This window comes from Protopterus annectens, chromosome 7.part0 (assembly GCF_019279795.1).
Source record: "Protopterus annectens isolate FY-2018-M chromosome 7.part0, PAN1.0, whole genome shotgun sequence".
Classification (NCBI taxonomy): Eukaryota; Metazoa; Chordata; order Ceratodontiformes; family Protopteridae; genus Protopterus; species Protopterus annectens.
Genome location: NC_056739.1, coordinates 1,033,930,346 through 1,034,074,524, shown reverse-complemented (window position 1 = coordinate 1,034,074,524; position 144,179 = coordinate 1,033,930,346).

Genomic DNA, 144,179 nt, shown 5'->3' with positions numbered 1-144,179 from the left:
CCACTCGGGCATTATAGATAAGCTCACCAGCTTAAATATAAACCCCTATGTCACTAGATGGATTGCAAACTGGCTCAAGGACAGAACCCACATGGTTAGAATTGCTGGAGCCATGTCAGACTCCAAACCAGTTACAAGTGGTGTCCCACAAGGCTCAGTCCTGGGACCTCTCTTGTTCGGTATATATTTCTCGGAGGTACAGGCCAACACGGAAGGACTGTGGCTGTCCAAGTTCGCAGATGACTGCAAACTGTGCGCCATAATCGACTCTCCAGCCGACACAAGCATCCTCCAAAAGGGCCTCATAGAAACAGACAACTGGTGCCAGAGCCATGGCCTCAAGCTAAATGCCAAAAAGTGTATAGTCATCCCCTTTGGCAAAAACAAAGTGCCCACAAATTACCACATAGGTGGTAATCCATTAAGTACAGAAGAAGTAATTAGGGACCTGGGGACCCAAGTTGATAGCAATCTCTCATTTGACAACCACGTGGCCAAAGTGGTTAGAAAAACATTTTATATATCCCACCTAATCATGAAGGGATTCACATCTAGATCAGGGGAGGTCATCGTGCCTCTTTACTCATCCCTCATCAGGCCCATAATTGAGTACAATGCCCTTTGGGATGTACCTTACCAGACACCTGCAGCAACTGGAAAGACCCCAAAAGTACCTCACCAAGAGGATCAAAGGGCTCAAACAGATGCCATATGCTGCCCGGTTAAAGAAACTCCAGCTCTACTCAGTGGCATACCGCCTGTTCAGAGGCGATCTGTGCCTGACGATAAAGCCATGTCCAACCCGGAATTAATGGACATGCTGCACCTCAGAAAATCCAAATCCCATCGAGCTACGCTCGAGAGACTTGAACCTCAGCACTGAAATAAATAGGACATGCTGGAGGGACAGATTCATAACCCAGAGGCTCCCTTCACTCTGGAATAAAATCCTAGTCCAGGTTAGGCAGAGTCCCTCATTGACTCTCTTCAAGAGGAATCTTGATGAGTGGATGGGAGATCGTAGGTTTACCCCGGGTATCACTTCTGTGTCACTGTTAGACAGAGGCACAGTATACTAACCTCGAAAAAGGGCATAGCAAAATAAATTTAAAATGGGTGGCGAAAGCCAAACACATTCTGGCTAGGCTTATAAATGCCCTAGGGCAGATAGCCTAGTATGAACCTATGAACCTATGAACCTAATAAGAAGTTATGAATCACTCAGTAAACTTTAACAGAGAGGCCTTTGGCATGCTGTATATTGCATATGGATATATTACATGCTCATTGTTTCCAGTTTGCATCTCTATATAAGTATGTAAGATGAGTGAGATATATTTGCTTATTAAAGAATAAAGTATCAAATAATTTATTTCATAAAGATTCAAACATGTTTAGATCATATGAGTTACACTCGTAAAGATATTGTACGTCGATTCAATGTGGCTGAGACAATATTTCAACCAACTGCTATAGGTCCATCAAACCTAGAGAATTTGCAGATGGGCTTTTTATCAAAAATTTACATGATCTTAATTTAACCACCCACCTTTGAAAATTTGTGCTTCAAGCATCAACTGGTACAGACTGTGTCTATTTTCATAGTTATTCAATGTGTGGATGACAGATATACATGCATGTATTTGATCATTTCTTTTATTCATTATAATGGTCTCAGTCATCTAAGTAAGACCTATTAAGACACAAGAATCATTTCCATGCTGGACATGAAGTTCTGCATTGGTCAAGACATTTTCGTTGTTGCACAACAATAAAGCAAACAAGCTCAGGCTGTTGGAATCAAACAAAGTCTGTCAATTATTTCTAGGTTCATAGGTGCTTAATAGGTTATTAGCCCAATAGCCATTTTAAGAGTAGCCCAGATTACTCCAAGATATTGCTGACATGTCTCAGTACCTCAAGGAATATTATGCGCTACAATATACACTTGTAGACATCAAGCATTCACAGGCTGACCCTGTCCATTAGGGACATAGATGCCAAATCAGGGATCAGTTTGTGATTTCCTGTCCATTGGTCCAAGTTACATTTGAATATGGTTAGGGATGAGCCATTTCCAGAGAAAGGGTAATCTTTGAGACACACAGCCATCCCTCCAATATGTCATGTTTATGTTGCAGGTGATGTTTAGGTCCTTAGAATGGATATTATTGAGGATATACTGTTTTGTGGATATGTAATAAACCCATAAGTATAGGATAAGACGATACCTTGTAAGCTAGTCGTAGATTATTTGGTTATTCAGGCACACATCTTTAATACAAGAAAGAGCTTGTTCTTGAATTAAAAAAATTAAATAGAGATGCCAAATTGTTTATTTATTGTTATTCTGCAGATTTATTTATTTTTTGTTATTCTGCAGATTTTTTTCCCAAATCTGTTCAAATGTCACATGTAGAAAAATTGAGAGATAATTAAATATAGTGCACATATGTATATACCTATAGTTAAATATATAGTCAGAGAGATAGAGCCAAGTGGAAAAAAAACTGCAGCAAATTCTGCAAACACCATGTTTATCATATAAGCAATCCCTTAAAGGCCTTTATGAAACAAATGCAAAAAAAAAAAAAAAGCAAACTGATGCCAATTCAGATATTATATTAAACATTACTGAAATATACTCTGTAGTTTACCTGTATTTGTTCTGTGTTTTAAATTAGAACTAAATATATTTGCACATACAGCCTAAACAAATTCACTTCATTAATTAACTCTGGCTGAACTAAGGGTGATACTGACGTCTCTTCAGAATACAAAAGGAGCAGCTACTGTAACAGTGTAAAGTACCCATGAAGTCAAGGCAACCAGAATGCAATTCACATTACAAATGCACGCAGTCCCTTAGTTGGAAATCAAAGCACGCCAGCTGACTCCATTAAATGCAACAAGATTAACCCTGGCATAGGCTAACTAATCCAATCCTCTGCAGTAACAGTGGTCTAATCATACAAAACTTCATCTATTTCTACAGCATAAGGAGCCAGTGACTTAGCCCTACCATCATCAAGCAGTGCTGAAACAATCATTAAATCACGTTAATGCCTCACAGCTCAAAATACACTTATCAAGTGAATGTGCAGTACAGTTTAGTGCTATAGCATAGAATCACTGTGCAAAAAATGAGTACCCCGCAAACACATCCTTGATGCAGGTATTAAATCTATATTTAATAATTGGTAGATGCAAATGTTATTATCTCACATTCAGGTGTCCGGAGGTCAAAACTGTTAGGGTTTCATAAACTGCTTTCATAAAATGTGGTGCACACTGTGCTTTCAGTGGTACTCCAAATACGAGTCACAGCTATTTGTAGGAAGAGCCAGCTTTTTGCTAAAATATGGACCCACAATGACTTTACTTTTTTTTGCAGAAGACAAAACAATTCCTGTTCTTTTCATCTAAGCTATCAGGAAAGAAGATCACTATAAATAAAACCTGTCCTGCAGCGCATGCATAAATAAATTAAACATCCTGTCTGAGCATGGTAAGTGCTAAGAAACCTGCGCCATAAGCAGTCATAGGAGATGAACTTTTTTCTTCACTGTTAATATATACAATGTCTGGAAGCAAGTATACAATTTTAACAGCTTTTTTCTGTTTAACAGATTAACTACTATTTATAAAATGTTTTAATACAATATAAACAGAAAGAAAGAGCTCAGGATGTGGTAAATTCTCCACTGTACTTTCTAATAATTCCTTTATTTCAAGAACCATGAATAGAAAGACATAGAAATACAAAATGCTTTCAGAAAAAATCTATCTTTATGAAGATAAAACAGCTAGCACCCCTTGTAAATACCTAAAGGAAATATTAAATAAACTACTTTCTGACATCCCATTTGAAATGATAACCAGTCAAGACATGAAATAATGGTGTTACAGATCATCAGAATGTTTTACCCTAATATTTTTAAGGAGCATGTGCATGGATTACTTTTATCCAATTGATAAAACATGAATTCATGTCATTGCATTGGAGTTTATATTCTATTAAAATTTCATGTTGAGTAGGCTCTGGGTTGCCCTTCATTCAGCATTTCATAGCTCATTGCATGGAAATTATGCGCATAGGTTCATAGGTTGGTATTAGGCTATCAGCCCTAGGGCCTATACAAGCCTAGCCATAACAATTCCCTGGCTATTTCGTCCCACACCATTTACTTCCCTGGACCCCTGTCTAGCAGGGTGACTGACGTGATCCCTGGGGTAAATTTCCTTTCTCCCATCCAATCGTCAAGGCTACTTTTGAAGAGGTCCAAAGAGGCACTCCGCTTGACATGTATGGGCAATCTATTCCAGAGTCTGGGGAGTCTCTGGGTCAGGAACCTATCCCTCCAGCATGTTTTGTTTATTGTGATGACAAGGTTTAGATCCCTGGAGCGTGTGGCTCTGAGGGATTGGGATTTCTTTAAGTGCAGCATGTCCAACAGCTCTGGGTTTTACATGGCCTTGTATGTTAAGAAGAGATCGCCTCTGAGTAGACGATATGCGACAGAGTATAGCTGGAGTTTTTTAAGGCATAGGGCATCTGCTTTAGGCCTGTGATTCTTTTAGTGAGGTATTTCTGCGGCCTTTCCATTTGTTGCAGATGTCTTGAGAGGTACCTAACAAACGGGGCGTTGTATTCTATAATGGGTCTAATGACGGATGAGTACAGTGGGACAATGACCTCCTTTTTCCTGGATGAAAAGCCCTTAGTGATGAGGTGTGCCACATAGAAAGATTTCCTGACTGTTGTGGCGATGTGGTTATCGAAGGTGAGACCACTGTCTACCTGTGTCCCTAAGTTTTATTTATTTATTCTATTTATTTGACATTTGCTTACCGGGGTGGTCCGACTGGGTTTACAGAACCCATTTTCAGTGGAGGCCTGGGGAGAAAAGCTCCACATACACTGCAATAAAAATACAGTGTAGTCCACAAACAATACAAGCAACATGAAGAATACTATACAAAAGTAAGCTGATTGAACGTAAATCAGGTTTCAAGATATTACACATACAGACAATTCTACAGAGTTATATCATTATAGACAACTTTAGTCACTCTAACATCATCTACATAGCCTATGAGTAGATAAAGTGTCTAAAAATAGTATGCAGGTAGTACAATATATGACATTGGCTGTTATAGTGCATGAAAAATAAAATGGTGGTTTAATTTAGGAAAATAATAGCTGAAGAGTTAGTTATGCAGAAAGATAGTAAGAAAGTTAAGAAGAACAGAGGCATTACCGACTGAGTAGTAGCTTAAAGATATGGTATAGAAACAGAGAAGGAGTTAAGAGAAACTTAGGATGTTGCGGACTGTGAAGGAGTGAGATGTGACAAAAGAAGAGGATGAAGCTAATATGTTAGAAGAGGTAGAGTTGTGCATTAGGCTGGATTTATACAGGAACAGAGCCATGTATTTTTGAGATGATTTTTTAAAGAGGCTTTAAAGTGGGTTAAGCCAGGTATAGACCTGCTAGCTAGAGGTAGTGAATTCTGTAGCTTGGAGACAGAATATGAATACAGAGTGACCTGGTTTTTTTTTTTGTGGGTTTTGAGATAGCTAAGAGATTTTTGTCTTCTGATCTTAGGGATCTATTTGGTGTGTGAGGTGTGACTAGATTGGCTAGTGCAGGGCAGGCAGTAGGCTTGAAAATAAGGTTGTGCAAATTGGATAGCTGAATAAAGGAGGTTGGTTGAGGAGTTCAAGCCAGTTTAGTTCTAGTAGCAGTTTACAGTGGGGAGTGTGATATTTAGAGTTTGTCAAAAACTTCAAAACTTTGTTGTAGCACTGTTCCATCTTGCTTAGGGTAGAAGTTTGTAAGTTAGGACGGGCACTGTAAAGATGCGTGAGAAGTAAAAAGTTTTTTTGCTAGGGTAGCTTTAGTTGCTGTAGTTAAGAAATGTTTGTTTCTATATAAGAGTCCCAGTTTTTGATGAGTTTTCTAATATTTTGCTGTATATGGGGGTTGAAGGAAAGTTTATTGTTATGGATTACTTGTAGAAGTTTGGTTTCCTGCACTATTTCTATAACAGTGTTGCCAGATAAAAAGATGTTGGAATGATCGATGACAGGGGAGGTGTTTTGGGGTGAAAGATTACTAGTTTAGTCTTCTTGAATTCCTTGGATTAAAGTTATGTCTGTTTTTGTAAATTAGTACCAGACAGTGCATACAATTTTTAGAAGGCAGGTGCCGTATTGACTCAGATAACCAAACATAGTAAATTATGAAATTAATGCTCGACTCCACACGTTTTATGAAATGTCCAGTTCTTTCACCACTGCTGCATCTTCTTACAAATGAAGTAGCCCCAAAACTAGAGCAGTGGTAGAAGATCGAGGGCAGAGTTAGATAGAAAAAGGGTTGGAGTGGTCATGAAATTAGAGAACTATATCACATGATGTTTTTCTTAAAATGAACAATCACTCCACTTCCTCATAATGTATGCATATAGCTTTAAGATGGAATCATAGTGACTTGGCAGGTAACACTTTGTGAATATTTGATTTATTATATACAAAGATATGAATAATTAAATTGTCAGTGGGCAGAAATACTGGTGTGTCCGGGTTGAACAGACTAGAACAACATAGCCAAAATCAAAAAATTAACATTTTTTGGGGAGTGGAGGTGTGGTGTACGATGGCAGGACTGCTTTCCTCATTTGAGGATTTTGCTGCTAAATCCATATCTCTAGATATGCCAACACCAAGGTCATACAACCTTAAAATTAAAATGAAAGTTAATTATTTTTAAGACTCAGTTTTTACCTTTGGTTTGTTGTGCCAAAAATTTGGATTCAGTATAATTAGATATCGGTTGCATGGTGCACAGAACAGAGGGTGCAGGGATTTCAGCTTTGATACAAAAATACATATTTAAACTAGATTTATTAAGTTCAGTGGACTGTCTTTGTATGCACTTAAGATGCTTGCTGATGTAATATTAATTCACTATTTCAGTCAAGATATACATGGAGTCAGTGAACAATCATACAACAAAACATCTGGAGCCTTTTAAGATATTTATTCCTAACTTGTGTTAGAATTTATATTGTGTATCACGTGGTTTGGTATCCTGTAAATTTTTTATAGGATAAAATACATATTGATGAAGCGTGCTGCCTGCAGCTGTTTTTTAGTCTTCATTTATGATAATCTGAATATTTAAATGTTATATAGCTGTCAGAAGTAGTTGAAAATAACGAATCACTTCTGCTTGTGTGAGAGAAATGACTTAAACTTTATTTATTCATTTGTTTATTTTATTTGTTTATCCTTTATTGACTAGATTAGTTTCACTAGGCTAGTGGTCTCTTTCTGTAAGAGACCAAATTTAATTTCTACTACTAGGGGAAATTTGACCAAGACATTAGGGAACTTCCTTTATTCTTTTTGATTGGTGGGATCGTTTACATCCACCCAAACTATCACCAACTCAAGCACATGGTACGACATTTTATATTTGAGATCCTTACACCTAGGGGAGGTCATAGGCTAAATGTATCAATTTGGGCCAATAGGATCCCGCTCCTTTGAGGGGCCTGTAGCTGTAACAAGATCATTATGCCTTAAGTTACCCAGAGATTTGCCTGGGTAAAACTACAGCAAAGGGCAAAGTGTTTTCCTTCTAGTAGTCTTACTCCAGTAGAATTTACACGTTTTGTTGGAAAAGCAGACATTTCCTGTCATGTATCATATTACTGACAAGTCCGGGCTTATTACTAAACAAAGATTCATGCCTCTTATATGGCTAATAGTCCCATAGCAAACAGTTGCTGTTACTGAGTGCCCAGCAGGGATTTCAACCCAAAATTGGTTGGATTAAGCATATGGTTTTGTGTACCACTCTGTTTACTGTCTCAGAAGGCAAGATCAGGCTTAATTTGAAGATTGCTAAAGAGGGAATAGGATTTCTTTTGCTTCATTGCTGACATGGGTAGTTTATGAGTGTTTAATACTGAGTACAATTACAAGAAAAAAACTTTAGAATAGTGAGTTATACAGTAGACAGTATGAAAACAAACACTAGTAAAATTAATAACTGATATATTTTTTAAATGTCTCCAAATATTTTGAGTTTCTAATACCATGAAAGGAATGGACCCCATTCCTAAGTCAAAGTATGATTAACGTTCATGAAATTAGTATTGTTTCAATCTTTGATGTTAGCTAGAAGTGCTCTTTGTAGCACACACAGTGTGCCCAGTAATGTCTCCAACTATTTGTATGGAGTTACATGTATTGGTAACATATCTAAATATGACTGCAGATTCTTTTTGATAAGACCCATTGCTCCTACTACTACTGGAACTGTTTGGGTATCTTTCTTCCACATTGGTCTCATTTCTGCCTGCAAATCCTGATATTTTATGACTTTTTGTCTCTCTGTACACAAGACACTGTAGTCACAGAGTGTAGTGTTTTCACTGATCAATGCTACTTTTGTCTTCTTTTCATGGACCACTAAATCTGGTTTTCTTGCATCTGTCTTTTGAACTGCTGGTAATGGGTGATCCCATGTGATGTAGATGTCATCATTTTCTACGATGCATTGTGGTTTATGTTTCCAGTGTTTTTCAGCTACTTCAGTATTATAATGTTTGCACAATCCCCAGTGTAACAGTCTTACCACATTATTAGGCCTTTCAGCATACAGTCGTTTTACCATTAGTGTGCCGCAACCAGCAATGAGGTGTGCAACTGTTTCCAATTCTGTTTTACAAAATCTACTTTTGTCTGTTTCTCCTACATGTTCAATGGACTTTGTAAACCAAGGTGTACGTAGCCCACTGTCTTGGGCTGCCAGCATTAACCTTTTATTTCTTTTTTATTTGAATTTGCCTCTTCTTAACCATTCCTGCATTCGATCCTGATCAACATGAGGTTCTTCCAGGAGTTTTCTATACTTGCAAATATATTTATGTATTTTTCCACATTTCTTGCCTTCTCATCTGATCCTTCACCTTATTTTCTTTCTTTTGTTTATTGGCACATTCAGTTTCTGCCTGATTTTGATCTACTTCTGGTTAGATTTCCATTCTCGCTTGACACTGATATGCTTCTGCTAGATTAAGAAGAGAAGTCATTATAGACTTATTCTCCTCATGTTTCAAAACTTTCACTATATTTGGATCTTGTGAGGTCAGCAGATATATATGCAGTCCCACGATTGCAGATCTATACATGTAATCAATTTCAAGGAGACCCATACCTCCTTCGGAAAGGGGATATATAATATTGGTATGCACTGATTTTTAAAAATCATTTGATAAGTATGAAGCATCCTTCTTGTTTTCCTGTCTAATCTATCCAATACCTTTTGGGGCCAGTCAATCACTCCAAAACTGTAAGTTATGACAGGAAAAGCAAATTGTTTTATAGCTTGAATTTTATTCCTAGATGTCAATACTGTTTTCAGGATTAATTTAAGTTTTCTAAAATATTCCTTACTAAGTTTTGTTCACATTTGTTCATGTTTTATTGTTGATCCTTTATCAATTCCCAAATATTTATACACCCTCTCTTGCTCAAGTTCTTTTATATCACTTTCTTGTCCCAAACTGATGTTTTCTTGGTACTGCAGCTTTCCTGCCTTAAAGGTTGCTTTTGAACATTTATCGAGAACAAATGACATTCTTATGTCATCTGAAAAGGTTTTGACTATTTGATGTTGTGCTTTCAGTTCCTCATTTGATAAGCTATACAGTTTTAAATCACTGGCAAAGAGAACATGAGAAGTCTTTACACTTTTGCTTTTTAGGAACCAAATTATAGCCATAACCTAATCTGGTAAGCAGATAGCTTAATGGGTTAAGGGCAAGGCAAAAGAGCAATGGTGACAGACAGTCACCCTGGAATATCTACCTTTGGATTTTTATCCCTGGAATAATAATTTGCCCTTTATCATGGTTTAATTGCAGAGTGGTTTGCCACTGTTTCATGGTTGTTGTGATGCAGTTTATCAGGGTAAGGTGTATCTTATACATTTTAAGCACTCTTTTATCCATGAATGTGGGATGCTGTCAAATGCATTTTTGTATTCTAGCCATGCCATAGTTAGATTCTTCCCCTTTTTACAGTTCTCCATTATGACTTTATTTAACAAGAAATGATCCTTTGTTCCATATGACTTTCTTTTATTGCACTTTTGTTCTATTGCCATAATTGAGTTTTCTTCTAAATGACTATAAACTCTGTCAGCATCAATTCCTGTGTATAGTTTATACATTGTCGAAAGGCAAGTTATTGGTCTATAATCTTTAGGGTAGCTTGCAGGTTAACTTTTAAGTAGGAGCATTGTTTTTCCTATTGTTAACCAGTATGGTATCTGTTCAGGGTGCAAATATAAATAGTTCCTACTCATGGCTAAATCTTTGTGCAAAGATGTTAATACTTTTAATCAGAAATTAGGTACTGCATCTGATCTTGGGGTTTTACAATAAGAGTCTTTTCTTAACTTTGTTTCAATCTCTTTTGTTGTTACTTCATCCCATTTCATATCCTGTACCTCTGAAATTCTATCCATTTAGCATCTTTGTTATGTTCCCCAGGATCTTCATAAATAATTCTCCAAAATGTATCGATTTCTTCTTTTTTGGTGGTCTTTCATTTCCTTTTACCTTGTTTCTCAATTCTCTATAAAACTTTTTGGTCATCAATAAATAGCTTATTTTGTACTTTTCCCTTATATTTATCTGTGTATCTTCTTAAGTTTTTCTGCCTATGCTGATATTTTTAGTTTATTATTCGTGATAGTGCATGATAAATCCTGATCCGTTATAATACTGCGCATTGCTTTTATCACGTCTTTTTGTGTATTTTTGTTGATCTGTTCCCTCTTCTATACTTTTTTAACAGTGACACTTCTTGTTTTAATTGCTTTATAGTTTTCTCTGTTCAATACTTCCATGATGGTATTCTATTTATCCCCTTGCTTTCCCTTACTACCCTGTGTTCTTGTGTAGAATTGTATCTGTTATTAATTTAGCTACACAGTAATATCTCCTGTTTACTTCTGTTACATCGCATGGATCTCTATGGACAGTCCTAATTACTGTGTTCATTTGTTTTATCAAACTTCTGACTTTTTGGGGTTTTATTGACCTTCTGCAGTCTATTTATTTCAATGATTTGAATATGTCTATCTCTATTAAATCAAGCAACTCTTTTCTAAGCTCATTTTCTTCCAAACTGAGGGTACATGTTTGTTCTCCATTTCTTGTGGGCATTCTACAGAAAATTGTATAATATCTTCCTCTGGCATATTCTCTTCAATTTCATCCTGTGTTCATAGGTTCATAGGTAGGTACTAGGCTATCGGCCCAAGGGCCTATGTAAGCCTAGTCAACAAGGTTCCCTGGCTTACGCCACCCAAGAAGAGTTATTTTCCTGTGCCACTGTTGAGCAGAGACACAGAAGTGATCCCCGGGGTGTATTTCCTATTTCCCATCCACTCATCAAGATTTTTCTTGAAGAGTGCTAATGAACTTTGCTTGACATAGATGGGTAGCTTGTTCCAGAGTATAGGAAGTCTCTGGGACAGGAATTTATCCCTCCAGCATGTCCTGTTTATTGTGGTGACAAGGTTTAGGTCCCTAGAGCATGTAGCTTGGAGGGATTGGGATTTCTTTAGGTGTAGCATGTCCAATGGCTCTGGGTTTGACATAGCTTTAAGCTTTATATGTTAGGCAGAGATCACCTCAGAGCAGGTGATATGCTACAGAGTAAAGCTGGAGTTTTTTGAGGTGGTCAGTGTAGGGCATTTGTTTGAGGCCAGTAATCCTCTTTGTGAGGTACTCCTGTGGCTTTTCCAGCTGCTGCAGATGTCTTGTGAGATATATTCCAAAAGGGGCATTGTACTCTATAATGGGTCTAATGAGTGTCGAGTAGAGGGGAACAATGACCTCTTTTTTCCTGGATGAGAACCCTTTTGTGATGAGGTGTGCCACGTAGAAGGACTTCCTGACTACTGTGGCAATGTGACTATCAAAGGAGAGACTACTGTCCACCTGGGTCCCGAGGTCTCTTATCATGCATTCGGTGTTAGGTAGATTGCTGCCTATGTGGTAGTTCATGGGTACAGAGTTTTTACCAAAGGGGATGACACTGCACTTTTTGCAGTGCTCTGTCATACGGGAACTCACTAGCCTATTACTCCTCATCACTGACTGCGTCAGAGTTGCCACAGTTTCCTGTTCCTTCCCTTCTGTCCAGCTTCAAGTGAACATTTATACTGATTTCCTGTAGAAGGCTCCAAAATATCTTCATATGGCAACTGACCAGTTGCTTCCTGTTCCACTGATTTCTCCTTAATTTGGATGTTTACTGCTGTATCCTGATTTTCTGCACTGAATCCTTCACTTTGCAGGTACTCCATAACCTCAGTTTCTATTTCTTTAACTTCTCATTACTAATCTTATTTTCCTCTTTGTCCTCTTATTTTTGTATTGTAAAGTTTTCCATGTCTGGATACCTTTGCCTATATTTCTCTTCAAATATCTTTGGTGCTGCTCTTTTTGTATTGATAAGTTTTGCTTTCTCCTTTCCATAATTATTACACCATATTAAATCTCTTTTTCTTTCCCATGTCTATACTTCTTCTTCAGATGTCTCCTGACCTTCCTGTTTCTCCTTACTTTGAGGCCTCGTTCCATCATGCTGTGATGTAACCTGTGTTAGACCTTCTACACCAAATCCTTCACTTCTCAGGCATTCCATAACTTCAACTTCTATTTTTTTAACTTCTACTTTACTACATTCCCTCTTTGTGATATTATTTTTTATTGTGAAATTTTCCATATCTGGATGTCTTTGCCTGTATTTCTCTTTGAATATCTTTGGGGCTGCCTTTTTTATACTGATAAATTTGTTCGACTTTGCATAAATATTGCACCATATCAAATCTGTTTTTCTTTCCCATGTCCATATTTCTTTATTATACTTTTCAGAAATCTCTAGGTTTTGCTGTTTATATTTTCGCACTTCCTCAGATGCTTCTTTTTCCAAACAGATCAAAATTTCTTGGTCTTTATCATGTTTTTCTCAAATCTGTTGTATTAATGAACTCAAATTTTTACTTGAAGCTTCTGGCAACTTTTCTTGTGGAAGTATTTTTTTCCTCTAATTTCTCTTTTAGTCTTTTTTATATCTTGTGTCTGGAAATTCTAGGCGTTTTGCATAATAGTAACAATACATAATTTCTTTCTTATCCTGGATAGTCTATTCTATCAACTTTATGGTTCTTCTTTGGCCTATCAGTTTTTGTGAATTTTGTGGACAGCTACTTCCTTGTACAAGGGGGGGGGGGCATCTGATACTTCGATGTGAAGTAACTTCTGATCACTAAAACCTCTGACAGAATGTAGGAAGGGTACACAGGTTGACAACAATCTCACATTCAACCATCATGTAGTGGCAGTGGTCAGAAAAGCCTTTTACTTGGTTCATCTCATAAGTAAAGGGTTGCAGCCAGAAAAAAAGAGGTTATTACCTCTCTGTACTCCTCCCTCATTAAGCCAATAATTTAGTACAATGCCCCATTTGGAATGTACCTCTCCAAACGCCTACACCAGCTGGAAAGGCCACAGAAATACCTCACAAAGAGCATCCATGGCCTCCAACACCTATCCTATGTGGACAGGCTCAAATCACTATCACTCTACTCAGTACTGTACAGATTGCTTAGAGGTGATCTGTGTCTCGCCTACAAGGCAATCTCAGACCCCACCCTACTAAAGATGCTTCATATCCTTAAGACTAACTCCTCACACATTACCCACTCAAAAGGCATAAATCTAATATGCAACATTAACAAAACCTGCTGGAGAGACAGGTTTGTCTTCCAGAGGCTGCCCCATCTCTGGAACAGACGTTTCATACATGTCAAACTTAGTACGTAGCTGACCCTCTTCAAGCGCAACCTTGATGAGTGGATGGGAAACCACAAATTTGTCCCAGGGGGTTCCACCTGTGTCCCTCATTGACAGGGGTGACAAGTGCTGACTAAGGTTTCTTTTATGGGGATAAACTCTTGGCTAGGTTTATAAGGGCTCCAGAAGCATTAGCCTAGTAACCTCCTATGATACTATGTCACCAATTATACAATACAACAGAAAAATACCTGCTGCATTCACAGACAGGGGCAAAATAACCCCAGAGAAGTGAAACATGAGGTACCTTTGCTGAGAGATGGAAGACAGAGGTGAACCAAAAAATGATTTACAATAAATTTGACTCATAAACGTACTACAGGGTTACCATGGTTTAAAAGTCACATACAAAATGGTGTGTGTGTGTGTGTGTGTGTGTGTGTGTGTGTGTGTGTGTGTGTGTGTGTGTGTGTGTGTGCGCGTGCGCGTGTGTGTGTGTGTGTGTGTGTGGGGGGGGGGGCTAAGCAGAAACTTAAAGTTAAAAATCCTCATAATTCACAAGTCACTACCTTGCAGAACCCCTGACTCTCGTCACTGAATCAAGGCCCCTGCAAGAGTGACTAGTCAGTTACACCAAAGGAATCTAACTGTAACCTCTGCAACTAACATTCGCAAGTTGCAACCTTGCAGAACCCCTGACTCTCGTCACTGAATCAAGGCCCCTACAAGAGTGACTAGCCAGTTACACCAAAGGAATCTAACTGTAACCTCTGCAACTAACATTTTCAAGTCATGACCTTGCAGAAACTCTGACTCTCATCACTGAATCAAGGCCCCCTACAAAAGTGACTAGCCAGTTACACCAAAGGAATCTAACTGTAACCTCTGCAACTAACATTCGCAAGTCACAGCCTTGCAAAACCCCTGACTCTCGTCACGGAATCATGCATCCTACAAGAGTGACTAGTCAGTTACACCAAAGGAATCGAACTGTAACCTTTGCAACTGTTATATTATGGGCTTCATAGCTGAATTTGTTATTCTCTGCCTACAAATGAATACTTTGAACAGAGCATGCTACCAGGGTCAGCAGCCTAACAGCTCACCCCCGACTGAAACCCCCCTCAGTCTACTTTCTCATCCCATACTTCCCTACTTTCCAGACGCACTCTTGCCTCACTACAGCACCCCTTCTGGGTGCCCAGCATACCTTCTGTGTTTCAGTATACCAGAAACACTTCCCCTACAAGTTTTATCTCACTCTTCTACCTATTAGCCAAGTTTGCGCTCGCACTTTGTGCGGTTTTGTCAAGTTAACTGTTGGATTTTACTTATTACTAACATGCTTCCTAGCTTGTACTCCTAGCTTTTGGTTTAAAAGTTAACTTTTGGATTTTCCTTATTTCAAACAAGCTTCCTAGCTTGTACTCCTAGCTTTTTTCCCATTTACTCATTCTCAAGCTCCATTCTAAGCAGCTAACCGAACATTTCTCTTTTACTATTTATAGACAAGCTTCCTAGCTTGTACTTCTATTTTTCCCATTCACCTGCCCTCAGGCTCCACTCAATACAGCAAAACTCAGCTTGGGAGATTGTTTTCTTTCTACATTCAGTAGTCTCAAGACTCTTCCAGCAACCCCTCCTCTACTTCAATATCCTACACTGCTTAGTACATCCCACTCACTATCTCCCAATATGTTTCCTTGACACAATTCTAAATACACTACACTCTCAAAACCTGCTTTCCTCACAACCCAAATACTTCTTTTTCTCACTTTATCCTATATCAGCTACCTCAGCCAGCCTTTTTCCTCTGATCACTCACCACCCTTTCACACAACTAATTCTTTCCCCAAACATCCCAAACACTCATCAGTCTTAATATCCCCCTATCTATACCCTATCAATAGCTATCTACTTTTCTCCTTTTGACTTATTCCTTCCTTTAAACCCTCTACTCCCACTCTAATTAGCCCTACTTTCACAAAACTAATTATGCTCAAGTCTTATACAGTTCCTAAGGAGTCCAAATACTGATTTCTCCATCTCCATCAACTTATTATCAACCTTCTCTCTGATGACATACACCCTAACCCCAGACCCTCTACCCCCCCCCCCCACACACAACCGCAAAGTCTATTCAGCTCACTTCACTAAATGCCCAAAGTATAGCTAACAAAATCCCCAACCTCCTTGCATGGCTTCTCCATAATCAACCAGATATCCTGTCCATCTCCGAAACATGGTTAAAAGACCATACACAGGATACTGAAATAATACCTCCTAACCACTACATCATTAGAAAAGCCAGAACCCATAAAAAGGGGGAGGAGTAGCTCTTCTACACTGAACCTCCCTCTCAATTACTCCATACTCTAAACCTATTCCCCAGTTTACTAATGCTAAATTAATTTTAGCTCTACTTCAAATTAATCGTCACAAACACATATGTATAGCCTCCCTCTATATCCCTCCTGGAGACAATATCCCTAAACTTGAAAGTATTCTCTCCTGGTTCTCCATTAACATTTCTAACTAGACTATAATTCTGGGTGACGTGAATATTAACTGGGCCACCATTCAATCCCCTTCAAACTCCCTAAATATAAATCTCTATAATTTCTCTCAGCTAATGAATTCTACAACTAGACCTTCCAAAGACTTACCCTCTGGCAGCACCCTTGACTGGCTCTTAGCTTCTCACCCTCACTATATCTCAGATAGTGGCACTCTTCCTAACTCTCTCTGTGATCACTTCCCTACATTTGCCCATCACCTATCCTCTCCTTTACAACTGTATTTCCTCTCGCTCCCTAAAAAATGTAATCCCAATACCTTCTCAAATTCACTAAAATCCACAAGCTGGAGCCCTCTAAAAACCCTTTCCTTGGACAATGCCATTACCTATTTCAATACAATATTCTTAAACCTTTTGGATGCCTTTGCCCCTTTAAAAACAAAATGAATTAAAAGTAAAACTGCCCCCTGGCTTAGCAAAGATACACTAGCTGCCATGTGCCTTTGAGACAAAGCTTGGAAACACCACCAGAAAATTAAAACTCTCATCTCCCTCATTGAATACAAAACACTTCATAATAAAGTTAAAAAGCTTATTACAGCAGACTGCAAAGCTTGCTCCAAAGAAGCCACAAGACAAACCCTAAAAAATTCTGGAATAGCATCTCCTCCCTCCTTAACCCCGGTAAAAAGAACATCCCTGCCCAGACCCAAATGCCTTGGACATAGATCTGGCTACTCTTTAACTCTTTCCTTATTTACTCTATTTCAAAATGAACATCATCCTTCCCAAAAAACCCTTCCTTCGCTCCTGTACCTTCCCCTTCCTCCCCATCCTCAAAATCCTCCACCTCTCAACCACCTCCTTTCTCTATAAGACCCATCCCCATATCAACTATATAAAAACTTCTCCTAAAGTTGAAACCATGCTCTAATACCCCTGACAACATCCCTTCCTACTTTCTAAAGATATATACTGAAGCCATTGCCTTCCCCATCTGCATCATAATTAATCATTCAATCCAAGAAGGATATGTACCTCAACTCTGGAAAAAGGCCTTTATTATTCCCCTACACAAAGGGCAACAGTAACAATGTTCCACACTTCTGACCTATCACCATCCTATCTCCCATATCTAAACTGCTTGAAAAGTGCATCCACCTACAACTTCTTCCCTATCTTATAGACAACAACCTGCTAACACCCACATAACATGGATTCAGACCTGGCCACAGCAACACCACTGATCTCCTCTCCCTCCTTGAAATTAACAAAGCCCCGTGACTCTGGCTGTATCATCTCTACCCTCCTCTTAGATCTCTCAAAGGCCTTCAACACCATCTCCCACAACCTTCTCCTAACTAAGCTCTCAAATCTAAATCTATCCCTCCCATCTCTCAACTGGTTTACCAGCTACCTCTGTAATAGGCAACAAGCAGTAAAATGGAAAAAAGCCACCTCATCTTTCCTTAACACCTCTACAGGTGTGCCACAGGGTTCCATACTAGGTCCTCTTCTGTTCAATATCTTTATAAATGATTTCCACCATTCCATCCCTAATGCAAAACTCATCCAATATGCAGATGATTCTACTATCATCTGTTCCACCACCTCCAACCCCTCCCTCATAAAGTTAACCCAGGATGCTTTCTCCATCATGGAAAAGTGGATGCTTGACAACCACCTTGCACTCAATGCATCCAAAACTAAACTTATGATATTTACCCCTTCCAAAACAACCACCATAGACAAAAACTCATTCTCTATCACTAGTCAGAACAATACATCACTCAAATTAGTATCTCATGCCAAACTACTAGGTGTCCTCATTGATGACCAGCTTAAGTTCGACAGTCACCTGCAAATAAACATAAAAAAAATTCACCAGAAACTTGGCATGCTCTATCGCCACAATTGTTGTCTCACTTCCTCTACCAAGTACACTTTCTCTATCACATATCTCACCCCTTCTCTCCTATATTGCACCCTACTCCTCACTAACTTGCAATCCTCCCTTAAGACAAAACTCTCTTCCTGTTATAATACAATTGCTAAGTTTGCTGTAGGCCACAAATTCTCCACCCATCATTGCACCGCTCTTCATAAACTAAACTGGTTAGAGCTTCCCAACTATCTCAGCTACATTCAACTCATCCATGCTCACAAACTCATCTTCATGCCCTCCCTCTGCCTCTCCCTTTCCTCCACCTTTAAAATGCACATTCCTGAAAGACTCTTAAGATCCAGTAATCAAAATGTAATTGAATTGCACAAACCTGCCCATCCTCCGGGCAACAATCTCCTATCCTTTGCCTTAGCATGCCAATGGAATTCCCTTCCTCTACACATTTGCACCACCCCTAGTCATTCTACCTTCAAAACCTTACTTCACTCTCACCTAACATCTCTCTGGGAATGCTCCTGCTCCCACCCCACATAACATCTTCTCCCAATTCTTCTCTCGTCATTCTTCACCTCCCACCTCCATTTACCCTCTTCCACCTCCTATTCAGCTACCCACCTCCTTCCTTCTCTCCCTTCTTCTCCTACCGCTTCCCCTCTCTGTATCATTTCTCCCCATCTCTAATCCCTACTTACACCTTCAGGCATACCACGCAGTCAATGCCCCTGCCGCTATATTTCCACAAGTTGGAAAAATATACTTGTAAATATATTGTAAATATTCAATTATGTTTTATAACTTTCATTCATTGGATTGTATGAATTGTATGTTTAAATGCTATGATTTATCTGTACTTCTCTTATTACTATGTACCCTATAATATTGATCATGTGTGTTGTCTTTCTGGAGCTTTTCTTCCCAGGACTCCATTGAAAACGGGTTCTTCTGGGCCCAATGGACCATCCTGGCAAACCAACTGCAAATAAATAAAATAAATAAATAAATTGGTTGGACTACACTGGAGAGTAGTTTTGTGGGAAAAGTGTATTATTAAAAGCTGAACAAACTACGGCTTCTTTTCGTGTTCTCTCTGCAGCCACATGGGCTTCATTAAGGCATTCCAATTTCTTCGCACCTGCCAAACCATGATTCTTAGTGACCACTCTAAATTATGTCTGCATGTAATCCTTAATATTGCCCTTGTGACCTGGGATATGGCTGGAAAAGATCTGTGCACCGAGTTTAACCAATGAATAAATAAATAAATAAATGTAAACCTTCAGAAATAGTTCTAAGTGGGGTGGTGTGTGAGATGTCATTTCTAAGCACAGATCTGAGGTTATTACTATTACCGTTGAGCTTTCTGAGCATGTTCAACAGCTTTATTTGGGTTTGTAGAAAGATGCTGAGTGTAACTAGGTATTAGAATCAACTGGGTAAGGAACTCCCAATCATCCAGAGCAAGTACAGCAGAAGCCTGGAAGGAATCATAAATGAATAAAGGGGTAATAATGTGATCAGAATGTATAAAGGAGGTTAGACATTTTTCCTCTTCTTTGTGGGCCCTCAGTCTGCCATCAGCTATTAAGTGCAGCCCACATACTCATTTGTCCAGTGCTTCTTGGCATCCAAGGATGCTGAGCTGGGAGGTGAGTGCTGGAGACTGTGATCAGTCAGAAGAATTGCCAGATTTCATGTTTCAAAATGAGCCCGCTTCTTAGTAACAAAGTCTGCCTGGTATTGTCTGCATCACCTCCCAAAGATGCTGGTTTATGTAGAGTACTTAACTTATAAAAGCAGTCTAATTTATTATTTATTGAAAGTTTGACAACCAAGGAAGGGCATTGATTCACTTTGACTTTTTTCAAACCCAACACAGCTGTAAACAACCAAATAAACCGACTTTAATTAATATCAACACAATAGTGGTAATATAAGGGCAAGCATTCAGAGAGGGATAAGTCAGGATAACATGTAGCATATATTAACACAGCCCTAAGTAGACATGATACAAGACTTCGGACAATAAAATGGGCAAGAAAAGTACATGTACACTGTCATAACATCTCAGAATACAATACTATGTTTCTTTGGAGAAAACTATATACAAAAAACAACGCATGTACTCTATGTACAATTGTGAGACATGGGATGTGAAGGAGAGTAAGATGCAAGTCCAATTAGAGGAAGAAGGTAGACAGAAAAGAGAGGAAAAATAAAAGAAGTATGGGTGACAGCTGCTTCCTCCTACCCATGTTAAGGACACTCAGGCAGAACTATAGCAGTTTGGGGACATGACTATAGTAAGCCAGAGTGCATCCAGCTGATGAAGCACAATGTAGACAGAGGGCAATAGTGGCCCGCCACAAAGGTCCCTTACAGTGTATATCTGACAGAGTTAAGCAGACCATGAGAGAGAAACTACAGGAAATGTTGGCTTTGGAGGGACATCAAGGAATCCAACTGTTTATTTCTGCTTTAACATTTCTTATGACAAAATATAAGCTAATAAATATGCATATTGTTTTAATTTTAATACCCAATTATAGCATACGTCCCTGTTACCTAGTTGGAAGTAGTCTTAAGTTCAAGAAATAAGCATGTGTGGCGAAAAGAGGGGTGGTAGATTGAGGGCAGCTGAGGGACCTCCCCAAAAAGGCCTAAACTGGGCACTGCCAACATCGTCGGATAACAACATTGAGAAGAAGAAACCCAACGTGTCAGTAGCACAGCAAGCCGCACTTTTCTGTAGAAAAGTAGTGCTGGAAAAGCCTACTTCCTGAGCAAATAGAACCTCAAAAGTTGGTGATGTACAAATAGAACTATGAAACATATGTTCATACATCATTAAATAGTAATGTACATAATTTAATATCTTATCTGAAGGTACTGATTGATGCTAAGCTCCTATCTACCTAAGTTAGTAGTAGTTAAGGGAATGCTAAGAAACTCAGATACTAACTAATTACATAAAATATATAAATAATAAACAACTCAGCAGTAGTTCACAGACATGCCAACTATGTATCATATATAGTTAGACAAAAATAAAGCAGGACAGCAAAAACAGTATAATCCCTAGTTGTAAAACAAGATATCATCAACCTTTCTACTAAGGTACACACCTAGTGCTAACTTTACCTAATAACTTCCTTAATAACCAAGTGTTTGATATCAAAACATGTTCACATCTATTCATTGATTATCTTTATGTACATGCAGCAACTAAAATGTGCGGGCTTAGAGATATTTTTTATATTTCACCAAATAATACTCACAAAACAAATTTGCAAGTATAATCATTGCTGAAACCCAAATCCTAATTTCTTTAGCAATCCAAGGGCAAAGCTGTTTTTGTCTTATACATATAAAGAAAATATGGTATAATGCTTCCTCACTCCTCACAGTCCCAAACTAAACAAAATCTCATCTACTGTTTTCTGCTTCATTGAAAAGTTCTGATGAGCAAGCTTCCAAAAAAGTGCAAAGAGAGGATTCGTATTTCATTCCCTTCTGTTAGCCCACAACAGAGTTATAAATTTCTGTCTCCAAACTACCAGTTACCAAAATAGCTGAGAAAGTTACACCACCATCATCTTAACCTCTAACCTTCCCCTTGACGAGACTGCCCTAAGTCACATGTTGCTCCCCACAGGGGGAGATTAATATGGTGGCAATGGCTCCTGTAGGGTGAGTGGGGAGCAGGGAGAAGTGATGGGCTATAATACAGATGTTTTGTTCAAAAGTGATATGTGTGAGGAGGATGAAAGAGACAGGGTGCAGGAGGATTCAGTTCAGTCAAGGTATACAGATGGGGGTTGTCAGATACACAAAATTTCTTTGATAAAATAGATGAAGAGGAAGATAAAACCGTAGGGGGCTGAGTTAAGACAAAGCCTTTCATGATGGAATAATTAATGAGTATTCTTAACAAGGGCAGTGGCAAAGCTGTGCCAGGAGGAGATGAGCTTAATTATGCATTTTATAAATCTGTATCATTCTGAAACAGCTTGCTTTTTTACATGTTCTAAGTTACTGGTGGGACAAAGGATTACATTCTGCAGCAATATATTGCAGTCTAGTCAAACTACTATGGAACAAAAGGGGGTAGACTTAAATTACACACTCAGCAGCTGCTAGTAATTTGTAAAGGAGATTATAAAATCTTGATGGTATTATTATTTTTAGGACACACTAAATTTGTGTGCTCTTTACTGACAGATGGTTTGTGAGGTTTCTGTATTACAGACATGTTCTTTCTGCTAAACATGGTGGTTCAGGGGATTAAGGATGTTGCCATACAGGGTAGGATAGTGATATGTGGTATTATGAAACTTTTTGACACTGCATCATGACCGTATTTGGGATTTGTTACGTGAATATGGCTTTTCACGGAACTCTTTGTGACTTATAAGGGACATTTATAACATTTCTTGGGTGACGCTGGTCATAAATGGCAGGAACTGTAGAGAACTGAAGAAGATGATGGCAGTTAAATAAGACATTCCCTTAGCCTTGTTTTATTTAAATTAGTGATAAATACATTTGTGTTTGATATAAACAGATATTCTGGACAGGAAAGAATTACAATTTGAATGGGCAGATACTTCTCCTACTAATGAGTTATGCAGGTGATCTTATATTACTGGTAAATCTCAAGTAAGGATGTGGTTGATCTTTGATTATTGAATAAGTACATTGGGATGTGTTTTTCTTCAGGTTGTTTAGGACAAATGTTACGAATCTGGTGAAGACCACAGAGCTCCCTCACTACAAGAATGCAGGGCATAAGTAAAATGTCTTATGCAGACTGCCTCAAGGCCCGATCCCTGTATTCTGTCTCCAACAGGTTTTTGAGGGAAAATCTTTGCCTGACATACAAGGCATTGTCAGACAGTGATGGACCTCCTTCATATTCACAAAACAAACAACACCAATATTACCCGTTATAAAGATTTAAACCTTACCTGTGATATAAACAGGACATGCTGGAGAGACAGGTATGTATCCCAGATATTACTCTGTCTCTGGATCAGGCTACCCATCCATGTGAAGCAGAGTTCCTCCCTAACCCCATTCAAGTGCAACCTGGGCAATTGGATGGGAAACAGGAAATTCATCCCAAGTTTGGCATCTATGTCTCTAATGGACACAGGCAACCTGTAAATGGTTCATCTCCCAGGCCCTAACTTGTAAATGTTTCATCTCTCAAGTCCCTGCTTACACTTATCAAGGGCATCAGAACTTGTCAGAGATTTGGAATGCATGGCTAGGCTTAAAAAGGCCCTTGTGGATGTTAGCCTAGTAAACACCTATGAACCAGACACTTCAGAATTAGTTATATCCTTTAGTACAAAGCAAGTGAAAGTATTTGGTGTGGTGTTTTTGGGTCAAGAATACAGAGTTAGATCATGGGTTACAGCTTTTGAGCGGTTTGCATGTTACAAAAAATACAAAGAAAGTGTCTGGATTCTAATTTTGAAAAAAATGACCCTATTACATTCTGTTTTCTTATTAAAATTATTCTACTTGATGAGTATTCATCTCTTCTCCGACATTTGGAATCCAGGCTCCTTGGGTTATACTTCTTACTGATACAGCATTATTACTTGAATCCTATTTGTAGGGGACTGCTGTCTAATACAGAGTCCAAAGGAGGACGGGTTGGACCAACTCCTGAACACTTTGTAGTTTTATTGGGTATTTTCTAAATTGAAAGATGTCAGCAGCATTTTAGTTATATATTGGATTATAGGCTCCAGTAATTTTATTGCTGATCTATCTAATGAGCAGAAAGTATTACTGCATAGGATTAAGGACCTGAAACTTTCCCTTGATATGCTTCATAAAAAATATGTTGTTGATATGGTGAGATTATAGGAAATTACTTTATAATAGTTCCATGGGAGCATTTGGATACAGTGAAGCATAGCATGTCGTTTTACCAGATTTCAATATATGGTTGAGTGGAAACATTTGTTGTGGCGTTTGCTGTTAGGCAAATTGTCATTAAAGGGAGATGTGATGAGTAAGGGTTTATTTATTAAGGAACGCCTTAGTAATTATAATTCAAAGGAAACCATCTCATATGCCTAATTAGACTGTCTCAGAGCGGTAGAGCTTCAGATAAAACGTTCTCCATGCTGGAAACATGATAGAATTGAAACTGTGAATTATGAAATGTTGATTTAGGGCCATTATGATGGACTGGACAATGCTATAGCTAATAATTTTGATGGAAGTATAACTACGTTTGCTTGGTTCCTGTGGTAGGAATGCTATGAGGAAGAGATATTTAACAATATCTGGGATATGCATTCTTTGATGAAAAAATGATGACACTATTTGTAGTTGAAGAGTGGGGGTATTTGAATATGTATCATATTTATTCTTTGCATCTATTTTCTTTTCTTAAAATAATGATTTATTTGTAACTTTGAAATGTGACAGATATTTGTTTCATTTTCTTTTTGCTATTGTTGTGATTTTAATAACCCCGCCTCCTTTTTTCAGTAATTGCCATTGGATATTATAGCAATAACCTACGCCTGGGTGTGGGTAATGCTGGATTTACCCACGGTTGGTGTGGTTTGGTCACAAAGGCAAAGCCCGAGTGGCCAAACAAAGACAACCGTGGGAAAATCCAGCATTACCCACACCCAGAAGTGGGTTATTGCTATTATACAATTTCATTATTTAAGAAAAAAAAATTACTTTTCTTAAATAATGGCATTGTATAATGCCTCCTTGCTGCCCTTCCACAGCTGTCTGGTATTCTGCGGCAGTTCTGATTTACTGCGCATGCATATGCTTATGCAGTACATCAGAGCTGTGGGTAGAAGCAACGGAGAAAGCAAGATTTCCGTTGCTTTTCACAAACTGTCTCGCTATGTTAAAGGAGTTTAACATAGCGAGATAGCTTTAAAAAAAGCAACTGAGAAAGGAAGAGCTCTGTTACTTTTTTTAAAGCTGTCTCGCTATGTTAAACTCCTTTAACATAGCGAGACAGTGTGCATCGGAGATCTTGCGTTCTCCGTTGCTGTAAAAAAAGACTTATACTAATGGAAAAAGTCCGGCAACCAGACCTTTTTCCATTAGTATAAGTCTGATTTACAACATGCACGCTGACCAATCAGCATGCACGTTTTAGAATATTAATGGGAGGTCATTGTATAATTTGCATCTATCTGAACTACTACCAACTATGGCAGATGATACCTAGATTTTACATCTCACCTGAGAGAGGACATGCTCAGGAGTGCATCACTCCCCAGTGCTACACTACAGTGTCAGTAATGGAGAATGAATTGAGTCACTTAGGGTGGGAATAAAACTCACAGCTTCCTGAGCTTCCAATCTAAAAGGTTGGAATGCTATGCAATGAGCGATCTGTAGTTTGTTGTCATGCCTTGGGTTTTGTACTAGCCATTGCAATAATGCTGATTAATATGCAGTTTGTCTTGTGCTATATTCATTGATTATGGGGTTATACATGTCTAATTTTCAGTTCCTGGTCATGGCCAAATTACAGTAATGATCTGGGAGGCACTTTGTGCCCATGGTCCCACAGCCTTTGGACAAATGGCTCATAGATCACAAATACAGCTTCTATTTGGCCATACAGGTTGGCATGAATGCCATTAATAGGCACTGGTCCACAGTGTGGCACTGCAAGAATAGACTAATGTGCATGATCAGTAACTCACACTAGTCCATCATATAAGACAAACATCCATATAAATGGGTAATGAGAGAGCTCCTCACCACATACATACAGAAGGAGTTGCTCTTTATTTACAGAGTTGTGGCTGGTGATGGCATCCTTATCCATGGACAGGGCATGGAGGTTGGTCTCCCAGGTAGGTTTATAATGGCATTGCACCTAGCATGCTCTTATCCCACATAGGTTTACAATTGCATTGCACTTAGTATGCTTATATCCCAGGTGGGTTCACAGTGGCATTGCACCTGATATGCTCAGTCTGTGTCTCAGGTAGGTTCACAGTTGCATCGCACCTGGTATGCTCAGTTGGTGTCCCAGGTAGGTTCACAGTGGCATTGCACATGGTATGCTCAGTTGGTGTCCCAGGTAGGTTCACAGTGGCATTGCACCTGGTATGCTCAGTTCATGCCCTAGGTAGGTTCATAGTGACATTACACCTAGCATTCTCAGTGTACCTACACATTGCATATGCAAGACATACATTGTAACATGCACATATGCTGACATACAAAATGTTGTGTTCCCCACAGGCCATTCACAATCCATGGTGGGGCTGTAACAACTGCCTCATAAGAGCCTGGTGGGCCACCACAGTATGGGGAAATCATTTCATAAAAGATGCTCTTGGCATCATCACTCAGACATCATGCTTACTCTGCATGGGGCCATTTGCAAAATGAGCACAGATATAGATATATGCATGTGACAGCACCATCACAGATACCACCCCCAGGGAAGGGTGTATGCTTTCCAGTACTTAAGAACCTTTCTTCTAGATCAGAAGTACCACGTGTCCTGTAGGTTAGGGACTCAGAACCTTTCTTCTAGATCAGAAGTACCACGTGTCCTGTAGGTTAGGGACTCAGAACCTTTCTTCTAGATCAGAAGTACCACGTGTCCTGTAGGTTAGGGACTCAGAACCTTTCTTCTAGATCAGAAGTACCACGTGTCCTGTAGGTTAGGGACTCAGAACCTTTCTTCTAGATCAGAAGTACCACATGTCCTGTAGGTTAGGGACTCAGAACCTTTCTTCTAGATCAGAAGTACCACGTGTCCTGTAGGTTAGAGACTCAGAACCTTTCTTCTAGATCAGAAGTACCACGTGTCCTGTAGGTTAGGAACTCATAGACAGGTCAGTAATAAGAATTCATTGCTCACTCAGGTTTGTATTTGTGTGTTACATTGCTAAGTATGCAAAGAATAGCTGACATAGTAGCAATGTATCTCAGTAGTGACTGCAACTAAATATGCTTTTGTCTTTATTGGATATCCATCTGAAGTGTGTAACCTGCTAGTGCAAATTGTAAGACTTTGAGTATTAGACTGAAATTCAAGCAGAATAGTCTGCAAAACTCACTAATATACCTTTTATGCATTTTTAGTAAGTTGCATTGCTCTTCATGCCCAGCTAAAATGGGAGACTGCATCCCTTGCATTCCCCCACTGCTGGATCCATATACTAATGACTTAAACCTTGCCTGTGATATAAATAAGAACCTTCTGGAGAGATAGGTATGTATCCCAGAGACTACCCCATTTATGGAACAGGCTCCCCATCCATGTAAAGCAGACTTCACCCCTAACCCAATTCAAGTGCAATTTGGACAATTGGATGAAAAACCAGAAATTCATTCCTGGTTTGGTACCTTTGTCTTTAATGCAAACAGGTAACATGCAAATGGTTCATCTCCCAGGCCCATGCTTATACTTATTAAGGGTATCAGAACTTGTCAGAGATTTGGGATGCATGGCTAGGCTTAAAAAGGCCCTTGTGGTTGTTAGCCTAGTAAACACCTATGAACCTATGAACTATTACAAAGATGGTTTGACCTTAGAGACAGGGGAATACTCCTTACATATTGCAAACTAGGACTTGGTATATATTTCCTCTTTCACACTTGTACTTCTGCATGTCCAAGGATTGCAGTTGTCATTCATCAGGCACTCATCTTTAATATAGGTGTATCTGCTTCTATAAATACAACTGTGATAGAGTCAGATGTGAGGGGCACCTTGCCTCGTTGAGAAGTAGCTATGGAGAATCCTGTCACTCAAGGGGCATCATGTGGTTCAAGAAATATCACACTATCAATATCTGTTGCAAAGGAGATGGAATCATATGGAATTTCTTTAGTACTTCTGTGATAGCACCACACTTCAGTGGGGCAATCTGAGTTTTGATAATACTCAGCAGTTAATGTGGCATGTGTCTGTGCCATGGCACATTTGTGATATCATGATGTGTCTACTAACTGTCCTGCTAAATGACAGTAAATGGCCATAGCAGCTGCCTGGTGTAGGTTACACTACCAATTGGCATGGTGTTGCTGAATTTGACTGCTGTGACAGTAATGGTCCTGGATACACCATTCCTAAGTTACAGCGGCTGAATCTCTTGCTGAATCACTAGATGGATAGACATCAGGGCAGTAGCACATAGCCAAAACACCCCATAGAAGGGCATCATGCACACATGCTTTGGTGAAATAGTGTTCAGTGAAGAGGTGGGCTATGATGATTAATTTATGTAGAGTACATTTTCATGATATGAGAATTTTGTGCACAAACTGAACATGGTATGTGTCTCCTGCATTCAATTAAAGCAGCTGTGGGGGTTGCGGTGTGCAGAAAACAATGAGTCTCATAACTACCCTGTCAGGGAGACTGCATTCAGCTTACTATATGGTGCTGGTTGAAATCACTGCCATACCTATAATAGGCAATTAAGACAGCATGTTTCAGTACACAGGTGCAGTCATCTCATCAAGCATGCAAGGGGTCTAGGGGGTCTTGGACCTGTAAGTATATGTGGAGTTGCATACATCTCATTAACAGAATCTTTCCTTTAGCATACCATAGTCACTCTGTTGTTTAGTACACTGCTTGCTGAGATCATGGTCACCATGTCTATGATTTGGGGCACACCTCTGAGAAAGGGGTATTACCATGGACAGGAAAGTCATCCAATTGTTGTTACTTTGGTTATTTTATCTTGCATTCATCTACATCCATGTGTGTTTCACTATATACATTATGATGCCCATAGTCCTTACATTACCCGTTACTGTTAGCTCTACACAGAGCTGCTGATGCTGAGCATCCTGTGTCCAGCCTATGGTATGAATGGCATTACCATGGCTTGATACACTATCATGCAGATATTAGTTAATAGAACATTTTTTTTTTGCATCTAAAGTAGACACAACCTTCTCTAAATATATGATCTCTGAAATTATAGTAGTGAAGAGAAAAGGGAATGATGTCATTTGTCTTTTCTCCAAGTCGGTTATACCTTGAAGGCAGTAGAGTTATAAAGGAAACTGGGCAGACTGTTCACAAAGAGTTGTAGAGGGTGTTACTCTTGTAAAATACACAGTTTCATTTCCATGGAGCATCATAATGCAGTGTACTCAAGTGGCAGACAGACTGTGTTATGGCATGGAGTATACTGAGAATCAGCTTTGTTATGTCAAAGTTAAACTGCCTAATCCTTATGAGTATCTATGCTGCACACGGTTCTGTTGCAGTGTGTGGGTATATGCTGCACATGATTCTGTTGCAGTGGGTGAGTATGTGTTACACATGCTTCAGTTGCAGTGTGTAGGTATATGCTGCACATGTTTCTGTTGCAGTGTGTGGATATATGCTGCACATGGTTCTGTTGCAGTGTGTGGGTATATGCTGCACATAGTTCTGTTGCAGTGTGTGAGTATATGCTGCATATGGTTCTGATGCAGTATGTCTGTATATGCTGCACATGGTTCTGTTGCAGTGTGGTGGTATATGCTGCACATCGTTCTGTTGCAGTGTGTGGGTATATGCTGCACATGGTTCTGTTGCAGTGTGTGGGTATATGTTGCACATGGTTCTGTTGCAGTGTGTGTGGGCATATGCTGCACATGGTTCTGTTGCAGTGTATGGGTATATGCTGCACATGGTTCTGTTGCAGTGTGTGGGTATATGCTGCATATGCTTCTACTGCAGTGTGTAGGTATATGTTGCACATGTTTCTGTTGCAGTTTGTAGGTATATGCTGCACATGCTTCTGTTGCAGTCTGTGGGTATATGCTGCATGTTTCTTTTGCAGTGTGTAGGTATATGCTGCACATGTTTCTGTTCAGTGTGTGGGTATATGCTGCAAACGGTTAGGTTGCAGTGTGTAGGATTATGCATTTCTCAATTTGTGTATGTGTAGTTTCAGTCATATTTATTAGACCAATGAGGAGCTGAGCCCAATTCTTCAAATGACCCAGAGCATTGTCTGGTTGAGAAATACCTATCAACAGCCCAGATTTTTGTAGAATGTCTAGATTTTTGCCTCTCAGCTTTGGTCTGTTCTTCATAAAAATTGTGGTTTTCTGGCAAATCATTGAGGATTGGAGTCACTAAATAATATTAAATAATGAAAGACATTTGAGTTGCAGACTTCTTGTCGTTCAGAAAAACAAGTATAGTAATGCAAAATCTGTCATTCCAGCAACTTTCTAAGTTTATGTGAGAAATATTTAAAATATGCCCCTGTTTTTGTACCTTTGCTCACCCATTATTTCTGGCTTTGTCCAGATTTCTTGCACAGAGATGTTGAGAGTTATGGGTTGAGTGACTGCATGAAAAGACACACAGTAAGCAAATAGAGGATGAAGGAATCAAACCCTCTCCACAGGGAGCAGTTTGTTAATAGCTAACAGCCTTAAACCTCTGATGACTGCCTCACAACTCTGATGTGCAATAGTTTTTTCCTATTTTTTTTAATCATTTGTCTGCTATATGTTCTACTGTTCAGTCATATGCACATGTAGCTTATGAAAACACAACAGGTACTGTGCCTGAATAGCTGTGGGTGGACTGTCTCTGTTATAGCTGCTATATCATCATTGTGCTAGTTGGCATGGCAACACAGAAAATACTGGCTACATGCAATATTGATGATGTTTCCTGGCTATTGTCTTTCTTCGTTATGTTGCACTGTTGTGTATGAACAAATGGCACAGCAGCTACACAATGGGACAATATTTCTAGCTTTGCTGCCATTGTAGTATTTGTGTTCCACCTAAATGAAACAGGCAAATATATGTTGCTGTATCTCTGTATTACCCTCTATATAACTATTTCTTCTTTACATTGTGACACGTTCACCTGGGCTGTGCATGTAAATTGTCTTGCACTACCTATATATATATATATATATATATATATATATATATATATATATATGTGTGTGTGTGTGTGTGTGTGTGTGTCTGTGTCTGTGTGTGTGTATGTATGTATATAAATAATATATAAACACACACACAATCAAGGGAGCCCACAGGATTTTTTGCAGGGGGGTGCAAACCCAGAGCCCCACCCACATAGCTCACCCCGCCCCCTGCCAACACAGGTCCACCCACCCAAGCCGCCCACACAGCCATTCCAGTGACCCATTACTTGGCTATTTCTCCCCATTTACTGTAGACACTATTCAAATCTGTGTGCATACTGTGTTATGCTTTAGTTCTACAATGATTACAGGCAGTTGGATTTAAATTTACAACTTTTATTTCAAACATTATAGCCCAAACACTGAGACATTTACTAAACCTAAACAAAGCAATAGTCTTGCAATGAAAACAGACTTGGCATTAAAGCTTCTCTACTTTTGAAACTCACATTCAATGAAACGGCATTGAAACCCACATTCAAAGAAAATGCATCTGGCCAGTGGCAGGTTATTTACCTCTGAACTGTTTTCAAGCAAAAGGCTACAGTTAGGGCCATGCAAAAGTTATTTGATTTACCCGATTGTATTAATTATAATATATAATTGAATTATATCCCTTGTATTATACAGCAACACTTGTATATTTCAGTGTTTCTACAAATTCAGTGCCTGCTGCCGTCAAAGAATAAATTGCCTATGTTAAATTAAAAAAATGGTAAGCTGGTATATTGCAATAGAAAATGGATGACAAGCTGAAAAACAGGTTCATAGTTAGGCATCTCATCCAAAGGAGGACATCCTGAGGACTGCAGCATACAAATGTATATGCTGTAGGAATAGAACCTCAAGCCTTTACATTAAGATGCAAGAATTCTACTTGTGGTGCTACTAACATAGCTTTAAAACTTTATACCACAATAGAGATACCATTTGCTAAACAAAATGGTTGCACATTGTAAATAGACTTGGCATGAGCAGCAGTGAACTTTGCTTCCCTTAAAACTCACAGTTCCTTGAAAATGCACTTGAAAATTCCACCTGCTAACTCTAACTTGGGCATCTCACTTTCTCTCTCTCTTACAAAGATACCACACCCCTCAAGGCTTCACCCTTAGTGCAAGAAATCTTGACAAAGCCTAAAATAAATAGGGACAAATTATAAATATGGCTCTCAGAAAATTGCAAGAGTAACAGGATTTGTGTTAGTATGCATTTTTCTAAATGACATGACATCTAAAACTGAAATGTCTCATTATTTAGCAACTTCAATCCTTTTTAAGAGGAATATGGGGCAAAACTCTGGACAGCTGAGGGGTATGCTACCTCCCTCTTATACACACACCAAATAATTCTGGTCAGACTTGAATTAGTTCTGGGAAGGTTGCACTGAACGGCACCGTGCTTGATCTGAAGTGGGTGAAATCCTGGTAGCTAGTGATTGCAGTAATGTGGAGCATTAAAGCATTTTTAGCAGAGCATTGTTTCATCACTACCTATTGTGTTTGCACATAAGCTGTAGTCATTTCAAACATTTGCCTTTTTTTGATTACTACAGAGTACATTTACCCACCAGAGCTATTGTGTTTTGACTTCATTGTGGAGCTAGTTGTTGCAGGGCTTGGCTTTTAAGTAAGGTAGCAATGCTTATTTACCATATACCATTAAAGCCACCCAACTACAAGTGTACTAACACACAGACACTGCTATAAGACACTGGTCTCCAATAAAATGTAATGAGCTTCTGAAAATACTGTAATCCTGTCCTTTTATTACAAATACTGTCATACATTATCTAGCTATGTAAATATTCTCTGCATGGCAACGAAAAGGCTTTCAATGCTAGCAATTCTTTAACAATATGCTTACTAAAGCTTACTTGCATCTTACAATCTCCGACAAGCTTACCTGATGTTCATTAAACCATGGCTACTTAAACAGAGCAACAGGACACTGTGATAGCATGCAGTTCCTGAATAATAAGAAGCATAAATCAACAGTATAAAAATCTGATAGAAAACCAGAACATTTTGCAAAATCAAGGACAGATGAAAAGCCACGGTCATATTTGTGATCTACCTTGGATGGGGGAATACTCTGCACATACTGCATAACTGCTTCTTGCCTTCCTTGGACACATCGAGCCACTACAATGGGGGCTGGGGTGCAATAAGTATGTCATAATTTGAAGGCTCTGACACTCCTACCTCTCAACTTCAGAGCAAGAAATCTGGACAAAGCCATACATAGAACTAGAAGTGGGACACAGGCCCAAAAATAAGGCCAATTTTTAAATATTGCTCTTATTAACTTAATAGAACAGGTAGATCTTGCATTAGTACAAATTTTCTGAAGGGTATAAAATCTGAAACTCAAATGTCTGCCATTATTTTCTAACTTCAATCTTTAATGACTTGCCACTAATTTGCCAGAAACCACAATTTTATGAAAAACAGACCAAAATGTGATGCAAACATACCTGTCAAAAAGGGACACCTTTTAATATTAACAGTTAACTTGAAGCAGAAAATAAGAGCATCCACATGCATTTCTGAAATAAAGGTAATCTACAACTGATCATTACAGTTATAATTGTAAACCCTCCACATTTTCTTCCAAAATTGCCATTTTGGAGGAGGCATTATTAGGGAGAGCAACATTTTGAGCCAGAATTGGGGACAATTGAGATGTTTGGATATTCCTAATCTACAAAGTGATTTGCAACCTCTCAACCTCTTAATGCAGGAAATCTGAACAAGGCCAAATATATTGGGGAACAGAAACACTACTAAAAATTGCTCTTGTATAAACTTAGACAGTCTTGCATTAGCATGCATTTTTCTGAAGGTTATGACATCTGAAACTCAATGTCTGTCATTTAATGGCTTCATTCCTAAATGATTTGCTAGAAAACCACAAATTTTGAGAAACAAACCAAAAATAAGCAGCAAATATCTATTAATTCTGCAAAGATATGGACAACTGAGAGGTATAGTTCAACCAGGGCTGTCTGAGTTTGCTACCCCCCCCCTCACAAAATCATGGTCAAATGGAGCCTCCCCCCCTGCAGCCATTCCAATGTCCCATTCCTTGGTTATTTTGCCCCATTTACCATAAACACTAATGTGCATACTGCTTTACTTCTGCGATGATTTAGGATTTCATTTGAAAGTTATTTTGCATTTTACAGCACAAACCCTAATACATATCTGTTAAAGCAATGCAGTCTCAATGAAAATAGACTGACATTAATACTTCTCTGCCCTTGAAACTCACATGCATTGAAACAGCACGAAACCCACTTTCAGAGAAAATACACTTTGCCAATTGCAAATATTAACTCTGGGCTGTCTTCAAAATCATAGGCCCCTCGAACATAACATACACATGCTCTTTGATACACCTTCCTGACTGTATTACATTATATTCCTTGTACAATACAGTTGTTAAAGGGCATTTTAAATTTATTGTTTTGAAATTTTTCCAGTAAACAAAGAAACAAAAGCATCCACCAATGACAAAATTGCCCAATTCAGAACATTTCCATCATAAAGACTACTCAAGTCCACCAGTATCAGTAATAAATACACAATCTCTGTAGTAAAATCCACATTGAAGAAATTTGTAACTAATAGAGGTTGCTGCTAGCAAACACTTTATGTCATTGTTTAATCTACAAATAAAGTGCCCGTTACCCTTGAAGAATAAATTGCCTTTGTTGCATGCAGTAAAATGAAAAGCTAGTAATACCGCAATAGAGAATGGATAGCAAACTGTTAACAGGTTCATAGTTACTAGGTATCTTTGCCAAAAGGACTGCAGCATCCACCCCCTTTACAACGCAATACAGCATCAGCAATGCATTTACCTACTGCGGGAGTAGAACCCACAGCCTTCAGCATCTAAAGCAAGTACACTATCTGTTGTGCTATTAATGTAAGCAGACTAAACATAATCAGCACTAAACTTTTGCTCCCCTGCAGCTCTCAGCTCCTTGTAAAATCTACTCGACACTCAGCTGTATCTCTGAACTTTGCAGCACAAGAAATCTGGAAAAAGTCGAAATTTATTGGGGGGGGGGGCAAAAGGCCAAACAACAGGGACACATTTTAAACATTGCTTGTATAATGTTCGAAAGTTGCTAGAATAAAATGCTGCATTACCACCATACATTTCACTGCCACGACTTGAACCCAGGGACCCCATGCAAAAGTCAAAGCAACATACCACTATCAGCTGTTTTGTGAAAGAGGAAGACTGAAACTTTACCATTTAGTGAATTCAGTTCTCACCATAGCACAGCTGTCAACCTCTTAGCACAAAAGACCTGAACAAAGCCAATAATGGGTGACTACAACCACCAAACATTCAGTGAATTCAGTTCTCACCATAGCTCTCAACCTCTTAGCAAATAACACCCGGACAAAGCCAGTAATGAGAGAATATAGCCACCAATCATTATCAGTGAAATCACTTCTTACCATAGCTCTCAACATTAGCAAAAAACCTGGATGAAGCCAATAAATACCTGGATGAAGCCAATAAATACCTGAACAAAGTCAATACTGGGTGAATACAGCCCCAAACATATTCAGTGAATTCAATTCTTACCATAACTCTCAACCCTAGCACAAAACCTGGATGAAGCCAATAATGGGGGGAATACAGTCCCAAACACAGGGATACATTTCAAATATCCATCTTGTACACTTAGAAAATTGCTAGAATAAAAGCTTGCTTTTGTTACCATACACTTTCTAAAGAAAAGAAGTCCAACATTGAAATGTGTCCATTTACATTTATTAACTAGGAAAGTCTGACTTTGAAAACAAAAAAGCTAATTTTTTTAGCAGAGGCCCAGGGAGAAACACTCCAGACAGCCAAGAATATAACCAAATAATAACACTTAGCTGTCAGGCAACAAGGACACAAATGCAGAAACCACAGATTTTATGAGGAACAGAAAAGGTATCAGGGAAAATCCTGAAATATTTTTACAAATGGTGGTGGGTAGGGAATTCAGGCTCTTGCCACTTGGGCCCAAGGTATAGGGTTCAAGCCTTATTCTCTACCCACCACCATGTACACCTGGGGCATTTTACACACACACACACACTGAACGGGTCCCATCTTTCGTTCCCGCTCAAATATGCTTTCGCTTTCACATAGCTCCCGCGATGATGTCAGCACGCCTACCCGCGAAAATAACACTGAAATGCTCAGCCACAAAAACTGTTTGAAATGCTCAGCCGATTGTCTATGCTTTCGCTTTCACATAGCTCCCGTGATGATGTCAGCGCGCTACCCCGCGATCTTCTTAAAGAAGACACAAAAATAACACTGAAATACTCAGCCACAAAAACTGTTTGAAATGCTCAGCCGATTCAGGGGTGCAAGTGCACCCTTGCACCCTTGCACACAATGTATACTCATTATTTATATATATATATATATATATATATATATATATATATATATATATATATACACACACACACACACACACACACACACACACACACACACACACACACACACACACACACACACACACACACACACACACACACACACACACACACATATATATATATATCTATCTATATATATATATATATATATATATATAAACACACATATACATGTGCATATATACACATTTTGTAGGTGCCATGATAAAAAAAGTCAGAGTAACAGCTGCTGTTTAGTATGTCAAAGTGATGTATTCGTGATATGAGCCACACAAGGAAGCACATTTTACAGAACAATGGAGTCACAACAATTTGAGCACAAGATGTTTCAAAGGATTCGATTTTAGAATTTAGAATTCAGAATCTATTTTATAATATATCCTGAATCTTAGAATTCTGTTCGGAAAAGTCATAACAGCATGCTTCATCTCTGTGGTGAAACTCTGATTATGATCTAGCTGATCTAAGTTTGATTAGTGGCCCAGGGATGAGTTGTGTGGGTCAGCTTTCCCATGCTGGAGGAAGGTGGCTCAGGAATGAATTGCTTGGGTCAGCTTGCCTACTCCTCAGGAAATGTTGGGCTATCAGCTGGCAGCTCTGACATGACCTGGTAGAGGGTATAGCATGCCTTTCTAGCTAATGGCAGCTACTTCTCTGGTGGTGGATGGGGGACCTCAGCAAGTTGGTTTGTGGGCAGTGATGCCTGTGATGTCTTACCCATTCCAGCAGTTAGGGATTCCTCCTCTTTGCAGTCTGAACATCCCCAAACTTAGCAAAGTATTTAATGTCTTCCCATTAGCTCTCACTTCTTTTCCATGGGAAAGAGTAGTATTCCTAGGGGATGTAAACCAATAAGTCATTCCCTCCCTGGAGAGGAACGGCTCACTTATAACACTGCAGGAGGATTTGGACATCCCTCCCTATATGATGAGAAAAGAACAAAGGTTCTCTCTGCGGTGAGGGAGGGCTCACCTGCAGGTTTCAACAGGATTCCACCACTAGATCCTCTCATCCAATAAGTAAAGGCAATGACAAGAATAATCACCTTAGAGGTGAGCAGATTGGAGTGGCACAACAATTAAAAGCTCAAAAGTATGTATGATATTTGTTGTATTCTTGTCAACTATTGAAATATGAAATGACAAATGCACAACTGCTATGAATATCTTTACAAAGTGGGTTCATTTTAAAATTTCTTTGCAATTCAAACACCACACTTGTTTGCCTTTCGTTTTTTTGTACAGATAATTTGATGTTGATGTACTAGTTTTACAAACAACATGGTGTAAATGAATCATGTCACATCATAATATCAGTACATGCCTTTATTGTGGGATGGGGTTTGCCCTCCTGTGCCTACCACATACCCATTACTAAATTATCATTTCTCCAAGTTTCACAGTCTCAGAAGAAGAATTTGATTTCCATAGAAAAGCAAGCAGTTTTTTTTTTAGGTTGTATAATCCCATAGTCAGAATATCTCAGGATGGTTTTCATGAAGGGCACAGCCCCCACGTGGAGGTACATGTTCCCCTTGCAAAAACAGTATACAAAACTATATTTAATTTTCCATTCCTTGTATTAAACATGACAGAATAGTATAGCAAAATATTATTTAAAATATATCTATCAGTCAGTTAAAATTGGTGGCCTTTTAAATTGCTGTAGTCTGCTAACTTTAGTCATTTCAGGTACCACCAACTGCAATCAGCAATATGTTTAACACGATGAATTCAGTATACCGAATGTGTGTATAATTATCAGTACAGAATTAATTTTTTTCAGATTGCTGGTGTTCAGGAGTGTGGGTTTCAGAACGGCCGATCATTCAGGGTTTACATTTTAGGTTAATGCACTTCATTATGTGCAGTATCACTGTAAAATAGACTAATTTAAAACATCTTTCAAACAAGTATATCCCTAGTTGAAAAACAGAAAGTCTGGTGAGAAGAAAGAAGATTTAGTTTTATTTTCATTCATTCTGCTTAAACTCAGGTTCACGCTTAGGGCGATATGCTGTACCAGCAAGTCACGTGTTCACCTGAGGATTCTAAAAAAAAAAAAAAAACAAAAAAGCAAAAGTATAACTGCCATCTAGCTACCATACGTTCGTCATACAGAACATTTTTTAGTTATATTCTTTAGGAGGTTAATGTAATGCATAGATAAACCACAAACATTTCTACAAGACACTGTTGTATAAACATTTTATAAATTAATAATAGCAAAACACTGTGATAAGTCTGCATATTAAATTCAGGAGAACTGAAAAATACATATATATCCTATTTTTATATTCTGCTTGAGGATGCAAAAGTAGTAAAACCTGTTAGAATGCTTCCATTCTTTACTTTTGTAATGATTTTAGTTTTCTGCACGCAACTTCAATTTTTTTCCTGTGCCTTTGGGCCTTGACTAAGCTACTGGATTCAGATTTCTAAGCACAGGGATTTTGTTTCCTTCAGTTTGGCAAACCAAGTATATGTGGAGGGAAATTTAAGTACACATTCAGCATTGTACAAAAAAATCTTAACAGCTGTCAAGGTCATTAAAATGTCAGAACTACAGCCTAACTGCAAAGCCAAATAATAGGACTCACCACAAAATGTAGTAATGTTTTCATAGCTTGTATTCCAATCCACCAAAAAAAAAAAATGGGATGAGCAGAAGAAAAGGTGTGCACGTTCTGTCAACATTCCAGTCTATTTACTTATTTATTTATGCATTTATGTATTTGTTAATAAATGACTGCATTAATAATTAATGCAGTCTGCTTCCCTAATAACAATTCAGTCATCAGAGCTGTGCATTTCATGTTCACAGATATGCAGCACCTCTCTGCTATTAGATAGAAAGAGGCATCCTTACTGACTAGATTCTTTTCAGCCTTTCATATCAGAGCACCAAGACACTGCTTCAGTCTGACCCTAACATAAATTATTCTATTTCCTGCACCTGGCACAACAAAGATCTCAAATGTATTTTTTCTTTTTAGTCTATTAATGCCAGTACAAGAGGATATCTCCAATGAAAATGTATACAAAGTGAAGTGAAAGACCGAACAATGCTAGATTCTGTTGAGCAGTTTTTATTAGATAGATTTATTAATCGTTGTAGACTCTAATAGCACATAACACTGGCCACGTTGACCGACGCATCCAAAACTGAAAGAATAATGTACATCAAAAAGTGATGCAACTTATGTTAGGTCAGCTTATAATGGAATCTGTTAAACTACAGAAAAAGTAAAGCTATGATACCAGTTTTCCTTAAAAAAGGAACGACTATCACCAGAAATAATGCAGCCAGAAATGTTAAATCTGAACCAAATCCAAACCTTTGTGGTGTTGGTGGTGGTTTTAGTGGTGGTGGTGGGGGTTGGGGTTGGGGTTGTGATGGTCCAGAGTACTCATTTAACCATCCTGTGAACTTCTTTCTTGAAGATGTTAGTAAATGTTAGACATATTTCCAATTTGTTCCATATTATGAGAGGTAGTGTTCCACATTTTGAAGATGGAAGGTTGACAGCTATGAATACCCCTTCCAACACAATGCCCCATGTCTCCTGAAATGTAGTCAAATATTTGTTTATACAGCTAGCCCTTTAACTTCCTTTTATGTGGCTTGCAAATAATTTATGTCCCTTCCACCTAGCTCTCCCTCCTGAAAACCAACTCGTTAACAAAGACTGCAAACCTGCTGCTCCTGAACCCAAGCCTGATCAGTATCCTGGGATTTTGAAGGCTGGCTGGGGTGATGAGAAGAGGAGTATGGCAACCAAGGGCAGCACCTTTTGTGGGACAGTAAAGTTTTTGTAGCATTTGGTAACCCACTCAGTTTAGCCTGGAGGTCACTGGCAGACAGACAGTAGCTGGGAGGGAGCAGCAGGCATACAGAAGGCTGAACATAAGACATGCATAAAAACTGCATTTATGTTCATGCACAATTATCATCAGGGTTCTGAGAGTTAAAGGGATGAGCATATATCAAACAGTAGTTAATGTGCAGAATTGAATGCCACTGTGGCCCTACACCCCTAATCACTATTATAGTGAGAATAAGAAATATAATGGACAAAGAGTTACCCTGAGCTCTGATTTCTGCATAGTGGTAGCCACAAAATAAAACAGAACTTTCCTGTGCTCTGGGTTCTGTACAACTGTAACCCCTATACACTCCAAATAAGCATCTTTATACAAAAGTTTCACTGATTTCCATCTTAGACCGGGATGTCTGCTTTCTGTTCATCGGTACTTACTTGGCTATTGATCTATGATAATCTCAAAAAGACCAGCCGTACATTCCCAGGGTAGCTTTAGCCCTTATATTTTGTGTATAAATAACTCAGAGTTGGGCTGAACAAAGCTGTGTTTAGTCGAATGTACACTTTAGTGAAACTTACTTTTGTGAACCCAGTTTCACGAAAGTGCATTTGTCCGAAAATATGCTTTCATGAAATTACATTTAACCGAATAATAAAATAAAATAAAAAAAACAAAAAAAAACCCAAATACACTAAACTCACTCACCCTGCACCCTCCACACCCCCACTACTAATATATACTAACTCGAGATTGCACTACAGTGCGGAAAAGGGAACAATCCCTTATCCTCACTGTACTGCGATCTATAACAACAACCTCCTCTCCCATACATCAGTTAAGGAATACCACACCTGCACCACTGCACCAGAAATTCTGTTTGGTGAACTGTAGTTTCGCAAAAGTGCATTTTTGGATAAATGTACTTTCGCGAAACCAGACTAATAAAAGTAAGTTTCACTAAAGCGTTAATTCGATGGGTCAAAGTAGACCTGTTGAGATATTTACTTGTTGTCCTTATCCATGAAGGACATGGGTTTTAAGTCCAGAGTGAATTTGTGGTTTCCCATCCACTCTTCCAAATTATGTTTGAATAGAGTAAGAGAAGTGCTTTGCTTTATGTGGAGTGACAGACAATTCTGCAGAAGAAGTATTCTCTGTAATACATACTTATCCCTTCAAGATGTTCTGTTTATGTTGCAAAACAGATTGAGATTCGTTGAGTAAGTGCTCATGTTACCATTTGGCTTGCGAATGCATTATAGCTCTAACAGGATAATGGCTGCTAAGCCTCTTTACAAGAGACAGGGATCACCTATTAGAAGCTTGTATGATACTAAGAAGATGGATAAGGCTTTGACATTGACTGTTGTGGTCATTCCATGTAATAAGTGTTTAGAGAAAAAATACTAAATGGGACATTATACTTAAGGATCAGCCTAATGAGAACTGAATACAGTGGAATGATTACATCCCTGGACCTGGACACTATACTTTAGATATAAGCTGTGAGAGGGAAAAGGACTTCCTTACAATACTGAGTATGTGGTGGTCAAAGGGGAGTTCATTGCAGACATAGGATCCCAGATGTCTGACTATGGGATCAACTTTCAGGGGTATGTTATCAATGTTATAGTTACAAAGGAAGTCACACTTACCAAAGCATATAATTATACATTTCTTGGCATTTGGTTTTAGCCAGTGGTTTTGACACCAGGTATTTGGGAAGGGTCCTCTTGTAGGACTTTGTTGTCCTCTAGTGAGTTTATAATAGCACTAAGTTTACAGTCTTCTGCAAACATGGTCAGCCATAAACCTTAACATTTGCTTTAACCTCCAAAAAGTAAGTATAAAACAGGAGTGTGACCAAAGGACTGATACTGCTGAAATGCAGATAGCAGTGAAACTGGTTTATTCTGAATAAAAATATTTTTTGAGTATCCTTTACACTGTAGAATATATTTTTGGAATTCATTCATGGTGCTGGAATTTGCATACTTACTTGTATTTCTTTCTGCGCACATGATTGGTTTTCTGAGTCACTTTGGAAATCTGTGTGTGTGTGTGTGTGCGTGTGTGTGTGTGTGTGTGTGTGTGTGTGTGTGTGTGTGTGTGTGTGTGTGTGTGTGTGTGTGTGTGTGTGTGTGTGTGTGTGTGTGTGTGTGTGTGTGTCTATGTATTATATATTGATACAGATATATAGATGAGTATATAAATAATGTGGAATATTAGAAGCAACACACAACACCAGTCTTAAATTGTTTGTTGTACAAAAACATATGAATAGAGGTTCTTCCCAAAACAGTCTTCCAGCTTAATACTTTTCACAGCAACTATTTTTGATAGAGGTTCATACAACTTGGATACAGTCTGTTTCAGTAGGTCTCTCTTTCTCTATCTGACCCTATCAGTAGAGCTTTCTCTTCTGGATTCCTTTAACAGGTACAATCTCCAGCTACTCTTTGATGCCTTCTTCCAGGTCTACATTCACCCTGCTGTCTCTCATCCAGAGCCACATATGTAGATGTCAGCTCACCTACCAAGAAGGGCAAACAGCACTGTCCATAGACTTGCCCTCTCCCTCCATTTATACAGCACTAAGTGTTTCATTATGTAAACCTACTCCAGCAAATACAGCAACGTGTATTCTTATTTAAAGTGATGGCTAAGGTTCTCTGGCTACCACAACAAAACCTTACATATATATATATATATATATATATATATATATATATATATATATATATATATATATATATATATTTAGGGCACTTCATTTGCTGAGATCTTTCATTTGCTGAGATCTGCTGTATTATTCTGTTTTATATGTGTACAAAAATTCTAACTGCTTCATGGTAATAAGTACTTTCAATCATAATATAAGTTTTGTTTTTCATCTAATGAAAATGGATTTTATTTTAATATCATAAATCAGTGTATTTCTACAGATAACTAATAAAGGTAATTTAAGAAGAAAGGTGCTATGCCTGCAATAAATTTGCGTACCTAGTGTGAGCTTATAGGAATAAGAAATGGTGATAATATGACATAAAACAGAAGAAGAAAAACTATTATATTTGATCATTACAGATAGTACTGTATCAAGTACAATGGGAAAAGCAGACTAAGTAAAATTTATTTAAACTCAGAAAAATAGAATACATATTCTGAAACTGATACTTTAGAAAAAAATAGAAAACACAAAGCCGTGCTGAAAGAAGAAATCTATATGTAAAGAGGGACCTTACCATCTATATACATTTCAATAAATGCCAAGCCTAGATCAGTTCCTCATGATTTGCAGACTAACTTAAAATAGGAAATAAATACACTGTTAAAAAGAAATTATCATATTTACTGTGAAATATTCAGAATGGACTGTTCCCGTTGTACCGATTACTTAAATTTGATGAAACTATTAAGATGTGTTGAGATTGTAAATTAACTGTAAAACCAAGTTATTTCTTTAGAAGAGTACTGCAAACCTTAAGTGCTGAAGGCTATGCATTTGCAAAAGTAGATATGAGCCTTGCTTATTAACAGATGGGAGGATGACTGTTTATGAAATATTTAACCACAAATTCTCAAAATTAATGTCATGTACATCCCTTTAACTTCATCTGCCCCCTCCATAATTCACAAGACTGTAAAAAGTTTGTTAAAACATGTGGACCACACTGCATTTTATTTGGAGGATGTCAAAGTTACTGCAGTAACATGAAAGAAAATACTGAAAAAACTGCACAACAATAAGCATCTTGACAGAAATAAATGTGTGCATGAATATCTATGTATAGGCATATGTATGTGTGTGTCTGTGTAGCTATCTATATATCTCATATATTATAGACGGATACATACACATATACATGTAGACACATACAGATATAGATAGCTAGACAGATCAATCTATTTATATATATATATATATATATATATATATATATATATATATATATATATATATATATATATATATATATATATGTTTATTCAGAGAGAGAGAGATGTGTGTGTGTGTGTGTGTGTTTGTGTATTATATATAGATACATACTATATAAGTATTGATTAATCACTGGCCATTGCAAAAAAAACTACAACACTACACATTCAAACAAAACACACACATTCTCTATACTATCACCCCAGACCCCCTCAACACACACACTAACTGAAGTGCACCCCCATAAACACACACAATATCAGTGTTGTCCCCCTGCACACCCATTTGAGGGCTGTGCCCCCACACGCCCACTGCTTTACCTATATAAACTCTGAGATCACTCAAGAGTCAGTAAACGGCATATTCCAGACTTCACTGTACTGTATTCTTGTACAAATAAACACCATCACCTTTCAACTGGCTGTGCAACATGCTAAGCAGTTCTGACATTCAGTGGAATGGAACACAGCTGAAAATGTTTGACCGGCTGTGTGTTAGATCCATTGAATGGAACCCGTATCTATCTCTACATATATCTAGCTATCTATATTTATATCTATCTATCTATACACACACACACACACACACACACACACACATATATATATATATATATATATATATATATACACACACACACACACACACACACACACACACACACACACACACACACACACACACACACACACACATAGGCACACACACATACACACACACAGACACACACACACACACACACACACACACACACACACACACACACACACACACACACACACACACACACACACACACACACACACACGTACATATATGGGAGCACTGATAGTATCAACACTACAGTTTGTTGACATCTGTTTAGTTGACAAAATGTGGTTGATTAAGCAGCTGGCCAACAGGTGTGTGAGATTGTATGATATTTGGGGTAGAGGAATATGCCCTTTCCCTGATACTGTGCAGTCTCGCAGTTAGTATACCATTAGCATGATGTATTACTTTTGCATGTTGTTGCTCAGTGCATGCACAGTAAAGTGCTGATGTTTGCAATTGATGTCTACTGGTCAACATTGTGAATGTTGACATTCAGGACTTTCGATAACTATCAGTAGCCCCATATTTAATTTCTGGTAACCATACTTATTCCACCCTTCTGATTGCTACACTTGACTCCATCACTTCATCTTTTCCTGGTTCATTCTTCTCCGCTATCAGCATTAAGAATAGTGTTGTCACACCTCCTGAAGCCAAGTCCATGAATTCTCAAGAGAGAATTTTCAAGAGGTCCTGCTCTTTTTTTCCACTAAAAATCCTCCAAGCTCTCTGCAGCAACACTTTTTCCTTCCATCAACAAAGTGAGCTCAAGCTTCAGCAGCGCTCCCTGGCAGCACATACTCTTTTGGATCAGAAAGGGTAATTCCCCAGTGCCCTGGCCAAATTTCCCCAGTCAGTATGAATACCTGCAAGTCTAATGATGTAGAGATAAAACCCTGACTATGACCCAGGTGACCTGGGTTTGACTACCATCTCAGGTGACTGATGGAACAACAGCAGAAGATGGGCTTGCTTATCCTGGAAGAGGGTGCTGACAAAGGCATCTTCTGTGATGACCCCTGGTGGAGGCTGGGGATGAGGTGTAGTCCAAAGAGAAGGCGAGGTGGACCTGGATGAGCTGCTACAAAGGTGGACTGATACTCCAGAACATATCTTATTGTACACCCACCCCTGAGAAGTAACCATGTCGCTGTGAGTGGGGGGATTGAGTAGGTCATACAAGATAAAAAACTGGATGGAAGCAGAGACTACCGAGCTCTCAGGATGCCCTTAGGATCCATGACCATCTCCAGCATGCCAGAGTACGTCTGGGATAAGGAGAATGGCTGGAAGACCTGGACTGAACAGGGGAACTGAGAAGCCATAATGCAGAGGTGGGGGTGATTCACCAAAACATCCCCACTGCACACCCCACTCCTCAGATGTAGCCATGTCATTCTGCAGGAGGGGGGAGTAGGTGGGCCACACAAGAAAAAAAAAGGACAGCAGGGGAGATGACTGAGGGTCCTGAATGCCCTTAGGATCCACAATCATCCCCAGCATAACTGAGTAAGTCTAGAAGTAAGGAAATTGTCTGCTAGTCTTGGCGTGGACGTGGAATACTGACATACTAGACCTGTAACATGACAGAAAGGGGTTAAAATAAAGTTAGCATGAATATCACTTTTAATGACAGGGGACTAACCCAGTCAGCAACAAATAAACAAAAATAAAAATAAATATATAAGACAATTGTATGACTATATTCATTTCCTGATACTAGCTTGTAATATGACATTACACTTGAAAAAATGCGTATTATTATTATACATTTTGCAATGTTTTTCTTACCATTAGTAGAGTTACTAACATAACTATCAGGAACAATAATGTTGAGTGTTTTCTAAATTCTGAGAATTCTTGAAGAAATTTTCAGAAAAAGATGAGATGTGAACAACAAGATACAAACTGTTTTAATAAAGATTTATTTACAACAGTAGAAGTTAAAAACAGAGGAAAATGGATAGCTGCCATTCATAGGTTAGTCAACTACAGAAACTGGTAAACTTACAGCTTGAGATGTGAAAATCCATGGAAATATAGGTGAAAAAAATAAAATTTTAATAAATTTAATCAAGTTAGAGATAAGTGTGGACTAATGATGTCTAGTGTTAGGTGAAATAATGTAAGGTATTGTTCCTGGTTATGCGATTTTTGTTAAAATATTCCTGCTGATGGGGAAGAGTTCCACTTCTAAAAGTTAATTAACAACTGTCCAGCTTAAGAGAATTCAGAGAGGACATCCTATTTAAATACATTTTTCTAAATTATTCTCGTGACAGATATATGTCTCTAAAACTATTAAACAATGCTTTTGCTTTTTTACAAATTCTACCCATTGCTGTACTATTAAAATTATTATTGGCATTCATTAGGCCAATCATCAAGTATAATTGCCCCTTTCACTGTGTACCTAACCAAAGACTTGTCAAATTAATTAATTAATTTATTTAGCATTTGTTTACCAGGAAAGTCCGACTTGGAACAAAGCCAATTTTCAGGGGAGGCCCAGGGAGAAACCCTCCAAACGTATGTCTTTGTAACATGGGAGGAAACCGGAGCACCCAGAGGAAACCCACATAAGCACAGAGAGGACATGTAGAGACTGCACAGAAGGCACTCAGGTCAAGAACTAAACCAGAGAACCTCTTGCTGTGAGGCAACAATGCTACCGCTGCACCACTACACCGTCCAGATCTGGAAAAACCACAATGCTTTCTTACTGTAAAAAAAAAAAAAAAAATCAAAGACCTAAATTATAAAATCTCAAAGCCTTGTTCCTCTTCTTAGTATCATACAGGCTACTGAGAGGTGTCTTCTGCCTTGGGCAAAGAGCTTCAATAGATCCTATTCTGTCAGACCCATTACACATTCACTAGTCCAATGGCACCATAAACATCCACAAAAGGGATTTCAATCTTTTTGGCAAAATAAACAGAAAATGTTGGGGGGATAGGTCTGTATAACATTGCATACCATTTCTATAAAACTGTCTTCCTTTCTATGCACACCAAAGTACTACTCATTGTATTCATATGTAATTTGGACAAACGAATGGGTAGCCACAAATTCACCACTGCTTTAAGATCCTTGTCCTTCATGGATAGGGAAACCATGTGACTGTCCCAACATATGCTTGTTTGCCCATCACTCGGTTATTTGTATGCAAAATATATGGGCTAAAACTACCATGACAATGTTATGCTATGCTTCTTAAGAGCCTCATAGATCTAGAACCTAGTAAGTGTCTATGAACCTATAAAATGAGACCATTGTTGGCAATTTTCTACATTTCATTGTTTCTTTTAGTATTGCCTATACTAGTTAATACACATTTCTATTATTTTGCCAACCCATACAGTTAAAAACAGCCTGGGTTTTATTTGTCTAGTACTTGCACTGAATCATTTGGCTTCAGAATTTTCTTCTAAGATTGTCTAGATTTAGCAATTATAACTGATCATTTGCATGCAGTTCAAAGAATATGAGCTATTGAGCTATTATTTAAGCAGGGAATTAAAGGACTTAATTTTATAGCTCTTACTTTGGGTTTCAAACCCATTATAACTAGTGTGGGTGGGGACGTAGGTAAACTTTGTATTACACCAGTTTGTTGGACAAAATTAGGACTATCTTCACTATTAACTTTATGCAAATGGGACTAGTAGAAAACACTTAATTATTTAAGGGTATAGCAGTAGAATTATTTTGTTTTAAACAGCAAAAACAGATTTCCTGTGGCTGAAATCCACATACTTCAGTCAATAATACTGAATGTTCTAGATATTTCATTGATTTCTACTAATGCACATCAGATTAACATTTATTTCAGATACGTCTGAAACCCCATTATGTACAGCAGGGGCAAAATTAGAAATACCAGCCATTGGTAATTATCACTATGTGACATCACTATCCATCTTTGAATGCCCCCCTAAGTCTCAAGATGGCACATTTTTGAGTTGTCACAAATCCATTGTCAGAAAGAACAGACTTTAATGCAGCAAAGCTTTCAGTTAAACAACCTTCCTCAATGCTAAAATTAGAAGTTATGTACTCACCATAACGTTCCATCTGAGTAGATGTATTCATTTGTCTGCAACCTGTGGGTTATGGATCCGATATCGGATCCGAACCAGCATGGTTTACCAGCTATGGATCCAAGCTCTCAGCTCCTCCCCTCACCCATAATGCCCTGCTCTACCCTCATGACCTCAGATCGAGTTTGCCAACAGCAAAAAACACCCTGAAAAGGGTAACAGATAATATGCAGGAAACTGAAAGGCCAGGGGGATAGGAGGGCGGGATGGTTGCAGACAAATGAATACACCTACTCAGATGGAACGTTATGGTGAGTACATAACTTCTAAATCTGAAGTAGGAGATTCATTTGTCTGCAACCTGTGGGACAGAGTCCCCAGCTACCTGAATCTTGGGCGGCCATCATGGAAGGATATTCCAGAGCACCGCGGAGCCAAATGATGCTCTACCCCTAGATGCAAGATCCAACTTATAGTGTGAAATAAAAGTATGAGATGAAGCCCATGTGGCTGCTGCACAAATATCATCTAGAGGAATCCTAGCCTTGAAGGCTGCCGAGGTAGATACTGACCGGGTTGAATGGGCATGTACACCCTCCGGTGCGGGCCTTCCTGAAGCTTGATAAGCCAATAAGATGCACTGTGAAATCCAGCGAGACAGAGAAACTTTAGAAATTGGCTTGCCCAAATTAAATTTAGCAAAGGAAATAAACAACTGGTCGGATTGCCTATGACCAGCCGTTCTGTTTAGATAAAATCTAAGTTGCCTGTGAACATCTAATGAGTGAAGCTTGTATTCACCTTTGTTTTCATATTTAGGAAGAAAACAGGGAGGTTAATGGACTGATTAATGTTTGCTTCAGAAGCAACTTTAGGAAGAAAGGACGGGTTGGTCCTGAGGTAAACACGGTCCGGATGAAATACCAAATAAGGAGGTTTAGCTGATAATGCTTGAAGCTCTGAAACTCTCTTGGCCGATGTAATGGCTACCAAAAAGGCTGTCTTGAAAGACAAGAATTTGAGATCCACCGTAGCCGCTGGTTCGAAGGGGGGGCGGTCAAGGCCTGGAGAACCAAAGAAAGGTCCCAAGGAGGAACCGCTTGTTTTACAGGGGGCCTGAGAAGAAAAGTACCTTTAAGGAAAATTTTACACAACTTGGCTGACATAAGAGGATTAGAGTCATGGCCAATGTGATAATGAGAAATTGCCGCCAGTTGTACTTTGATTGTGGAACTGCTGGCACCATCGTTAAAAAGAGTGGTTAGAAAGTCAAGCACTAAGGGGAGAGGAACCGTGAAGGGATTCAGGCCTTGCCGCTCCACCCACAAAGAAAACTGTTTCCACTTGCTGCGGTATACTTTCCTAGTGGATGGTTTATGAGCTTCCACCAGTATTGCCTTAACAGGTGACGAAATACCGGGAGTCCTGATCAAGAGTGGAACTGGAGCAGCCAAGCGGTCAGCTTCAGGTTGTCCAGGTTCGGAGGAGGTATGCAGGATGGCTGGGATATCAGATCCGGAATGGGATCTAGAATCCAAGGAGGATTCACCGAGTGAGACCTTAGAAAGGGGAACCAGATCTGTCGAGGCCAAAACGGAGCAATGAGAATCATTCTGCAACCCACCCGAGAGGCTTTCTGAAGAACTTGGAGCATCAGAGGCAAGGGTGGATAAGCAAAGAAGACCGGGTGGCCAAGCATGCACCAGAGCGTCTCTTGGAGAACCTCCTGGAGGGTATCAGAGCGAAAATACTGTCGCACTTGGTGTTTGAGGGAGTGGCAAAAAGTTCGCATGAAGGAGTTCCCCACCGTGCGAATATGCGTTCCGCTACTTGAAAATTGAGAGACCACTCGTAAGGGGCCAGAATGGTGCGACTGAGCTTGTCCGCCAGGATGTTGGACCGACCCGGAATGTGCGTTGCTATTAGAAAGCGGTTGGTGGAGATTGCCCATTCCCAAACTCTCATGGCTTCTCGACAAAGGGGTAAGACCTTGTTCCCCCTTGCTTGTTGATGTACCAGACCACAGACATGTTGTCCGATTGAATCGCAATTGTTCCCAAGGGAAGAAAGTCCTGAAGTGCTAGCAACGCTAAGAGCACTGCTCTCATCTCTAGAACGTTGATATGCAGTAAGGTCTCTGTATCGTTCCACGTGCCTTGGACGGTCCGGCCCATAAAATGCCCCCACCCGAGGCGGGAGGCATCCGTGGTCACCGTGGCGAGGGGAGAAGCACAAAATGGGCGGCCTCGTGGAGATCTGGGGAGTGAAGCCACCACAGGAGGGACCGCTTGCAAGCCTTGCTGATCGCAATGGGATGATGCATAGGAGAGCAAGGTATGACCACTGTACTAAGAGAGTCCACTGGAGGACGCATATTGAGCCTGGCAAGAGGAAGAAGTGCTATAGCAGACGCCATGGACCCTAGAGCCCTCAGCCGGAACAGAACTTGAGTGGAGAATGGCCCGCACCTGGAGCTGCAGATTTTGAACTCTGTCCGCAGTGAGGAAGGCTCGTAAACTCCTTGTGTCTAGCCTGGCCCCTATAAAATCTAAGAGCTGTGTGGGCGCCAGGTTGGATTTCTTTGTATTTATTGTAATGCCCAGAAAGGGAGCAAGATGGAGAAAGGAGTCTCGTGCCAATAATAGTAGATGCCTTGTTGGGGCGGTAAGAAGCCAGTTGTCCAGGTAGGGAAAGACCTGCACCCCCTGAAGCCTCAGGTGGGCCGCTACCACTGCTAATACCTTGGTGAACACCCTGGGGGCTGTGGTGAGACCAAAGGGAAGGACCCGGAACTGGTAGTGACTGGCTCCCAGCCGGAAGCGGAGGAACCTCCTGGAGCGCCTGTCCATCAGGATGTGGTAGTACGCATCTTTGAGGTCTATAGAGCACATCCAGTGATTTTCTCCCAGAAGGGGGAGAATAGATTGCAGAGTGACCATTCGGAATTCAAGAGAGAAAGGTCTAGAATTGGTCTTAGTTCCCCCGTCTTCTTTGGCACTAAAAAGAACCTGGAGTAGAACCCTGATCCGATCTGGTCTGGGGGGACGGGCTGGATGGCTCTTTTCTTTAGCAGATGGCCAATTTCTGCCAAAGCGGCTTCCCGTTGACCGGGTGGAACGTCTGGGAGGGACTTCAACTTTGGAAAGTGAAGAAAAGGGATGCGGTATCCTCTGGATATGATTTGGAGGACCCAGCGGTCTGATGTTATGGACTCCCATGCCGCTAGGTGCCCCGAAAAACGTCCCCGACTGCCTCCAGAGTGGAGCAGCTGGGCAACCCCTCAGGGTTGCTGCGCGGGCCGTTCAGAGAAAGGTTCTCTGGACCCGAAGTTTCTGGGAGCCCCTCTGCCTCTAGGGCGGCGTCCTCCCTGTCCTCCTCTGCCACGGAAGGACTGGTTGTCCGGAGCAGGCTGGGACTGCTGCGACTTCCGGAACCACATCTTCTTCTGACCCTTTTGGTTCCTAGAGTAGGGCCTCTGGGGTGCAGAGAAGCGGATTCCGACGGCAGACAGCGTCTTCCCATCCTTCTCGCTCTGGGTCAAGGTTTCGCGAACGGTTTTGCCAAAGAGGGCAGAACCATCAAAGGGGGCATTCGCAAATGACGCTTTGAAGGGCTCAGAAAAATCGCAGTGACGGAGCCAGGCCTGACGTCTAGTGACTAGGCCTGCCCCTGCGGCTCTAGCGGCGCCTTCCATAGCGTGGGAGAGTAGCCGCATAGAGGTATTAGTAACTGATCTAAGAGTGGCCATGCGGGAGGAGTGCAGCACCCTGTCCTCCTCCGACATGGACTCTGGGGGAGATGCAGCGTATTCTTTAATGAGATCTCGCTGCATCCTAATGACGTGTGCCAGGTAGTTCAGCGCCCTTACCGAGAAGGTCGCTGAACTAAACATCCGCTTCCCCAAGTGGTCCATCATCCGAGACTCCTTGCTCAGGGGATGGACTGAGGGACTCTCCTGAGCAAGTTCCCTCTTGGTGGCCGCCGCCGTCAACATGGCATCTACCGGAGGCCCCTTACTCCAATGGGCGCGGTCGGACGGTGGGCTGAGGATCCTATTGGGCCTCTTAGGAATTGGCTCCACTGTGTCCGGTTCCTTCCATGCCCTGGTGGTAATGAGGTCCACCAGGGGGTCGGCAGGAGGGGACACCCAAGAGGTAGACGGGCCCGCTTCAAATGCCTCCAAGAACACGGACTCATCCGAGGAAGACTTGGGGGCAGACCACCCCCCCCTTATACGGAGCATTTCCATGATGTCCCCAAATGAGACATCCTCGGGGGGGTGACCGTGGGGAGCCTTCCCCTTCCTCCAAGTCCATGTCTTCCGTGAGAGACTCGGGGGAGTCAATGTGCCTCCTTTTGCACGTATGCTTGCGAGGAACATCCTCTGGGGGGCTGTCAGAGGACTCCTCGCAAGCAGCAATCTGTTCCATTGGAGCAGCTTGGGGCACAGAAGCGGGCTGTCCCAAGGGCCGGATGGTGGAAGCCTGGCCCAGTGCAGAGGGAGCGGGCGGAGCGAAACAAGTGCCGGGGTCCGGAGACCCTCAACAGGGCCCTCTCCACTACATCAAACGCCGAAGGGGAGCCGACCTCGACCAAAGGATCAGACAATCGGCTCCCCCTCGGATCCGAAGAGTGGATCGGAGCCGGCGCCGAAGCGCTCGGATCCGAAGGGACAGTGCGCTCCAACACAGACGGCGCCGAAGGAGCACTGATCCCCCCGGATCCGAGGCTCGGATCCAGGCTCCGAGAGGTCGGATCCGATGCACTCGAGGGCAGGGTCGGATCCGAAGTACAAAGTACTATCGGCGCCGACCCACCCCCGGCTCCGAAGCTGCTCGGCTCCAGCTGCTCCGAGCCCGGATAGCGGGTCGGAGAAGGAGCAATCGGTTTGAAAAAGGGTGTTGAACTCCCCAAAGGGGAGGCAAGAGCACTCCCATCTGCATCTGGGCCTGGATGAACCTTCTCATCATCCGGTCCAGATCAGCATCTGAAAGGCTATACGTAGATCTCGACGAGGCTACTGAGGTAGGCCTGGAGTGCATCCTAGATAGGCCCAACGGAGATCAGGTCTCCTTCTCCGGAGGTCCCGGTGAAAGACACACTGGAGACCGGAGCCGAGAAGGAGGAGACCGAGCCGACAATGGAGCCGACAGGAGCCGGGAGAAGCCGCTTGGCTGGCGGGGCGAAACAGAGGTCTCGGCCCGCCGCTTATGGTGCTTCTCCCTCCGGTCCCTTTCTTAGCATCCCTCTCCTCCGAACCAGAAGCGGGAGGTTGAGTCCCAGGAGGAGGAGGGGTGCCGAGAAGGAATAACCGTGGTGCGGTTACTCCTGAAGGAGCGGAGGTCGGAGCCGAGTCCGGCGGTAAAAGGCCCGCCAAAACAAGCTTGGACCTCCGCTCCTTCAATGCCCTGGGTTTGAACCCTGCACAAATGGTACAACCAGATGTGAGGTGTTCAACCCCCAGGCATCTAACACACCGAGTGTGGCCATCAGCTGGGGAAAGCTTATGGCCACACTCGGAGCATTTAGAAAAGATAGATTTGGGTTGCTCTGCCATCCCAAACTATCACAGTAGTTACTAAAACTAAAGTAACTAAAACACACAATACACTCACAGGCCCAACACACACACACACTACGCCAACAGCGAGGGGAGGGATAAAACTTTAGATTAACTCTAAAAAGTAAATAGGTCAAAGGGGAACCTACACTTTCACACAAAAACCCAAAAAAAATCTATTAAATTTTGAAAATTCAACACTAAAATTAGCACTTAGCTTGAGAGCTTGAGAAGCAATCCGGTCACCATGCACGGCAAACGAGATATGGGGTCATGAGGGTAGAGCAGGGCATTATGGGTGAGGGGAGGAGCTGAGAGCTTGGATCCATAGCTGGTAAACCATGCCGGTTCGGATCCGATATCGGATCCATAACCCACAGGTTGCAGACAAATGAATCTCCTACTTCAGATCAGTACATATCACATTCCAATACATTTAAATAACAGCCAGAAGGTAACATGTGACGACGGCCAACAAATCACACTATACCATCAATTAAAACTTTTCTAAAACATCCTTAAAGGTGTACATTACAAATGTTGCTGTTGCATTTTAACAAGCACAGGTTTAATACTGACTACAGTATTTAGACCAGGTTCTAAATCTGCATGGAACCTGACAATCCACTCATATTCTTTATTCTCTAAGAGATTATTAAAATCACCACCTCTAGGTGTACACTATCTATCCCTCTGAATTTAAAGCTATGATCCACACCATTATGCATGATGTGCTTAAACAGTGCATTATTCTCATCATTTCTTATTTCTGACTTATGCTCTGTTATACGCTCTTTTAATTTCCTTCTGGTCTTTCCTATGTAAAATGAATCACATTTTTCACAGGTATTAAGGTAGACCACATTAACACTATTAGAAGTAGCAACACAGTTACAATTAAACTGCTTATTGGACACTGAGTGGACATATTTGTCACTATTGTCCTTAATATCGTCACAGCAACTACAGCACATACACCCCTACGTGCCAGGTTTATTACCCAACCTTACTTTTGTTATATCCTTCAAGTCTTTATAGCATAACCTGCTCTTTAAACTCTTATGGTTTCTATATGAAAAAGGGTCTAGCCTCTAGTATAGTATGCAGTTCAGGTGCTGCTATGAGTATAGGCCAATTCTTGTATATGATTTTCTTTATACTCTATACTAATTCAGTCTTTTCAACTTTGTCTTACATAGGATCCTCCTTAAGTTCTGTACTGGCATAGCTTGCAGCATTACTTGTTTTCACATATAAATATCTATATAGACATTCTTTATCTTTCTTATTACATGCTACCTTAAAGTTGTTATGTTACTATAGGATAAATTGGATGACTCACTGTTAAAGACTGTACCTGAAGCTGCTATATTTGTTAGTGTGTTTTTCACTTCTCTTTCTTATTGTGTGCTACTTTAAATTGTTTGTTGTTCAGTGTTATTATCTGTTACTTTTAATAGTACTATTTTTCTATATAACATTTGTATTCTTCACCTTAAAATAGTACTGTACCTAAATTTGTTACAATTTTACTTATCTGTACCTGAAGTTGCTAAAATTTTGCTTATGTGGAGCTTTTCTCCCCGGGCCTCTACTGAAAATGCACATATATCCAGTTAGACCAGCCCGGTCAACAAATGTAAAATAAAGTAAAATAAATACAATTATTTGCTCCGTTTTTAAACTATAAGTAGTTACATATCTAATTTTATCGTTCTTTTCATTTACATCAGTAGTCTACTTCCTCTTCTTTAAAAATCGGTTTCATAACATTACTTCTACTTTGTTTCACATCATTCATTGTTTTTAGTAGCTCCATGTGGCTATTGTCACTACTCACAAACTCATCTATCATCTCATTCATTTGCTCACAAAACCGTATGTCATCTGTATTGAGCCTACTAACTCTGCACATTTGTGCTTTAACTATTCCTTGAAAAATTTGGGGGGGCATGTAGACTCTCCCTTTGTACTTATCAATTCACGTGTACATTTTTCTTATTTATACTTGTCTATTTTTTCCATTTTCTTTTCTAAATGTACATCTAGAAAAACAATTTCACTGTAAGAGTGGTTCATTTTAAACTCAAGAAATACAGTGGTGTTATTTAAATAAGCAACATAGCCCAATAACTCTTCAGCTGTGCCATTCCACACAGGAAAACAATCATCTACAAATCTTAAATACAGCTCAACTTTCTGACATAATACATTCTCATTATTAAAAATATACTTTTTCTCCATTGATGAAGAACTATATTCGCGTAGGTGTTGGCCACAGGTGTCCCCATGGCCACACCGGACAACTGTAGAAATGGCTCATTATCAAATATAAAAATATTTTTAGTTAAAACAATTTCTAACAAAGCACAAATATTTTGCACCCTTGCTGTGGCCATTTCAACCTCACTAGTGAGAAATTCACATACAGCCTCCACCCCAAATTCATTTGGTATTACTGTGAATAATGATGTTATGTCCAATGTCACAAATATGTAATCAGAACTCAGTTTTTTATCAATTCTCTCAGTAAACCAGCATCTCAACTTATTTAAAAAATCATTAGTGTCCTTAATTACACTAGAACATAAACACAGATATTGACTTAATATTCTCTGCAAATAAACTGATGCTGGTTCTGTGATCCAACCCCCAACTGAGACTATTGGTCTCAGTGGGGGCTCTGTCAATGATTTATGAATCTTTGGTATCCCATATATCTGTGGTGTCCTTGGACAAGGAACAGTCAAGAAATTAAATATATCAAGTGAAATATCACCATTCAATTGCATGTCATATATTACCATATTAACATCTGCAACAATTTTTTTAACATCAATAAAACTTATCTTCTTAAAAGTGTTTATGTCTTCTAATAGTGACCTCAAAGAATTTAAATAGTGAGTACGATTCATAATTACTATGAAGCCCCCTTTGTCTGCCTGTTTTATAATTATGTCATTATTACTTTCCAAATCCTTCAGGGCTTCATATTCATTATATGTTAAGTTATAATGCTTTCTTTTCAAGTTAGAATCATACATTTGCCTAATTTCACATTCCACATGTTATGAAAGGCAGTAATTACAGAATTACTAATAGGTACAATAGGTACAAAAGTACTACATTTCTTACAAGTCAAATCATTTGTTTGAGAAGCATTCTTAAACAGTAACTTGAGGTTTAAAGTCCTCACAAACAACTTTAAGTCAGTTAAAGCACTTACTAGGTCTTCACAAGCACTGGGAATAAATTTCAGTCCTTTTCCCAACAGGGACAGATGTGATTCAGTCAGTACATAGTTCAAAAGGTATAAAATACCTTTATTCAACTCTACTGATGCAGCACAGTCTTCTTTTGTTGTGCTGGGCTGTCGTTTTTTTCTCTTCATGCAGTTTGGTCTTTGCTGTGAATGGCCCCAAGACCCACTTCTGCTCACAACAGTCAATTTTTTAGGTACATTCAATTGGAACTGCATTTGGGACCCTGAATGAACCAAACTAAGTGGTCCCAACTGACTTTGGTGTTTTTCATTTACTGAAAAGCAAGTTAAGCCAGCTAACATCCAAAGAGGGCATATGGATCAACTAGATGAGTTTGTGCTAGATGATGATGTCAGATTAATTAAGGAGAAGGCGAATGAATCTTGGGACAGAAGCAAGTGTGATTGAGCAAGCTGCACCAGTAACTAAAAAACCCCAAAGTCAGTTGGGACCTCTAAGTTTCGTTCAGTCAGGGTCCCAAATGCGGTTCCAATTGAATTTACCTGAAAAAGTGACTGGGAAAAACTATGTAATGCAATATTATTGTTTAACAATTATTGATGCTTTATGCCGCAATACTCAGTATTTGTACTACAGACTGAGAAACACTGTAGATACACACTATACTAAATATTACAATGGACCTTAAAATATGTGGGAGCCCTGAGAATAACAACCTATGTTATTAATTATTCAGTGCAGAGAACTATCACTCTGCTGTAACAGAAACGCACACAATATATAAATAGAAGTTATGTACTTACCATAATGTTCCATGTGAGTTGTTTATCTCGCCTTTATTCTCACTGATGGGTTGGTGCCAATCCCTGGCTCCGACATGGCCGATAGCAAGCTCAAGGTTTGCCAGTAGCTCGAGACCAGCCCCTTATCCCACCATGCATTGCTAGAATTACCTCAGATCTTGTTTGCTGTGAATAATAGTCTATACATATATATATATATATATATATATATATATATATATATATATATATATATGTATATATATATATATATATATACATATATACAACCTATGCATACTCTCTTATATATATATCTTCGAAGAAGAGTACCCAAAGAGAAATATTGCATAACCAGGATGGCACTAGCCTCCAAGTCAACAGTCAGCCAGGATGGGGAAGGAGGGAGGGACGTGAGAATAAAGGCGAGATAAACAACTCACATAGAACGTCAATGTAAGTACATAACTTCTTTATGTGAAGTTGTTAATCTCACCGATTATTCTCACTGATGGGTAGTGTCCCTAGCACCCTCAACCCTGGGTGGCTCATGGGAGTATGTTCTTCAGTACTGTAGAACCAAAGGAAGACCTGTCCCTAGAAGCCTTATCTACTTTGTAATGTGAGATAAAGGTATGAGGGTTAGACCAAGTGGCTGCAGCGCAAATATCGTCAAGGAGCAATTTAGCTTGAAAAGCAGAAGAGGTAGAGCTAGCTCTGGTAGAATGAGCTTTTGGTTTGTGCGTTAAAGGCATGTTCACATTTTCATAAACAAAGGATATACAATCAGATAACCATTTAGATAAGGTTGTTTTAGCCACTGGATTGCCTTTTCCACAAGAAAAATTGTTTTCCACGATAAGAATTTTAAATCACAAGAAAAGGCTGGTTCAAAGGGAGGAAGAATAAGTTGAGACAGCATAAGGTTTAAATTCCAGGGAGAAAAGGGAATTTTGATCAGAGGTCTCATATGAAGAACACCTTTAAGGAAGGTTTTGGATAATTTATGGCTCATAATATTTGAGCCATCAAGACCAAGGTGAAAATGTGAGATAGCAGCTAACTGAACTCGAACTGTAGCAGCTGCTGTCCCTTCCTTAAACATTTTTGTCAAAAATTCCAAAATCGAAGATAGCAGAGCTCGAAAAAGGTCAATGTTCTGCGCGTTGGCCCAAATTGAGAACCTTTTCCATTTGCTGCCATATAATTTCTTGGCTTGTGAGAGGACAAGAGAATCTGTCTTGTATCTTCTGAAATTGAATGAAGCCTGGCAATTAGGGGAAGTGGATTAGCGAAGCAGTCAGTTTCAGGGACTGTAGAGAAGGATGAAGGTCCCCTGACGAGTGCATCAGAAGGTCCGGAACTGGGTCCAGGATCCATGCATCCTTCAACAGATGATGGTGAAGAAATGGAAACCAAATCTGTCGAGGCCAGTAGGGGGCTATGAGTATAACCTTCCTTCCCACCGATTATGCTTTCTGTAGAAATCTGTGAACTAATGGGAAGGGTGGAAATGCATAAAGGAGACCCGGGGCCAATCGTGTAAAAATGCATCTCTCGGGGGATGACCGGGAGGTGGCATCAGGCAAAGCAGCTTCTGCATTTTGAATTGATGTGGCTGGCAAAAAGGTCACAGCAAGGCTGGCCCCATTTGCAGAAAATCAACTCCGCAACCTGTTGATTGAGAGACCACTCATGAGGGAGTAATATTGCCCTGGTTAGCTTGTCCGCTATGACATTGGATTTCCCCGGAATGTACATTGCTAACAGAAAATGCTGGGATGATACAGCCCATTGCCAAACCCTGAGGGCTTCTCGACAAAGGGGGTAAGACTTGGTTCCACCCTGCTTGTTCAAGTACCAGACTACTGACATGTTGTCGGTCTGAATTGCAATAGTCCCTAGAGGGAGAGAGTCCTGAATGTACTGCAATGCCAGAAGTACCGCTCTCAGCTCTAGAACATTGATGTGCAGATGTAATTCTTGATCTGTCCATGTGCCTTGGGCAGTCTTTCCCTGAAAATGCCCCCCACCCTATCAGGGAAGCGTCCATGGTCACAGTGGCTACTGGGGGGGGGCAAAGGGTCTCCCTACTGTAACATGAAGAGACGTCAACCACCACCGAAGGTTTCTCCTGCAAGCATCCATGATAAGAATCATGTGGTGCATTGGTAGTTTCTGGTAAGACCACTGAGTGAAAAGAAGCCATTGAAGGATTCGCATATGCATCCTTGCAAGTGGTATAGCTAGGATTGTTGCCGCCATCAAACCTAGTACTTTCAATACCTCCACTACTGTAGCTTTGTTCTTTGACACCAGTGAGCTGACATTTTGATGAAGAAGGGAGACTCTTTCAATAGAGAGACATAGAGTGGTGGTTGAGTTATCTAACTCTGCTCTTATAAAAATGGTATGCTGAGATGGCGATAAGGCAGACTTTTTGAAGTTGATCGCAATGCCTAATTGATGGCAGAGTGTCAGAGTGTATTGTGTTGCCCGAGTCAATTGATGCCTGGTGGTAGCGGTGAGGAGCCAATCGTTTAAGTATGGAAACACCTGGAATCCTAGACGCCTCAGGTGAGCCGTGACCACTGCCATGCATTTGGTGAACACTCTGGGGGCTGAAGTGAGACCAAAGGGCAGGGCTCAAAACTGGTAATGATTGGCTCCCAGCCGGAAGCGCAGATGATCTCTGGAGCATCTTTCTATCTTTATGTTATAGTATGTGTCCTTGAGATCTATGGAGCACATCCAATCACCTTTCCCTAAAAAGGGAATAATGGACTGAAGCGTGACCATTCAGAACTTCTCTTTCTTTATGAACTTGTTGAGTCTGTTGAGGTCCAAGATAGGTCTCCAGTCCCCTGTTTTCTTTGGTACCAAAAAGAATCTTGAGCAAGTTCTGAATCCGACTTGGTCTGCTGGGACTGGTTGGATGACTCTTTTTTCTAGCAATCTGTGGACCTCTACAATTGCTTGTTCCCTGAGATTGGGTGGAACATCTGGAATTTTTTTTGATAGGAATGGGAGGGGTAAAGAACAGCATGAAATATCCTCTGGAAATGATGCTTTGTACCCAAGTATCCGATGTTATGTTTATCCAGGCTTCTGGGTACAAAGACAAGCGACCCCCGACTGCCTCCAGAGCCAAACAGTCAGGCCCCCTTTCAGGAGGTGAAAGGCTGCTTGAGTTTTTCGGAACCACATCTTTCCCCCCTAGGGCCCTTGGGGTAGGGCCGAGTAGGAGTGGAAAAGTGGACCCCAATGGCAGATAAACTCTTGCCTTCCTGTTCATACTTGGTTAAGATTTCCTTTACTTTGGGCCCAAACAGTGATGAGCCATCAAATGGGGTATTAATAAAAGAAGACTTGAAGGGTTCCGCAAAGGAACAGAGATGCATCCAGGCTTGTCTGCGAAGAGCAATGCCTGAACTAGTGGCTCTACTCAAACCATCAGCTGCATAGGATATGAGACACATGGACGAGTTGACTACTGAGTTAAGGGTAGCGAGCTGGGCTTTGACTTTGTCGGCTACTCCTGCAGCTACTGTACCTTGGAGAGTATCTCCTAGCTCTTTCAGGAGATCTCTCTGTAGTCTTGTAAAATGGGTCAAGTAGTTCAGTGATTGCAAAGAAAAAGTCGCTGAACTAAACATGCGCTTCCCATATCTATCCATAACCCTAGAATCTCTGTTAGGGGGATGGATAGAAGAGGATGTCTCAGATACTTCCTTTTTGGTGGCTGCAGCCACCACCATGGCATCCACAGGCACTCCTTTTGTCAAAAAAGGTTTATCGACTGGGGCAGATATGAATTTATTAGGTCTATGAGGGACAGGTTTCATGGCCTCTGGTGACTCCCACGCCTTACAAGAGATCAGATCCATGAGCTCGTCATAAGGTAGAGACACCCAAGAAGTGGAAGGTTGAGACCCAAAAGCCTTCAAGAGCACAGACTCATCCTCAGTAGGGGTCTTGGACTGCCAGTCACCCCTCTGACTAAGGATCTCTAGTATCTCTGCAAAAGAGATATCCTCAGAGAGGGACCAAGGGGACCCTTCTGACTCATCTAAGTCTGTGTCAGATGTCAAAGACTCCTGTGGGGAGTCTAAGTGCCTCCTCTTGCACAGTCTCTTTCTGGGCACCTCCTCAGTGGGAGGGTCTGGGGAGATCTCAGAAGAGCAGAGAACACCCTGTGGGGGTACTTAAGGCTCAGGGTCTCTATGCTTAGAGGGGTCGGTAGATGCAGAAGTAGACACAGGAGCTTGAGGGGAGAGGGAAAGCTGAACTGATGCTGATGTTGTCTCTGGAGACAAAACTCTTCTCATAGCATCGAAGGAACCATGGCTCAGACGAGGAGGAGTGTATGGACCCAAGAGTACCGTCTGATCCTCCCACACCGAAACCCTGGGCTCCGAGCCTGAGGTAGGAGCCGAGCTCATCCGAGCTGAAGCCCCGAGAGGGAGAGTCGGCACCGACAAGTCAGAGCGACTAACCTCCCCAGACCTAACTGGAGAGCGTCGGCTCTTAGAGCCCTCAGTTGGCACCGAGGACATCTGAGTAGATGGAGCTGATAACCCCAGAGTGGATATCAGCTCCAAGGGTCCAACCACCATCGGTTTGACTTCCCTTGGCTCCGAGAGTCCAGTACGGCCCGGAGGAGAAGTAGACAAGTTCGGTTCCATGGTCTTCGGCACCGATAAGCTGGTCGAGGCTGACAACAATTTGGCAAGTCCTGGTGCCTGTAAAAGCTTCTGCACTGGCCGATCCATGTCCAAATCCAAAAGGCTGACTGAAGACTTAGCTGAATGCACTGAAAGTGCTAACTGGAGCAGAGGTGAAGAAGGAACTTCGGAGACCGGCTCCAATACTGAAAGCTGGCTCTGAATCAAAGGTACACTCGGCTCCGATGACCTTGGAACCGATGATCCTCCTCCTGAAATTTTAGCCTTTTTGGATACCTTATCTGAAGACTTGGATTTTGAAGATTTGGTAGACTACTAGCACCTTCATGGCTATTCAAAACCTCTGAAAAAGATTGCTGTAGCAATCCTCTGTATATGTTTCCTCCTTCTCTCCAAGAGTACTCTTGAAGAGAAGGAGTGACAAATGCTACAGGGGTCTTGGAGGTGCTTGGCCCCCAAGCAGTAGACACATTGAATATGCCTGTCAGTGATGGACATTTTCTGCCCACAATCTGGGCATTTTTTAAAACCCAATAATTTGGGATGGGATTTCTCCCTATCCTCTGACATACAGAGAAAAAAAAAACAGTAAATAGATTCATAAACAACTAAGCCCAACCCGGGCACTATCTACTATATATATATATATATATATATATATATATATATATATATATATATATATATATATATATATATATATATATATATATATATATATATATATATATATATGTGTATATATATCTATCTATATATATATATATATATATATATATATATATATATATATATATATATATAAAATATATATATAAATAACAATATACTACAAATATGGGACTAAGAGTCCCACAGAAAAAAAACTAACTGCTAAAGGGATTAATAGTAGGAAAAAGGGCTAAAAGGCCCACACAAACTAAAAAGCCAACAAGTCCCTAATTTAAAACAATTTGAACTATCTAAACTAAACTATCTAAAAATAATAAAACTAACACACTACATAAATATATCAAAAAGGAAAACTTTTTAAAAAACCTTTTAAAAACTTGCTGTTTCTAAAATGGTCCGAGCTATATGGATCACCAAGATCTCTCTTGCCGCGGCAAACTAGATCTGAGGTAATTCTAGCAGTGCATGGTGGGATAAGGGGCTGGTCTCGAGCTACTGGCAAACCTTGAGCTTGCTATCGGCCGTGTCGGAGCTGAGGATCCGCTCCAACCCATCAGTGAGAATAATCGGCGAGATTAACAACTTCACATTATGTAATTCACAATGTAATATACAACTAACTACTGTGTGTGGAGTACTGGTAGTTATCCTTCTAGTATAGTATACAGGTTTGGAGATAAAGGCTGTTGTTTTTTTTTTCTGTGCCTTTTGTTTGAATGCCTCATTTGAACATTGTGTGATTCTAAATTCTAGTTCTATTATTTTAGAAATGGACTACTCAGGGTTCTGTTCAAAAAATATCATTGGGTTTGTTGTTCTATTATTATTTAAAATAATGACAATGCCATTGATATGTTAAACTTGACCTTTATGGCATGATTTAATAAGGTACTACATAACCAGTGTTTTGAAGAGAGGAAATTAACCTTAGTAATATTCATTTGTTTGATAATAGATAAGTACAGGGTAGTGTGATATAAATAAGTGATAGTTTAAAAGGACAGATGAAACTATGCTGATTAAAATATGTACTTGCATATGTATTTTCAATATTTGTTCACTGTTTAACTGGGTTATTTTCATAATCTACTATTTAGTCAGGGGTCATAGGTAAGTACAAGAATGGGATGCCTGGCCAATACACTATATTCAAAAGTTTCCTCAACCACAAGGAGGACAGCATGAGACTGACCAGGGGAAAATGTGAAGCTAACACTCCAAGTATCTTAAAAATCTGAGCCTGTGTTTTATTTGTCTAGTACTTGGGCTGAATCAGTTGTCTTAAGAATTTTCTTCCAAGATTGTCTAGATTTATTATTTATTTATAACTCATCATTTGCATGGAATTCAAGGAATCTGAGCTATTGCACTAATTTACTTTGAAGGTGGAAGGGTGCTACTCTCATCTGTAGTACAAGTTTGTTACAGAAGTGAGAACTCACTGGGATATAACTACATAACAGAAATGCATCTTATTTACCCGATTATGAACATTTAGTTCCTTTAACCAAGTATTTTAAGAAGCATTTGTTTTGTGAAGGAATAGGAGCTCAAAGAGGGTTGAATCTTTCATGGCTCAAAAACCTAGAGATTGTGTGGAGAGAGAGAGAGAGTCTATCTGGGCAATTGAGGGTCCCAAGACCATTCATTTATTTACAGGTTCATAGGTAGTTACTAGGCATGTGATCAAGGAAACCACTGAGAAGCTTAACCCAGTTTCCCAACTGCCACAGAGCGCAGTCTGGTTAAGTGACTTGATGAGGGTCACATAGCAGGCAAATGGAGGCTGAGGGAATCAAACCCTGTATTACGGGAAGTAGCTCTTGTGGAGTCATAGTTCTAATACAGTTAACATGCTCAGAGATGTAGAGTGTTGATGGATTTTTCTTTTTCTGGGTTTGGGATTAATTCCTTCTTTTGTATATTTTGTAATTCTAATTAATAGGTCTACTATTACTATTATTATTGTTATTATTATTATTGCATTTGTTTACCAGGAAGTTTCACTAGGGTTAGGTGAGCCCATTTTCAGTGGAGGCCCGGGTGGAAAAGTTCCACATGTATTACAAAAGTGTACAAGAAAGATAACATACAATATACAGTAAAATACAGTTACAGTAGAGCAGAAATTAACACTAGTACAGAGTACATACAGCCACAGTGCATTGAAGATAATATGATCTAAACAGTTCAAGTATTATTTATATTTATACACTTGTAGGTTCTCCCGTTCGATTTGGCTGGAGTGCGGGGAGTGCCTTCTGTGTGGAATCTGCATGTCCTCCCCATGGTTGGGTGGCATTCGAAAGACATGCGTAAATGGGCATGCCTTCATTGCAGTTTGGACGTCAAGCTGGCACCTCGGCGTTCGTGAAAAATCCACTGCCAATCATTAGTGGACCGGAGTTCCGCTGTGGCAACCCCTAACTGGGAAAAGCCGAAAGACAAACAACAACATTGTGTAAAATTATTTACATTGATGGTGAAGTTGTATGACTAAATGTTATTGATTTGTAGGTGTTAGTAGCTGAGATTTAGCTGGCAGAGTAAGAGCTCATACAGTTGTTATGGCAAGATGGAATGGAACAGCTATATGAGTATAGTGATGGAAAGATGAAAGGATAATAGTGGAGGAGGCAGGTTTTTAAGGAGGTTTTGTTTTGGCACATGTGCAGTGCCATAGAGAAGAAAGATGTTTTCTGAGAGATGTCTTGAAGATAGCAGGATTACTGATGTTTCTGACTGAAGATGCGAGGGCATTCCAGAGTTTAAAGACAATAAAAGGATACAGCATTGACTGGCGGAGAGATTTGGTTTGTCAACTTTCAGCAACAATTTGTTTTCAGATCTAAGGGGTCTGTTAGGATGATATGTGGTTAGTAAGGAGGAAAGAGAAGGGCACATTGATGGCTTGTATATAATTTTATGTGCAGTAGTTAATTGTAGATATGTCAGGTAATGTGGCAGTTCAAGCCAATCTAGTTGATGTAGAGATAAGCGGTGATGGGATGAATATTTTGAGTTTGTTACAAATTTGGCGATCTTATTGCAGCATGAGTCAAGTTTGATATTTCAGGGAGGACTGTAAATCGGTGAGGATGAGAGCACCATATAGTAGAAATGGAAGGAGAAAGAAATAAGCTAGAGCTTTCCTTGCAGTAAAGTTAAGGAAGTGATTATGTTTATAAAGGATACCTAGTTTCTGATGTGTTTTTTTAATGTTGTTATGGATGTGGAGTTCGAATGTTAGATTTTCGTCTATGGTGACCCCTAGCAGTTTAGTACTTGGAACAATTTCAATGACAGTATTAGTTAAGGATTGTACAGAGAATTCATTCCTGTAGAGAGGGGTGTATTTTTTTTTTGGGGGGGGGTATTAGAAGTTTAGTTTTATTGGGGTTTACAGCGAGATGGTTGACATCCAAGTTTCGTTAGCTGTAAAGGCATCTTGGGTAAGATGATGCAGTTCAGTAATGGATTTAGCAGTGCAGATGATTGTGGAATCATCAGCATATTGGATAACAGTGCCATGGGTATGAGTGGTATGGAAGTTATTGATGAATATACTAAATAGAAGGGGACCTAGTATCGATCCCTGGGGTACACCTGTAGTTGTCTTGAGAAACGGTGAGCAGGATAGTTGCCATCTGGTGGACTGCTGCCTGTCTGTGAGGTATGCCTAAGTTGGAGAGTTTGGTAAGTAGAAGGGGATGGGAGACCATATTGAAGACCTTTGAGTGGTCAAGGAAGAGTAAGGAAACAGTAATCGTCATCATGAGCCCTATTTACTATGTCCAGAAAGGGTATAAGAGCAGTGCAGATATTATACCCTAGCCTGAAGCCGTGCTGAGTGGGGGAAAGGATTTGGTTGTTAACAAGATATTTGAGAAGCTGAGCAAGAATGCATTTTTCTAATACTTTGGAAATGAGGAGAGGATAGCTATGGATTGGAAGTTAGAGATATCAGAAATGTTGCCACCTTTGTGTAGAGGAAGGACAAATGCTTTCTTCCAGATGTGTGTTATGATGGACTCCTTAATGGATCCATTAAGGAGTATGCAGATGGGGTAGGCAATGGAACTGGCAGATAGTTGTAGAAACTCAGCAGGTAAATTGTCTGATGTGTTAGTACAAGGTTTGAGTTTCTGAAGAAGTTTTTTATAGTGGAGGTAGGTATAGGTGAGAATGAGAAAGTAGTTAGAGAGGTAGTTGGGGAGAATGATGATGGAATATTAGGTGGGTTGGGGTTTATTGGTGGGAAGGTAGAGGAGAGCTTTGCAATGGTGTAAATAAAGTTAGAGTTAAAGAGAGAGGCTATCTCAGTGGGAGTTTTCTCTGGGTTTGGGCAAAGGTTATTGTTTGTACCTGGAAGAAGTAGGGAGTTGATTGCACCCCAGAATTTTTTGGGGTTTTGTGTGTGTTGGTCTTGAAGACTTTGGAAATGTTCTTTTTTGTTTTTAATCACTAGACGTTTTGCTTGATTGCATAGCTGTTTATATCGAGTAAGGTCGGATGGATTTTTGTATTTATGCCAAGCTTTCCAGGCTTTATCTCTAGCAGATATAATTTGCTTTGTGTGTTTGGTAAGCCAAATGGCATGTTTAACCCTTACGCTTTTTAGTCAAGGTGGGGCCACATTATCTAAAATCTTAAGAAATGTTGAATTGAAAAATTCAACAGCATCATTGAGAGGAAGATATTTTAGTGGTGTCTAGTTAGGAATTAATGAGGTGTCTCAAATGGAATAATGTCTTTAGACAAATGTATGCCAGAAGGAGCTTTATACCCATTAACAGGTTTAAGAGAGATGAGTAAAGGGAAATAACCCTTATCTAGATAGACAGGAGATGCCTTTAGACATTAACTGAGACAGTAGGTAGAGGTGTGATGGCCAAAAGGTAAGACATTATCAACAATAATGCTTAGATCCCTTGGAACAGAGTCTGGAGGGGTGTGTCACTTTTAAGGGAAGACGTGGAAATATTCGGTTTACTAAAATGAGCTATACTATTTTTTTCATATTTAGTGTAAGGCCACTTTCTTGCACCAGTTATTAATAGTCTAAACCATATTGGAATAACTGTTGAAGGCTGAAAAACATTGCCATGAAGGCCCAACAAATAGATGTCACATAGAAGTGGGTTCAACAATGATCCTTGTGGTATACTATACCAGAGATAACTTTGTTTAAGAAGTGACACTTGTGGCTGCAGGGACATGGGCTCAGTCGGTCAACTAGTTAGCTCTCAACTGCACCACATATGAATTTATATTCCGATTAATAAAGTCTGTCAATAATGCTTGCAGGGAGTAGTGTCAAAGATATTGCCAGGCCTATGTATATTGTATGTTCTGTATAACTGCCTATATATATTGTATGGACTGTATAACTGCCTATATATATATTGTATGGACTGTATAACTGCTACCCACTACTTCACTGACTTTTTCAAATAAGTTGATGTGGTTAGAGAGGCAGGAGCTCCCTATGACAAAGCCAGACTAAAGAGTTCCGGTGTTTAGTGATGCTCAACATCCAGATTTATAAGACCTGAGATAACATGTTCCATAGCTTTACATCTGATCTGAGGCTAATGAAGATCAATGGGTCAACAGCTACTTGGGACCTTGGTTTGAGCCACCTTGTGTAACAGCATCAAAATACTGATTTCCAGGCCATGGGAATGTAACCAGTGGAGAGGCTTAGATTAAACAGATTAAGAAGGGGGTCAAAAAAGGTCATATTTGGTACTTGTAATTAGGCAATTTGATATATTATCAGAGTAAATGGATGAGGTGTTCTTGGCAGTGAGAGGGCTGACAGGACTTGTTCTTTAGTAACTAAAGGTATTGCCAGAGACTGTGAAACTCTGGAATAGCTATAACTGTGGGTGGAGTAAAACCTTAACTAAATTTGTCAGTTAGGATAATAGGCATTTCATTTGGGTCAGAGTGGGCAGTGTAATTGTGGACCAGCTCCAAACACTGTTAGATGTTAGAGCTTAATGGCCTGACATAATTAAAGAAGGCTTTGTAATTATTTTAGTTTCATGGCTATTTTCAGTACATAATCAGCTCTGAGCTGTATAACTGGTACCCTTAAACTCATATCTAGTGCTTAAGTCTGCTCTTAAGGAAAGTAGAATGAGACCTCCTGTGAGCATTTTTTCTTGATTTTATGTCAGTACTCCACCATACGGGTTCACTTTCAAATGTCTCATTATATTTGGTGCAGATAGGGACTGCCTCATCAATGCAACTATTTAAGTGGGTGTAGAAGTCACAGGCATAGGTGGTAGGCTATAGCAATGAAGACTGCTGATGGAAGTTTATACTGGAACCTATTTAAGTCATCAAGTAATTGAAGAAGGTTAACTTTTGAAAATTCCCTAAACATAGAGAACCATACCTCTCAACTGTACAGGTTTTCGCAGAATGTTCAGATTTTTGCCTCATATTTTTGGTGTGCTCCCCCTAAAATCTGGCCCTTTCTGGCAAACAGCTGAGGATGGAAGAATGAAAATAATGACATTTTGAGTTTACACATACATCAACAAAAAATAAAAATTCTGCTAATGCAAAAACCTATAATCAACTCACTTTCTCTTTTTGTTTTTTAAATTAATATCCTATTTGTCCCCATCTTTTTGTCCCTTTTGTTTTGGCTTTTTTTTTTTTTTTTGAGGTTGAGAGGTATGTAGAGAACAGACAAAGCAAAATCTGTTTTAAATGAAAAGGATCCTAATTTATGACCTGATTTAATGAGGGAAGATGAGATGTATGAAAGCGTGCAAGAAGTGATCATATTTGTAAGCACATGATCAAGGGGATTTAGGACCCTACTGGTATGATTAACTGTTCGTACAAGGGAGTAAGTCTTTATAATATTAATGAAGCACTGTGCATGCCAACCAGTGGAAGAATAGGTCAGACAGTTTATTGTCAGATAGTTAAAAGTACTCCAGTAGTAAGGTGCTGACCTTACTGGGGCTTCAGATGAAGTGTTAAGATAGATATTATGGTCAGAAGGGGACATAGAGGGTGTTCTATACCTAGCTATGAAGCAGTAGTTAATTTGGTGTCCAGAGTAATTAGTCAAGAGGTGATGATCTCCCTGATAAATACTGGTACTCTCACAAAAGTGTCAGCAGACATGATAGGCATTAAACCTAGGAACAGATGGACTGCTTTCAATGCTTTGAAACCATATCTCTGTAAGTACTCATATGTGACTGTGTAGAGATTGCAGGAGGGCCTCATCTTCAGGGATTTTTTAACCACCCCTGGCTTTGAGTAACATGCCAATACAGGAAGAATATACAAACTTTACAAAGACGATGACCAGAAGTTAAGACTGAACCACTGATTGTATTAAAATAGACTGATTTGATGTACTATTGAGTTTTACCTGTTACTTTAATTTATATTACATTTTTTGTTTTCCAAACTCTTATAAGAAGTATCTTTAAGCGCTTATAGAAAGATTTAAAAGAGATTAATCACATCTTTGTGAATTCTGAGTGGTCCAAAAATAGCTGGTTGGTGCAGCACTGGTTTAATGATTTTATAACTTATGCTAGCAAAATGGAGGTTCTTCTTTCTGATTCAAACTTTTATCAAAATGATGTGAATAATCCATGTTTTGTCCTACAGTTGCAGTTTCATGTTCATAACTGCACCCCTAGTTAAGTTTATAAATAAAAAGTTATTTTCTATTGATTGTGAATGTATGTTTAATAGATTCATCACAGATTTTGCAACAACTCAGTAAGGTTGGGTTTTGATAAGGATACCTTGTTTGTTGCAGCTATTAAAAATGTATTTATTGTTGTACCTAACAATATTGACAGTGCATGGTTTTCAGAAGCACTTCTGACAGCAAGTTATCAAACACAAATATTAGATTAAGAGAACAATCCACAAAGTAGATTTTAATTTCTCTTATTTTGAAAGGGACTATTACCATTAAATTAGAGATACAGTAACAGTGACAGCTTCTGCACCAATACATGTAAATATTGTTTTATGGCAGCAGAAAAAGGCAGTATTTCTTTGAGTCACCTCATGTGATGTTTGCTAAACTGTATTTATGATATTTAGATGACATGTTTATGGTTAGGGGATGTGCACAGTTAAAATATGCTTTTATATTACTTAAATCTTGTGCAGAGTTTTTGAAATTTGTTTATGACACTTCTAAATAATCGATTCATTTCTTTGGATGTCACAGATTTAAGGACAGTATAAACAACAGATTTAGTTCCACCATATAGAGGACCTCCCCGTATACTAATACATTTTAATATTTCACCACCAACTACCTTCAGCTATTAATCAATCTCTATACATAAATATACACATCACATTGTTTCCACAAGCAAGCCCCTAAGGCGAAACACTACACATTCAAACATCTTGGTCACAGGAGACTCTATCATGAGACAAATGAATCCTCCTCTCACTAGGTTGGATAAGGAGGGGGTTACAGTCAGTTGTCTGCCATGGCTAGGATTCACTAGATCATGCAAGCATTCAGGTAACTCAACCACAAGTACTAGTATGACTCAGTCATAGTCCATGTGGGGATAAATGATATGAGATGAAGCTCACTGGACTACATGAAGAGAGACATAATGGACCTGTCTGAATGCATGTCACAGGCTGGTATGAGCCTCGCATTGAGCGGCATTTTACCCTCACCAAGAATGATACCACAATACAAACAGAAACTGACCGACTTCATTAATTGGTTTAGCTACTGGTGTCATTCCAAGGAGATCCAGTATTTGTCAGCCTTGGACAACATGATACACTGCTTTGCCAGAGATGGTTTGCACCTTTCGCCTCAAGGATTTTGAATACTGGCTAAAGCATTAGCCAGCCTCTAGTGCCATTTTTAGCCAGTCACAAACCAACAGACCTATAAATGTAACAAATTCTTCCAATGCCAAGCTGAAGGTACTACCGCTCACTGCTAGGGGTCTTAACAAGAAATTGCACTCCCTGGTAGCTTTCCTCATCCTGGAGGATGCTGACATCTGTGAAATAACAGAGACATGGTTCATAGCTCTGAAAAGGCTACAATGACTATCACACATTCAGACCACCCTCTGCAAAGGAAAAAAGCAAAAGAAGGTGGTGTTTCCATTTACATAAAAAAACAATCACACCTCTAGATTGGTCAAGCAGGGTGACTTGCTTGAGCTACTCCATGTCCAGATGACCAAAGGCAAACTCCCCCACCAAATCTTTGCTAGATATAGGTCCTCAACCATGAACCATAGAAACCACTCCTCATACCTGAAGTTACTAGAATCACTTACCATTCAGCCCAACACACTACTTGTAAGTGATTTTAACTACCCATCCATAAAATGGGAAACATACACGATCAATTACATGCAGGCTCAGAGATTCCTGGACATTGTCAGTGTAATGTTCCGGAACAGCTGGTCTGCACTCCCACTAAGGGCTCAAATATCCTTGACAAAGTACTTACAAATATGGGACAGCACTGTAGCCCACCAGCGTAATGTACGCATTGGTAAGACAGGATCATAATCCTTTGAAATAAATGCAATGGCAGAACCCCCATCAAACCCTAAATCTCTAAAACTCTGGGTAATTTTAAAGCTCCCCCTAACCCCAATAATACAGAGGCTTATGCATAAGTATACATGAATACCCTGTAGAACCACTTAAACAACTGCATAGAAATGGCAGTAACTGACTGAACTCAGCCCAGGTCTAGCTGGAAAAACAAACCAGGTGGATCCCTGGCATTAACAGACTATATAGCAGAAGGAAGAAAATTCCTCTCTAGAAGTAAGTGGGAGAGTGCACAACAGAGGGAAAAAAAAAACTCATTCATTAGTCTCAACAGGCAAATCAGGGAACTAGTCTAGTCTTCAAAAGCTAAATACAAGAGTGAAACAGCCTCCCAAGCAAGGGAGAACCACAACACATTTTTTATTTATGCCTGGAACCTTAAGGGAAACACTCAATAATGTGCTGAGCTGGTTGTAGATGGCACTACCTATACTTAGCCAGAATAAATAGCAAACCTGCTGGGCAATAAATTCAGCTCAGATTTCACCCCTTCATCACCTCTGGTCACTTCCCATGAAATACCCCCTACCTTTCCATTGAATGTTATCACAAAAGAACAGGATATCATTGTGCTCTCTAAAGCTAGAAACACAGCATCAATGATCCCAGATGGAATCCCAGGGTCCCTATTAAATAGTTTGAAAGATGACCTAGCAGACCCACTCAGATCTCTGTTTAAGTATAGTGCCCAAACAGGAATTGTCCTAGTAGAATGGAGGACAGCAACAGTCATCTCTCTGCACAAGAGGGTGGGACCATCAACTGACCCAGGAAACTACTGACCCATCAGTCTGTCTAGCCTCATATATAAGGGTATGGAAAGGATAGTAATGGACCTGATTAACAATAACAAAGTAAATCTACAGAATCTAGACCTGACCCAGTTTGGCTTTTTCAAGGGCAGGTCTTGCCTGATCAGTGTGGTTGACTTCTTTGAGAAGGTCAGAAAGGCCATGGATGAGGAAGAGAGTGCATGCCACCTTCCTTTCCTGGCCAAGCCATTTCACACAATAGCCCAGTCAGGTATTATAGATAAACTCACAAAATTGGGCATAAACCTCTACATCACCAGATGGTTAGCCAAATGGCTCATAGATAGAACACATGTTAGCGTGGGAGAATCCACATCCATCTAGAGGCCTGTCACCAATGAAGTACCACAGGGCTCAGTGCAGGGCCCTCTCCTTTTCGGGATATACTTCTCAGATGTCAAAGCAAATGTAGATGGTTTTTGGCTGACCACATTTGCCATTGACTGTATGATGGGGGCAATCATTGACTTCCCAAATGATGTTAATATCCTACAGAAAGGTCTGATGCAGACTAATGATTGGTGTCAGATCCATGGCCTCAAACTAAATGTAAAGAAGTGCATTAATTATGTCCTTTGGGAAATCAAATACTCCTGAAAATTACAACACTGATAGTACCCCCACCCCAAGAGTGGACCCACCGGTGTGAGATCTGGGTACTCAGATAGATAGAAATCTGAACTTTGACCACCACGTGTCAACATTGGTGTGGGAATCCTTCTGTGTGGCTCATATTATAAGTAAGGACATGGCATCCACATCTAAGGATGTCATGGTACCACTGAACTTAGCCCTCCCCAAACCAATTATCAGTGCACCCTTTAGCACGTACCTCACCAGGCACCTGCAACAGTTGGAATGTCCTCTGAGGTTTCCAATAAAAAAAACAATACAGGGTATAACCAACATGTCATATTACCTTTCCTGGTCAATACTTCCTAGTAATGTACTTTACCTGGTAATTACTTTGCTGAACCTCCTTCTTTGACCAATTGTCTTCAGTCTAGTAGATCTGTTAAGAAAAAATGATGTCTGTTAAATTTCTCGAAATGTTTTGGGTTTCTAATACCTTGACAGGAATTAACCCCATTCTTAAGTCAGGGTGGAATTACAGTTCATGAAATTAGTATTGTTTCAGCCTTTGATGTTAGCTAAAAGTGCTCTGCTTGGCACCCACAATGTGTCAAGAATTGTCTCCTGATTAGCTGGGGGCGGGGGGGGGGGGGGTGAAGCCTGAATGGCTAACTGAAAGCAGCAGTATTTTAGAGCTCCATATAACTAGTTAAATAAGACAGGAAAAAATATTATTTTTTTTCTTCAAAGTATAAAATCTTATAGATAAAGGACTAATTTACATAATTAGAAACTTTGGTGAATTTTTACAAATATTTTCCTGTCAAAAAGCTTGGAGATATATTTACTTGTTAAAATGAGCAACTCAAAGAATTCTCATCAGGATGCTGCCTACTACAACAGATGGCATCTACCCTGCAGGAGTTGTCTTCGAAGATGGATGATTTTAAAGAGAACCTAGAAAATCTTAAAATAAGCAGTCAAAAACAGGCTGACACCCTCAAGGAAATAATACAACAACACCAGACAAGGATAACAGGAATAGAGGTTTCTGTAAATGACTTAGAAAACAGACTTAAGGAAGTGGAAACATAGAAAGAACTGCTTCTTAAACAAAACACTTGGTTGGTTAATAAAGTAGATGACTTGGAAAATAGGGAGAGGAAAAATAACATCAGGAATTTCGGATTACCTGAAAACACAGAAGGTGAGGATATTATTTCCTTTTTATCAAGCTGGATCCCTGACTTTTTAAATTTAAAATAAGGACTTTCCTTTGGCATTGAAAGGGCACACAAAGCTCTTGGGAAACCTGCCACGAACTCAAACTCTCCTCCTAGGCCAATAATTATCAAATTTCTTTCATACTTGGACAAGGAACTAATTTTAAGATCTACTTGGAGGAAGGCACCTCTAAAATATAAACAGAGCCTGATTAGATTTGATAAAGACATCAAGAATAATGGAACAAAGGAAAAAATGTGACCAATGATAAAGTTTCTGAAACAAAATAACATCAAGGCACACCTTGCATATCCAGCTAAGATAAGAATACTGTATGCCAATGAGATAAGGACTTTTATTGACTTAGAAGAAGCCTCTTCATTTATTAATACTAATAATGTGATTACTTTACCAGAAGATATGGACTGGATGTCACCTTCTCTCAAGAGAACAAAAGAAACAAATGTCTGGACAGATGTCAAAAAGAAGAAGCAAAAGACTGATACTGTTATAGCCAAATCTCTCAAAGCATCTACTATGATATGAATTGTTTTAACATTACTTTAAATGACCAGTTTTACTGCTTGGAATTTTAAAACAATGGTAACTAACTACTGGAATCTTTATCTATATTTTTTGAAAATAGATGACACATGAGAGTTTTCACATTACCTCAGGTATGTAAAACAGGGTACTTTTCTTTCACAGAAGGAGGGTTATATAGCACATAAAATATTTATACTGTAAATCAACATACATAGTATATGTGTATTTTGTGTAAATTTTCTCTTTTCTTTCTCTCTCTTCTTTCTTTTCTCATTATTTATTTTAACAGCTTCTTGTCTCCCTTTCTAAAGTCTCTCCTATTTGCTATACTAATATAGTCTGTATATATTTAATAACTCACTACCTATACATAGATAAATAATAGTCTAAAATAATCTAGTTTTAGGGTAGACTAATTGGAATAGTGAACTTAATTAATTATTACAATATTTATTAGATTAATGATAGTCACTGTTATGCTTATTGGGATTGGGGAGATGTTCGTGATTAACTCTGAAATGTTCCATTCATGTACATATGTCCTTTGAATGATTTCCTTTTAGTATTAACAAATGCATTAAAAAAAAAAGGAGGGAAAAATGTACTGTTGGTTAAGAGAAGTGAAGCTTTCTTCACATTCTATTTGCATTGCCATAGCAACAGTAAACAATTGCTGCAGTTTCTAAGGACACTGTGAATCTACGAAGTGCATTTAGCTTCACGGATAACAAATAATAAGAAAAAGTAATGTTGTTTAGATATTAAAATGAAAAACAACCTAAGCAAGGTAAAATAAATACATAATAGGACTATTTGTAAATATTTTATGATTTATCCTCATAGGATTACATATTCCTGGAAACACAACTGAAATGTTCCCAAACTACATGTGCACTTAAATGTAGCTGCTTGATTAAAAAGTATTACTCAGTTTAACATGCTAATTTCACAAGCTGTCTGCACTGTAAAGGTTTCATTTTATATGATACTTGAAACTGTCAGCCTCTAGGGCATATGAAAAGATACATATTACTTTTTGACACATGTTATCTTTGCAGTTACCTCACACTCTGTACAAACTCTCTTGGTAACTGATAGCTATTCATTTAAAATATCAGTTTAAATAATAAATGTGCCCTTGAAATGCTATTGACATTTTAACAAAATATAATCTCAACTGTAAAATGAATGACTTGAAAGAAGTAAAGTAATGCATAGATTTCAAAGACAGTTCTTGATACTACAGTAAAAGTTGTTGTTCTTCTTTCGGCTTTTCCTGGTTAGGGGTCGCCACATATTCATAAGGAAGTACTGAAATGTTTCAGTCTTCCAGTTAAAATAGCTTACTGTCAATATTTTGTGATATCAGAAAGTTTGAAGAGCTGGGAAATTACTATTCTTTGTCTTTATAATGATTATTAGATATATGTTAGACTCTGCTTAGTTTAATGAATTGTGACATATGTTTATGAGGAAAAGTGGACTCACTCACATTGGACTACACATTCCTGGAAACTCAACTGAAATTTCCCCAAATTAATTGTGAATTTAAATGAAACTGCCTGATTAATAAGCATAATTTACTTTAACAACCTGAATCCATAAGCTATCTGCTCTATATATGCTACATTATATATGTCACTTGCATATGACAGGCTCTAGAGCACATGAAAAAAATACATATTATTTTTGCAACATGCTATATTTGCACTAACCATACATTCTAAACTAACTCAATTGGCAACTGACAAGTTATTTATTTGCAACATCAGTCTAAATATTAATTGTGCCCTTGAAATGTTTTTGCTGTTTTGACAAAACAAAACCTGAATTGAAAAAGGAATGATTTGAAGAAGTGAAGTATTGTACAGATTTCAAAGACAGCTATTGACACTACAATATAAGTGAAGTATTGTACAGATTTCAAAGACAGCTATTGACACTACAATATAAGTAGAAATGTATACTTGCAAGGAAAAATTGAAATGCCTTATACTTTTAGTTTAAATAGCTTATTGTTAACTTTTTGCTTTGTCAGAAAATATAAAGAGCTAGGAAATTATTTCTAATTGTCTTTATAGTTTTTACTAAAGTAATGTTAGTCACTGACTTGTTTAATGGATTGCGAGTCATGTACAAGACGGACTACTGAATGTTATTTCTGTTTACCTATGTTTGTTGAATTTCTTTTATTAGTACTGATTTCAAACAAGGGAAAGAAAAGGAAGGGAAATCTCTGTTTTTTTGTCAAGGGAGGAGAGGCTTAAGAGTATTCTAACTGCCCCGAGAACTCTCTAAGATGCTCTAAATACTATTTGATTAATACTTACCTAAGGTAAGTATTGATTACCATATAGGTACCTTCACATTCATTCTAGACCTAATGTGATTACCCATTCTGGAAGCAGGAGGTGCCCTATGCAGGATGGGAATTGTCAGGTTGATCATAGTTCATTCTTAGAGTCTGTTTTGTAAATCTATAAATATGTAAAAGCGCTGCACACTAGAATGTAAGGCATCTCTACTCATAGTCAGGATACCACTGATAAGCCATGACTTTTCATAAGTGTAAGTTGAGGTTGGTGAGCTGAAGATTGGGAAAGTAAAGGAAGACAGTACACCTACAGTAAATTCATATTTCATTGGTAATCACTCATTGTCTCCTGTAGAGTCTTTTTAGTCAAATTATTTTGTTATTGGCTTATTTAGTGTATGCTCCTCTGTTGCATTTAATTTATCCAAAATGACATATCTGATATGTTTGTGATCTCTTAAGGGTAACTAAATATTGGATATTTTCTAAGTCAACATAATAATTGTTTACATTACTAACATTCCATCCTGATATATAAAATACTATAGAACAATAATAGAATAATATAGAATTTCATATCTCTTTTAAGAAAATTCTCCATATAATAATTTAACATATGGAGCTCAGTTGATATTGTTGCTTAAAGGTATGAGTGATAATCCAATAGATCTGTCTTTATCTATTGGATTAGGAATAATTTTCATTCCATGTTTAATGGGAAATTCATATTTACTTGTATTTGATACTTTAGAATTAATGTTTTATAGAAGTACCTTTTCAAAGCCCAATCAGAATTTTACCCTACTTGTATTTAAAGAAGAAAGAACATTAAATTACACCCCCAAGTTTACACACATAAAAATAACATTCAATGTTATCAGAGAATATGGTATAACTACTATAATCAAAAAAAAAAAAAAAAAAAAAGAAGCAAAAAGTTTCTTTCAACAATAACTTGAAATGGATTTACCATTCTTATCATTAAATACTAATGGCTTAAATAATGCAAATAAAAGATCAAACTTACTAAAATATTTAAATCTAAATAAGGCACAAGTTGTATTTTTCCAGGAAACACATTTTAAGACTAATGATAGCTTTATTTGGAACCCTAAAGACTATACGGTCTTAGCTCAATCCTCCTATAGAACAAAGACAAAAAGAGCATCAATTCTCTGGAAGAAAAACATAACCATTCCAAAAGTTATTTATAAATATGAAGACAAAGAAGGTCTGCCAGCATTTGTTATAATTAAATTTAATAACAGAATATGGACCTTAGCTAATCTATATTGGTTCCTAGGAATTGGAGCAGGAACGGTTAAAAAACACCTAGGTTTTATTTCCAACAATTATAAAGGAAATCTTATACTGGGAGGAGACTTTAATTGTACCTTAGAAGCTTCTGAAATCACCAAGAAGTCTTTTCGCATAGCAAATATTTCAAAATCCTTAAAAAGATGGATTGATTCATTTAATTTAATAGACACTTTTAAAGTAAAGGATGATGAATCCTTATTATTTTCCCATAAAGACCATAGATTTGGAACATAAACCAGAATAGACAAATTATTCATAGTTCAAGATTTACAAACAAAACTCCTCAACTTCTCAATAGTTCTATGTCCCTTCTCAGATCATGACTCTATGATAATGAAGCTCCAAATAGAGTTTAAACTTTTAAACCTCTCAACTAGAATTCCATCATATATCATGAAAATTAAAGACTTCAGATCCTGGATGTTGACAGAACTACAATTATTTCTTGAAATTTATAATACAACAGGAATCAGCTGAGTCATGGTTTGGGACTCATTAAAAATGTATTGATTTATTAAGACTCTTAGCTGGTACAAAAACAAAGTCAGAGAGTGGGAATCTGAATCATTAGACTTGCAAACCAGACTCTTGACAGCAAAATCTAAAAAAAATCAGAATTGTCCAGAAGTCAGAAAAGAAATAGAGGAATTAAATAAAAAATATAATGAAATTCTAACACACAAAACTTGTCTAGCCTTGGAAAATTTGAAAATAAACTCATTAGCCACCTTCCCCAGATATCTACATAACTTTTCTACAAGAACTAAAATGCAATCTAAAGCAAATAACATTAGTAGTATATATCATGAAAAGAAAGGGAAAAAAGTATCAGATATAGGAGACATCCTTGAAGCATTTTGGTTCCATTATATGGAACACTTCAAAAAAGAAGATTTAGATAACAACCAAATAAATTTAGACACAAACCTTATCAATATAAAAAAATTCCCGAAAACTTAAAACTAGACCTACAAAAACATATATCCTACAAAGAAATTGTTGACAAGATAAAATAAAGTAAATCTAACAAAGCTCCAGGGATAGATGGCATAATTACGGAAATTTACAAACTCTTCCCTTTAACAGTAATCTCCCTTTTTCATAAAACTTTGCTAGAAGCCCAGTCAGAAGCAAAAATACCACCCTCATGCAAATATTTTCTCATAACGCCAGTTCTAAAAGATAATAAACCATCAGACCTTTGCATCTCATACAGACCTGTATCATTACTGAATAATGATTACAAAATATTCATTTCAATCCTAGCTAACAGAATGAAAATCCCACTTTCAAAGACAATTAATAATGATCAAATTGGATTTTTATATAACAGGCACACACATGATAATATTAAAAGGATACTTACTCTTATAGATCATGTGAATAAAGAAGACAGAGAAACACTTGTAATCAGATTAGATATAGAAAAAGCCTTTGAGTCCCTCAACTGGGAATATCTATTTAAAACCTTAGCATTATTTGAATTTCCTCCTCCCTTCATCTTATTACTAAAAAACATATATATTAATAACTTAGCCTACCTTAAATTAGGTCCCTTCACCTCAGAATCTATCCATATAACGAAAGGTACTAAACAAGGATGCCCCCTTTCTCCTATTTTATTTGCTTTGGCTATAGAAATACTTGCAGAAATAATACGCAATAATCCAAGAATAAAAGGAACAGAAGTCTATGACCAGTACATATCTAAAATAATGCTTTTTGCTGATGATATTTTATTAACCCTATCAAATTCCAGAGAGTCATCAGGAGAGCTAGAAGAAGTAATGGAGACATTTTATAAGATTTCAGGTCTACACTTTAATAGATCAAAATCAAAATTTCTATTTTTAAATAAGAAAAAAGAACTACAAGTTACAGATAAATCCATCATAGGAAAACAAGAACTTACGCTAAATTATTTAGGAATAGTGTTATGCAAAAATATAAATGAAACAATATTAATCATCATCATCTTTCGGCTTTTCCCGTTAGGGGTCGCCACAGCGGATCATCTCTTTCCATTTCTTCCTATCCTCTGCATCTTGATCTGTCACACCAACCACCTGCATGTCCTCTCTTACCACGTCCATAAACCTTATCTTAGGCCTTCCTCTTTTCCTCTTACCTGGTAGCTCCATCCTTAGCATCTTTTTCCCAATATACCCATCATCCCTCCTCAGCACATGTCCAAACCAACGCAATCTCATCTCTCTTGCTTTGTCTCCAAACTGTCCAACATGAGCTGACCCTCTAATATACTGATTCCTAATCCTATCCATCCTAGTCACACCGAGTGCAAATCTTAACATCTTTAACTCTGCCACATCCAGCTCTGACTCCTGCCTTTTTGTCAATGCCACTGTCTCCAACCCATATAACATAGCTGGTCTCACTACCCTCTTGTAGATCTTCCCTTTCACTCTTACTGGTACCCGTCTGTCACAAATCACTCCAGACACTCTTCTTCACCCATTCCACCCTGCCTGTACTCTCTTCTTCACCTCTCTTCCACATTCACCATTACTCTGAACTGTTGATCTCAAGTACTTAAACTCGTCCACCTTTACCAACTCTACTCCCTGCATCCTCACCATTCCTCTACCCTCCCTCTCATTTACACACATATATTCTGTCTTAGCCCTGCTGACCTTCATTCCTCTGCTCTCTAGAGCATATCTCCACCTCTCCAGAGTCTTCTCAACCTGATTCCTACTCTCACTACAGATCACAATGTCATCTGCAAACATCATAGTCCACGGGGCCTCCTGTCTGATCTCATCTGTCAACCTGTCCATCACCACTGCAAATAAGAAAGGACTCAGAGCTGATCCTTAATGTAATCCCACCTCCACCTTAAACAGATCTGTCACTCCCACTGCAGTCCTCACCACTGTCACACTACCCTCGTACATATCCTGTACCACTCTTACATACTTCTCTGCCACTCCCAACTTCCTCATACAATACCACAACTCTTCTCTAGGCACCCTGTCATATGCTTTCTCCAAGTCTACAAAGACACAATGCAACTCCTTCTGACCTTCTCTGTATTTCTCCAATAACACTCTCAGAGCAAACATTGCATCTGTAGTGCTCTTTCCTGGCATGAAACCATACTGCTGATCACTAATCATCACCTCATTTCTTAACTTAGCTTCCAATACTCTTTATCATAACTTCATGCTGTGACTGATCAATTTAATCCCTCTGTAGTTACTACAGCTCTGCAATCAACCTTATTCTTAACAATCGGTACCAAAAACCTTTTTCTCCACTCCTCAGGCATCCTCTGACTTTCCAAAATTTCATTAAACAATCTAGTTAAAAATTCCACTGCCATTTCTCCTAAGCACCTCCATGCTTCCATTGGTATATTATCTGAGCCAACAGCCTTTCCATTCTTCATCCTCTTCATAGCTGTCCTTACTTCCTCCTTGCTAATCTGTTTCACTTCCTGATTCAGTATCCCCACATCATCCAACCTTCTCTCTCTCTCATTCTCTTCATTCATCAGCCTCTCAAAATACTCTTTCCACCTACTCAACCCACTCTCCTCTCTTGTGAGTACCTTTTCCTCACTATCCTTTATCACCCTTACTTGCTGCACATCTTTCCCAGCTCTGTCCCTCTGTCTAGCCAATCGGTACAGGTCCTTTTCTCCCTCTTTAGTGTCCAATCTCTCATACAACTCTCCATATGCCTCGCCTTATCCTTAGCTTTCGCCACCTCTCTCTTTGCCATGCGCCTCATCTCCTTATACTCATGTCTACTTTCTTCATCTCTTTGACAATCCCACTTCTTCTTCACCAAACTGTTCCTCTGTATACTCTCCTGTACTTCCTCATTCTACCATCAGGTCTCCTTGTCCTCCTTCCTCTGTCCAGATGTCACACCAAGCACCTTTCTAGCAGTCTCCCTTACTAGTTCTGCTGTAGTTACCCAGCTATTCGGTAACTCTCCACTGCCTCCCAGTGCCTGTCTTAACTCTTCCCTAAACTCCACTTCACAATCACCCTTTTTTAACTTCCACCATTTAATCCTTGGCACTGCTTTCACACTCCTCCTCCTCTTCTTGATCACCAACGTCATCCTACAGGCCACCATTCTATGCTGCTTAACTACACTTTCCCCTGCCACCACTTTACAGTCTCCAATCTCCTTCAGACTGACCCTCCCACATAGGATATAATCCACCTGTGTGCATCTTCCTCCAGTCTTGTACGTCACCCTATGGTCCTCCCTCTTCTTAAAATATGTATTCACCACAGCCATGTCCATCCTTTTCACAAAATCCACAATCATCTGACCTTCTGCATTCCTCTCCTTAACACCATACCTACCCATCTCTTCCTCATCCCCTCTGTTCAATTCACCAACATGCCCATTAAAGTTTGCTCCAATCACTAGTCTCTCACCCTTGGGTACAATCACCACAACTTCATCCAACTCACTCCAAAATTTCTTTTTCTCATCCATCGCACATCCAGCTTGTGGAGCATATGCACTAACAACATTCATCATTACACCATCAATTTCGAGCTTCATAAACATCACTCTGTCAGACACTCTCTTCATGTCTAAAACACTCTTGGCATATTGTTCCTTTAGTATAACCCCTACCCCATTTCTCCTGCCATCCACACCATGATAGAACAATTTGAACCCATTTCCTAAACACCTGGCCTTACTTCCCTTCCATCTGGTCTCTTGCATGCACAATATATCAACCTTCCTTCTCTCCATCATATCAGCTAGCTCTCTTCCTATACCAGTCATACTGCCAACATTCAAAGTTCCTACCCTCACTGCTACACTCCTAACCTTCCTCCTCTCTTCCTGCCTTCGCCCTTCTCTTCTCCTTTGGCCAACAGTAGCCCAATTTCTGCCAGCACCCTGTTGGCTAACAGTACTGGTGGCGGTCATTGTTAACCCGGGCCTCGACCGATCTGGTATGGAAATATGCAATTTTTGCACCATAAGTGTTGTGGCAGAATTTTTACACCGGATGCCCTTCCTGATTCAACCCTCCCCATTTATCCGGGCTTGGGACCGGCACAAAGAAATGCACTGGCTTGTGCATCCCCAGTGGCTGGGTTAAATGAAACAATATTAATAAATTATAAAAACATTATTGAAACAATAAATATATATATAGAAAAGTGGAACAAAATTATATTAACTTTTGAAGACAAACTGCAATTAATAAAAATGGTTTTATTGCCAAAAATACTATATGTAGCATCAGCAATACAGTTAATTCCTGAAAGATGCATTCTTAAACAAATAAACTCATGTTTAATAAAATGTTTATGGTATCCCAAAAAGAAAAGACTAGCTCTAACTAATCACATTAGACCCTGGAAACAAGGAGGATTGATCTTCCCAGAAATAGAAACATATATAAAAGCATCTGTGCTTAAAACAACAATAGACTGGATAAACCCAAATAATTTTGCCAACTAGAAAGAATTAACAAAGGCTATATTAACAAATGAATTTAATCTGTTAAAATTTTTTTTAATAGTAGACAAATCAAACAAACCCTGGTACATACTATGCATAAGTATACAATATAATATAACAAAACCTTCTAAAACAACACTGATTAATCATTACAGCAATTCATTTAGGAAACTTATCAATGTAAACATGGATCTAAAACTTTGGTTTGAGCTTTTAACCCCATTTACCATCACTAAGAAATATTCTCACAAAATATATAGGGAAACATTAACCTCCTGGGAACAAAAATTATTCTTATGCTGATTTCAATGTGTAAATACATTAAATGTTTTAGATATACATATGATAAAAACTGCTTGCAATATTCCAACACAGGATTGGTTAACCTTACAAAGCATTCAAGATTTATGCACATTAATTAATAATTCCTCATTTAAAGATATTCCAAATCTAATAAGTTTTCTCTATGAATTTATATATAATAGTTGTGAAAAGAAAAAATCCATTTTAAATCTATATAAAGAGTTAATAACATATAAAACAATTCCCAAACCATCATATTGGCAGTTCTTAACAAAAGGTCAGTCATTGCAGTTAACAGAAGAAATTAAAACTAACATCTTACTATCAGTTAATTACACCTCTAACACACAGTACTGGAAAATATTTAACTGGAAATACTTACACGGAACGTTTTTAACACCACAAAGAATTAAAAAGATCAGTACAACTACAAATGTTTTTTTCTGGAGGTGTGAAAAGTCAAATAAAGCAGACTGGATTCATATTTTTTTATGAATGCAATAAAATTAAATCATATTGGAATGGAATCAATTATTTTTTACAAGCTTTATTTAAGGTATCCTTTGGACTGCGGTGGTGGTGCTGTGGTAGCGTTGTTGCCTCACAGTTAGACGTTGCACGTTCGATTCTCAGAGCGTCTTCTGTGTGTCGACATGCGTGAATGGGCATTCCTTCGTTGAAGGTTGTGCTTTAGGCCTGGCAAGCCAGCATGTAAAAATCTACTGACAATCATTAGCGGACCGGAGTTCCGCTGTAGCGACCCTTAACCAGGAAAAGCCGAAAGACAGTTTATTTAAGGTATCCTTTACCTTAACTAAAGTATTGATAATTCTAAATGTAAATGAAGGTCCCTACCTGAATAAGACATATATGTATTTGTTATGGACAATACTTGCTATATCTAGGAAATGTGTAACCAGAAGGTGGAATTCAAATACACCCCCAACCTTGGAAGAATTCTACACTTTACTGAAGACAACTGCATTGATGGAAATAAAAATCAAAGAACTATGAATCTATCCCAGGCCATTGGTAAATAATCCTTGGAAGAAAGTTATATCTTTGTTGGACACTCTGCAATAATCAATATTGTATCTCTGATAACTGATCTGTTAATTCTATATTTAATAACATACAGTGTATATAATTGAAAGTTAGGCTATTGTAAATATTGTATATAGTTGTTTAAAACGATATTTAAAAATATTATGTAAATGTTATTTTAATTGAAAATTAAAAAAATATTTGAGGGAAAAAAAGAATTATCTCCTTCTGTAATTCATACTGGGTTACATGTACTGGTAGCATATTTAAGTACAATTGAAAATTCTTTTTTCTTAGACCTGATGCTCTTACTTCTTTTGGAATTGTCTTGACATCTTTCTTCCACATTGCTCTCATTTCTGCTTGCAAATCCTAATATTTTATGCATTTGTAAGACAGTATGATCATTGGGTGTAGCAATTTCAGTGATCAAAGCTACTTTTGTCTTGTTTTCATGGACAACTATATCCGGCTTTCTCGCATCTATTTTTTTTTTTACTGTTGGAAATGAGCGATCCCATGTGATATAAACTTCATCATTCTCCATACTGCTTTGTGGTTCATATTTCTAATGCTTCTTAGCTACTTCTACACTGTAGACTTTGCACAATCTCCAGTGCAGCAGTATTCCCACATTATTGAGTTTTTCCATCTACATGTCCTATGCCATGAATGTATCACAACCAGCAACAAAATGTACAACTGTTTCCCATATTGTTTCACAAAACCTGCATTTGTCTTTTCCACCAATATTTACAATGGACTTTGCAAACCAAGGTGTCCAGTACTTTGGTCCACCGTGGTTAGTTAGCCTTTGATCTTTTGGTTTCATTTCACCTTTCCTTAACCATCCCTGTATCAAATCTTGGTCAACATGAGGTTGTACCAGAAGATCTCTATACTCACCTCTGTGTTTAGGGATTTTCCTTTTTTTCTTCTCATCTCATCATTTTCATTATATTATTTCTTTTTTGTTTTTAACACATTCAGATGCCATCTAATTTTTTTTATCTGCTTTTACTACTTTATTTCAAAATGTTTCTGCTAAACTAACCAAAGATGTCATCTTAGATTTCTTTTCCTTGTGTTTTAAAACTTTCATTATGTTTGGCTCTGTTGAGGTCAGCAGATATGTATGCAGTTTCATGATTGCAGATTGATACAAAGAGTTAGTTTTCAGTAGGGCCATACCTCCTTCAGAATGAGAAATATCTAATCTTTGTATACACTGATTTTAGATATCATTTGATAAGCAAGAAACATTTTTCTTGTTTTGTGTTCGGTTGACCCAATACTTTTGGTGTCAATCAGTCAACCCAGGGCTTTAAGTTAGAACATGTTTATAGCTTAGACTCCATTCATATTAGCTCATTAGCTCATATTTTATTGACTACCCTTCATCTATTCCCAAATATTTATACATGCCCTCCTATTCAAGTTCTTTTATATCACATTTTTATCTCAGGATGATATTTTCTTGCTACTGCAGCTTTCCTTTTTAAATGTCACTTTTGCACATTTATTAAGACCAAATAGCATTCTTATATAATCTAAAATGTCTTAACTGTTTGTAGTTGTGCTTTCAACTCCTCTTCTGAGATATTATACAATTTTAAGTCATCCACAAAAAGCTGATGGAAAGTCTTTAAGCAAAGTTAGTTTCTGGGAGCCAAATAACCTAATCTGTTAAGTAAGCAGGTCAATGGGTTAGAGGTAAGAAAAAACAACAGAAATGACAAAGAATCAACTCGTTATTCAAATGCTGTCACTCTAAATCTTGAGTGCCAATATGCCAAACAAAAAGAGCAACACTGTGAGAGGGGAGCAAATCTCAAACATCACTCCATCTTTTTTAAACTTTCCACAGGAGAAAAAGCTGCCTGCTCCCCCCCACACCCACCAAACTTAGTATATGCTAATTCTGAGATCTCCATACCTCTGAGAATAGGGAATATCCTAAGAAATGTCCATCACAGACTTAACATATGTAAATCCAGTTTTTCTGCATTTCAGTCTCCATGTTTTGAGACTCACTCTAGTGGGTCCCAATAGTTCAAATGGTTACCCAGAGAATCACCCTGTAATATCCCCCTTTGAATTTTTATCCCTGGGATAATAATTTGTCACTTGTTATGGCTCAGCTGTAAAGTTGTTTCTTCGCTGTCTCAAGGTTACTGTGATATAACTGATCAGTGTAGGGTATATTTCATACATTTGTTAGAATTTTATTATCCATGAATGTGGGATGCTGTCAAATGCTTTTTTTGTAATACATTCATATAATACATAGATTCTTTCCCTTTTTACAACTCTCTATTATGACGTTCTTTTATTACCTTTTTGTCATAATTGAATTTTTTTGTAAATGACTGTAAACTCCATCTGCATCATTTCCAGTTTATAGTATTTTTTTATATGACTACAAACTCCGTCTGTATCATTTCTAGTATACAACTTTCATATTGTTGGAAGGCAAGGCATTGGTCTATAGTGCTAAGGATGGCTTGCAGGTTCACTCTTAAAGAGGAGAATCATTTTTCTTGTTTTTAATCAAGTTGGTGTATGTTTGAGATGCAATTACAAGTAATTCTTGCTGAAGGTGAAACCTTTGTTTAATGATATTAATACCTTTAACCAGGAGTTAGTTACTGCATCTGTCCAAAGGTTTTAGAATCTTTTCTTAATTTTGTCTCAGTTTCTCTGGTTGTTACTTCATCCCATGTTATATCCTCTACATTAGAGCTTCTTACTGTTTCATTTAATTCTTCTATCCATTTAGCATCTTTGCTATGTTCAACAGATACCTCTTAAACTCTTAGTGCAAGAAATCTGGACAAAGCCAAAAATAATGAGGGGGTTAAAAGCCAAAAATATATATATATATATATATTGCTCTTATAAACTTAAAAAGTTGTTAGAATAATAGGTTTTGCATTGGCATGCATTTTCTAAAGGATATGAAGTCTGAAACTTTAGTGACTTCAGTCCTCAATGATTTGAGAGAAAACCGCATTTTTTTTGAGAAACAGACAAAACAAGAAGGGAAATCTGGATATTCTTTGAAAATCTGTGTAGTTAAGAGATATGGTTTAACAGACTCTTCATAAATACTTCTTCAAAACTTACCTGCTACTACTTTTTTGGTGGTATTTCTATTCATTGTTACTTTGTATCCAAATTCTCTATGAAACTGTTTTTTTAGGTCATTAATGAATAGCTTATTTTGCACTTTACCTCTATATTTATTTGCTTATCTTTCATGTGTTCCTAGCTGGCCGCAGTGGTGCAGCGGTTAGCGTCGCCTCACAGCAAGAGGTTCTCCCGTTCAATTCTCGGCTGGAGCACCTTCTGTGTGGAGTCTACATGTCCTCCCCGCAGTTGAGTGATGTCTAAAGACATGCAGGTAGGTGTGTGAATGGGTGTGCCTTCCTTGAGGGTTGGGCATTGGGCTGACAACTCGGCACCATAAAAATCCACTGCCAATCATTAGCAGACCAGAGTTCTGCTGTGGCGACCCCTAACCGGGAAAAGCCGAAAGACTTTATCTTCTATGTGTTTCTGCTTGTGCTGTTATTTTAGTTTATTACTGGAAATAGTATATGATAAATCCTGGTCTGTTTTGATCCTGTGTTTTGCTTTTTCCAAGTCTATCTTTTAATGTAGTTTTGATGATTAGTTACCTTTTCTACATGCTTATTGCAGTTATACGTTTAATTGCTTTATAGTTTTTTCTGTTCAGAGCTTCCATAGTGGTATTCTGTTTGTTCCCTTCCTTACCATTGCTATTATATGTTTTTGTGGTAACACTTCATCTTTTATTAGTTTAGTTGCATAGTAATATATTCTATTTATTTCTGTTATATCACACAAACTTCTCTTAATAGTCATGACTACTGTGCTCGTCCATTTTACCAGTCTTCTAATATTTTGGGTCATATTTATTTTCTGTAGCCTATTTCTTTCATCTATCTTAATATGTCTATCCATCTCAATTAAATCATGTAGATCTTCCCTTAGATTTTCTTCTGGACTATAAGCATCTTACTCACTCTCTGTTTCCTGTAAGTATTCTACAGAAAATTCTAGAACATTTTCCTGTGACACATCCTCTTCAGATACCTTGCATTTCATCTGTTGCTTCTTAATCTGTGGATCCATCATGTTGTGACCCTGCCTGTGTTACAGTCTCATTAATACTTAATTTTGCAGATAATACATTTGTTTTTATTTGTTTAACTTCTACCTCACTAATCTTCCTTTCTACATTCCCCCATGTGATCATATTTTTTTTTATGTTGTGAAATTTTCCATATCTAGGTGCCTTTGGCTGTATACCTCGATAGCTCTTCAAACATCTTTCAAGTGGCATTTTTTGCACTGATTGTTTTTTCTCCTCTGTGTACATATGGCACAATGTCAAATTTCTTTTTCTTTCCCATGACCATGTTTCTTTTTTATACATTTTAAAAGAAAGCTCTGTTTTTTTTTTTAATTTACACTTTCTCATTTTCCCTGCTGCTTCCTCCCAGGCTATCCAATGTTTGTTTATTTATATGTTCTATTAAGTAACATGCATTTTTGGCTGCAGCTTTTGTCAGTTTTTCTTCTGTGAGTATTTACATTCTCACTTTGAGCCTGACCTAGCCTTGTAGTAGGAATGTTTCCATGTCCTGAGGACTCCACACTGCCCTATTTTAGTTCTGGTGCAGTGTGTACACCAGGAGTGGGCACTATTTTATCTTCTGATCTGTGCACTCATTTTCTTTTTTTTTTCTTTTTTTACTTATGTTTCAACATGAAAACACAGTCTGTATATTAGTATCATCATGCTGAGATTTTTTAAAAACAGGGTCCAGCACTTGATGGTACTTACCACGACGTGAGGATGAATTCAGTTCTAGCAGTACAACACTAATCACTTTCTATAGCTGATTTCATCTGTCCATTCAGATTCATAGGTTCATAGGCAAATACAAGTCTATCATTCTGCAGACTATTACAAGCTTAGCCAATAACTAGTGGTAAGAATCAAACTCTGTACCTTGTATGTTTGAAGCAAAGATATTAACCATTATGCCAGTCCCTCCCAAAATACTAAGCAATCGGTCTGCATGCAGACTATTAAGTACTTAGCCATAAACCAGTCAGTGACCAAGGGGAGGAATCAAACCTTGTACCTTGTGCCCATGAGGTAAACACCTTAATCTCCTAAACTCTTTGTACTTATGAGGTGAACACCTTCACCATTATGCCAATGCCAACCCCTCTCATCATCTATCTAATTCCTGTAATGTCTTCAGTTACAGTGATGCACATTCCAACTCTTGCACAATAAGAAAAAAATTGTTCCACCTTGTATCCCACATAGTATACATAGTCTTATATCTCACAATGTCATTGTATTATACTTAAGAATTGGGTTAAGCCCAAATGAACCCCTACTACCTCTAATGTAAATGCACCCCTACTTTTTCTAAAAGAAATGAACCCCTGCTTCCTCTAATGTAACAATGCAACCTGTAATATGCCACTCTGCCTTACTTTCTCATACCACAGCATTTCCATTCTTTTCCCCTTTTCTGCCACTTTTAGCCAGTTACTCCAGCTATCCATCTAGCCTGCTTTGTTTTGCCAGTTGCACACTCTTCCATTTAAGCACCTGTTTCCCACATCTGTGACTCACATCTTATATGGCAAAGCCACTTTAATGAGATTAGTCATGAACCACTTCACCAATCCAACAATCAGCAAGCTTTCTATTCCTTCATTCTTCAACTAACTTTCTACATTAGCAATCAGGTATCAGCTGAAAAAATTATCAAAATATGAGTACTTCAGTCTCACATGCTTCCTGTCATATTTCCCCATTTCATTCCCCAAAATCCCAGCACATCTGTATATTCCATGCCTCTGTCTGATTGCATCTCCAGCAGTTACCACTCACATTAGCAGCCTTTCTTTTAACATTTTCATAGCGAGAATCCATTTTTGTAATGTCCTCAGAAGCCTAATTCAATGTTTCTCTAGCTCTTTGAGCATCTCTGTTGCACCCATTAGAACATTTTCCTTCCTCAAATTTTATTTCCCCTATATGATGTTTCTCTCAGTCTACCAACAGTATACAAATTTCCATACTCTTCCCTCTCTTTTATATTTCGTCTTCTAAACTTATTTAGCTCCTCTGTTCCTCTTTGTTTGTCTTCCATACTCTGACATGCTTCTGAGGATGTCTGAATCCCAGCCACATCCCAGAAAGTGTTTCGCATTTCACCTGAAATTTATAAAATCAGAAACCTTTCTTTTGAGTTATCCTTCAAAAGAAGTGCCCTAGTAACTTTTCCCAAACCACACCATATCAAATTTTGGTTGTAGTAACAAGTCCTCCTTTATCCATCTTTGCTGATGATGGCTTCTCCATCCTATAATCAATCTGGTCTTAATGAGACCTCTGACATCTGAGTAGTGTTCTTATGTCTTACTCCCACATCCTCATCTATACATCTCTGCTTACCCTTAAAGGCCTTTGTATTATTCACTGACCTTAAATTCCTGTTCTCTATTTCCCACATTAAATTATTCACATACATATTAATGAGGGATTTACTGAATTATGGCATATGCCAACCTTGCCATCATTAAGTTATGAAGCAGTCTTTCTTCTCCTAGTTGTACCTCCTCTTCCCTATTATACATTTGTTATATACTCTTAAAATCTCTTTAACAACTTTATATTTGGTCTGTCTGTCTTTCTCTCGATGCGTTGACAGATATATGTAGAGGGTTGGGAGGGTGGCCTAATGGTTAAGGTGTTTGCCTTACAAACACAGGGTTCAGGGTTTGAGCCTCACAAGGGATAATTGGCTAAGCTTAAAATGGCTCAAAAGGGCAGTTAGCTTAGTACTAACCTATGAACCTATATCACTAAGGGGATCACCATCACGCACATTATGTTCTCCTTCCTAACAAGCATCCCCAGTCTTTCACTCTTGTCCAAACTTCCTTTGATGCTCCCCACAACTTCCTCATGGTTTATGGTAATTGCTTCTTATATATTACTATATACTCTTATTTCCAGATTCTTTGGCTATTTTTCATGTACTGGAAAAAACAGGCCATACTCCTGAAATCTTCCTCTCCCAAGGAACTATAATTTTGAGGGGATGGAATTCCAGTCCACCATTATTTGGAACTTAATCCAAATTATCACTATACCATGCAATCAATTGTGGACCAATCTCCACAATGGCATCCTCCCCACATTCTAGTTTTAGTAATCTGTGCAACAATACCATATTAATACCAAAAATAAGAGTGGAAAAGATGGATCCATAGAATGTACCACACCCTACCATTACATATTATGAGTAACTTGTTTTAATAGGTATAATTATTAGAGCTGAATTACCATTTAAGGCTCACATTGACTTTATGAAAGACTCTCCTAACCCAAATCCCTCCAACTCCATAGAAAGTAAAGATCAGCTCATCATATCACATAACATAATTGCTGAAGTCATCTCTTCTTAAATTTCAGCTATATATATATTGTCTCTCGTCTTGTGTATTCAAATAAGACAATGAGGCTTGTGTGTTCGTTTAAGTTGTTTATTACATACAAACACATCTGGATGGAGGACTGGAGCATTAAACTTAAACAAACTAACTGACTGCTGCACACATACATGCTTTCACTCTGGCTGCTCACTCAAAATGGCAGTCTTACTTGCACGTGCTCAGTACTTATATGCATGTGCCCACTGACTGGACTGAAATGCTTCTTAAAGGTACTTCACACACTCTGATCTACATCCTCCTTCTTTGACTAATCTGTCTTGCAATGACAATGACAATGGAATAGGCATGCAGATTATACAGACAATGACAAACAATAACAATCATGTCCAGGGTGTGGGTATCTAGGATTAGGTCTTGAGATGCGACCTGACTCTGTAATGTAATAATCAGAAATGGGTTTAGCAATAGGGATAGTCAATGGGGAATGTGTTGCTTCAGGATTTTCAGGGATACTTTCAGGAACAGATGATGAAATGTTCTCTGAGATTAAGCAAGTTTAGAAAAAACATCAGTATTGTCTCATTTGGATTTCTCTAACAGCTATTTTGTACTTTGAAATGCACGTTCAGCCAAGCTATTTGATTGTGGGCATTCAGGACTACTAGTAACATGAACAAAGTCCCATGTTTCAGCAATCATTTCAACTGCTGACTTGTAAACTGTGCGCCATTGTCAGAAATGACTTTGTGCGGTCTACCATGGACAGAAAAATGTCTCTTCAACTTTGTGATAACACTACTGGATGTTAGATTAGGAAGTAGGTTAATCCCGAACCAATTTGAATAAGACTCTAGTAACACCAAGCAATGCTGAGCATTCAACTTGAAAATATCTGTAATTATTGTCATCCAAGGTAGTTCAGGAATCTGGCTTAAATGAAGTGGTTCTTTTTGTTCATTCATTTTAGTGTTATTACGAACAGAACAAGATGAAAGTTCCTTATCAATATCTTTTGACATAGAAGGCCAAAATACTAGTCCTCTCACCCTTCGTTTGGTAGAATCAGTTCCTGGGTGGCCAAGATGCAATATTTTAATATATTCTTGTTGCAAGGATTTTGGACCAATCACTTTTGGACCTTTCATGATGATACCATCTTCCATCAAAATCTTGTCTCTGTAAGGAAAATACTGCTGCACATCTACTGGGAAACACAATTGCTTTGACGGCCATCCTTGACTGATAAAATGGTTGAGATTCTGAAGAACTGGATCTGAAATTGTGTGAGTTCTAAGTTCATCAAGACATGTGGAAGAATTTCTCACTTCCATGACTTCAAAATCGGGTTTCTCATTGTCATCCCGTTTAGTGTTTTTTCTGGGCGATCTGGGTAAAGTATCAATCAGCAAGATAAAGAAGTTTGCCTTTTATGTAAACAAGATTGAAATTGTACTTTTGCAATTTGAGCATCATGCATTGCAATCTCACAGGAGCTGTGTGCATTGGCTTTCTCAAAATAGTGACCAAAGGTAGGTGGTAGTTTTGATTTGAATAGGTCAGCCATAAATATAATCATGAAACTTCAAACATGCAAACACAATTGCCAAAAGCTCTTTTTCAATTTGGGCATACTGCGTCTTGGTTTGGGTTAGAGTTCTCGATGCATAGGCTATTGGTCTATCCCTTGAAGAATGACTGCACTAAGACCAAACCTTTTAGCATCACAGGAAAGAGTGACTAGTTTGTGAACATCATAATATTTTAATGCGGGTAGAGTGGCAATTTTCGATTTCAGGACATCAAAAGCTCTTTGGTGTTGTTCTGACTAGGACCACGTTACATCTTTGTGTGTCAGGCTCTCTTAGACCTAATCCTAGATACCCACTCCCTGGACATGATTGTTATTGTTTGTCATTGTCTGTATAATCTGCATGCCTATTCCATTGTCATTGTCATTGCAAGACAGATTAGTCAAAGAAGGAGGATGTAGATCAGAGTGTGTGAAGTACCTTTAAGAAGCATTCCAGTCAGTGGGCACATGCATATAAGTACTGAGCATGTGCAAGTAAGACTGCCATTTTGAGTGAGCAGCCAGAGTGAAAGCATGTATGTGTGCAGCAGTCAGTTAGTTTGTTTAAGTTTAATGCTCCAGTCCTCCATCCAGATGTGTTTGTATGTAATAAACAACTTAAACGAACACACAAGCCTCATTGTCTTATTTGAATACACAAGACGAGAGACAATATATATATAGCTGAAATTTAAGCAGTGCTGAAAGTTAACTCAAATATGGAATGAACTTTTCCAAATAGTTAATCATGACAAGAAAATGTTGCAAGGCTTGGACCTTGTCTGGAGCTGCCATCTCAAGAACTGCTGTTTGCTTGAAAGGATCTGGTCATAAGCCTGAAGTGGTAAAGAAATGACCCACATAAGTAACTACTTTTAGCCTGAATTTATATTTCTGAGGATTCAGCTTAAGATTTACTTCACAAGCATGTTCTAGAACTTTCCTGAGGTTTGTATCATGGACAGCCAGAAAAAATTGTTCCACCTCACGTTGAAAGACTTCACTGACAGAATTTATTCCAAATAGCATTCTCAAAAATCTGTACCTTCCAAATGGTGTAATGAATGTGGTTAGCAATGAAGATTGTCGATCAAGCCAAATTTGCCAAATGAATTTTTTGCATCTAAGAGAGAAAAAAGCAGTGGCATTTGGCATGAGGACAGAAACTTCTTCGACTATTCGCATTGGATGATGAGGTGATTTTCGTGCTTTGTTCAAGTCTCTTAGATCAATCCATATTTTAATATCATCTGAGCTTTTCATATGAGTTACTACCATGGGAGATACCCACTCAGTTTTTTCTTCTACTGGACAAATTACTTCTAGCTGCACCATTCTGTCTAGCTCAGCCTTGACTCTGTTCTGCATAGCTACTGGAACTTTCTGTGCTAGTCTGATGACTGGGCTTACCTCGTGGTCTAACTTCATAGAATACACAACTGGGAGTTTGCAGAGTTTGTCTTCAAAAATATCAGTACAGTCAGAATAGTTTGGGTGAGATTTAAGCTGTTATTGTTCATGCTTACATGGCGGACTTCTTTATTAAGTGAAAACAGTCCCATTTTCAAACTGTCCTTGAGGCCTAATAATGACTTCACATGTCTCTTGACTACCTAAAATTGCAAGTTATACAGTGGATATAAAAAATTTACACACCCCTGTTAAAATGCCAGGTTTTCTGATATACAAAATGAGACCACAATAAATAATTTCAAAACTTTTCCCACCTTTAAAGTGACCTATAACCTGTACAATTCAATTAAAAAACAAATCTGTTAGGGGGAAAATATAAAGAATAAACAGTGCACTATAAGCTGGTTGCATAAGTGCACACCCTTAAACTAATACTTTGATGAAGCACCTTTTGATTTAATTACAACATTCAGTCTTCTTGGGTAGGAGTCTAGCAGCATGGCACATCTTGACTTGGCAATATTTGCCCACTCTTCCTTGCAAAAGCGCTCCAAATCTGTCAGATTCTGAGAGCATCTCTTGTGCACAGTCCTCTTCAGGCCACCCCACAGATTTCTATTGGATTTAGGTCTGGGCTCTGGCTGGGCCATTCCAAAACTTTAATTTTCTTCTGATGAAGCCATTCTTTTGTTGATCTGGATGTATGCTTGTGGTCATTATCATATTTTAAGGTGAAATTCCTCTTCATCTTCATATTTCTAGCAGGAGTCTGAAGGTTTTGAGCCAAAAGTGACTGGTATTTGGAACTGTTCATAATTCTTTGCTCCTTGACTAAAGGCCCAGTTCCAGCTGAAGAAAAGCAACCCCAAAGCATGATACTGCCTCCAGCATACTTCACCGTGGGGATGGTCTTCTTTTGGTGATTTGAAGTGTTGTTTTTGTGCCAAATGTACCTTTTGGAATTGTGGCCAAAAAGTTCAATCTTGGTCTCATCAGACCATAACACGTTTTCCCACATGCTTTTGGGAGACTTGATGTATTGTTTTGCAAATTTTATCTGGGCCTGGATGTTTTTCTGTGTAAGAAAAGACTTCCATGTTGCAACCCCACCCCATAGCCCAGACATATGGAGAATATGGGAGATTATTGTCACATGTAGTACACAACCAGTACTAGCCAGAAATTCCTGCAGCTCCTTCAGTGTTGATGTAGGTCTCTTGGCAGCCTCCCTGACCAGTTTTTGTCTTGCCCTTTCATCAATTTTGGAGGAACATCCAGTTCTTTGCAATGTCACTGTTGTCCCATATTTTCTCCACTTTTTGATGACTGTCTTCACTGTGTTCCATGGTATATCCAATACTGTGGATATTTTTTGCACCCTTCTCCAGACTGGGGGGTGCTAGAGAATCCTGAAAGCCCAAAATCATGAAGACCAAAATCCTGAGATCAAAATCTCGAAAGTTCAAAATACTGAAAACACACAGGATACCAACACTTACTATATTCCAGCACAAGTACATACAGAAACAAATAAAACACAAACCATATTACTCTTTTCTAAGTATAAGCAGGGGGCAAGCCCCCCTACCACCCCAATGTGGGGGGTGCACACCCCACACCCCCTGTTACTTAAATATATCAACTCGAAGATTGCACTTAGTGTAATGAAGTGCAATCTCAGAGTTGATATTTCAGTAGCAAGGGGTGTGGGGGGCTTGCCCCCCTACGTATAGTTGCAGGGTAATATGTTTCTGTATGTACTTGTGCTGGAATATAGTAAATGTTGGTATCCTATGTGTTTTCAGTATTCTGATTTCCCCACACTCCCCCACACTGATACCTTTGAACAATTCAATCCCTTTGATGCTTTGCAAGCTCTCTGTGAACCATGGCTTTTGGTGAAGCAGGCAACTGAGTAAATGTTAGGAAAATCCTACTAGGACAGCTAAACTTTATTTGGCGTTAATCAGAGCCTCTTTATTTGATGGCGAGTGTGTACCCAAGAAGACTGAATGCTGTAATTAAATCAAAGCATACTTCAGCAAAGTATTAGTTTAAGGGTGTGCACACTTATGCAACCAGCTTATTGTACATTTTTTATAAAATCCTACTAGGACAGCTGAGCTTTATGTGGGGTTAATCAGAGTCTCTTTAATTGATGGCAAGTGTGTACCCAAGAAGACTGAATGTTGTAATTAAATCAAAAGGTACTTCAACAAAGTTGCAACCAGCTTATTGTACATTTTTTATTTTTTATATTTTTTTACCCTAACAGATTTTTTTTGTTTTTCAATTGAATTGTATAGGTTATAGGCCACATTAAAGGTGGGAAAAGTTTTGAAATGATTTATTGTGGTCTCACTTTTTTATATCACAAAACCTGGCCTTTTAACAGGGGTGTGTAAACTTTTTATATCCACTGTAGCTGCTCCCAGCAAAGTAACATGAAAGCACTACTGAGCCTTTAGTTTGAATCTCTTTACCACCATAAGCAACAAACTTTGCATACTTTGCCAAATCAAGCTGTTCTCCAGCTTTTACTCTAGCACACGTTTCTGCTGACATAATATTGCACTTTGAACCAGTATCAACTTTGAGCTCTATGGGTCTCCCATTCATCCGAAAAGTACAAAATACTTCACTCTTTGCCCATAAATCTACCGTGTTGACTGTTTCACCAAGCACAGACACGCCATTAACATAAAAGTAGGTTTGCAGCTTTCTAATTGATCAACTTGCCACTCTGAATACTCTTTTTTAATAATAATAAAAAATGTGCCCCTTTAGATTTATAAAACCTTTAAAAATGATTCCACTTTTAATATGTGTGGCACTGCTGACCAAAAGTTAAGTACTTTTCTCGTTTGGGTTCATGGTTTCCACCACAATTATGATGCTTGCTACAGGTTTTGATGAGTCACCCCACTGCTTTACTGAGTGTGCCCTGGCTCTTACTGTAGCTGCTCTGCATTTTACTGAAGTGACCACAGGTTTTGCAAGAGAGGACTAAGGTGTGGTCCTGAACATTGGCCTGTGTCTCTTAACCTCATGATATGTAGTATCCACATTAGCACTGGAAGAAGCTGCTTGCATGCTTTTCTCATTTGTAAGCATATTCCGGTGCCTTTCTGTGAGCTCACATATCTGACAAATCTCTATGACCTTGCTCAAAGTTAAATCACTATGTCAAAGCAAAATCTTTCTCACTGCATCATTATTAACACCACACACAAGCCTGTCTTTTGTCAACTCATCTCTCAGATCACCAAATCTGTACATTTTTGCCGTGTTTCTCAAGGCTTTTGAGCTCTTGTGTAAAATAAGTGCCTTTCTATTGTAATAGTCATTTGAACGTTGCACATTTCTCTAAATTTATGGTTTAAGTACTCAGGGTCTTCCCACGTTTCAGCCTGTAAAACAATATGATGGTTCTCCCCCTTCCTTGCATACAAAGCAGGTGCATACACAAATGAATGCTTTTTTCAATGGCTTCTGAACCAGCTAGATTAAGCATAATAAATACCTTTGTATGTGCATCTTTGTCAGAAAATGTAGCCTGTATGAAAATATCGTACTCTTGCTCAAACACTCTCCAAGTTTCTGCAACATTATTATCAAACACAAGCAGACTGGGTCTGTGAAATCCTTCTGCCATGCCCATGAATTGCTTTTGGACACAGTACAAACTTGACCCTTGTAATTATGTATGAACATACAAACATACCAAGTACTTGTAATAATATTCAAATGCATGATAATGTCTTTGAAATGACTGTACTTTGCAAAATAACTATACTGTAATAATGCACACATTTGCCAACACTTTGCACACTTTGAATACACCAACAACGGAAAAAAGGCACTAGCACTTCTGTAAACCAATAAACTGTAGAAAAAGTGCCAGGAAACGTTGATAGCCAGTCCATGCAGTTTTATTCCACAAATAGTTTAAAAACAGGTGAAAACAAAAGCAAACGCCAACTTGTATTAACGCTCTTCAGTAACAGTTCAGTATCTTCACAATAGGACTTCATCAGACAAATCTCCATAATTAATTCCATTCATTAAATAGTGAATCAACTTATTTTAATTATAACAATTATCCATAGACCTTTCTCTATTAATTCAAACTGACCTATCAAATTGACGCTCATGAATATTAATGCCCATCTGGGAAAAGTGCAGAATACTTTAAAATACGTAAATTCTTTGCTCTCATTTAAAACTGTCATCATGTTCATTTATAAATATGTACAATTTAAATATAAATATTCAATAAATAAATAAATAATTATGAATACATACATTAAAAACTGTTTGTTAAAACTCATTTTGTGTGTAAAAATGCTTCTTTCTAAAAACTTCTTTAAAAACTTTTATTATTTCATTCATTAAACTAAGGGACTAGCATATTTATACAATAGTGCCCTCTAGTGTCTTTTGAAAAAAATGTATTGTTTTGCTACTAGAGTTTGTTAGCTCTTATTTTAAGTAAGGGAGTTATGGTTAAGAAATCATTCATTCCTGGTTTGGAATTAGAATCTAAATTGATCTGCCACCATAATTCCTTACTTTCCAAAATTTCTTCCCATAACACAAACCTAATGTTTGGCAAAATTTGGTCAAGAACAAAAAATTGGAACTTGTATTCAGGACAAATAGTGGAGTGTTTATATAAAGCGTTTGTGTGCTTGGCTTTCAGAATGTCATAATTATGTTCGTAAATTCTTCTTTTAAACATCGCTTTCCCACATAAAATGACTGACATTTCTGGCAAATAGCAATATAAACTACCCTTTGCTTTCACAATTATAAAACTTATAACTTTTAAGCCATCTTTTCTACTTTCAATATAAATTGTTTCTTTATTAATAATATGTGGGCACTGTGCATCTCCCACATCTAAATGTCCCTTTCCTCCCTTTATTTCCTGTTCTTGTTATAACATTACTTTTTCCAAAATCTTGCCTAAATTTGGTGGGTTTTTATACACCATTTTGGTTCCATTGTAGTTATTTCTTCAATGTCCGTTAAAGAGCTAAATTTGCTCCATTCCTTTTTAAAAATTTCTCTCAACTTAAAATTGGAATGGTTATACTCAACTATTAAACTTCTAGTAAAATTAACTTGTTCATTTTATTATTCCTATTGGAACAAATGTGTATCCATTTCCACCTTGGTATCTCTCCCTCTTTCCAAAATTGGTCTAAACCTACCCAGCCTACCTATCTCCACTTCCTTCCTTAAATTCTCTATAAAATCGGTATCCACGTTCTAAAAACATATTGTTTAAAATCCTACATTCTTCTTGAAAGTCCATATCGTCATCCTAGAACCCCTTACAAATTGTCCTTTTACTATGTTTTTCTTACTAAAAAGGGGGTGGGCACTGTCATAATGTAAGAATGAATTCACGTATGTGTCTTTTCTAAAAACCTTACTCTCAAATTTCCCATTTTCTTTGTATATTTCAATATCTAGGTATTTCAATGAATCCATACTTATAGTGTGTGTAAATTTCAAAAATGTAGTGGTTTGGTTGATGTATTCCATAAATTCTAGAAATTTTTCTTGACACTCTCTCCATAAAATAACTATATCGAAATACCTAGATATTGAAATATACAAAGAAAATGGGAAATTTGAGAGTAAGGTTTTTAGAAAAGACACATTACATTATGACAGTGCCCACCCCTTTTTAGTAAGAAAACATAGTAAAAGGACAATTTGTAAGGGTTCTAGGATGACGCCGTGATATGGACTTTCAAGAAGAATGTAGGATTTTAAACAATATGTTTTAGAACGTGGATATTTATAGAGAATTTAAGGAAGGAAGTGGAGATAGGTAGGCTGGGTAGGTTTAGACCAATTTTGGAAAGAGGAGAGATACCAAGGTGGAAATGGATACACACATTTGTTCCAATAGGAATAATAAAATGAACAAGTTAATTTTACTAGAAGTTTAATAGTTGAGTATAACCATTCCAATTTTAAGTTGAGAGAATTTTAAAAAGGAATGGAGCAAATTTAGCTCTTTAACGGACATTGAAGAAATAACTACAATGGAACCAAAAATGGTGTATAAAAACCCACCAAATTTAGGCAAGATTCTGGTAAAAAGTAATGTTATAACAAGAACAGGAAATAAAGGGAGGAAAGGGACATTTAGATGTGGGAGATGCACACAGTGCCCACATATTATTAATAAAGAAACAATTTATATTGAAAGTAGAAAAAGATGGCTTAAAAGTTATAAGTTTTATAATTGTGAAAGCAAAGGGGTAGTTTATATTGCTATTTGCCAGAAATGTCAGTCATTTTATGTGGGGAAAACGGAACGATGTTTAAAAAGAAGAATTTACGAACATAATTATGACATTCTGAAAGCCAAGCACACAAACGCTTTATATAAACACTCCACTATTTGTCCTGAATACAAGTTCCAATTTTTTGTTCTTGACCAAATTTTGCCAAACATTAGGTGGGTTATGGAATTTTGGAAAGTAAGGAATTATGGTGGCAGATCAATTTAGATTCTAATTCCAAACCAGGAATGAATGATTTCTTAACCATAACTCCCAAAATAAGAGCTAACAAACTCTAGTAGCAAAACAATACATTTTTTTCAAAAGACACTAGAGGGCACTATTGTATAACATATGCTAGTCCCTTAGTTTAATGAATGAAATAATAAAAGTTTTTTAAAAGAAGTTTTTTAGAAAGAAGCATTTTTACACACAAAATGAGTTTTTAACAAACAGTTTTTTTAATGTATGTATTCATAATTATTTATTTATTTATTGAATATTTATATTTAAATTGTACATATTTATAAATGAACATGATGACAGTTTTAAATGAGAGCAAAGAATTTACGATTTTAAAGTATTCTGCACTTTTCCCAGATGGGCATTAATATTCATGAGCGTGCAATTTGATAGGTCAGTTTGAATTAATAGAGAAAGGTCTATGGATAATTGTTATAATTAAAATAAGTTGATTCACTATTTAATGAATGGAATTAATTATGGAGATTTGTCTGATGAAGTCCTATTGTGAAGGACGAAAACGCATACTGAACTGTTACTGAAGAGCGTTAATACAAGTTGGCGTTTGCTTTTGTTTTCACCTGTTTTTAAACTATTTGTGGAATAAAACTGCATGGACTGACTATCAACGTTTCCTGGCACTTTTTCTACAGTTTATTGGTTTACAGAAGTGCTAGTGCCTTTTTTCCGTTGTTGGTGTACGTAAGGAGGTTTCGTTTGGTTACGAAGTTCAGGCAGGATGTCCACGGAGGGGCAGGAGGAAGCAGGACAAGCCAGGAGGCTTATCGGTCAATTGACCGAATTAATAGACTTGCTAACCCCTTTATGTGCTAGTTTTGCCAACGGAAGCAAGCGTACAGTGGATCGAGTGGAAGAGGCTGAAGAGCTGGAAGAACCAAAGGGGAAAAGAAAGAGGGAGCTTATTGGCGAAATCGACGAAGCCGGCGACCTGTACAATGGGACTATGTTTAACCCACAAGATACCCCGGGTATTCTACTTGATAGATCCACTGAGGAAGAAGCTGTTAAAACGTTTAGCAAGGACTTGGGTGCTAAACCCAAACGGAATGCAAAACCAAATCCTGGTTTGCAAGGTACTGTTGCTTCCAATAACAATGATAACAAAAAAACAACTTTTGAATGGCTCAAAAGAGACATTCAGTTTGGTAACTTTACAAGTAAAAACGAAATATTTAATGATGGTGAGTCCTATGGTATGAAAATTGATAGACTCAATAATTTATTAACTAAGCACAGAATACTTAGTATTGAGAACGCTTACCTGAGAGAATGTTTACAAAGGGAGATAGTCCCTAAAGGTTTAAGGGTATACAAATACCCTAATAATGTGCAGATTGGCTCTCATTTTCATAAATGTTTGATTGAAGTTTTAATAAATGTGGTTTGGAGGTTATGAAGTTGATTATAAATGACAATGAAAATAAACAAAAGGAACTGGGTGGGGAAATAGAGTTATTGGACACATGCATCACTACAGATTTAATTCATGGTATCAGAGAAGAAAAAGATAAATACCTTCAAATGAGGAAGGAAATAGACATGAAATGTGATGAAGTGATACAGCGTAAGATGGGTAAATTGAATAGAGATATAAATGAGTATGAAAATCATACTAATTACCCCAAACCACTACACCAGGGGAACAAGTTTAATAATTATAAAAGTAAAAGGAATAATAATAATAATAAAAAGAGTGATTATTTTTATTATAATAATAGGAATGAGACTGGGGATGACAATAGAATGCATGGAGACAATTATGATGTAGAATTTCCACCATAAGAGGGGAGGGGAACATTATATGAAAGTAATTTCAACTATAAAGGAAATTTTCAGATTCGAGGGGGGAGAAGGGGGAGGGGGAGATACATGTAAATACCCCCACCTCTGTTCAAAATGATTTGAACACTGAAATAATGGTATATGAAGATGTGAAAAACACTTATAACAATTTCACTATATATAATTTTAGTAGTTTAATATTGGACCCCAACCATTTTTCACTACTCAGCAAAGGACTGAAATACATTCCTAACAGGAGAGGTGACATCACAAACACTATTTTAGACATTAAGTTATTTACTAGGAAAATCAACTTAGAAATAATGGCTGGTAGGGCTGGTTTTAAAAGGGAAGGAACAGGAGAAAGTGTTTTAAAGAGAAAGTCAACTTTTAACCCTCCGTTAATTCCACAAATAAAGAACTTTGAAAATGTAGTGATTGATTCAGTCAGAAAAAATTGTAATAAAGGATGGGTTTATCATAATCTGAATAAGGAAGAGAATGAAGTTTTAAACAACTTAAGTAGTAATAACTCATTAAGGATTATGAAACCAGATAAGGGAGGGGGAATTGTCGTTATGGACAAAATTTTATATGAAGGAAAACTTAATACTATACTGAGTGATGATCAAAAATATGGGGTGGTATCCCTAAATGAAATCAACATAGCCTATCATAGAATCGATACAATTTTAGAAGATTTAATGATAGAGAAAGTAATAGATGACAAAACCTTCAAATATTTGGAAGTTAAGAAACCTAAAATAGCCAATATATTTGGGATACCCAAAATTCATAAGAATATGACCAACCCCCCCCTTAGACCTATAGTTTCTGGTGCAGGATCAAAACCAGCCCTTTAGCAAAATTTGTTGATTTTAAAACTAAGCATATTTGGCTAAACAACAAATTGATTTTAAAAGATTCCTGGGACTTCTTAGGGGCAATTAAACAAGATATGTTTAGAGAAGATTTATTATTTATAACAATAGATGTCATTGATTTGTTTGGATGTATTCCTTTTAAAGAGGGGATGGATATGTTTGAGCAGATGGTATTTGGTGATGAAAAATTGAGGCTGGAAGACAAGATTGCTAGCGTGACACTCATGGACACAGTCTTAAAATATAACTATATTATGTTTGATGGTGAATACCATCAACAAAAGACGGGTGTAGCTATGGGGGCAGTGTGTGCCCCCACATTTGCAAATATTGTTCTAGCCAAATGGGAGGAACAATATATTGTTAACTGTAGGTTTAAAGAATGTTGGATAAAATACTACAGATTTTTAGACGATATAGTTATTTTATGGAGAGAGTGTCAAGAAAAATTTCTAGAATTTATGGAATACATCAACCAAACCACTACATTTTTGAAATTTACACACACTATAAGTATGGATTCATTGAAATACCTAGATATTGAAATATACAAAGAAAATGGGAAATTTGAGAGTAAGGTTTTTAGAAAAGACACATACGTGAATTCATTCTTACATTATGACAGTGCCCACCCCCTTTTTAGTAAGAAAAACATAGTAAAAGGACAATTTGTAAGGGGTTCTAGGATGACGTCGAGTGATATGGACTTTCAAGAAGAATGTAGGATTTTAAACAATATGTTTTTAGAACGTGGATACCCCTCCGATTTTATAGAGAATTTAAGGAAGGAAGTGGAGATAGGTAGGCTGGGTAGGTTTAGACCAATTTTGGAAAGAGGGAGAGATACCAAGGTGGAAATGGATACACACATTTGTTCCAATAGGAATAATAAAAATGAACAAGTTAATTTTACTAGAAGTTTAATAGTTGAGTATAACCATTCCAATTTTAAGTTGAGAGAAATTTTTAAAAAGGAATGGAGCAAATTTAGCTCTTTAACGGACATTGAAGAAATAACTACAATGGAACCAAAAATGGTGTATAAAAACCCACCAAATTTAGGCAAGATTTTGGAAAAAAGTAATGTTATAACAAGAACAGGAAATAAAGGGAGGAAAGGGACATTTAGATGTGGGAGATGCACACAGTGCCCACATATTATTAATAAAGAAACAATTTATATTGAAAGTAGAAAAAGATGGCTTAAAAGTTATAAGTTTTATAATTGTGAAAGCAAAGGGGTAGTTTATATTGCTATTTGCCAGAAATGTCAGTCATTTTATGTGGGGAAAACGGAACGATGTTTAAAAAGAAGAATTTACGAACATAATTATGACATTCTGAAAGCCAAGCACACAAACGCTTTATATAAACACTCCACTATTTGTCCTGAATACAAGTTCCAATTTTTTGTTCTTGACCAAATTTTGCCAAACATTAGGGGTGGGTTATGGGAAGAAATTTTGGAAAGTAAGGAATTATGGTGGCAGATCAATTTAGATTCTAATTCCAAACCAGGAATGAATGATTTCTTAACCATAACTCCCTTACTTAAAATAAGAGCTAACAAACTCTAGTAGCAAAACAATACATTTTTTTCAAAAGACACTAGAGGGCACTATTGTATAACATATGCTAGTCCCTTAGTTTAATGAATGAAATAATAAAAGTTTTTTAAAAGAAGTTTTTTAGAAAGAAGCATTTTTACACACAAAATGAGTTTTTAACAAACAGTTTTTTTAATGTATGTATTCATAATTATTTATTTATTTATTGAATATTTATATTTAAATTGTACATATTTATAAATGAACATGATGACAGTTTTTAAATGAGAGCAAAGAATTTACGTATTTTAAAGTATTCTGCACTTTTCCCAGATGGGCATTAATATTCATGAGCGTGTGCAATTTGATAGGTCAGTTTGAATTAATAGAGAAAGGTCTATGGATAATTGTTATAATTAAAATAAGTTGATTCACTATTTAATGAATGGAATTAATTATGGAGATTTGTCTGATGAAGTCCTATTGTGAAGGACCATACTGAACTGTTACTGAAGAGCGTTAATACAAGTTGGCGTTTGCTTTTGTTTTCACCTGTTTTTAAACTATTTGTGGAATAAAACTGCATGGACTGACTATCAACGTTTCCTGGCACTTTTTCTACAGTTTATTGGTTTACAGAAGTGCTAGTGCCTTTTTTCCGTTGTTGGTGTACGTAAGGAGGTTTCGTTTGGTTACGAAGTTCAGGCAGGATGTCCACGGAGGGGCAGGAGGAAGCAGGACAAGCCAGGAGGCTTATCGGTCAATTGACCGAATTAATAGACTTGCTAACCCCTTTATGTGCTAGTTTTGCCAACGGAAGCAAGCGTACAGTGGATCGAGTGGAAGAGGCTGAAGAGCTGGAAGAACCAAAGGGGAAAAGAAAGAGGGAGCTTATTGGCGAAATCGACGAAGCCGGCGACCTGTACAATGGGACTATGTTTAACCCACAAGATACCCCGGGTATTCTACTTGATAGATCCACTGAGGAAGAAGCTGTTAAAACGTTTAGCAAGGACTTGGGTGCTAAACCCAAACGGAATGCAAAACCAAATCCTGGTTTGCAAGGTACTGTTGCTTCCAATAACAATGATAACAAAAAAACAACTTTTGAATGGCTCAAAAGAGACATTCAGTTTGGTAACTTTACAAGTAAAAACGAAGTATTTAATGATGGTGAGTCCTATGGTATGAAAATTGATAGACTCAATAATTTATTAACTAAGCACAGAATACTTAGTATTGAGAACGCTTACCTGAGAGAATGTTTACAAAGGGAGATAGTCCCTAAAGGTTTAAGGGTATACAAATACCCTAATAATGTGCAGATTGGCTCTCATTTTCATAAATGTTTGATTGAAGTTTTTAATAAATGTGGTTTGGAGGTTATGAAGTTGATTATAAATGACAATGAAAATAAACAAAAGGAACTGGGTGGGGAAATAGAGTTATTGGACACATGCATCACTACAGATTTAATTCATGGTATCAGAGAAGAAAAAGATAAATACCTTCAAATGAGGAAGGAAATAGACATGAAATGTGATGAAGTGATACAGCGTAAGATGGGTAAATTGAATAGAGATATAAATGAGTATGAAAATCATACTAATTACCCCAAACCACTACACCAGGGGAACAAGTTTAATAATTATAAAAGTAAAAGGAATAATAATAATAATAAAAAGAGTGATTATTTTTATTATAATAATAGGAATGAGACTGGGGATGACAATAGAATGCATGGAGACAATTATGATGTAGAATTTCCACCATAAGAGGGAGGGGAACATTATATGAAAGTAATTTCAACTATAAAGGAAATTTTCAGATTCGAGGGGGGAGAAGGGGGAGGGGGAGATACATGTAAATACCCCCACCTCTGTTCAAAATGATTTGAACACTGAAATAATGGTATATGAAGATGTGAAAAACACTTATAACAATTTCACTATATATAATTTTAGTAGTTTAATATTGGACCCCAACCATTTTCACTACTCAGCAAAGGACTGAAATACATTCCTAACAGGAGAGGTGACATCACAAACACTATTTTAGACATTAAGTTATTTACTAGGAAAATCAACTTAGAAATAATGGCTGGTAGGGCTGGTTTTAAAAGGGAAGGAACAGGAGAAAGTGTTTTAAAGAGAAAGTCAACTTTTAACCCTCCGTTAATTCCACAAATAAAGAACTTTGAAAATGTAGTGATTGATTCAGTCAGAAAAAATTGTAATAAAGGATGGGTTTATCATAATCTGAATAAGGAAGAGAATGAAGTTTTAAACAACTTAAGTAGTAATAACTCATTAAGGATTATGAAACCAGATAAGGGAGGGGGAATTGTCGTTATGGACAAAATTTTATATGAAGGAAAACTTAATACTATACTGAGTGATGATCAAAAATATGGGGTGGTATCCCTAAATGAAATCAACATAGCCTATCATAGAATCGATACAATTTTAGAAGATTTAATGATAGAGAAAGTAATAGATGACAAAACCTTCAAATATTTGGAAGTTAAGAAACCTAAAATAGCCAATATATTTGGGATACCCAAAATTCATAAGAATATGACCAACCCCCCCCTTAGACCTATAGTTTCTGGTGCAGGATCAAAAACCAGCCCTTTAGCAAAATTTGTTGATTTTAAAACTAAGCATATTTGGCTAAACAACAAATTGATTTTAAAAGATTCCTGGGACTTCTTAGGGGCAATTAAACAAGATATGTTTAGAGAAGATTTATTATTTATAACAATAGATGTCATTGATTTGTTTGGATGTATTCCTTTTAAAGAGGGGATGGATATGTTTGAGCAGATGGTATTTGGTGATGAAAAATTGAGGCTGGAAGACAAGATTGCTAGCGTGACACTCATGGACACAGTCTTAAAATATAACTATATTATGTTTGATGGTGAATACCATCAACAAAAATAGCTATGGGGGCAGTGTGTGCCCCACATTTGCAAATATTGTTCTAGCCAAATGGGAGGAACAATATATTGTTAACTGTAGGTTTAAAGAATGTTGGATAAAATACTACAGATTTTTAGACGATATAGTTATTTTATGGAGAGAGTGTCAAGAAAAATTTCTAGAATTTATGGAATACATCAACCAAACCACTACATTTTTGAAATTTACACACACTATAAGTATGGATTCATTGAAATACCTAGATATTGAAATATACAAAGAAAATGGGAAATTTGAGAGTAAGGTTTTTAGAAAAGACACATACGTGAATTCATTCTTACATTATGACAGTGCCCACCCCCTTTTTAGTAAGAAAAACATAGTAAAAGGACAATTTGTAAGGGGTTCTAGGATGACGTCGAGTGATATGGACTTTCAAGAAGAATGTAGGATTTTAAACAATATGTTTTTAGAACGTGGATACCCCTCCGATTTTATAGAGAATTTAAGGAAGGAAGTGGAGATAGGTAGGCTGGGTAGGTTTAGACCAATTTTGGAAAGAGGGAGAGATACCAAGGTGGAAATGGATACACACATTTGTTCCAATAGGAATAATAAAAATGAACAAGTTAATTTTACTAGAAGTTTAATAGTTGAGTATAACCATTCCAATTTTAAGTTGAGAGAAATTTTTAAAAAGGAATGGAGCAAATTTAGCTCTTTAACGGACATTGAAGAAATAACTACAATGGAACCAAAAATGGTGTATAAAAACCCACCAAATTTAGGCAAGATTTTGGAAAAAAGTAATGTTATAACAAGAACAGGAAATAAAGGGAGGAAAGGGACATTTAGATGTGGGAGATGCACACAGTGCCCACATATTATTAATAAAGAAACAATTTATATTGAAAGTAGAAAAAGATGGCTTAAAAGTTATAAGTTTTATAATTGTGAAAGCAAAGGGGTAGTTTATATTGCTATTTGCCAGAAATGTCAGTCATTTTATGTGGGGAAAACGGAACGATGTTTAAAAAGAAGAATTCTGAACATAATTATGACATTCTGAAAGCCAAGCACACAAACGCTTTATATAAACACTCCACTATTTGTCCTGAATACAAGTTCCAATTTTTTGTTCTTGACCAAATTTTGCCAAACATTAGGGGTGGGTTATGGGAAGAAATTTTGGAAAGTAAGGAATTATGGTGGCAGATCAATTTAGATTCTAATTCCAAACCAGGAATGAATGATTTCTTAACCATAACTCCCTTACTTAAAATAAGAGCTAACAAACTCTAGTAGCAAAACAATACATTTTTTTCAAAAGACACTAGAGGGCACTATTGTATAACATATGCTAGTCCCTTAGTTTAATGAATGAAATAATAAAAGTTTTTTAAAAGAAGTTTTTTAGAAAGAAGCATTTTTACACACAAAATGAGTTTTTAACAAACAGTTTTTTTAATGTATGTATTCATAATTATTTATTTATTTATTGAATATTTATATTTAAATTGTACATATTTATAAATGAACATGATGACAGTTTTTAAATGAGAGCAAAGAATTTACGTATTTTAAAGTATTCTGCACTTTTCCCAGATGGGCATTAATATTCATGAGCGTGTGCAATTTGATAGGTCAGTTTGAATTAATAGAGAAAGGTCTATGGATAATTGTTATAATTAAAATAAGTTGATTCACTATTTAATGAATGGAATTAATTATGGAGATTTGTCTGATGAAGTCCTATTGTGAAGGACGAAAACGCATACTGAACTGTTACTGAAGAGCGTTAATACAAGTTGGCGTTTGCTTTTGTTTTCACCTGTTTTTAAACTATTTGTGGAATAAAACTGCATGGACTGACTATCAACGTTTCCTAACACTTTGAATACAACAATAGATTTAGTTAATGTGAAAAATAGCACACTGTGAAAAAATATGGTTGTTTTCCCTTTTTTATACATTTTATACAATTTGGAAGTTATTTTGAATGTTTTCAAAAGTATTTTGAATATTTTTTATTAATATGTCTTTGTTTCGAACATTTCATTTAATTAGAAAGTCATTTTGAGTGCTTCATTTTATATTTGTTGCGTAAAAATACGTTTAAGCGAGTTTTAGTACCTAGAAATATCTTTCTGACCTGTTTGCAAGTTGTTTGAGCTTCGGGCAATCCAGTCATGTATATTCCTCCATTACTGACTGTGCACCTCATAGTTTTGACTTTGAATCCCATTCTGACACCATGTCATTCTTCTTGTCTTTTCAAATAAGATGATGAGGCTTGGTTCTTCGTTTAAGTAGTTTATTACACACAAACACATCTGGATGGAGGACTGGAGCATTAAACTTAAATGAACTCAATGACTGACTGCTACACACATACATGGTTTCACTCTGGCTGCTCACTCAAAATTGCACTCTTACTTGCATGTGCTCAGAACTTATATGCACATGCCCACTGACTGGAATGCTTCTTAAAGGTACATCACACATTCTGATCTACATCTATGACCTCCAATATGTGACTTCAGGGTCTTCAAAGCATTCATCCTTCACTAATACTTACTGCATTAAGGAAACGATGTCTACAAAAAGCATTCCAATCTTGCATAAGGAAAATGGTACAAATCATTGCACTGACATTAGAGGCTTGGGCATTTTGATGGTGGAAGCTACTTTCACCTCTTTTCCCCACTGAAGAGCATCTACCAGAAACTCTTCCCTAATGGAGGGCATTTTACCAATTCTTACTATATCATCAAGCATTTCTGTAAATCTTTTAAGGAAATTCATCTGAGACCTAAGCTTTACCCATTTTTAGGTACTTACTGTCTCTTGAATACCATTAAATAATTTCTGCAAATTTCTACACTTACAATCTTAAAATATCCTCCATCTGCAAACCCATGTAAAGTCATAAATATTAACCATTTTCAATGTCTTTATAGTACAGAGAAATCTCCTCTCTTATATTCTAATATTTTTTCCACATACTGGGAATTTTTCTCCATCTGTGTATTCTGTCTCCTTTTTCTCCCTGGAAAAGGACCTTATCCATGAATCTTTTGTCTAATTTCTCATACAAACTTACAGATAAGTATGAACCCTTATTTATTCCCCTTGGCAAGTTCATTTGCTGGCACACATTTTATTACCTGTTCTCTTACCTCTTGTTTTCCATGCCTATCTCCCTTTTGCTCAACATTTAGCCTCATTACTTCCTAGTGCTACTTCCATTTATGAAGTACTCAGTTCTTGCATGTCATTCTTTATCTTGGTTGAATGATATGATTGCTTGTAAATACTATTTTTTACTGACCCCTCTTTGTGCTATCATTCTAACATCCTCTTTTAGTAATTATGTTTTTTTTCTGAGCCTTTACAATCCCTTCTCCCACTGCATTAATTTTGCCATTACTCACCCCTTAATGTAGCTTTAATCTCATACCACCAACTTGTCTCCAATACTCCATTTCCTCCTTAATTTTCACCAGTCATGTATGCCGCGGTGGTACAGCGATAGTGTTGTTACCTCACAGCAAGAGGTTCTCCCGTTCGATTCTCAGCTGGGCTTGGGAGTGCCTTCTGTGTGGAGTCTGCATGTCCTCCCCATGGTTGGGTAGCATTCGAAAGACATGCATGCGTAAATGGGCGTGCCTTCGTTGAAGGTTGAGCGTCAAGCTGGCACCTCGGCATTTCGTAAAAATCTACTGCCAATCATTAGCAGACCGGAGTTCCGCTGTGGCGACTCCTTACCGGGAAAAGCTGAAAGACAAACAACAACATCTTCCGTCATGTCTTACAGCCATCTCACACTGTCAAACTCTAGCTAACAACCTGGTTCAGATTGTTCCTACCTCCTTTGTCAGCTTCAGTATTGTATTCTAATTCTACCAATTCATGATATGATATACACCTTTCAGAAACATTCATGTGTTTTCCTGCCTCACCCCTATCCTGCCTGTGAGAAATCAGTGAGGTACATTTGTCGGGTATTTGTCATTTTGCAAGAATACAGGTGTTTTACATATTTAGATGGCACTAGAGCTGGATCATGGTCAAATGGGCCATAAGCAGGGTAATGGATAAGTGCCCCCCCATGGACATCCCAGTGGCCCATTAGCTGGCCATTTCTCCCCAGTTACCATAAACACTGTTCAAGTCGCTAAGTTTGCATACTATTTTTTGCTTTACTTCTACAATAATTATAGATACTTGGATTTAATTTAAAATGTTTATTTCAAATTTTATAGTACAAACACTGATAAACATGTGTTAATCAAAACAATACAGTCTCACAATGAAAAAAGACTTAGCATTAACAGTAAACTTCTCTGTCCTTGAAAATCACATTCTTTGGAACAGCATTAAAGCCTACATTCAAAGAAAATGCAGCTAGACAGTGATGGATAGTTTACCTTTGGGCTGTTTTCAAACCATAGGCCCCTTAAATATACTTTCAGGTCCATGTGTTCTTCAATTCATCTTCCTGATTGTATTAAATTATATTCCTTGGATAATGCAGCCTACTTGTTAGCGTGTGTTTTAAATTTGTAGTTTTGAACATTTTTCCAGTAAACAATGAAACAAAATATATGAACTAATAATGGCAAAATGCCAGTTTCAACCATAAAAGGCCACTCAAATGTCTGTCTTTACAATTTTCCAGTATCAGTCAATATGCGTAATCTCTGCAGAAGTAAAAGTTGTCTGAATAATTCCACATTAAAGATATCTGTAACTAATGAAAAGGTTGCTGGTGGCAAACAACTTTATATTTCAGTGTTTCATCAGCAAATTCAATACTTGCTGCCCTTGAAGAATAAATTGTGTATGCTACAGTAAAAAAAATGGTAAGCTAGTAATATTGCAATAGGGAATGAATGGCAAATTGGCAACAGGTTCATAGTTACTAGACATCTCCTCCAGAGGAGGACATACTCAGAATTGCAGCACACATCCCTAAAGTACAACAGAGTATCAGCAATTCATATACATGCTGTGTGAGTAGAACACACAGCCTTCTACATCAAAAGCAAGTATGTTATCTGTTGTGCTACTAACACCGGTGTTAAATTTTGTAGTGCAATAGTAATGACCATTTGTTAAAACGGTTGCACACTGAAAACAGACTTAGTATGAGTAGCAGTAAATTTCTCTTCCGTTGAAGCTCACAATTCCTTGAAATGCACTGAAACTGTTTTTTTTTGTAACTTGGTAGTTAGTGTAGAGTGTCCAGCATCCTGTCTCCTGACCCTGAGCAAATTAACCTGACATCCCTACCTGAGGAAATGAACTAACCTGCCATTCCTTACTAGGGCATTTGTCACACACACACACACACACACACACACACACACACACACACACACACACACACACACACACACACACACACACACACACACACACACCCCTACCATACATCTGTGCTTAATTTTGCAGAAGCAGGTCCAGGCGGCAGCAGCAGGAAAGTCTTGTCTATTCCATGCATGAAAAAGAAGCAGCAAGCAGCAGGGATGTGTTCTTGCATTTAAATTCCAGCCACGGACTGTGGGAAGCAAGAAGCAAGCCACAGGATGCAGAGGACCATCTTAAAGTAGAAGAATGCCTGTAAAGAACACGTTTTTTATTTAATTAAAAAAAGTAAATGCAACAGCCCCCCCCTGGCAAGCTGGGGGTCCCTAACAGCCAGCGAGCCCTAGGCTACTGACTTGGTTGCCTAGTGCTAGACCTGGCTCTGAATGGCACAGTCTAATGCATTTCTTAAAGTTTTAGCTGCTGCCGCTGTTAGCTTCTCCTCCTTTTTGTGTGGAGCATGGAAGAGCATCCTAAGTTACATTGTCTTTACTGTATCTCTATGGATACTGCCTATAAGACACTTTTGAAGGCGCTACACTCATTCTGACACAGTAATTAAAGGACACTGATCTATTAGCAGTGGTATTTAGCCCCTTGACTAGCTAATTGATCAAATTAATGACGCTATGATTAAGGAATGTTTCCTTGTTTGTACGTTTGTAGCATTCCTTTTGGATTTTACTCTTCTCATCAGTTTGTCTGCCATTCGCAGTAGCATATGCCACATCTCCTCCTAAACAAAACATAACATATGGTGTTGCAGCTCACTCATAGGTTAGTAATTCTAGTTTACCAGCTTCTATTATGTAACAGCCAAAAGGTGATATTAACTTGTCAAGGTGGCACTCATCTGCTTGGGTTTTATATGTTTTAATGCAACTGACAAGTAATGCTTCTCTAAGATAAATTTATAGGCCATCCATGATATATATGTTTGTATTCTAGTTCTGCGTATTAATTAGCATGTATGAGTCCCTAGTATGTGATAACCTTCTACTTTTTTGAATGGCTGAAATGTTTATAATGCAAAATTATCTTTTCCATGTTAACCCTTAGCTGTTTTGTGTTGTAGTAGGCAGTTCCCACATACTACAAGCACCTGCAGCCAATCTCTGCTTCAAAATTTCTGAAAAGAAAAATTGGAACCACCAGCATTGTTAGTAATAAGTGTTGGAATTTATCAGCAGTAGGACAAATGTCTAATCTTATAAGGACAATTCCTGTCTTTTCATATACAAACTGTAAATAATTACTTGGAGTGAGAAAGTAGGAAGAAATGTTTTCAATAAGAATAATCAATTAGTACATTGAAATTCCTTATTTGCTCAGCATATGCAGTGATATATCATAATACTAATACTGTTATTTGACCCAGCATTAACAAGGAATTTAACCTGCGTGCTTGAGGAGATTGTAATGCTTCCAAAACAACGTATGCAGATGTCTTTACTCCCTCCACAACCTTTATGTTGAGAAAACTAGATATAAATTTAAACTGAGAATAATAAGCAAAGCTAAGAAAAATTCAGAAATTGATGCATTATCATAACATTAGATGCACAAGGTTTTGCATATTTCAAAGTGCTGGAATTGATGAAATATAATGAAAATCATTCTGGCAGCATATTTTGCATGCAAGTCGTTATCCAGGAATGAAGATTAGCAGTTAGTTAAATCAGTTTGGTGTCACCATTTTGTTATAATGAATCAGTTAGGAAAGCCCACATTATTTATTATTTTTGAAGGTTTTCAGGTTCTGATAAAGTTCTTTGATTATACAAAACAGTATGAGTTCTCTGTGTTTTACAAATTCATATGTTGGTACTTTGACAGTAGTTTTAATAAATCTAAATTTATTTAGTGACTTTAACTGTATTTCCTCAACAACAAAAAATTCATAACAAAAAATTATGAATTGTGTAGTTCTGAATATGAAGTAGCTTGCCCATCTCTGTATAATCCCATGATAATATTTGTAGATATTTCTTCAATTAAAATTAAAGAAGGGTATTTCCTGCCATTATAAGCATTTAGATATCTGGACTGCTAATATAGTTTTTCATCTGTAGCCTTAATTAAGTTCCATTTTGAATGTAATGTATTTTTGAGAATTAACTGGAAGTAGTTGTTCTAAAACCCTTATTTGCTACATTTTATATCAACTTATATTGAAATGTGGGGAAGTTAGATAAAGAATTTTACTAAGCCATTTCGTAAGTTATAAAAGAGACCAGTTTGGTGAAAAATGTGAGTTGTATCATATTTAAGGCGCAAAATTATTTTTCCCAATTATCATGGATTTATAATAACAAATATTCTTAATTCTGTACACAGTTTTATTTCTAAGAATGTATGCATTAACTTGAGCCATTAGGATAGATTGGGCTGACAGAAAATGTGGGAAAACTGCTGTTTTGCCTTGAGGACTAAAGGCCAGATTCAGAGACATGACACATACAGCAAAGAATCGGTACTTGGGAAAGTTCATAAAGTGATTCAAAGAGATGGATTCATCATCATGCAAAATGGACATGTCACCAGCACCCAGAATGATGCCTCAATACAAACAGAAAATGATTGACTTTAACAATTAGCTTAATTTCTGGTGTCATTCCAGGGGTATCCAGTACCTGGCAGCCTGGGAAGATATGATCGACAGACCATGATGTTTTGCTAGAGATGGCCTGCATCTGTCTCACTTGGGTTTCAGGCTTCTGGCAAATGTTCTTGCATCCCGCATAGTGCCTTTTTTAGGAAAAGTCATGAGGTCAATACCACCAACATAAAAATTTAAAAATAATGCAAATTAAAGGTTGTGCTGCTGAACACTAGGAGTATAAACATGAAACTGTACTCATTGCAAGCATTCTTAACCTTGGAACATGCTGACATTTGTGGAGTCACAGAGACCTGGTTCAAAGCTGGAGAGAGCACCCCAGCCTTACATGGTAACTCATCCTATCATACATTCAGACCCCAAACTCTAGGCAGCAAAGTCAAAGGAAGTGGAGTTTCAATATATATTAAAGACACACACATACATCCAGGCTGGCCAAAGAGTATGACTCACAGGAGACACTCCAGGTGCAGTTAACCATTAACAAGACCCCCATTCAAATAATAGCTAGCTCCAGGCCCCCACATTTAGTCAAGATGCCCACTTCACCTATCCGAACCTCTTCAAATCTATCAAAATTCAACCCTTTACCCTGATCCTGAGCGACTTTAACTACCCAACTATAGAATGGAAAAACTACTCATGCCAGAACAGAAATGCTCAGAGATTCCTTGATTTTATCAATGCAAATGCCTTGGAACAGCTAGGTGATACCCCCACAAGTGGTGATAATATCTTGAACATGGTATTAACCAACTAACCACTGCAGCACCTCTACAGTATCATCCTCTCTCATAAGATCCAACTACAAAGCTGTCACTTTCAAAGTCACCATCTCCCCAGACCCCTCCACCCATCTAGGGTCAAACAAAAAAACTTTTCCAAAGCTGATTACAACCTCCTGAGAGATGGTATAAACAGCTTTACAGCACCCCCCCCCCCCCCGTAGGAACTGACACCAATGTTGAAATCTACACCAAAGTACTATACGAGCATTTATATAGATGCATGGAATCAGGAATACCCGACAGGACAAAATCGTCCTCTGCAAGGAAGAGTAAACCTGTCTGGTGGACATCTGCAATAAATAAACTATATAACAAATGGAAAAAAATTGCTGTTCAGAACCAAGAAGGAGCAAGTGCCCAATTGGAAGCAATCTCTCCTTAGCCTGAACAAGAAAATAAGAGCACTAGTGAAATCCTCTAAAGCCAACTTCAAGTCCAAATTGCCACATCTACTAGAGACAATCATAAGGCCTTCTTCACATATGTCTGCAATCTCAAAGGAAGCACTCAGATCTGTTCAGAACTGGTGGTCATTCACACCACATACACAAATGCTGTAGATATAGCCAACCTGCGGGCTGACATTTTCAGCAAAAACTTCACCCCGCTGTTCCACCATCAGTAAATCAGGACATCCCCAGTACCTGCCCCCTCCCCTTATCTCTAGGGAACAGGTCATCACTGCTCTCTCAAAGGTAAAAAAATACAGCCTCCATGGGACCAGATAACATCCCAGGCTACATCCTACATGAACTCAGGCATGAACTTGCAGCACCATTAGGCACCCTATTCAACCAATTGCCCCAGCCAAGTGGAGGACATCCCTTTACACTAAGGTGTAGTGTCTACCTATCCAGGAAATTATAGACCCATCATTCTAACTAGCCTGATCTGCAAGGCCACAGAACAGATTATCATGGACCTCAATAACAGAGACATTGTCAACCTCCAAACACTCAACCCCACACAGTTTGGATTTGTCAAGGGGTGGTCATGTCTGTTAAATCTGGTCAACTTCTTTGAGACAGTCACCAAAGCCATTGACGATGGGAAGATGGTGCACACTGCCTACCTTGACCTGGCCAAAGCCTTTGACACTATTCCCCACTCAGGCATACTAGATAAACTCTTTCAACTACGCATCAATCCATATGTTACAAGATGGGTAGCAAACTGGCTCACAGACAGAACCCACCTAATCAAAGTAGGGGAAGCCACTTCATGCAGTAGACCCATAAAGAGCAGTGTGCCCCAGGGATTGGTCATGGTTCATCTGTTATTCGGGATATACTTCTCTGAGGTGCAGGTCAAAACCAGTGGGCTGTGGCTGACCGAGTTTTCAGATGACTGCAAGCTGGGTGCTGTCATCAATTCCTCAAGTGATGTGAATGTCCTCCAAGATGATCTCACCCAAACAAATGACTGGTGCCAGAAACATAGCCTCAAGTTGAATGCCAAAAGATGTATCATTATCCCCTTTGGGGACAATGACATCCCCACATATTATCACATTAATAACAATGTCCTAAGCACACAATCAATCATGAGGGATGTGAGCACCCAGGTTAGTAGCAACCTTTTAACCACAATGTTGCTTCCATTGTATGGAAAGCATTCTACATGGCCCACCTCATAAGTAAAGATATCTCATCCAGGGAGAAGGAGGCCATAACATCCGTGTATTCTTCCTTTATAAGGCCAATTACTGAGTACAATGCCCACTTCGGCATGTACCTCACAAAACGCATGCAACTGGAGAGACCACAGAGATTCTTCACCAGGAGAATCCAGGGTCTCAAACATCTACCCTATACAGATAGGCTAAAAGCCCTGTCCCTCTACTCAGTTTCATACAGACTGGTATACCAATCAATCTCAGACACCAGCTTGATGGGACTGCTGCATATCCGCAAGTCAAGCTCCACTCAAGTAACCCACACATGCGACCACAACCTGGTCTGTAACATCAATAAGACTTGTTGATGGGACAGATTTGTGTCACAGGGACTCCCCCATCTGTGGAATAAACTCCCTCTCTACATCAAGCAGGGTACCTCATTATCACTTTTTAATTGTAACCTGGATAACTGGAAGGATAACAGAAAATACACCCCTGGGATTCCATCTGTGTCCTTGTTATTCAGGGGCTTTGGGTACTGAATTGTCTAAACATGAGCTAAACTCTTGGATAGGCTTATAAGAACCTCAGGGACAATAGCCTAGTAACTTCCTATGATCATTCAAAGGCTAATATGGAGGGAAGGCTAACATGGATGATGCTGCCAGGCAAATGAGTAGAACAATACGCATATTTTCTTACGTATGATTTAGAAATTCTGACCATGCACAAAACTGGACATGTGATCCTGTGACACTACCCCGAAGATCGATGCTACTAGGTGCACAACTCTCTTTAGGTCACGCACTGCATAATAAAATGTCAATAAATAAAAAAATAATGTCTGCTGAAACAGTGAGATGTTGCACTGGTCAACTATGTCAGCAGGTACCTGAAGAACAGGATAATGACAGAGAATGAGGAAGGAAGTCAGTCAACAGATGCAATGCAGAATCTTACATATTTAAAGGATAAAAACTCATATCAACTCAGCAATATACAGTAATGTTAAGCTACAGTATAGATATAACTGGCACAATGTAGTGATGCCAACTGTCTGATATGGAAATATTTGTCAATGAACATAATATACAGTAAATGCACATCACTGCTAGTACAAATAATGGACTGCTACATATATAAAATTCCATAAAGGGGCATGCAGCATAGACTTTGCTACAGACTGCCATATCTTTGACCACTGTGTGTGCATATATATGTATATATATATATATATATATATATATATATATATATATATATATATATATATATATATATATATATATATATATATATAAGGGACCTCCATTCTAGCAACAAGTTCTTACTACTCACAAATAAGTCAAATGATGTTCCAGGAGACTTGCTCTACTCCCAATATGTTGCTAAACTCTGGAATAATATCCCCACACAAATACAACTCTGACAAGCTTAGTAGTTTTAAACCACTGCTTAAACAACATCTTAACCAGCCCTGGTCCTGCACATGTGCATCACGAGGCTAAGACTTTGTGCACAACATATTATACTCTCCAAATACTTTCCTTAAACAGAATAATTTCAACATCTCACTGAAATGACAAACCAATTTTTATACGTAACTGCTGCCTGTACAATCCATTAAGTTGCACGTGGGCTTTCTCTTTAGTAACTTCTACCTCCGTAAAATCTTAGACTGTATAAATGTAGCTACTGTATGTGTATAAATGTAAATAAAAATGTTATGTACTCTCTGCTTAACTGGAACTTAATATAATGCAATGTAAGCAAATTAAGCTTTTTTCTCAAGGCCTCCACTGAAAATGGATATCACCCAGTCAGACTTTCCTGGTAAACAAAGACAAATATATATATATATATATATATATATATATATATATATATATATATAAAGGGACATACTTATCAATGCACAGCTAAGATACCCCCAGTTCCCATAAAGGAATACTCAGCTCCAGATCCTGGCAAAACACTCATTTGCTACATTATGGTAGTCTTATTGTCTGAGTGAGGCTGATATCCTAGAATACTAACAAAAGCAAAACAGCTATACCAGTCCAGATAACCTCCACCACTCGACAGATGCTCACAATTAGGTACTGCAAATGCCAGCCAAGTTTATTAACGTCACAATAGGTACAAACACGTTTTCGTCGAAAAAAACGACTTCATCAGATAAATTCTTGTGCAACTCTGCTGTTTAAATACTTTCCATACTCCATTGAAATAGCACAATTATCCAATAATCCAATTAAATAATTAAAATATATATAATATAGGCTTAAGCTATGTTAAAACACAAAACCTCAACCTACAATATCTTGTTAGTTAAATGCACAGTGTTGAAACGATCATATAAACATCCAATACAGTTGGCTTGAGAAACATAAAACCAATAATGACCTCACAATGCTAAAAATTGTTAAAATAATATGTTAAATATATGTATAATGTATTTGATCATAAATAACAATAATTAAATAGGTTAAATCAATTAATACTTCATAAACATATTCCAGAATATCAGTAAAAATTAATTACATAAATACTAAATAAACTAAATCACTTTAATTTCGAACCCTACATTATATACGTCCTGCCTTAAGTTTAAGGCAGGGGGCAATGGAGATAAAGTCATTGAGACCCGGAAATTTGTTAGATTCTAAAAGAATCTGCCAAAAGGTCTCTCTATGAGCTAACTTATCCTTCTAATCCTAGAATACTATACACAACAACATGTTTAAAACCTCAAATGCAGCATTATCCTTTACTAAAAATGGGTTTTCTGTCAGCGTGCTTGAGGAGAAAACAAAAACTGCAAATACTGCTGAAAATAAATTATGTTCATGGTGAAGTTTATTATAAACCATTAATGTTTAGTGAATAAACCACACACATTTTTTTTAAATAAAGATAAATCCATGCATATTGTCCTGGAAGAAGCTGCACTTGTATGCTTCTATCAGGTGGTTGGAAAGTTTGCCTCTGAAAATGTGAAATATTTTCAGTTTTTGATATCTTATGACTCTACTGCATTGAACTGTGTCACAGTCAACCTGCTTTGAACTCTGCTATGAGATTTAACTGAAAAACAGCTTAACTCCAACTGCAAAGTAACTTTTTCTAGACTTACATTCCACATTACAGTATTGTAGTACTGATTCAAATGCTCTGTTTGAAGTGTGGTAATTTTGCATTTGTAATGGGCCTTGAACTCTGTTATCTGATTTATTTAATACATTAGAATGTGCTAGTGCAGATTTAAATGCTTTGTACTGTAATAATTTTGCAACTGAAACTGATCTAGCCAGAACCCCCTGCAGAATATGTGATTCTGGTGTTGTTCCTGGCTTGCATTGTTATTTTTTTACATAGCAGTGCGAATATTTTATTGCCTGTCTGCTTCTGTGTTATTCTTTAAACTTGATGTGTTTGTGGATGCTGGCACTTTACTTTGTTGGCCTTTAGCTTGACCAACCTTCCTTGAACTCTGTTACTTGGTTTGACTGAAAAGCAATCCCACAATATCTGGGAAGTGCAGAGGTCTGTGGAGTATGCAACATATGGCAGCATCACAGCACTGCTGCAATGCATATGACAGCACCACACCATTGCAGCAATGCATATGACAGCACAGCAGCACTGCAGAAGTTCATATGACAGCATCACAGCACTGCAACAGTGCATATGACAGCAATAAGTACTCATCATCTTACCTGTACTATTCCTACCAACCCCTCCTAGATATCAACTATGCCTGGTTGTGAGTGATAGCAATTTGCAATACCTTCTGTCAGCTAGTGCTGTTGGATTTAGCTTGGCTGAATGTTGTTCCCTGCTGTGTATGTCTTACCTGTGGATGATTGATTATTTTCCTGCTGATGTGGCTAACCGTTTATTGCCTGTCTATACAGCAGTCTTGCTGTGGTTGTTTCACATACCTTTGCTATACCACTACTACTACTGCTGCTATTAACATCTATTAACTATTACTACTAACTACTACTACTACTAATGTCTATTAACTACTACTTCTAACTTCTAATAATTACTACTACTGCTATTAACTACTACTAATACTAACTACTATTAACTTCTATTAACTGCTACTACTACTACTGCTACTAACTTCTCTTAAATACTACTACTACTAACTACCACAGCTAACTTCTATTAACTACTACTGCTACCACTGCCATTTCTTCTGCTACTAACTTTTATTAACTACTACTACTACTAACTTCTGCTAATTAATACTACTGCTACTAACTTCTATTAACTACTACTGGTAACTACTACTATTACTACTACTACTACTATTGCAACTGCAACTAACTTCTATTAACTTCTGCTACTGCTACTAATTATTAACTACTACTACGGACTAATACTACTACTGCTAACTTTTATTAACTACTACTACCGCTATTAACTTCTACTGATTACTACTGCTGCTACTAACTACTATTTTCTGCACTGTATTAATTATTGTGGCATCCAAACCTACTGCAGACTTCTTTACTATTGTGTAAGGACACTCCTATAGTAATTGGTGTCTCTGTAACATTTTGCCAGTTGAGGTTTTGGAGATTTTGTCTATTGCATTAAGTACCACTTGATGTCCACAGACAATTATATCCATTGTGTTTGGATTTTTGCATAATATTCCTGTGGGCTGCTCAGGCCATCTCATGCTAAAGACTTCTATAGTACTCTTGGTTTACTGTCTTACAACATCTGCACCTGCTCTTCATTTGATCCTTAATAAACTGTACTGCATTATGTTATAAGCGCTGGTGAACTGTATTGGCTTGTACTATATTAAGCTACATTGGGTTACATTACTACTGTTGTTGCTACTACTGCTGTTACTAACTTATATTAACTACTATTACTAACTACTACTACTGTTACTAACTTCTATTAACTACTACTACTACTGCTACTAACCTCTATTAGCTACTACTACTAACTACTACTACTGCTGCTGTTACTAACTTCTATTTACTACTACTAACTACTACTACTGCTACTAATTTCTATTAACTACTACTACTATTACTACTACTGCAACTAACTTATATTGACTCCTACTGCTGCTACTAAATTACTACTACTGTTACAACTACTAGTGCTACTAACTTCTGTTAACCATTACTACTAACTACTACTACTACTCATACTGATACTACTACTGCTACTTCTATTAACTACAACTACTGCTGCTGCTAACTTCTACTAATTATTACTACTACTGCTTCTAACTACTACTTTCTGTACTACATTTATTATTGCGGTATCCAAACCTACAGCAGACTTCCTTACTACTGTGTAAGGCCACTCCTGCCTATAGTAACTAGTATCTCTGTAACATTTTGTCTGTTGAATTTTGTCTGTTGCATTAAGTACCAGTTAATGTTTACAGGCAATTATGTCCAGTATGTTTGGATTATTGTGTAATATTGCTCTGGACTGATCAGGCCCTCTCATGCTCTTGGTTTATTGTGTTACAGCATCTGGACCTGCTCTTCATTTTATCCTTAATAAACTGTACTGGATTATGCTATAAGTACTAGTTAAGTGTACTGGATTGTACTGCATTGAGCTATATTGCATAGTACTATATCATACATTAACAAATCACATTGTGTTGCACTATATTGTACTGAGTTTACAATGTGATGTTTTACACTTTCTTATATATTCAACTAATGCATTGTGCTATATTGTACTGTTTTGAACTGTATTTTTCTATTTCTACAAATTCACTGTAACTTTATATATCATATAGCTCACCCACTCTCCCTGGGAGATTATGCTGATTGCTTGCACTAAGTACCAAGTGACGTCCACAGACTTCAAAGCCGCAGAAGGCATCCCAGAAGTACAAGGCTATAATGCCTTCCACATATTTAGACAAGCTACTGCGCAAGAAGGGAAAAGAGGTACAGGTGTATCTATCTACATACAAAGTAAACACACTTCATGATTGGTCAAACATTATGACATACTGGAACTACCCCATATACAGCCAACCTTAGGTAAAGTTACTATACCATATACTTGAATTTACTGGAGTTATCTACATTTCAGCCCAACACCATATTCATGGAGTATATTACCTATCCAACCATAAACTGGGAAATGTACACAACCACTAACATGCAGGCTCAATGATTCTTGGATTTTGTCTGTGCAAATACCCTGAAACAGCTAGTCTGCACATCTACTAGCATTACAAATATCCTGCATCTGGTACTCACAAATATGAGGGAATGCAGCACTCCCCCTTGTGCAATGTCCTCAATGGTCAGATCAAATTACAAAGTGGTCACTTTGAAATAATTATAAAGGCTGAACTCTCACCAAATCCTAGAACCTTTAAGAACTTTTCCAAGGCTAACTAAATCATACTAAATGATGGCTAAATTCTAAGCCCCTCCCCCAGTCTCTGAGAAGTGGTGGCCTATGTGGAAGTGTTTACAGAAATCCTGTACAAGCACGCAAATAACTGCATATAAACAGCAGTACCACCTACAAATAAACTTAGGACAAACTTGAAACACAAGCCCCCTTGATGGACCCCAGTATAAATAGGTTGTACAACAAAAAGAAAGAAAGAAATAAAAACCCATCCAAAAATAGGAAGGGCTATGCCCAAACGATTAAAATACTCCGTCATCAGTCTCAAAAAAATAACTCAGGGGACTATTCAAGTCCACCAAAGTCAAACTCAAAGCAAAAATATCCTCCTAGGCTAAGGATAACCATAAGGCATTTTTATCAGTTATTCACACCATCTTAAATGAAACACACAACAGTGTTTTGAATTAATAGCAAATGAAACTTATTATACTGAACCTGGGAATGTAGCAAATTAGCTGGCTGATAAATTTAGATCCAATTTCACCCCTATTACCCCTGACCCCCCCCCAAGTAATCCCCCTGCCATTTCTCTCCCAACTATCCCTAAAGAACACACCCTCACTGCACTCTCCAGAGCTAAAAACACTGCATCAATGGGTCATGATAACATCCCAGAAAGCCTCCAGACAGGCTTCATACCTAGGGAATGGAGGACTGCAATGGTCATTTATCTACACAAAGCAGACAATCAACAGACCCAGAGAACTACAAACCCAAAAGTTTGATTAGTCTTATATGCAATGTCATGAAAAGAATTATCACAGACTTAATAAACAAAGACATAGAAAATTTTTAAATACTGAACCTACTCCAGTTGGGTTTTGTCAAAGGCAGGTCATACCTACTAAACTTACTGGACTTCTTTAAGAAGGTCACTAGAGCCATGGACAAGGGTAAACAGTACCTACTGCTTACCTTGACCTGCAAGAAATTCCAAAAACGCCAAAGCAGTGCAAGTCATATCGCCCAAAACACGACCTCTTTCCACACAGATGCAGGAAACAATTTTATTAAGCTTCGACAATGCTTTTCGTTGTTTTCAAAAAACAACTTCTTCAGATAAAAAAAAACGTTTTAAAACACTGGGGTTTAAATTCCCCACTTTCCTATCACATGTTTAAAAACAATAATGTGAGTGGCTGTCCATATTTTGCTTAGGAAGTTTTACTACTTTTTGATAACCATGAACATTAATAGAGGTGGTTGTCTCTAAATGCCCTATATAACTGAATAAGGTCTCCTCTTAAATATCTATACAAAACACTGTACAAGTTAAAATATTTTAGTCTTTCATAATAACTTAAAATTTCACATTCTTGGATGCCCCTGATATATTTCTGCTGTACTTTTTCTAGTTTCTTTATGCATTTTTTCTTATAAGATTTTCATATTGTTATTCCATACTCAAATTTGAGTCTAATGTAACTAACAAACAATGACTTCATCATTTCTGATTTCAGTTTACCTATTATCAAGTCATCTCCGCTGAGACTGTAGGACACCTCAGATGAAAAAGATAGATCTGACTGATACAATCTAAACAACTAAGGGCCTAAGGCAGCGCCCTGTGGGACACCCTGACAGTAACCTTGAAATTCACCTGTCCAGTTACTGTATGATACTTGCCATGCCCTATTAGTAAGCTATACAGCTATCCATCTTATCAAGAGTACATCAATACCCAATTGTTGTAATTTATTGATCAATGTTTTGTTTATGATCCTGTCAAATACTGAAGTTAAATCTATTTAACTTACATTGCAACACACTTTTTCATTCATAGTTATTATACTGTTATAGAATATCATGTTAAAGGTGGTAATAGATCTACTTTCAACATATGCATGCTGATATATGGTTTGAAGTGCCAACCTTTCCAGTTCTGGCAATAATTTATCCAATATAACCTTCTCCATTATTTTTACACAACATGAAAGTAAAACTTAGGGGCTGCATGATTCTAGGTTCGTCCTACTCCAGTTACCCCTAAAGACAGGCTTAACAAGTGCATGTCTCCAATCTTGAGGAATCTTTCCATATTTGTACGATCTAGTAAATAACAGTTAAAAAGTATTGTAATTTCATGTCAAAGTGTTCTCCAGTCATTATTACTAATCCCTTCTCCTCCCTGTGCTTTTTGGATCCAGTTTGCCTAGTTCATTTTTCAATATAATCTAATTTGATTAGAGTCTCTGAGATTTCCTGGATGTCACTAGGACAATTTATCACCCCCTTTGTGGAGCCAAACTGCTTTGTGTAAGATTTTATAAATATATTTATGATCTGTTGTATCTGAGAATAAATTTTACAATGTACACACAGTTTATCAATTTGTATGGCTTTACTCCTACCACATCTTATGTATCTATAAGATGGTTTCCTATTATGCTGAATATCTTTATATACATTTTCTTTTTAATTTTTTTAATCTTGTTTCATACTATGTTTAATTTCTCCATTTAGACTGATTGCTTCATTTTTCAAAGTTTTAGTTCAACCTCTTTTCCATTTCTTATATTTTTGTCTCTCGTCTTAATCAAGTATCTTGTTCTTATGGAAATTTATTCTCCTGAAATTGTGTGCCTAGATTGTGATATCAAACATTTTTAAAATTTTTTTTTGCATTCAATTTCATGTTCAAAACATTACTCATTCCTTTTGCAGTTTTTCCACTGAACACATCACTAATTAGTTTTACATAGTGACTGGTTTACTTCCATAAAATTTGTTATTAATCTTCTGTGGATTGGTTAGATTTCATTTTGGAAGAATTATTTAGCATCTATCAGCAAATTAAACTTAATAAACCCATAATCACGTCACATCAACAGTGGCAAAACGTAATATGAATTAATGGCAATTTCTTTAGGAACACTAACAAAATCTAGTATGTTTCATTCTTTATTGTCACAGTTACACAATCTATAGTATTTAACATTGAACATGTAATAATCACAGGTATCATAACAATATTTAAACCCTGTCATAACACTTCTACCTGCTTTTTATTATAATATCTGTTATAATAAACAATTTATACCCTGACAGAACTGGTTTCATTATTCTTTAGCCATGTTTAACAAATGATGACAACATTTATGTTGTAGAAATGTAGCAAATTTTCCAATTAAAAAAAACTTTGTTATCAATGCTCCTAGCATTAACAACTATCAGAGATGCACCAAATGTTGTTATCTCTATAATGTTAAATTTTTGACCTGGTAAAAATCCTACCTTGTATTTATCAAATATTGCAAAACATCTGCTGCAAAAATTATCTTCCCTGATCTTGACAAGTGCACGGCATCCTGCCTAAACATGTGTGCCTAAAATTAGGCTTGGATGTCCCATTTTTTTCATGAAGGTATTTACCCTCAAAAATCTTTTTATTCACAATGACCTGACTCTCCTTTGTATATGTGATCTGTGAAAAATATTTCCTGCCACCTGATCAAGATATGCTAAGAGGGGTGTAAGTTCCCTACAAACAGTCAGAGAGTCCCTGTGGATGAGATCATTTGTACCAACATGAACAAAAACAGGTCCATACTTCCTAACATTAAGGCATTCTAAGGCCTTTCTCACACACACTATTTTTGTTCCTGGCAAGCATAACACTATTTGATGATCATTGTCTTCTCTGCAAATATAAGTACTGGTTTCATTAATAACTGAATCTCCAGTTACAAGAATATCTTTTCTGACAAGATCTGAAAAGCTTCAACTTCTAATTCAATAATGTCTGCTCTATCAGTTGTTACAAAGAAATGATCTTCATCAACATTAGTCTTATTAATCCCACTGTTTACAATGCTTATTATATTTGCCAGCATACAATTCTCATCCAGTTGTCTTTGTCTAGCCACGACTTGAATCATGTTGTCAGCTTCTGTCATTTTTCTTACAATAATGTTTTTCAATCCTTCCAATTTCAGTTTTGATTTCTTCCTTTTTACCTTCCCCCTGCCTCTTTTTTATACATTCTCTTTTGGAAAAATGATGATTTCTTCTGCAGACTGAAGGCTTTCTGGTATAAAAATGTTATAATTCCCTGTAACCTGTGTGCTATATAACAAAGCAGTGTCATTTTTAGAATGTATTATGTTTGTTATATAGACATTAATCATTTTTTTCTGTTTTATTTATTGTAAACTTCATCCTTTCTCTTATTTTCTTCTATATGCCCTAAATCCCCAGACTAGTGAATACTTATAACCAGAATTTAGAGTTGTTAATGGTATTATCTTGGTCAATAGGTGATGAGTGATCTTTACTGATAATAAACACTCCCTTTTCTAAATGTGTTCTATTTGCCCTTTGCATAACATTATTTATCTCATCAGTCCAGTTATTAATATATCTAACAACAATTCTCCAAGCCATGCCAATCATATAAGAGCAATCACCATCAGTAAGTCTAGATTTCTAATAATGTTAGGCAAACCAATCACCAGAGATATCAGGTGCAACATTTAAATATATACAGCATTTAGTACACTGTGCAAGATACTTGTGCTTTGCTATAAATGAATAAAGAATTCTGAAAGAAAAGGATAATTAAAATGAGTTACCACAGAATTCAAACAGATTTTAAATCAGTTTCTATAAGAAAAATAACACAAACAATATACAACTAAATTAAGTAGAATAAAGTCATTGCTCTGACTGTACCAGTTCTGACCATCGCACAAAAGCTGGAATTGTTTTACATCATGTGTAAATTTGTGCAGTAGCTTCTGCGAGTCTCTATTATGACGCTGAAATGTATAAACACCAAACGCCATTTCAGCGACACATAAAGAGCAAACTACAAGTTACAGAAATGGCCGGATCACCAATTTTTTAGGCCAACCAGATACCACCCAGCTCAAACATTACAGAGTGAGGGGCTTTGCCCCCCACACCTGCTAACTAAATACACCAACTCCGAGATCACACTACAGTGGGGAAAAGGGAAAATTCATGGTGATGGCCAAGTGATTTTTCCCTAGGAAAAAAAAATCAATGATCTGGCCATTCACGTAACTTGAAGTTCGCTCTTTATGTGTTGCTGAAATGGCATTCGATGTTTAGCCATTTCGGCATTGTAATCTGGACCACTTCTCCACACTTTCACTTGCGGTCACACCTCTTTTTAACAGCAACGATGAATAAATTACAAGCCAACACAGGGATGTTACAGATAAGGTCTGGATTGTCCTTTCTGTAGTCTGTGTGAATTTATAGCTGACTATGCCCCTTGGGATGTCTAAAGTCTGCCTGTTTAAAACCTATCCCTTTCTAACAATAAACAGCGAAAATTATAGGGAAAACAAAATATAAATCAAAGTCAGTTTTGGCTACATGCTATCCCTTTCTTCCTACAAACTGTGAAAAAGAGTGGTAAAAATAAAATATAAATCAAAATAAATCTTCTCTTACCAGGCAACTGCATCACCAATCACAAACCAACACAGGATTGTTAGATATGCACCGGATAGTATATCTATAGCAGATATTGCACTTCTAACATCAAATGTAGGCTGTATTCAATACACAGTATATGTTAATGGTTTGCACTTCACTCAGTCTTGGTTCTGTAGTACGAACAAAAGATCATAACTGAAAATATGCAACTAGATGTCTATTTAATTGCTACAGGATGCATTAGAAATGAAGTTGAGAGTGCAAGATCTAACAATGTGAGACATCCTGTGCTGCAGAATGTTTAAGTGTAAAGCTTGATAACATGAGGACGCATCATTCTGAGTAGTTTTTATTAGATATACATTTTTTTACTACCATGAAGTTGTTAAAGATAATACCTGTGTGAATTACCTGTATGGTCACTACAGTACCTAATGGAAACATCATACTTGTTTTGTTAATCAACACCCTATGTAACAAAATATTTATTTCTTGACTGAAATCATGCTGACTGCAGTTATTATTAAAATGCAACTTAAGGGAAAAGATCGTTTGATAACACATTGATGAAGAAGTGTTACATACATTATAAACAAACATTAAAATAAATATTTTGCAGTAAAACATAAAACTGGGGACAGGTAGGAACTGATTGTCTAGATTCATTCTTGAAAGTCAGCATCTTGATAGCTCTGGGGGTCCTTATTTATACTATACCACATAACTCTTGAGCATGCAATTTCTCAGACTCATGCTGTCTTATTAAAGGTAATTTCAGTGCCATTCATGGAAAGCCATTTTCAGCTAAGCTAAATGTTGTTTTTCTTTGCAGAGGAAGTTTTCCAAGTTTCCCTGTACCACCACATGGGAAGATATGCTCCACACACTCAAACCTATATATATATATATATATATATATATATATATATATATATATATATATATATATGCGCGCGTGTGTGTGTGTGTGTGTGTGTGTGTGTGTGTGTGTGTGTGTGTGTGTGTGTGTCTGTGTGTGTGTGTGTGTGTTTGTGTGTGTGTGTATATATGTATGTGTGTATATATATATATATATATATATATATATATATATATATATATATATATATATGTGTGTGTGTGTGTGTGTGTATATTTATACTAAGCAAAAACTACCAACTACCACACCGAATGCAGCAAACTGAAAGAAAAGAACCACCAAGTGAAGCAAAATCTTTTTAATCCACAAAGGTTGAGTGCTTTCGGCTGTTAGCCTTCATCAGAACAAGGAAAAAACATTTCTCCATGTTTTAATTACTATAAATCAATTTTAAAACCACCAATCACATACTAATTACCATGACTAATTATCTAATAAAACATGCAAAAGCAAGAAAACTAACACACGAAAAACATTAAAACACTAAGACAGTATAAAAAATGCAGCAAATGGTCGCAACTCCCTTCGAACAAAAGCTCCAAGGACGCAATAACAAAGTATAATATAACTATCCAAAGAGCAAGTAGCATCCAGGGAACCACCAAGGCAGCATGTTATAATAATACATATGAATAAGTAGAAATAACATCTTTTAAACTACAAAATCAAAGGCGACTGGTAAACGATCAACCATTTACTAAAAACAGTATGTTTTGAATTTATCGTAAAGTGCTTTTCAACGGAAAACTGCTTTATAGTTTACCCCACCATTTCACCCAGGTGCACTATATGCATTAAAAAGAATCTGCCATTTGAATTCTGTATATTCTTATTCCCCCTCTTTAACTCCATTAAAATCACTGGGCACATTGTCTATTACACAAAAGAAGAACTTCTTAAAATTAACACACAATAAACTGTGCTTATAAAGTGCAATGTCTACATTTTAACTTTTTATAGCATATAAGTGCATCCTTCTCCTTAATTCCCTATTGGTTTTACCAATGTAGAATGATGTACATGCAAAGCACTTTGCTAAATAAACAACACATGTAGACTCACAGTTAAACCTACCTTGCACCTGCCATATCTTATCACTTGAAATTACCTCAAAAAAGGGACTCTCTGCCACAAATCTACAGAAAATGCAGTGGTTGCATTTGAAAGTGGCTTTGTTCTTTACTTCTTTGGATTGGCCTCTATGTGCTAACAATTCCTTAAAATTCCTGGCTTTTTTATTGATGAAAGAAGGGCATGAACATATCATAGGGTTAACCCTATTGTCAGCCTGCAAAATTCCCCAGTTATTTTTTATATCATCTTTTATGGTATTACTAGCCATGTTATGAATAAGTGTCATGGACATAGACCAAGCCTGCACTATTCTGTGGTCTTTTCTTTAATTATTTTCACTTTCCATTAATATCTTCCTAATAACCTCTGATGGATAGCCCCTATGTACAAATCTTCCATACAGTTCATCTACAAACTTGTCCAACACTGTAATATCTGTGGTTAACCTTTTTAATCTCACTAGTTGTCCTTTAATGATGTTATGCTTAACGTACGTGGGATGCATAGTAAAATAATGCAATAGACTATTACTGGCCACATTTCTGTAACTAATAATAGAACCCATATTGTATTATTTATTTTGTTTGAACACCTCTAAATCCAAAAAACAAGTGTTGCTAGTACTTGATACACAAGAAAAACTAAGAAAAGTAGTAGTCTTGTTCATATCGTCAATAAATGTAACTAGTTCCATATTTGTGCCCTTCCAAACAAAAAACAAATCATCAATAAATCTATAATATAGGCCCATTTTTTTCACTGCCTTCCAACTCAGTCAAAATGTAAGTTTTCAAGTAAGCCATGACCAGATTGGCATAATTTGGAGCCATCCTAGCTCCCATAGCCACTCCTCTCATTTGTAAATAAAGTGGCTTCACATCTACAGTGACTATCAAATCTTCATGTCCACATATTTGTCTTTGATTTTATTTAAAAAAAATCAAACAAATCTGTTAAGGCTAATAATCTAAGGAAAATCATGGCTAGATAACTCAAATTACAGAAACCTTAGAATGCCAGCCCTTAAAAATTATGTTCATGTACGCATTTAAAACAGTTTACTATCATATGTGTGAGTATATGGTTATTTCAAGTTTGTACTACTGAAGAAATATTTGAATGCCTAGAAAAACGAAAAACATTTCCAGTTGTCAAATTTGGAAGCAAACATTAGCTGTGCTGGTATACAACTGCAAATGTCTTTTTTACTGAATGTAGAAGTTTTTTTTTTATTTTACAAGAGATTGTGGACCAGTGGAGTTATGGAAATGTAGTCCTTTTTCCACTGTACTGCAATCACAGAATTGATATTATATACACACACACACACACACACACATACACTCATATATAATTAGCAGGGGTATGGGGGGGCTTCACCCCGCAAAAAAACATTTTTTTTTTCTGACTGTAGTTTAAGTATGCTACTTAATGCATAACTGAGTTACGCAATGACAGTGTTGCATAACATAATGTCAAGACTGATTTGTTGAATTTAGTATATAGTTGCTATTCCACATTCAGTTATTATGTTTTTGCCATTTGTAGTCCTCAGTCATAATGGTTTGAAATAATGAATTTCGACATTAGTATACTCACATATACAATAGTAAACCTTTAAAACTGTGACTGCTTTGCCTTTTTAATTGAAGGAAACATGAAGAAATGCTTTATTGCACTTATTCAAATTTTAACCGTCCAGTTAATCTGTCTGAACTAGATGAAGGGTGGGATAACATAATAGCAGCTAAGGAATGTAGTCCTTGAGTGTATCCACAGCATGTAAGCAATGGATGTGTCGTGACAATAAAGGAATCTGCTGTTATGAATTTCACTGACATGACAGAACAGAGTTTTTGCTTCTCGTACAAGGATGTTTAATGCAGAACTAATCTTTGGCACATCATTTTTCTGCTGCTGTAGACTCTGAAATCCTACATGTCTTACGCAAGGTGATGTATAAATGATTTCATGCGACTCACTTGGGAATTGCTAACTCAGCAACCTCAACTGATGTATATTCTTCAAATAAAATTTTGCTGCAGGATGCATTACCACTTATGCAAGTTGCAACAGAGTATGTTGTTATGATAAATACCAAACTTTTGCTAACAAGACACATACAGCTTGGACTGTGTCCTGAGTATTTGGAGGCATTCATCTGTGAACATTTGGAGTGAGCCAGTAAAATATGTAGTTACTTAGCAGGAGTCAACTGAGTGTATGTGTGTGCGTTTGTGCATGTGTGTGTGTGTGTGTGTGTGTGTGTGTGTGTGTGTGTGTGTGTGCGTTTGTGCATGTGTGTGTGTGTTTGTGCATGTGTGTGTGTGTGTGTGGTGGTGAGATAACTTATGTTTTCTTAATCTTTTTACTTTTCACTTTCTTTAACTGTGACTAATGCAATGATACCTACTGTATTAGAAAGGCACAATGTATGTTTTTATTTGTTAAGTCATGCTGCTTCCAGTTATCATTATTTGTTGGTAATTAGAGGGAATATATAATAAGGACTAAGCTGGTTACTGAAAGAGGAAGGATGCAAGGGGCAATCATGCTTCTTTATGGATTGCTATTACTATAGATAACTCCAGGACATTGTGTTCTGTTTTCCTTTATTACCACAGACCAACATTAAACTGAACTCATACAACCACAAAGAAATACAACGTAGACCCTCAAAAGGACCTTACTATGTAGCTTAAGCAGCAGAAGCTTGACGTACTGTTACAAAATATGCAGATATTTTCTATTAATTCTGCTTTTGATTGACTTTATAATTAGCAAAGCAATTGACTTTCACTGCACATCTTTTAGAGATGCATTCAGAATTTCTAAAATGTGGTCATTCCCCCTTTCTGACATAGTTCAGGTGTCGTTACTGTTTACTTCATTACATAATTTACTGTGAGGCATGAATCCTAATAAATATAACATGTTAAAAGGTGAAATTGGATCCACAGCTGGCTCATTTTGCACCCAGTGCTGCTCACCGATCTGGTGCCCCTCCTTGAGAAGAAAAAAAAGGTTCTCCATTTTGATGCTCCTTCCGTCATTCCTAGGGACGAACACCAGGGTCTAATGCTATCATACTCTATTGCCCATACTCAACAAAAATGAAAAAGTAAAAAAAAACAGATCTGCTGACTGTCCTTCCTGCACCTGGGGTGCCTGCCCCTTATCCTAACCTTTACCCTTGTTTTGCTTCTAGGTGAAGCTAATATTAAGGTCAAAATCATGCAAACTCTTGCTCCATCCTCTTAGTGCATGAATTGTAATAAGCTATAAACTATAGCAGATTTGAGTCTTGGTATCACTACCTATTCCATTTACACTGACTTACTTTAAACATAAAATCAGAGCCATTTTATTTCAGCTTTGATACACTAGTTGATGTGTATGTTTTATTAGATTATTACATAATGTTTACTTTGTTTAGACCGTGATGTAAAACATACAGCAGTTGTGCCAGTAACACATTCAGTTTGCATTGATCTGTTTAGCAGGCTAATGCCATGAGCTAGAAAGGAGATCTAGATCATGAACTCCAATAAAAGAGAAACAATCTTTAAATGCTTACTGTGTGATTATAAACAAACACTTTTACTAAGTGAAAGCTCCTCTGTGAGGAGATCACTCGTGAAAGGTCACACATATCTAATGGGTATTTTCTACTTAATAAAGACTAATTAATGATAAGTATTTGTAACCCAACAGTTGACTCCTGATGCAAATATCATCAGCTGATATAGATTATCTTTAATTATGGCCACTTCATCAAATGGCAGCTCATGAAATGTTAAGTAGTGTTTATCCTTATATATTTAAAAATAACACCAAACTGCAGTTAGTACTAGGTGAGTATTTTCACATTTTTTCTGAGAAATTGTCTACAAATGCCAAAATGTTTTATTATTTGATTCACAACAAACATGTACAAAAATATTCAGTAAATGTTACATTGATACTTTAGTGTGTTTTATATGAGATCAGATCTAAAATAAGTTATATGTTTCTGTCATTTTAAAGGCTACACAAAAAATATAGTTTTGACAAGGTTAACATCCAACCATGCAAAATCTTCTCTGTTTTTGCCTTTAAGTGCTATCAGCTCATGCAATGTATTTAGAAAATTGAATGTCTCAGTGTATTCCCAAATTGTATAAGAAAATGTTATGAATGCATCAATAATGACATTCTATAGGTAGTGTCAAATAAAGGTTAAGAATGATCATTACAAACTGACAAATGGAAACATTTCCAAAATATTAAGTTTAAAACAAAAGTGACAGCTTTTTATGTTAGGAAATAGAGAAGCTATCAAAAATATGATGTTGTTATGCTATCAGACCCCATAAGCTTGTGGCAGAGATTCAGAGACCTGGTCCACATTGCATATCAAACCTATGCATGATACAAAGACATGCACAAAATGGAATAGTGACAGACAACAAACATGTGAATCACACCCAGTGTCTGTAATTAACTGAAGGGTGCCACAGTCGCAGTACAGCTAGCATGCTAGCATTGCCCTTCCATAAATTTTAACCTAGGAGTCAACTGTAGCTTACCAATGCTTTTACCTTTGTGCCACAAATGCGCAATGTCACCAGTGTAACCTCCCCCACAAGACAAGCACATGGCATATTATAAAGTAATATATAGACTGCAGAGGTACACAGGTCTCATGTACCCCATCTAGTGAATCTCTAGGGGTACAGATGCATGTGTGTGATGGTAGGATAGGCCTTCCAACTATTAACCATGGTCTTGCAGGCAATTCAGTTTATATGTAAATAAAGTAGGCTATATAATGTATATAGATAGAAGTATATACTGGACATTTGGTACTTCCACATGTGAATGATATATTGTGCACAAGTATATGGCCAAGGATCATTATCAGTGTGAAAAATCCCATCTGTTATGGTCAGTAGTACAATAAATCTACACATTAGGTGCGCATTAGTAACTGAATATTGTATGCCAGTAAAGATAGGACAAAACAGTATACTCAGATAGGCAACCATAATTAAGAAGAACACATAGTGACTATATATGGCAGAAGACTTAATATTTGCCAAATGTATAACTAAATGAAGCAAAAAATAACACAGGAAAGTTGAAAACATTTTACTATATATACCACAAAGGACTGTACATATGAATGATAATCCCCTGTGACATCACTGAGTGTGGAACACGTGATTGGCTAGTTGCTGCCCTACTGCAGCTCTCCACCAATATAGTAGGTTAATGAGATTCTTAACAGCACAGAGGTGTGGCATGTTGTGCCCAGTCTGTCCATATTACTAATCTGTGCTATCCTTAACTCCAGTCCTAATCCTGCCACTGGTCCTAGCCCTAACCATTCAGTTTACCTTAGAAAAAAACCTTTCTATAATGCTACCATGACACAAGACACAGTCAGACACTGAAATACGTAGCAACAAACATGCACAGCACTAAAGCTATCATATTACTTAACCGTTTCTCTATTCCTAACCAGCCAACACTCAGACAAGCACACTTACTTGTGTCTGTATTCAGAACTATCTGTAGTCTGATACTGCAGTTCACAAATGTCCACATTGCGAAATGTTATTTTGAACTGTAACCTTGGGTATGTTTATATGAGTGTACCTCTCTATCCATATAAGTGTACTTCTTTATCAATATACATACACACACACACACACACACACACACACACACACACACACACACACACACACACACACAAGCACACATGCACACATTATCTATCTCACTATTTATATATGTTCCTGAAATAATGCTAATGACATGATGTGCAATGAAACATGTAGTGGCAGTAAAGAGGATTTACAGCTTGGCATATGTGTACATAACGCATTCAGGAGCCGCCTCTGTCCATCAGTAGTACAGGGGGGCAGTCTTGGGGTAAAATTTCTGTGTCCTATGCATAAATCTGAGTTGTGCTTGAATATGGACAGGGATGAACTTTGTTTTATGTGGATGGGGAGTGTTGTTCCAGAGAAGAGGTATCCTGTATGATATATACCTGTTGCTCCAAACTGTCCTGCTGATGATATCATGGCAATTTTAAAAAAAAACAGAGCTGTTTAAATATTTAGTAAATTCTTTTATTTAAATATTCAAAAATTCTTTACATTCTCTAATACAGACTTTGTGTCCAATATCTATAGGAATTATAGGAAATACCGGAAACTATGCATTAGTGTGAAATTTTGTTAATACAAGTATTTCCTCTGGAGATTTGGGCGGGTCTTTTTGGAGTTTTGTGACCAGTAATATATTTACCTGCTTGAGCTTTCCTTTTGTTTGCGTGTTTTTTCCATCCATAGATCCAAGTTGTGCTTGAATAAGGACAGGGATCAGCTTTGTTTTACATATATAGGGAGTCTGTTCCAAAGCAGCAATATCATCTGTGAGATATACCTGTCCCTCCATACCATTCTGTTAATGTTGAAGAAAAGGTTTATATCCCAAGACCAAGTATTTCTGATGCCATTTGACTTGATGATTTGCAATAAATCTATCAGCACCGGGTCAGAAGATGTTTTGTACAACAGGCACAGGTAATCTCATAGCAGTCTGTAAGATATCGAGTATAGTGACAAAGCTTTGAACCAGTCCAGACATATTGTTTAGGCCATGCATCCCTTTATTAAGGTATAGGTTCATAGGTGTGTACTAGCCTAATGGCCCTGGAGCTTTTACAAACCTAACCCATAGGATTACCCTGGCATCGTGCCACCCAACCTTAGTTCCTAGTGCCTCTGTCAAGTAGAGCCACTGGAGTGATCCCTGAGGTGAACTTTCTATTTCCCATCCACTCATTAAGATTTCTTTTGAATAGGGCCAGTGAGGTGCTCTGCTTGACATGTATGGGAAGTCTATTCCATAGCATGGGCAGTCTCTGGGTTATGAACCTGTCCCTCCAGGATGTTCTGTTGATTGTGGTAATGAGGTTGAGGTCTCTGGAGCATGTGGTGCAGAAGGATTGGGATTTCTTTAGCTATAGCATTTCTAATAGAGCTGGGTCAGACATGGCTTTGTAAGTCAAGCAGAGATTGCCTCTAAGTAGGAGATATGAGACAAAGAATAGTTGGAGTTTTTTGAGTCTGTCCATATAGGACAAATGTTTAAGGCCTAGGATCTTCTTTGTGAGGTACTTTTGTGACCTCTCCAGTTGTTGCAGGTGTCTAGTAAGGTACATGCCAAATGGGGCGTTGTATTTGATGATTGGCCTAATGAGAGAAGAGTAGAGGGAGACAATGACCTCTTTCTTCCTGGATGCAAAACCCTTAGTAATGAGATGTGCCACATAGAAGGACTTTCTGACCACAGTGGCAATGTGGTGGTCAAAAGAGAGAGGTTGCTGTCAACCTGTGTTCCCAGATCTCTTATAATGCCTTCTGTGTTCAGTGGACTACCATCAATATGGTAACTCAAGGGAACCAGGTTTTTCCCAAAGGGGACGAAGACACATTTTTTGGCATTAAGCTTAAGGCCATGGTTCTGACACCAGTCATTGGTCTCATTGAGGCGTTTCTGTAGGATGTTAGCATCACTTGGGGAGTTAATAATAGCTCCCAACTTGCAATCATCTGCGAACTTTGTCAGCCAGAGTCGCTTCATGTCGGCCTGCACTTCAGAGAAGTAAATACCAAACAGGAGAGGACCCAGGACCAAACCCTGTGGGACTCCACTTGTGACAGGTTGGCAGTCTGACTTGAAGTCAGCTACTTTCACACTGTGGGTGCTATCTATGAGTCAGTTTGCAACTCACCTAGTGATATAGGGGTTGATGCCTAGCTTAGTAAGTTTTTCTATGATTCCTGAGTGGGGAATGGTATCAAAGGCCTTGGCCATATCAAAGTAGGATGTATGAACCACCTTACCTTCATCCACAGCTCTGGTGACTGACTCAAAGTAGTCAACCAAGTTGACCAAGCATGATCTAACCTTCACAAAATCAAACTGTGTAGGATCGAGAGTTTGGAGATTCCCTATATCCTTGTTTATTAGGTCCATGATGATGCATTCCATAGCTTTGCACATCAGACTCGTCAGGCTAATTGGGCAATAGTTCCCGGGGTCTGTAGTCACGCCTCCTTTGTAGAGAGGGATGACTGTAGCAGTGCGCCATTCAATAAGGACAAAGCCTGAGGTGAGGCAGTGACTGAACAGGGCACACAGGTGAGGTGCCAGTTCACTTTGTAGTTCATGTAGAACACAGCCAGGGATACTGTCAGCTCCCATAGAAGCTGTATTCTTGGCCTTGGACAGTGCTGTTTTAACCTGTGCAGCAGTAATACTGGGTGCCCGGAAATCTACTGGCATTGTGATTGGTCCTTTGGGGGGGGTAAAGTTAGCACTGAATCTGTTCGCCAGTATATTTGCAATATTTGTTGGCGATACCATTGTGCAGTAGCTCACAGCAAATCTGGGTATTGCCATGGAGATTCTTTACAAAACTACAGAAGGCCTTGTGGTTGTCTTTACTATCTGCTGC